Genomic DNA, 144,179 nt, shown 5'->3' with positions numbered 1-144,179 from the left:
CTTCAAAGCCAAGAGCACTTTTTAATGTGCAGTCCCCAGACAATGAAATCTCTGGTTTGCAGTGAAATATTGGAAATAGCTTCTTGTGTAAATTCTTGAAGTCCTTGAAGAAGGGAGGAGAAGAGGGATCACAGCAAAACAGGCACTCCTTCTCTTGTCTTGACGTTGGAAGCCTAGCTGAGCTCTTGGAAGGCAAGAATGGAGATGGAAGGATCCTTTAAAGTGCCTGGATCTGGGATATGGCATCAAAATAAGACAGCAAGGACCATAGAAATGGGGCTTCCCTTGCCCTGAGATTACTGAGTAATGTTGTACTCAGCCCCAAAAGCAGATCCATCATCTGGGGGTCTCTCTAGAACCATAGTTATCAATGGAGGCACAAGTGAGCTTAATTGGAAGGAGTGGGACAGTAGCAGCTGTTTTAGATAGGGAGGAGGGGAGGAGGAGGAGGAAGAGGAGGAGGAGGAGGAGGAGGAAGAGGAAGGAGGAGGAAGAGGAGGAGGAGGAGGAGGAGGAAGAGGAAGGAGGAGGAAGAGGGAGGAGGAGGAGGAGGGAGGAGGAGGAGGAGGAGGAGGAGGGAGGAGGAGGAGGAGGAGGAGGAGGAGGAGGAGGAGGAGGAGGAGGAGGAGGTGGTGGTGGTGCTAACTTGGTCCCAGTGGTTCATGCATTTGGTAGCTTACAAACTGGACTATTAGAATATACTGCAGGAAAAGTATCCTTCTATTGGCAAAGAAGCTCCAGTTAATGCTACAGGTCAGATGCTGAAGGCAACCTCCTGTCACAAAAAACTGCACTGGACAGTGCACTGCACAGCACTGCACAGTTTGCTGCTGTGCTAAATTGAAGGAATATATGTAATTCGTCATGACCCCTATTATAATGAGCTCTTTTGTTCCTGGGTTGGTGGTATCCCAGAACTGTAAAAGCAACAGTTTCTAACATCTCATCACAACTGGCATTTTGCATTACTTCTGAATTTCTTCAAATGCACTTCTTCACGCAGCAAATTGTAGGATCTTCAGGACATAACAGGGATGCATGCAAGCCTACAAATATACAGCATGCTGTTATTGCTGAGTAGAAGGCCAACATATTGCAGTATTTTTCCCCAAATAAAAATGAGTTTCTTCTGCCCTACTGAAAGAAATAGGTCAGCACTGAGTTACAGATGCATTAAGGTGAACTACAAGGTGAATGTACATCCAGGTTTGCGTGGTCCAGGGATGTCAGAGGGAAAAGACGACTCCTTTCATGGAAGGATCAGAAGTCCACCAGCAAAGCAAAAGGTCAGGCTTGTTTGTTTCTCACAGCAAGGTTGCATTAAGAACATGTAGAGCCTGTGGCATCTCCCCAGCCTTCCACTCAGTGGGTTCAGACCTCTTGTTGCCCCTCTGGCCTTTTCAGTTAACCTTTTACTTGCCTCTTCTTTTTCACACATGGGGGATATTTGGTTGTGCAAGGAGGGTCTCCAGTCAGCTTCTTAGTTATCATAATTATAGAAGCTTTCTGACTAAAATGCTCCGGATTAAATATTTGCGTTATTCCAAAATGCTAAATTTTCTTTCCAGCTTCCTTTTCATCCCCAAATGACCTCCAGATTTTGTGTGTGTGTGTGTGTGTGTGTGTGTGTGTGTGTGTGTGTGTGTTGGGGAGGAATCCCTTTTTTTTCTTTTTTGGAATTTGAAGGAATTTAAGTAGAACGGGAATGTTATGGCTATCCAATTTGCTTTTATTTCTAGCTTTTAAACCTTGGGAAACCCTGCTAATGAATTTTGATGGTTTGCTAATTTGGGTAGTACAGACTTTTCAGGGATTGCAAAAAATAAGCAGAAGGCATAGCTACCTATGCCTTAAATGTAATAGGATTGTTGGTAACTCTATATTACTAAAACAGCTAATCCACCATGTGAGAGATATGGTTGTAGAGGCAACCGAAAAATAGAAAAAAAAAATCTTTTTTCTCTAATGATTTGAGATTGATTCACTTCTTTAGCCATGAAAAAGTTGTAATTTTTTTAAAAAAATTCAGTCAGAAAGGAATACTTTCTATCATTACAGCCTGTTTTGTAATGTAGGTAATGTATGATAAAATGTGGTCAATTTACAAATGATTATTCAAAAATGACTGCAAGATAATAGTAGATGTGGGAGAAAGTTATATGATGCTCCTGTTAATAGGGCAAGAAGCAAGTAGTTTTAAAGAAAAAGAAGTATATGATCTAATTTTTGTGTACTGGGCAACAGTACAGCTTCAGAATCTGCAGCTTTGCAGTTTGCTAAGTAATTTTTTTTCCAACCTCTATAAAGTACATGCAATTCTCAAATATTTTTTGGGGGGGAGTTCACATTCCAAATATCAATTTCAAAATATGCTTTGCATATAAACAAAAATTAGATATAAAATTAACAATAGATTAATGCTTTTTAAAGAGCACACACAAAGACCACTCACCAAAATTTATAGGAAAAGACTTAAGAATGCACAGCCCATGGTGCACATCATTCTGTCACTTCTGCAAAGACTGGAAAAGTTTGATAACAAATGCACTGAAAGCAGAATAATAGCTGCCTGAATAAGAAAAGAAAGTACTGTATGGGAGTGGGAGGTTATGTGGGAAACAGCCAATTGATGAGAGAGATTCATCAATTGCAGAGGAAAAACTTTCTCTAAGAAAGAGGGTTGAATGAAATTTAATTCTGGGATGGATGCATTTGAAACTGTCTCAAAGAAGAGAAGTATAAACACGGAAGTGATATGCTTGACTATGTTTTCACATTAAAGGCCATGCTATCTAAGTTCATCTTGAACTGGCTAGTGAAATAAAGAACTTCCATGTTTATATGAAGCAACATTGTTTGGATGAAGAGCATTTTAAGCATCGGGATCAAAACCAATAACCATCAGAAATATCATTAACATGGCTTTCCCCAAATATAATACTGCAACTTTTATCAGGTAACAGTCAAAATGGCTTAGGAGAAAGCTCACTGCCATGGCTAAAAAAGATGAAAACCGAACCATATTTCACATTGCTATAAGAAAAACTGTCTATATGAAGCATTCTGTGTACCTTGTACACAGTGATAGACCTTGTAATCTTTAGAATAACTCTATTAATAACTTGCTTCTTTTTGAAATGCTATAGTCAAAGGTATTCTGCTTTAGTAATGGCATTCAGCTCACACATTTCTGTATCTTAAAATATTTTGTGAATCTAAAGGAAAGACACATAACACATTTTGATGTTACGCTTTTTTATGCAAATGGAAGGATTGCAAGACAACTTCATTTTGTTGGATTTCTCTGGACTGTCTCCATACCATATTTCTATTTCCCCTTTTTAACCATTTCCTTTGCTTAGGTTTTGATCTAAGAAATGGATAACCTGCTTTGTTAGACATAAAAATAAAACCCACTTAAAAAGGCTCTAAAATGACTACAGCAGGAGCAGCAGCAATGACAACAAAACATTACTGGCTTTTTGAGAGGCAGCAAAGAGGGAAAGCAGGTTGGAGTTTATTAATTTATTAATCTTCTCATCGTTCCGATCACCCATCTCCTCCCATTTATGACTGTATGACTGTGACCTTGTTGCTGGTATCCTTAAGATTTATATTGACTGTTTCCCTATGACTATCATTAAGTGCTGTACCTTATGATTCTTGACGAATGTATCTTGTCTTTTATGTACGCTGAGAGCATATGCACCAAGACAAATTCCTTGTGTGTCCAATCACACTTGGCCAATAAAGAATTCTATTCTATTCTATTTGATTTAATGGCCAAGATATTTTCTTAGGGAAAGATACAATGATATCTACATAATGTTTATAAGATTTCCATAACAGCCATGATATCAGTTCTAATAAGATTCCCTTCCAATACAGGTAGTATTTATGACTATTCATTGAGTCAGCGTTTGAAGTTAAAACAGCCCTGAAAAAAGTGACTTATCACCGTTTTTCACACTTATGCCCGTTGCAGCATCTCCATGGTCACATGGTCAAAATTCAGGCATTTGCAACTGGCAAATGGTATTTATGATGGTTGCACTACCCTGGGGTTATATGATCACCATCTGCAACCATCCCAGCCAGCTACAGGCAAGCAAAGGCAATGGGGGAAGCTGGAATTTGCTTAATGGTTACACAATTCACTTAACACCTCTGGTAAAAATGGTCATAATATTTTGGCTCAATCGTGGTTGTTCAGTTGAGGACTACCTGTATAATAACATCAGCTTTCTACAATTTCAGATCCACAAGTGGTGTTATGGTGGATCAATACAACTAGCGATCACCAGGTTTGCAAATGCTGTTCTCTGTGGTTTGGATCACAGATGAAAACACTATTTAAGTGCCTCTCCAATTGATGCAAGGATGGTAAACTCAATGTGACTTTCTTTCTTATTAATCTAAAACAAGAACAACACACCCTTTAAGTTGTATATAGAGTCTCTACAATTTTGCAGGCATTCAAGAAATAGTATGTTGGGACCCAGATCACACTTACACAATTCTAGCCATTCCTGGCTATATTTCTCACGTGTAGTTTTTCACCATCACTTGAGAGCCAGGAAAATCCCAACTTTATATCCAGGCCAAGATGAGTCTAAATTAATCATTGGTAGATTCAGATTCAGAATCAGAATAGAGTTGGAAGGGACCTTGGAGGTCTTCTAGTCCAACCTCTCTGCTCAAGCAAGAGACCCTATACTATGTAAGACAAGTGGCTGTCTAGTCTCTTCTTAAATACTTCCAGTGTTGAAGCACACACAAGTTCTGAAGTCCAGCTGTTCCACTGGTTAATTATTCTCACTATTAGGAAGTTTCTCCTTAATTCCAGGTTAAATCTCTCCTTGTTCAGTTTCCATCCATTACTCCTTGTCTTGCCGTCTGATCCTTTGGAAAATATATTGGCCCACTCCTCTTTGTGGCATCTCCTCAAGTATTGGAACACTGCTAACATGTCACCCCTAGTTTTTCTTTTCACTAGACTAGACTTACCCAATTCCTGTAACTGTTCTTCATATGTTCTAGTCTCTATGCTCTTAATCATCTTAATTGCTCTTCTCTGTCCTTTTTCCAAAGTCTCAGCATCTTTTTTGCAATATGATGACCAAAACTGGATGTAGTATTCCACATGTGGTCTTACTAAGGTTTTATAAAACAATACTAATACTTCACTTGATTTTAATTCTATCCCACTGTTTATGCAACCAAGTAAAAAGGCAAAACAATTGATACAATCTACATAGACTTCTGCAAAGCTTTTGACTCAGTAGTACATGATAAACTTCTCCTAAAATTAAAATCCTATGGCATTTCAGGACCCCTACACAATTGGATATCTGTTTTTCTGTCTAACAGACAACAAGTGGTTAAAATTGGTAATGCTCTATCAAATCCTGTTCCTGTCAAGAGTGGCGTTCCTCAAGGTAGCGTTCTTGGACCAACTCTCTTTATACTATACATAAATGATCTTTGTGACCATATCTCAAGTAACTGTGTTCTCTTTGCTGATGATGTCAAACTGTTTAACACCACTGACAATACATCTACCATTCAAAAAGACCTTGATCATCTAACCGCTTGGTCTAAAATTTGGCAACTACAAATCTCAACCAGCAAATGCTCAGTCTTACATATTGGAAAAAAGAACCCAAACACTAAATACATGCTTGATGGACATTATCTTACAGATGACCCCCACCCTGTCAAAGACCTTGGAGTTTTCATATCTAATGATCTAAGTGCCAAAGCCCACTGCAACTACATAGCAAAAAAGGCTCTAAGAGTTGTTAACCTAAGCTTACGTAGCTTCTTTTCTAAAAACACCACTCTACTGACCAGAGCATATAAAACATTTGCTAGGCCAATTCTTGATTACAGCTCGCCTGTCTGGAACCGATACCACATTTCTGACATCAATACAGTTGAGCGTGTCCAGAGGTATTTTACGAGAAGAGTTCTCCACTCCTCTGTAACCAACAAAATACCTTATCCCACCAGACTTGAAATCCTGGGTTTAGAAAACTTGGAACTCCGTCGCCTTCGACAGGACCTGGGTTTAGCTCATAGAATCATTCATTGTAATGTCCTTCCTGTTAATGACTACTTCAGTTTCAACTGCAATAATACAAGAGCTACCAATAGATTTAAACTTAATGTCAACCGCTCCAATTTGGATTGCAGAAAATATGATTTCTGTAACAGAATTGTCTGTGCTTGGAATGCATTACCCGACTCCGTGGTCTCTTCTCATAACCCCAAAAGCTTTAACCAAAATCTATCCACTGTTGACTTCACCCCATTCCTAAGAGGTCCGTAAGGGGCGTGCATAAGAGCACAAATGTGCCTACCATTCCTGTCCTATTGTTTCTTTCTCTCTATATATATATGCTTATACTACCTTGTTTCTCATCATATATATGTTTACATATTATATAATCTTTTTGTGTGATGCTTGTGTATATTGTTATGACAAAATTAAATAAATAAAAAAAAAAAAAAGTATTGCATTAGCTTTTTTGGCTGCTGCCACATACTGCTGGCTCATATTTAAGTAATGGTGCACTCCATAATCCCTCTCACAGTTATTGTTTTTGAGCCAGGTTCCATCTAATCTGTACTTTTATCTTTGGTTTTTCTTGCCTAAGTGTAAAACCTTGCTTTTCTCCATATTAAATTTCATTTTGTTGGATAGAATCCATTGTTCAAGTCTGTCAAGATCCTTCTGGATCCCAAGCTTGTCTTCTGGGGTGTTGGCTATTCCTGCCAGTTTAGCGTCATTTGTAAATTTGATGAATTCCCCTTCTATTTCCTAGTCTAAATCATTTACAAAGATATTGAAAAGAACTGGGCCTAAGATGGAACCTTGTAGTACCCCACTGTTTACTTCCCTTCATGTAGTTGTAGTACCATTAAGAACTATTTGTTGAGTTTGGTTTGTCAGTCCATTTGGTGATGATGCTTCAATCCTACATTTTCTGGGTTATCAAGAAGTAAGTTGTGATCTACTTTGCCAAATGCCTTACTGAAATCTAAGTATGCTGGTCTACTAATTTAGTCACTTTGTTAAACAATGAAATAAAATTAGTTTGGCATGATCTGTTTTTAACAAATCCATGCTGGCTCCTACATTTTATTTGTTTCTAGATGTTTGCAGATCTGTTTTTTGATTACCCGTATTTTTTGGAGTATAAGACGCACTTATAAGAGGGTAAAAATCTGGGTGCACCTTATACTCCAAATGTAGCCCCGCCCAGGTTCTCAAATGGAGGTTTCAGAGGCTGAAAAAAGCATCAGAAATAGAACTGATGCCACTACATGTTTACTGGACCCGTGTCCTTCCTGGCTGGTACAGGCCACTCAGGAGGTGACATGAGGCTGGCTCCAGAGGATTATCAATGCTTCTTTGTTGGAAGGGGTTTTCCCTGCCGCCTTGAAAGAGGCTGTGGTGAGACCCCTCCTCAAGAAGCCCTCCCTGGACCCAGCTATTTTGGGTAATTATCGTCCAGTCTCCAACCTTCGCTTCGTTACGAAGGTTGTAGAGAGTGCTGTGGCGCGGCAGCTACCCCAATACCTGGATGAAGCCGTCTATCTAGACCCGTTCCAGTCCGGCTTCCGACCCAGATACAGCACGGAGACAGCTTTGGTCGCGTTGGTGGATGATCTCTGGAGGGCCAGGGACAGGGGTTATTCCTCTGCCCTGGTCCTATTAGACCTCTCAGCAGCTTTTGATACCATCGACCATGGTATCCTGCTGCGCCGGTTGGGGGGATTGGGAGTGGGAGGCACCGTGTATCGGTGGTTCTCCTCCTATCTCTCCGACCGGTCGCAGACGGTGTTGACAGGGGGGCAGAGGTCGACCGCAAGGTGCCTCACTTGTGGGGTGCCGCAGGGGTCGATCCTCTCGCCCCTTCTGTTCAACATCTATATGAAGCCGTTGGGTGAGATCATCAGTGGCTTCGGGGTGAGATACCAGCTGTACACTGATGACACCCAGCTGTACTTTTCCACCCCGGGCCACCCCTATGAAGTTGTTGAAGTGCTGTCCCGGTGTTTGGAAGCCGTACGGGTCTGGATGGGGAGAAACAGGCTCAAGCTTAATCCCTCCAAGACGGAGTGGCTGTGGATGCCGGCATCCCGATTCAGTCAGCTGCAGCCGCAGCTGACTGTTGGAGGCGAGTTATTGGCCCCAAAGGATAGGGTGCGCAACTTAGGTGTCCTCCTGGATGAACGGCTGTCGTTTGAAGATCATTTGACGGCCGTCTCCAGCAGGGCCTTCCACCAGGTTCGCCTAGTTCGGCAGTTGCGCCCCTTCCTTGATCGGGATGCCTTATGCACAGTCACTCATGCGCTCGTTACCTCTCGCTTGGATTATTGTAATGCTCTCTACATGGGGCTCCCCCTGAGGTGCACTCGGAGGCTTCAGTTAGTCCAGAATGCAGCTGCGCGGGTGATAGAGGGAGCTTCGCGTAGCTCCCATGTAACACCGCTCCTGCGCAGACTGCACTGGCTACCTGTGGCCTTTCGGGTGCACTTTAAGGTTTTGGTTACGACCTTTAAAGCGCTCCATGGCTTAGGGCCTGGGTACTTACGGGACCGCCTGCTGTTACCACATGCCTCCCACCGACCCGTACGCTCTCACAGAGAGGGACTTCTCAGGGTGCCGTCCGCCAAGCAATGTCGGCTGGCGGCCCCCAGGGGAAGGTCCTTCTCTGTGGGGGCTCCCACACTCTGGAACGAGCTTCCCCGGGTTTACGCCAAATACCTGACCTTCGGACCTTTCGCCGCGAACTGAAGACATATCTTTTCATTCGCGCGGGGCTGGCTTAAATTTTATTGATTTTAAATTTTTTACCACTAATTTTTAAATGGGGTTTTAGTTTTTTATATATTTTAAAGTTTCAGGCCAATTATAATAAGTTTTTTTAATTTGCATTTTAAACTGTATATTGTATTGTTTGTTTTTTTATTTTGCCTGTACACCGCCCTGAGTCCTTCCGGAGAAGGGCGGTATAAAAATCAAATAAATAATAATAATAATAATAATAACAACTTCAGAAAAAAAGCCCCAAACGGAGCTTAACAGAGCTTAGAAAAAAAGCCCCAAACAAAGTTTAACTGAGCTTCAGGAAAAAAGTCCCAAACGGAGCTTCAGAAAAAAACCTCCAAACAGAGCTTCAGAGGCTTTTTTTCTGAAGTTCTGTTTCAGAGGCTTTCAGAAGCAGAAAAAAGTTTTTTCTGAAATGGAGTTTCAGAGGCAGAAAAAAAAGCAAAAAAAAAAAAAAAAGCAAGGCACAGAGCTCACAACCAAGGAACCTGTTGCTATAATTCACCTCTGAATATTCCGAGATCCACCTGCCAATCCACCTGCCAATCAGCTTTTTTTCTTATTTTCCTCCTCCAAAACTAAGGTGCGCCTTATACTCCGAAAAAATACGGTATCTTTTTCAGGATCTCCCTGGGTATTGATATCAGGCTGATTGAACTATAATTTCCTGGATATGGTTTTTCCTCCCTTTTTTGAAGATGGGAATCACATCAGCTCTTTTCCAGTCCTCAGGTAGCTGCCCAGTGCTCCAGGATCTTTGAAAGATACTTTGAAAGTTGCGGGATAACATTTGCCAGCTCCTTCAGGACTCTGGGACGTAATCTGTCAGGACCTGGTGATAGAATAAAATAGAATAGAATTTTTTATTGGCCAGGTGTGATTGGACACACAAGGAATTTGTCTTGGTGCATATGCTCTCAGTGTACATAAGAGAAAAGATACCTTCATCAAGGTACAACATTTACAACACAAATGATGGTCATGATCAGACAGGTGGTTTCTTATCTATATCACCCATCTATCTCTATCTATTGATCTATTTATCATATTCATTGCCTATTCTTTCTCCAAGGAGGTAGTAAAATAAATTTTTATTAATATAAACAACCCCATTTCATCTTTGTAATGTATATGCTTCACTTAGAAAGGTTCACAAACATATTATATATGTATATATATATTTAAAAAGCACAGCAGCATAAGAAACATTGATGACATTATCAGTAATTTTGTATTATTGCTCTGGACATCCTAAGGAATAATTGAAAACTGATTATGGATAATTTAAACAAGTTTTATCCTGTTCAGTGCTGAACAGAATATCCTCCTCTAGTCCGGTTTTCTCACTTTGGCAACTTTAACTTATGTGGTCTTCAACTCCTAGATTTCTCCAGCCAAGATGCTACAAGTTGAAGGCCGTACATCTTAAAATTGCTAAGACCGAGAAGCACTGTTCTAGTCTGTCCTTCCTACATTGGAAGCTAGGTGTGATCTGATCAATTGTTCTAAGTAATTCTTCATTAGTTTTTTTCTCCTAAACATAAATGCCTTGTTAACAAATTTGAAACTATGTTATATTGTCCATCATTCTATAGTTTAGAGAACTGTCCCGACATTCTTCCCTTCCCTCCTTCTTAGCCCCATTTGAATTCCTGTCGCTCGAATCTAGTAAACCCCAAATGGAAAAAACCAAGACTATTTTATGAAATCAAGGTTGATGTTAGTTAAAAAAGAAAAAGGCGGGGGGAAGCAGACTTCAGTTATTTGGTCATGGCCCCCATCAGGATTTGTTTTTACTGAAAAATTTCTGATTCCACCCCCCACCCCCCATTCCATTAATGATTCTGGATCATACTTCCTATTCCATTCCAGATACTTGTTTCTGAAACAAGTTGTTACTACCTTTACAGATGGGGAATTTGTAATTGTTTGCTACATTACTTAATCGATTTGATTATTGTTCCTGGAATTATTGGAAGGAACATTACATTCATACTTAATGAATTAATTAGTTCAGTGATGTTTATATCCATAGAAGTGTGAAATTTATTTTATTTTAGCACAGTGGGATGCTTCTTCTTTTATAGGGTGCTTATTTTGATTTTTAGTTTCCTTAATTGGAATTAAAATATTTTATTACAAAGTAAGAATATGATTGCACACTGGACTTCACATTCCAATAAAAACTAGAATTTTGTCACTGAAGCTTTGGATAAATACCAGTTGCTTTCTTTCTTTCAACCAAATGCTTAGCAAATTCCCTCCATGTCCTGTTACTTGAAGGAGTCTTTGCTGCTCTCTGCAGGTCAAGGCTGAAATTGTCCCAATTTTTAAAGATGAGGCTAATTTAGTTCAGTACATTATTTTAAAAAGTTAGTGCTACTTTGAGGATTTTCAAGAGCATGCAAAATGTCCCACAAATCATTGCATATTCTTCTTAAGTAAACAAAAAAGACTTTTACCTATAAAGTGCTAATTCATTCTGAATCAAGGGCATTTTTCTCAGCCAATTTGATGTTCTTCCAGTACTTTGAATTAGTACTTCTAGTACATCAGACCCAGGCATCATGACCTGCTAGAAACAATGTGGCCTATGCAGGTTTTGGCTGCTCATGATACTAGTTGAGGCCATGTATAACTTTGCATGAAATTTGGGTTTTCTTATATGATGTTGGCATAGTTGTTTTATAATGTTATAAAGAATGTTATAAGACTTTAAACTCTTTAGGTAATATCTGCCTTGCTAAATAATTGACCTGTTAGGCCCACAATGGAATAAACTAGAGGTCTTCAAACTTGGCAGCTTTAAGACTTGTGGACTTCAACTTCCAGAAGTTGAAGTCCACAACTTCAGAGCTGGCTGGAGAATTCTGGGAGCTGGAGTCCACAAGTCTTAAAGCTGCCAAGTTTGAAGACCTCTGGAATAAACAAGAGAGCCACCAGATGCAAAAACATGGCATTGTTCCAGTTTTTCTTATAAAGAGGAGGAGGGATCTAGGTAAGCAAGTCTAAAATCTACAATTACTTAAAGCACCAATTACTAGAATATGCTAGTCTAGCCCTCTGGTTTGGAAATTGGAAAATAAATTATCCTAAGAACAATTTCCTACATGGCTTTTCCTGAGTATATTCAGAAATATACTACATGCCACCCTACAAAACTAAAGAAGAAGAAACTCCAGGGAGTCCCAGCATATAGACTGGGGAGTTGAAATAGACATCCCTAAATAAGGCAATGGCAAACTTCATTATTTTACCAAGAGAACTACATGGACATCTTCATGAAGTCATCAGATGTACATCTTGAGTTCAAAGGAGACCTGAGATGAAATGAGTTGCGTTGTGTTGACTTTATATGTTATAGTAATGGTGTTTTCAATGATTTAAAATAAGCCAGGACACATTACAAATCTAACCTGTTTATAATTTTATTAAGAAATGGAAGCCTTTTACCATAATATGATTTGATTGCTTATCTGTTCCCTATGACTATCATTAAGTGTTGTACCTTCAACAGATACAAAAAGATTTAGATAATTGGGCAAAATTACAATAGCTCTGATTGGTAGAATCGCCACAATAAGAATGAATGTATTACCCAAATTGTTATATCTCTTCCAAACAATACCAATAAGATTGGGGAAAAAATTCTATGAACAATTAAATAAAATTATAGGTAAATTTATTTGGTTGGGAAAAAAAGCCCAAATATAGTTTAAACTTTTACAGGACTCTAGAACCTGATTGAGAATTATACTATCAAGCGGCGGCAGTAACATGGCTTAAAGATTGGGTCCAATTAAGCAACAAGAGGGTATTAACACCAGAGGGTCACAATCTCCAATTGGGATGGCATACGTTCCTGTGGGAAGGAAAAAATAAAACCCATATGTACTTTCAGAGACATATGGTGTGAAATGCTTTGATTAATATTTGGGACAAAATTAAGAAAAATCATTATATGAAAGTTCCAATTTGGATATCAACAATGGAGGCAATAATTTATCCAAATGTATTAGACATAAACAAAGTGGATTTGGAATTATTAGATAAACAAGGAAATTTAAAATCGGAGCAAGATCTAAAAAATCAAGGAATAAAAATTGATTGGTAGCCATACCTTCAAATCAGAACAAAATACAAAAAAGATCGAGAACAATGCGGCATTTATGGAGATCAACTGGAACTTGACAAAATATTATTAGGAACAAGGGAAAAAATGATTACTAAAATATATAATTTTCTATTAAGATTTAAAATGGAAGAAGAAAATGTGAAGGAGACAATGATTAGTTGGGTGAGACATTTTGGACATAGCATTCAGTTAGATCATTGGGATAAATTATGGGAGAGAAACAACAAGCTAACAATGTCAGCTGCTTATAAGAAGAATTTCTATGAAATGTTTTACCGTTGGCACCTACCACCAGCAAGATTGGCCAAGATGTTTTTAAACCGATCGCCTGAGTGCTGGAGATGTGGCCAGAAAGTATTGGCAGGGAATGTTCTACCATATGTGGTGGACCTGCCCCATGGCCAGAAAGTAAGATAAGAAAGTGGCTGGAAGAGATTATGGAACAGAGGATAGAATTGAAGCCAGAATTGTTTTTCTTGGGTATCATTGATGGGAAAATGGGGGGGAGGAATTACAATACATAACATTACATATATTAACGGCAAGTAGAATCGCTTTAGCACAGAATTGGAAACAGACAGATACTCCTCCAGACCAAATGATAATAAGGAAAATCTATGAATGTGCAGAAATGGATAGACTGTCTATGGAAATGAAGGAGAGGGAAGAAACCAAGTACTATCAAATTTGGAAAAGATGGTATTCCTGGCTTGAGAGTAAACGTAAAACCTAAGGTATGGGTTGTAAAAAGTATAATATATAGAATGTAAAGTTTATACAAAATATATGATATCGATCTGTGAGTAGATATTATTATAATTTAAATAAGGATATAACATAGGATAGTGATGTATATGAATAGAATTTTTGTAAATATGATTGTTACGAAAGATATTGATACCGATATGGAAAAGCTGTTATAAGTGTAAATATGTGTTTTGTGTTTTAAATGTTGGAAAATTCAATAAATACTATTTTTTTTAAAAAAGTGTTGTATTTTATGATTCTTGACGAATGTATCTTTTCTTTTATGTACAATGAGAGCGTATGCACCAAGACAAATTCCTTGTGTGTCCAATCACACTTGGTCAATAAAGAATTCTATTCTATTCTATTCTATTCTATTCCTTTCACCAAATACATGTTGTATCTGAATACCCAAGCCTGGTTTTCATACTTTTGATGAGAATTATTGGCAAAGCCAACAAGTCAAAATATATTGTTGTTCTTAGCATTCATCCTACTTAAGTGCAGAGTTCAATTATTTTCCACTGAGCTTGTTCAGTTATTAAAACTTATTAATTCATGGTGCAATAAGGTGTTTGTAAAGTGCACATCATCAGGTTATCACAGCATCAGCTTATCTCAGAGACTGATGCTGATTAGAGCTCAGACAGGCTAACTGGACCAAGGTTACCCTTTTGGCTTCCATAGGTAAGGAGGGTGAGAAGCCAAAAGGGTAATCTTGGACCAGTTACCCTGTCTCTCTATCCTTAAATACGATACTAGGTTGACTCACAAGAAGCTCAAATACATAAACATATTTCTTTATATTCCATATTAGCTTCAACTTCTATTCTACTCCAAACATAATAACTTGGACCAACAATAAACCAATAAGAAAACAGCAAACTCATACAAAAAAAGAAATAAACAACATAGTTAAAAACAATCCCCTCGCATATAATACAGAACAATATTTATTTTTGACATAAGCAACTTTATACAGTTTGAGTTCAGTTTGGTGTAGCGGTAGAAGCCAGCTTGGTGACCTGAGGCCAGTCCCTCTCTCTCTTAGCTCAATTTATCTCACACAGTTGTAGCTGTGGGGAAAATATAGGTGGAGAAAGATGTGTTGCATATGTTTGCTGCCTTTAGTTGTTTGTAAAAATGACAAAAGCAGGATACAAATGAATAAATACAGAACAGAGAAAAGGAGTAAGATACAGCAAGCCAAAGAAATTAAAGGCATGAGATAAAGAAAAGAAATATAGCTAAATCTAACTTATATCAGCACCATTCCTGGGACAATACCACATTATACTGTCCTTAAAAACCATTCTTTTTTCCAACATGTCCATATGTTTCTTTTATTCCTTAAACTTCTCATTTTTTTTCTCTGTGAAGATCTCATTACCTTGATCCTCTTTTCAAGCTTTCCCTCCTCTTGACACATTTCTTCTTCCTTCTTTTATTCACTTTCAGGTTTGATGCTCATTTATGCATTCTCTATTACCAATCATCGCAATGTATTTCTTTTGTACTGATCTCACACTTTTGTATTCAGTCCACATTTATGGGGTTTTAAAGTGGCCCATACTTACCTTCCATACAGCAAAGTGGGCAGGAAAGCCATTTTTACTTTTTTCAACACACATTCAATCATCATAGCACGATTTTAACCCAAGTCTTCAATGTATTGCCAACATTCTGATATATGTAAATCCCTGAAATCAGGGGTGCTATTCAGCAGGTTCTGACAGGTTCTGGAGAACCGGTAGCGGAAAGTTTGAGTAGTTGGGAGAACCGGCAAATACCACCTCTGGCTGGCCCCAGAGTGGGGTGGGAATGGAGATTTTTTAATATCCTTCCCCTGGAGTGGGGAGGGAATGGGGATTTTGTAGTATCCTTCCCCTGGAGTGGTCTGGGAATGAAGATTTTGCAGTATCCTTCCCCTGGAGTGGGGAGGGAATGGGGATTTTGCAGTATACTTCCCCTGGAGTGGGGTGGGAATGGAGATTTTGCAGTATCTTTTCCTGCCACGCCCACCAAGTCACGCCCACAGAACTGGTAGTAAAAAAAATTGAATTCCACCACTGCCTGAAACCTTTCTTCCAGCATTTTCTTACTTCATCCCAAGTTATTATACCACTTTTCTTTTTAATTCCATTTACTGCGCTAGAAATTAATCGTTTAGTCTTTTTCACTTTTTAAATACAATTTTATTTCATTTTTACTTGTTTTGCATTACTTCTTGTTTCTATGACCATTCTCTTTACAAATTTGGATGTTTTTTAATATACATTATACAGTAAATTTATCTCATTTTCCAGTGAGCAGCATTCATTTCCCAATGTACATTTTTTCATCATCCATACCTCTTTCAGCTCAGCACTAGACTTTCTTTTTTCATTTTTCCTATCTTTGCCATTCTGTTCATTTCTATAATGGTCCATAACATAATGTTTTTCACTCTGTTTCTAAATACACTTTTCAAAGATCCACTTTCCAATCAGTCTTTGGAAAGATTAATTTTCTACTTATTCATATAGGACTGTTCTCTTCCTGCAGTCATTCAACTTTCACATTCATTTGTTTCACTTATTTCTTTTTCTTCTTATGTCTACTTAACCCCAAATCTAAGCTTAGTACTTCTAGGAAACTGATTACATTCATAATGTTTGTCACTAATGGGTCCTTTACTAATTCTCTTAATGTTTCATCATAATCAATCAAATCGATCATGCTTTTATACCCATTGTTTTGTCATCTGTACATAGGAGTAGTCTCATGTTTGGAAGACATTCACCAATAACCATTAACATTCATTCTTGAATCACTCTGAATGTCCCCATTCGCTCTTTTGTCTCATTCCTACCCATATCGAATGTCCCCAAATAAGAATATTTTGCCCCAGATCACATTCATTCAGAATGGTACGCAATTTTTCTTACACGTCATCTCTGGTTCTTCCATGACTACCATTAATTGGCATATACAACTACTCTTACTGATAATTTCACATGCAGACACTTTCATATTATGAAATAAACCACCTTTGTTTATTCTTGCGTTAATGCAATGGACCTTGCAATCCTAGCTACTGTAAGAGTGTTTCTACAGCTCCACTAAGGTGAAGGGATTTGGTTTGTCTGGATCCCTAGACTGTTACGTGCAGGCGTGGGCTGCTGAGGGTTCACAGGGGTTAGGGAGAACCTCTAGCTAAGATTCTGTGCAGTTTGGAGAACCCTCAAATCCCACTCCTGCCCCACCCCACCCTCCCAGGAGTTCCCATGCAGCCAATTTTGGATGCAGGTAAGTGCAGGGTGCGCATAGAGGCTAGAGAGGACAAAAAATGGGCCTACTGGAAGTTTGGGAAGGCCGGAAATGGGCCAGTTTCCGGCCTCCAGAGGGCTGCTGGAACCTGGGGAGGCCATTTTTGCCCTCCCGGAGGCACAAGGAAAGCCTCCAGAACCCGTGGAGGGCAAAAATTCCCCCCCACGTGGTACAGGAGGCTGACTAGTTTATGTCCACCATGGCCATGCCAACCCAGCAACCGGGCAGAGAATCCCTTGCTAAAATTTTTGAAGCCCACCCCTGGTTACATGGTTGTTCCACTGTACCTCATCTGATGTCTCATGCACTTAGAAACATGTAAACAAGGATTTCACCATATGCTTACGGTGAGCTTCACCAAGCATCATTCCAACAAAGGTAGTCATTTTTAAAATATTAAACTTCTCTTAAGGTTTCTCCAGCACTTTGGATTTCCACCCCGCCCCCTTTTAATGGCGATCCAGCCATCTGAGGAGACAGGGAACCTCTAGATTGTTACTGAATCAGTGGGGTGCATTGCTGAGCAACAATAGGGTCACTTTCATGTGGATGCTGCAGCAGGCAAAGTCTTCCAAGGGCAGGGAGAGTCTGAATGTGAATTTAGCTAGTTTTGGATAAAGACGCCTTTCAGCGTCAATAAACACCATGAATGCAGCCACAGTAGAGTTACAACTTAATGAGATGAGGGGAAGTGCAGGGGGTCAGGCCTCCTCTTTGGGCCTCTGTCATGGTAATGAACTGGGCAGCCTGCAGCTGAAAAACTGCTGGAATTTTTATTTGCATTTCATTTAGTTGGAAGGAAATTGACCCAGATGGTCTACAAAAGCAAGGGAAGGCTGGCAAATAGTCCAGCCCTGCACACTTTGAGAAGGGCTCCCTCTTGTTTGCCCATCCTTTTCAGAGTCCAGGGCATAAAAGATTAAAATAGCGTAAGGGAATTGATTTCATGATTTTTCTTAAAGATAATTTCCCCATGATTTCAAAAAGGACATTGGGGTTTTGAAAAAGCCACCCTAATTTAATCTGCCAGGACCTCAATAGTAATTAAAGAGAAGAAAAGCCAGGGTAATGAAGGAGGTGGTCATGACTTTTTTTGGGTGTTGCTGGTGGGAACTTTTCTTAATTAGGAAAAGCCCAAAAACGTAATGATGTTAATAGAGACAACCATGAACACTTGTTGCAGAGTCTCCACAGCCATGGTCAGCTTTGATGATTAATTGTGCGAACAGTTGACTGTACATGAAAGCTTGAAATGAATGGCCAAGTCAAACGGTTGTCTGAAGAATATCAATGGTATTGTTACCCAACGCTGATATTCTTACATAACTGCCATGGAGCACCATAGATCTATAATCTTATGCATGTGGTGGTCATGCTTCTTGAAACAGATGCCTAGAAAGAGGCAGATGAAATTAATAATCTTTTCAATGTAATGTTATAGAAGCAACAACCCCTTAGAAAATTCTGCTTAGATTAAGTGTACAACTTCTCTGGTCATTAATTAGAAGCAGTTTTCTATGTCTAGTCCAGGGATGGCTGCTGAGGGTTCGCAGGAGTTTGGGAGAACCTGTAGCTAAGATTCTGTGCAGTTCGGAGAATCCTGTCTGGCCCCGCCCCGCCCACCCTGCCTCTCCCAGGAGTCCTCACACGGCCCATTTTGAATGCAGGTAAGTGCAGGGCATGCACTGAGGCTTGGGGAGGGCAAAAAATGGGCTTACCAGAAGTTTGGGAAGGCTGGAAACGGGTTTGTTTCCAGCCTCCAGATGGCCTCTGGAGCCTGGGGAGACCATTTTTGCCCTCCCGGAGGCTCAAGGAAAGACTCCAGAGCCCGGGGAGGGCAAAAATGCCTCCCCACCATGGTGCAGGATGCCAACTAGACCACACCCACCATGGCCATGCCCACCCAGCAACCGGGCAGAGAACCCCTTGCTAAAAGTTTTGAAGCCCACCCCTGGGACTCATAAATATTTAGCTACTTATTCCATTTTTATACTGCTGTAATCCCAGGGCTGTGAATGATACAAATATAAGCCAAAGTATCAGGGCACAATATCCATCATATAGTAATAATTAGTAATAGGCAAGAAAAATAGACTCCTGTTGAAACAAAGCATAGTATTGGCGGAATGATCTATGAGTCTAGTGCCAATCAGCAGGCCTCTCCATTTTGTATCAACTGTTGGGTTGGAGCAGGGGTCTGCCAACCTGGCTCTTTTAAGACTTGTCTTAAAGTCAAGTCTTAAAAGAGCCAAGTTTGCAGACCCCTGGGTTGGAGTAGTTCCCTCTAATGTAGAGCGCAGTACAGCAATCTAAATCTCCTAATAATGAGAGCATGAGTTACTGTTATAAGAGCCAATCATATTAAATATGGTTCAGAAAAGCTATTAAGAGCTAGCTTTCCCCAGGCAATTGAAGCCAGCTGATTGGAGTCCCTCCTGGTTGTTTACATTAAGGATCTTGGTCACTTTTATATTCCATATTTCACCTTCATATTTACCCATTTTGTACATTTTAATTAATGTTATATGGTTTTTCCCGACTCATTGTTTTTGTTGTTGGATGCTATCCAGGATGCTATCCAGGATGCTATCCAGGATGCTATCCAGGATGCTATCCAGGATGCTATCCAGGATGCTATCCAGGATGCTATCCAGGATGCTATCCAGGATGCTATCCAGGATGCTATCCAGGATGCTATCCAGGATGCTATCCAGGATGCTATCCAGGATGCTATCCAGGATGCTATCCAGGATGCTATCCAGGATGCTATCCAGGATGCTATCCAGGATGCTATCCAGGATGCTATCCAGGATGCTATCCAGGATGCTATCCAGGATTGAGTGGGTGGCCTTATAAATCCACTAAATAAATAAGAATTATTTCATTTAAATAAGCGATCGTTTGAAAAATGTACCAGCTGAAAAATAACGTAACACAACAACAAAGAGATCCTTTTGCTCCCATGCAGCCTCTTCTTTTAGCAATATTTGCAATGTTCCTTAATCTGTACAAACAACAGTAGAGACATATCGCATATAGATATTTCAATTTTCCCAGAATATAAAACCAACATCCCCACTGCAATTGATTCAATTTACAGTACTGATAGAACATTTCCTGTTTTAGAAATGCCCTTCAAATGTTATCAGTTCTGATCGCACGTCTGTTAGACTTGCTAGAACTAACAACTTGCAGCCTTCTAGAATAGAATAGAATAAAACTTTATTACAGTTATCAACCAGCAATAGACGTACAATAAATTAAAAATACTACTGACATTAATCGTGTACAATACCATCCCTGTTATGAAAATACATGATCTCATCCATTAGGGTCACTTCCTAATTTACATGCGTGGAGAGCCGATAAGTATGTGAGTAAAAGTTTTTTCCCCCCATAACTGTTATATATATCTCCAAAAAGTTGGCATCACTTGACATCTATAATTTGGTAATCAATTTTTTTCTTGTGGACATTGCAGCGACACAAAATTTTGCCATTGCACGCGTGGTAGCCGGATTTGAGTCTTGGAGGAGAAAATCTACATAAAAGTCGTCTGTCCTCCCTGGCAATCTTTCTAGTAAGGGACCTACATACTCTGTATAACTCACAGTACAATAAAATATGTGAGATATCTTTGACTTCTCCTTTACCACATATACATACCCGTTCTGCTATTGGTGTTCTCTTGTACCTACCCTGGAGAAGTGCTGAGGGGAGAATATTAAATCTGGCTCTTTTAAGACTTGTCTTAAAGTCAAGTCTTAAAAGAGCCAAGTTTGCAGACCCCTGGGTTGGAGTAGTTCCCTCTAATGTAGAGCGCAGTATAGCAATCTAAATCTCCTAATAATGAGAGCATGAGTTACTGTTATAAGAGCCAATCATATTAAATATGGTTGCAAGATGCACCAGCTGGGGAAAAATATTCCCCAGGCTTTCACTTGCTCATTCAAGCAGAAGGCAAGAGAAATTGAACTTGAGAACTTCTGCAGGTGGAGTCTGAATTTTACAATGAAAGCACAGTACAAATTCCTCAACAAATTTGCTTCAGAAAAGCTATTAAGAGCTAGCTTTCCCCCAGGCAATTGAAGCCAGCTGATTGGAGTCCCTCCTGGTTGTTTACATTAAGGATCTTGGTCACTTTTTATATTCCATATTTCACCTTCATATTTACCCATTTTGTACGTTTTAATTAATGTTATATGGTTTTTTCCCCGACTCATTGTTTTTGTTGTTGGATGCTATCCAGGATGCTATCCAGGATTGAGTGGGGTGGCCTTATAAATCCACTAAATAAATAAATAAAAATTATTTCATTTAAATAAGCGATCGTTTGAAAAATGTACCAGCTGAAACAGTACCAGCTGAAAAAATAACGTAACACAACAACAAAGAGATCCTTTTGCTCCCATGCAGCCTCTTCTTTTAGCAATATTTGCAATGTTCCTTAATCTGTACAAACAACAGTAGAGACATATCGCATATAGATATTTCAATTTTCCCAGAATATAAAACCAACATCCCCACTGCAACTGATTCAATTTACAGTACTGATAGAACATTTCCTGTTTTAGAAATGCCCTTCAAATGTTATCAGTTCTGATCGCACGTCTATTAGACTTGCTAGAACTAACAACTTGCAGCCTTCTAGAATAGAATAGAATAAAACTTTATTACAGTTATCGACCAGCAATAGACGTACAATAAATTAAAAATACTACTGACATTAATCGTGTACAATACCATCCCTGTTATGAAAATACATGATCTCATCCATTAGGGTCACTTCCTAATTTACATGCGTGGAGAGCCGATAAGTACGTGAGTAAAAGTTTTTTTTCCCCATAACTGTTATATATATCTCCAAAAACTTGGCATCACTTGACATCTATAATTTGGTAATCAATTTTTTTCTTGTGAACATTGCAGCCACACAAAATGTTGCCATTGCACGCGTGGTAGCCGGATTTGAGTCTTGGAGGAGAAAATCTACATAAAAGTTGCCTGTCCTCCCTGGCAATCTTTCTAGTAAGGGACTTACATACTCTGTACAATTCACAGTACAATAAAACATGTGAGATATCTTTGACTTCTCCTTTACCACATATACATAAGCGTTCTGCTATTGGTGTTCTCTTGTACCTACCCTGGAGAAGTGCTGAGGGGAGAATATTAAATCTGGCTCTGAGCAGCCTTCTAAAAATATGGGCACATGAAAGGGTTGCCAGACCCTGGAAAGGCCAGTTTCAGCCTTCTACTAAAAAGGAAAAAGAAGAAAGGAGAACACAGCATCAGCTGCAGCTGAAGCTTTTAAATACCTCCCTACCCCACCCCTCCTCCTCCTCCTCCATATAGCATCATTTCACCTTTTTAACTCCAGCCATTAAATTATTGTCATTGAACTGGGGTCTACGCGGGTGATGGATGCTTCTCTTTTTTATTGTAATGTCATTCTGAAGCTCCATGCTTTCAGCACCATTCTCCCTGGATGTAGATGGAGGCAGTAGATCACTGCTGTATGTCGTGTTTTGTCCTGCTTGGTCTACAGGTTAGGAAAGAAGTCTGGCAAGTGCTTTACATCACCAAAGACCCACAGGACAAGACCAGAAAACTCCTGGCTGCTTTTCGTTCATGTGAGTAATGGCACACCCCAAACCAAACTCCACACATGCCAAAGCATTTCTAGAAATTTTCACTCTGCCCTGCATCTCTTGGTATGACCTTCATTCACACATGACATCGTCTTAGAAGCAACTGGCCTGATCTATTGGGTATCTACCTAGCAATACTAGGCAGCTGTCAGCCTTTGTTCGCTAAACTGTAGATTAAGCAGTACAAATCATGCCGTAGGCTGGTGAGCTGCTGCCAGCATACTAGATCTTGGGAGAATGGGTGCTGAAAGGTGAAGCTTGAGGATATGAACCTTCTGAACACATTTTTATTTTAACATAACATAATAATAGTTGGAAGGGACCTTGGAGGTCTTCTGGTCCAACCCCTTGCCCAGGCAGGAAACCCTACACCATTTCAGACAAATGGCTATCCAACATTTTCTTAAAAATTTCCAGTGTTGTAGCATACACAACTTCTGCAGGCAAGTTGTTCCACTTATTGATTGTTCTAACTGTCAGGAAATTTCTCCTTAGTTCTAAGTTTCTTCTCTCCTTGATTAGTTTTCACCCATTGCTTCTTGTCCTACCCTCAGGTGCTTTGGAGAATAGTTTGACTCCCTCTTCTTTGTGGCAACCCCTGAGATATTGGAACACTGCTATCATGTCTCCCCTAGTCCTTCTTTGCATTAAATTAGACATACCGAGTTCCTGCAAGCTTTCTTCATATGTTTTAGCCGCCAGTTCCCTAATAATCTTTGTTGCTCTTCTCTGCACTCTTTCTAGAGTCTCAACATCTTTTTTACATCATGGCGACCAAAACTGAATGCAATATTCCAAGTGTGGCCTTACCAAGGCATTATAAAGTGGTATTAACACTTCACATGATCTTGATTCTATCCCTCTGTTTATGCAGCCTAGAACTGTGTTGGCTTTTTTGGCAGCTGCTGCACACTGCTATTTATTTATTTATTTATTTATTTATTTATTTATTTATTTATCAAACATAAGCATAAACAAAGGAAGTAAGTACAAATAAATGGGACAGTAAGACAGGGATGGTAGGTACGCTGGTGCACTTATGCAGGCCCCTTTATGGACCTCTTAGGAATGGGGTGAGATCCACACTAGACAGTTTGAGGTTGAAGCTGTGAGGGTTTGAGGATATAACAATGGAGTTGGGTAGAGCATTCCAGGTGTTGACTCTGTTGCTGAAGTCATATTTTTTGCAGTCGAGTTTGGAGCGATACGAACCTTGAGTTCATATCCATTGTTTGCCCGTGTATTATTGTAAATGAAGCTGAAGAAGTCATTGACAGGTAAGATGTTGTAGCAGACAATTTTGTGTACTACGCTTAGGTCAGACCGTAGGCAGCATAGTCCTAGGTTGTCCAAGCCCAAAATTTCAAGCCTGGTGGCATAAGGTATTCTGTTGTGAGCGGAGGAGTAGACGACTCTTCTCATGAAATACCTCTGGACTCACTCAATTGTGTTAATGTCCAATATACATTGTAAATCCCAGGGGGATGAGCTGTATTCAAGAATTGTATTGAATTCTGAACTCTGTATGCTGGCAAATATTGTGACTAAGTTGAGAGGAGGTAATTTTCAGGCCTCTTCAGCAGTGATTGATAGCTGTGAAAACTCTGCTGCAGTGAAGCAAGAATACCTAGCGAGTGCATTTTAGGGGAACCACTGGTTTAGGTAACCTTGAGGCCCTGCTGAATGCACAAACTGACAGAGCTTGCCTCATAGCAAAAAGGTTTATTTTGTGGTTAAGCAAACTATATGAATGTTTTGAAATAATGGTTTATTTAAATATGTAGTTACATATTTAAATAAAGACGCTACATAAATGTCATATTAAGCAATATAAAGCTTAGTCATCTATATCAGGGGTCTCCAACCTTGTCAACTTTAAGCCTGGTGGACTTCAACTCCCAGAATTCCCCAGCCAGCTGGCTAGGGAATTCTGGGAGTTGAAGTCCTCTAGGCTTAAAGTTGACAAGGTTGGAGACCCCTGATCTATATAAAGCTATATATGGATGAGAATTTCCATAGACATCAAGCTATATAAATACATAAATAAATATTGTAAGAACCCTCCAGAGTCTTTCCATCATATATGCCAAACAAAGTGTTGTCAAAACTAGGGTGCAAACAGGGTGAAATGACATTTTCTTACATGTTCCGAACACTTGAATGCTTTACAGGGTTGGAATTTGTGTATCTGTATGGGTGCCCTTTTCAAAGTATATTTTTGCCACTGTCTTCTGGTTAAGGATAGATTACATAGACATAGCCAAAATAGTAGTTCTGGTTTTACACACATGTACTGCTGTTTTATTATTTTTATAAATAACTCAAGATAGTGACATAACAATCATGCCTAATACTCCTTCCCACTCCTATTTGTCCCGTAATAAAATTCTGTGAGTTGTAAGAGAAAGTATTGGCCCAAAGTCACTTCATGCCTAAAGTCGGCAGAACTCATGGTCTTATCATTCGCAATAGCAATAGCACTTAGAAACCGCTTCACAGTTTTTACAGCCTTCTCTAAGCGTTTTACAAGGTCAGCATTTTGCCTCCAACAATCTGGATCCTCATTTTACCAACCTCGGAAGGATGGAAGGCTGAATCAACCTTGAGCCTGGTGAGATTTGAACTGCTAAATTGCAGGCAGCCAGTTGTCAGCTGAAATAGCCTGCAGTACTGCATTCTTACCACTGCTTTGGCTTTGTGAACATAGATCAGTAATTGGAAACTGTATCATTAAAGCAAATAACTTATAAGACAAGGGGCAACAGAAGTATTACAATTCACTGATAGTAGTGAATATGTTTTGAGTGCAGTGATTGAATGTGAGTTTATATATGTTATGCTCAGAGGAGCTGATCTAACACAAGCGCTCCAAGAAGAAATATGTGTAAGGAACATAACTATAAATATCTAAAATATATATTTCACTGGGCTAGAGATCCACACTTCCTTAGTACTCTCTGTGTTTTATTAAACTTTTTCAAAGTTGTAAGCCGCCCTGAGTCTTCGGAGAAGAGCGGGGTATAAATGTAAACAAAACAAAAAATGATGACACACAAACCCTTGAAAGCATTTTCAGTAAGTTTTATACCAGCAAGTATAGTGAACTTGCTAGTAATTGATAGACTTTTTCAGACTAAGTGCTCAGCAATGCTTTTCTACTTGAAAAGCTAAGAGTTCTGTGGCTAACGATGAAGAAGAAACCAGAACATTAGAGGCATCGTTTAAAAATGTGGTCCTCATAACTAAAAGTGGGTAAAAGCCACTCCACTGCTGAAAAAGCTTATAAAGTTAGCTGCCAGGTTGATGGTAAATATCAATGCACTAGCAAATACTTTGGATTTACAATTGAACAATGGATGATGTGCAGATCATGAATTGGCTTATGATGACACATAAATGAGAGAAAAGTGCTGTTCTGTTTATCACTGAAAACCCAAGTTCCAGTGGGAGAGATTTTTGGCTTGGTTGGCTATTATTTTGTAGTAGGGACCGGAAAAGGTGTGCTTGGATAAGTACTGATGGAGCATCAATTATGTACAGAGTAAGCATGTGCTGTGTATGCGGAAGAAGTTACTCCTGGATGTCTGGATGTATCCTGCTTTATTCAGAGAACCACAACAGAAAAACACAGCCTCTGTCTTTCAGTCCAGATGTGAAACAAGTCGTGAGATTAGGGATATGATCAAACTGTTGTCGTGTGTACATCTTTTGAATGTGCATGACTTTTCATTGAGCTGTGGGAAGAAATGGGCAGTGAATAAAGGCTATGCTTGTCCACACGGAAGTATGGTCACTGTCAAGGAGAAAGGCTCTCACAAAGGTTCTTGAGCTCTGACAAGAAATAAAAAATCTTTATTGATGACAGTAAAGAGGCCCACAAAGATGTTCTTCATTGTTTCAAGCAGAGTGTACTTTAAAGATATATTCAGTGCTCTGAATAGCCTTTGCCTTTCGTGTCAGAATCTGTATGCTCAGGTAACATCTTGACTTTAAGAACTGTACTGAACTGTATTTGGATTTGGGGTGCAATTTAAAACTCTGGGTGTCTCCTTTAAACCAGCTAAGTCATTACATGGCTTAAAAATGATATGTGGATGCAGCTATTTAGCATATACTGTAAGATGCTGTTTTTGCATTGGTCTTTAAGTTGCCTCTTTTAATACATTGCTGAAGGGACCCCCCAAGGACAAAGGGAATACAATCTAGAAAGGGTGTCAATTATTAGTACAGTTAGTCTTCGACTTACGTCCAAAATTGAGCCAAAGCTTATGTTACTAAGAGAGACAGTTAATTTTGCCCCATTTTACACCTTTCTGTCAGCTTTCTTGCAACACTTACAACACTTTCTTGCCACGGTTATTAAGTGAATCACTGTATTATTATGTTAGTAGCACAGTTGTTAAGTGAATCTGGCTTCCCCATTGAATTTGCTTGCCAGATGGTCACAAAATGTGATCATATGACTCCAGGATAACACAACTGTCATAAATATGATTCAAGTTGCCAAGTGCTTGAATTTTGATCACATGACCATGGGGATGCTGCAACAGTGTGAAAAATAATCATAAGTCACTTTTTTAATGATGTTTTAACTTTGGACAGTCACTAAATGAACTGTTGTAAGTCAAGGACTACCTGTGATGTATATTAATAATGACGTACTATATGTTTGTATGGTATAAGCAGGAAAATCCCATCATCTGACTTGAAAGTGGTGTTTAGCTAGCTGTGCTTTGTAGGTGGATGTAAAAACAACACAACCCTTTTGTTGAAAAACACTGAAGAAAAAAACTTTCATTCTATGCCAAGATCATAGGAAACCGGAGAAAATTTATATGGCTTTCTATATAACTCACAGTTCCAATGGCTATAAGACATCTTTTTCAATACAATACATAGTTCAAAAAGGCAAAAAAGTACTCCAAAAAGGGTTTTGTATGGGAACTTTAACTTCCCATCCCATTTGACTTTAGGTCTTTTAAAAACAGGTCAAATCAATGAATTTAATGAAGGCCACTGAACACAATAGCCTTGCCTTGCATTTTGACCCAGATAAAGAAGAGTCAGTCTAGGTCAAAAAGCTTTAGCAAAACTTTAAGTGGTTAGTACACAAATGTGACAGAATGTTTAGAATCTCAGAGTCTTGCTATTCCCATTGACAAGCAGTTAAAAGTATTTGAAATGGCTGCATGAATGAACTTTGATAAGGTAGGCCCATTGTCTTCCATTGTTCCTTTCTCTTCATACCAGAACATTTCCCCCAAGAAAAGAACAAGAGTCAATGAATGTATAATGTAGTCCCACTTTTACTGGATTTCTTTGGACTTTTTGTGGGCTGTTCACTCCATTTAAATGCCTTGCTACACATTAAAATCTTTCCCAAATGACTGTGACTGTTGAGTCATCCATGTCAGACAGAAAACCCTTTAATGATGCCAAGAAAACTATAGTGGGTTGGGGCACAGATTAATAGAAATGAAGATTTAAATTAGGGATTCTCTGCCTTTCTCACAAAATGAATTAAAAAAAAAATTCCACTTATACCAGGTTGCTTAGATACTGTAGAGTTAAATGTTGAGAAAACAAAATTTGACACAGGAAAGCTGGGTGTAGATTCATATCCAGTGTTTTCTTTGAAAAACAAATTTGATAACAACAACAAAACTCTCTCTTTTTTTTTCTCGTGGGACTTTTGTACAGGTTTAGATAAAATAAATCTGACCGGGGTGGGGAGAGGAAAGTATTAAAGATTCCCACAACTGTGATAATCTTTCTGCCAGATGAAAAAGTTGCCTTTCCCATACCCAGCAAACCACAAAGTCTTACCCAATCTCAGCAAAAAAGCATGTTTTTGTTATTTAAAACAATTTTGCAAGGTCAAAGACTAATTGATCTTTTATGTGTATTTTGGATGGACTGCTCCAAAGAACCATATGTTGATTTCACATGTGTTCTGTAGTCTTGAGCACCATGGTTTTTGGAAGGGTTTCCCCTCAGTAATTTTCTATAGCTAGGTTTTTATTGTATTTTACTCTTTTGTCTAGTTTTTTGTGCTTGGGGGAAAAAAATTCACCCTTCATTCATAGAATAGCAACTTTCTGTTACCCATCTCTGACTTTTCTCCTTATGTCTGCATTAAAGCTGTCATTTACTTTTATTCCCTCCCTCCCTTCTCAATATTTGACAGCCAAAAGCGTTTGTCTGCTTTTATGGCTTTTTTGTTCACATTAATGACATAACCTGTGCAAAATGGCAATAGCTCCCCCAATCTCTGTATGTAAAATTTGCAACATTTTTTGAGACGGGTCAATGCCCATTTTGGGGGTCCTTTTCTTTATGTGAGGACCGTGTTAAAAGTTTTTGCAGATGTGAGCCATTCAGGAGCGGTCTGTGACTGCATGCAGAGATGGGGGGGAAAGAAAAGACCTTCCTATTTTCTGATTGCCATAGTAACTCAAGCATTGCCTGTGCATGTGTGTGTGTGTGTGTGTGTATGTAGAAGGATTTTTTTGTTTTCGTTTCTGAATGCTTTTTAAAAAATGTTTTCTTTGGATTTTTCTCTTTTGGTTTACTAGATCAAAACAATTAGATTTGATTTCCTATGCAATCAAGCATTCTGCTGAATAATATGGCACGGATGTCACCAAGTTACCAAGAGGACAATATGGCTTGTTTGTTTAAAAAAAACCATCTAAATTTAAAATAATAATTGGCTTGAGTCTATTTTGTTCAGGATAATGATGGCATTTCCCAAACGTCTCTCTGCTAATATTTATCTGGAGTACTAACTAATAGAATGTTCACTTTTGGGGAATATAGCAGAAGAAACTAAGACATTTTTTTAAAAAGAAGTGTTGAATGATGTTTCAATAGGTAGAATGTTCTACTGGCTATTAAGACTATAATTAACACAATCATATTATGGAGTAAACCCATTCAGATACTAAAGAACTAGAGCAGGGGTGTCAAACTCAAGGCCTACAGGCCAGATCTGGCCCACAGGGTGCTTAGATCTGGCCTCCGGAGCCACCCTGGAAACAGTGAAGGACCAGCCTGTGGTACTTCTGCTAGCAAAAACCGAGAGCCCCTCCCGAGCTCTGTTTTCACTGGCAGAGGGTTGCAGGAGGCTGTCCTGGCTGAAAATAGGGCTGTGGAGGGGCACACGCGCCCCATTGAGCTCCATTTTTATTGTCAGAGGGCCACACCCACCCTGTCCCAACCACGCCCCTCCCCCCAAGGTCAAACACAACCCTGATGCGGCCCTCAATGAAATCGAGTGTGACACTCCTGAAATAGAGAAATTATTTATAGAACATGCGTAACATGGAATCTGAGAATGGGAATTGATAAAACGTAAAGGAATATACCTCCATACTCATATCCCAATTAGCATCGTCCAAATCTCATTTATTGAGTTTAGTATTAAGCTCTAATGTGATTTGTTTCAGCTTGGCTTGGCATGTTACATGAATTTACCCAGTCACTATCATTTGCAGACCACCATTTATGACATAGTCATAGAGTATTCTGTGAACGCAATCCATTGGGTTGATTTATCTGCAGTACGTCAACCCAATGGATTTGGTCTAAGTCTACATTCTCTTTCCTGAAAGCCTATGCCACTGAAATCCGTTATATAGGATTCCAGTGTTATATAAATATAAAGCTGGAAAATTCAACTTCTGAAGTCCAGAGCAACAGTTCCTGAGTTGATGAACACAGAAGTAGACTTGAAATAGCTTTGCTTCTTTTGCATCTCTGGGGGATAGGGACTCATAGCTTGCAAGAGATACTAAAGAGTTAAAATGCTTTGTGGGCAAATGGAATAATCCTCATTTCCCCCCCCCCAACTCAGTTCTGTGTTTAAGCTTGATTGTATTGACACCTGCACTGGGAGGAGGGTGATGAGATGCTCTTCTTTTGTCACTTATAATAGCTCATCATTATTGTTCTAATGTGCTTTTAAAAAGAGAAGAAAGGGCGAAAACCCACGGAAACCCTAATCTTCCCCTTGGTGCTGGTGACAGTCAACAATGGTGAGATAGTTTGTTTTTCCTCAGTTCTTCTCTTACCCTGTCCCTTAACCTTCCATTGTCCCCGCAGCCACAATACAGTGGCGTCGCCCGGCTGGTTAGGGGGCAGTTTCTTGTACTGTACTGCCCCGTGCTTGATTGTTTAAATCTTCCTTATTCAACTGTTTTTCAACTGTTCTGAAGATTTACATTTTTAATGGCTCATTTATGTAATCCCATAAATAGAGGAGCAGCAAAAGCAGCCCCCACAACACAAATGAGTGAATCGGGGGGCCTAAGAGGAAAAAAAAAAGCCGCTAGTGGGGGTCACCAGGGGTCTCAGCTGCAGAGGCCTTGATTGGTATCAACCCACATAGCCACTGTGGCAATGGACTTAAGACCACCCAGTCAGCCCCCCAAACGGTGCTTTGCCAAGGAACAGGACGAAACTTCTATAGTTCCCTATTTATAGAGTTCTGCCGCAAAGGCTCATTTACCTTATTGCTTTGACAGCTGCATGTCTCCCAGAGAAAAAAAAATGTTGCCATGATTAACTTGCCTTTCTGCTAGCAAGTAGCTGAGGTTGTCAGGGTTTCCTCACATCTCTCTCCCCCACTCCCCACTCCCAGTTTCCTTAAACACTGTATCACTAGGCCTGCTGTATTCCATTCTGTAGAGTCAGTGAATTTAACCACCTGTCCAACGATGCAGTTTGACTTCCTGGATAGAAAATTAAAAAGGAACTAATATTCGATGACTCGCCATTCTTCTGTAGTCCCTTCCTGCTCTTTGCTGCAGTACAAATCTTTGCAGAATGTGAAATACATTCAATAGGTTTACAGGGGTGGAGAGAACAGATAAACGGCAAGTTGATGAAGCTAAGTTTATCTTTAATAGCTTTTTCCATTTTCAGTGCAATTCTACCTAAATTGTAATATTGTTTTGATTCCATCACTGATTTACTGTGAGATGCAGGGAAGTATTAGTTCCTTATATCAGTCGATATAAAATGGCTGTTTTGAAAACTTTCAGAGATCACACTATGAATACGATATATTTACAATATTCTACCTGACAATATATACAATTGAAACATGTAGTGATTAAAACAGTATGGCATGGATATTTTGGTAACCTTGAAAATATCTGCAATATTAGGATACGTAAGAAATGCAGCTCTTGATTTGAAATCAATAATCCAATTTTATAAGGAATTAAAAAGTTAAATAAAAATTAGAATTATGTAAAATGAAATATACAAAATTGGGAAATAAGTGGGCCCAGTGTTTAAGAAGCTAAAACGTATTTTCCTCAATTTAACAATGAAATCCATTAATCAGAAACTCTTACTTATATCTATTGAATGCTTCAATTGATTTTTTTTAAAAGGCTGGATAGCTGATATTTTTTTGTGCTGGAATAAGTAATTTTAAGATTTTTTAAACTGGTATTTGGTTTTGTCCAATTATAGATTTGATTTCAAATGATGTGTTAATATTATCATAAACATATAACCACGATGGTGAAATATATTCCTAAAACATGGAATCTGCCATTTCATGAAAACCTTGGGCTCCTCCAAGTCTGGGACATGGCAAGGAAGGTAATTGTATGTAAACTGAAAGAAACATTAAGAAATGGTTTCAGAATATGATTTTTATCTATTTTTTGAAAAGGGTTATGTTAGCAGATGCCAAAGCAGCAAATAAAATAGCAAGATATGGAATAGGCCATTTCTACACACCACACAAACACAATACTTTTTATCTCTTATTTTATAACCTCAAAGTGTTAGGCTCTGACCAGAATATTTTAATGAAACTTGTTGTGGAATATTGTTTCAGTTGAGAAGACAATTGAGGAAGGAATCTTTCAATTCTTGGACACTTAGCTGATTCGTAGAATGATTACTTGGCACATCTATCAAAAGGCAGAACCAAGTGTGCAACACACTCGATACTAGCAAGCTTTGTGGTTTAACATTTGCAGTGGTTTTAGCATCTTCATTGATGCTTACTTTTCTCTCTGTAATCTGCCAGCATCTGATCTAACTAACTAACTAAGTGGAACGACTTGCCTTCAGAAGTTGTAAATGCTCCAACACTGGAAATTTTTAAGAAAATGTTGGATAACCATCTGACTGAGATGGTGTAGGGTTTCCTGCCTGGGCAGGGGGTTGGACTAGAAGGCCTCCAAGGTCCCTTCCAACTCTGTTGTTATGTTATGTTAAACTATCAATTACTGTATTTCATAATGATTAGTTCCTCCTACATACTTTTCTTATTCTTATTTTATCAGTTTCCACCAGAAATAGAATCTGTCCTCTTGTTTCTAGCCATTCTGAATTGCAGCTTAAAAGGCCTGGCAAGTGTCAGCAGTTTGTAATTATCTTTTCACTTCATCAACTCTGTAATTTATATCTCAATCAGGGTTTCTTTTTTCAACTGTCCATTTTTCTCTAATAAAGAATATTCAATTTTGAGTTTATCCGTTATTTACTATTCAAGCTGTTATCAGTAAAACTGAAGGTGGATATGAATTTTAAATGGAACAGACACAAATATATGCTGAAACCAGTATGGTACCTGCAGATAGCTGAGGATATTTTCATTTTTATTTCAAGAATGATTGTCACTGACGAGTTACTATCTGTTACTAATTTCATTATTTTCAGGAAAAATACTTGAAATATAATAAAGTATCAATTATATAATAAGAAAATCACAGAGTTTGACTCAACTGTAGAAATTGCAATTGCCAATGTTCAATATCCTTCTGCAATTTACATATTCAGAATTTTAAAAATAGAACTCCTGAGATACAATTTTAATTATCTCTCAATACAGAAAAAAATGCTTCATTGCATTTATTAGCATTGAAATGCACATCATTTTAAGTAGATGAATTCAAAACATTAAAACTTTATGATCAGGAAAAAAATATATGAATTCAGACATCTGAGCCAAAAAACTTACTCGGTTTGGTGTTGGGAAAAGTAAATCCATACATACATTTTATTATGAAATGAACAGACAGATATTTTTCACACAGAGTTCCACGTCCCCACATGGAGCTCTGTTGTTTAATTAACTCAAGCTAAATAATTTATAACACTTAGATACCATGTAAATCTTTTTTGCATATTAAAACTACGGCAAATATATTCAAATTGAACAAAGGGATGGTCTAGAGAATTATCAAGATCCATATCTAAGAACAAAAAATAAATTAAAATTGTATTAATAACTTTTCTGAACAGAGTTACAAAGTGTATTTACATATTGTACTATATAGCAGGAAAAGATCATTCCTTACTGCACTGGAGTCAGTGGGAGAGGTTCCTTCTCTATGATTCCGATCAACATCAAACAGAGAAATCTTTTCTCTAGGCGGTGAAGAAATATAGACAACTGCCCCACACGTGGTCTAAGAGATAACTTCCAAAATACCAAGCACAAAAGTCTTCACAATCATCAAAATTTAATTTGGGGTGGCATAGTAACAGAAAGGAAGCACAGAATCATTCTTTAGGTACATAAGGACTCAACTTTAAACTGTTACAACAGATATTTGTACTGAGCAATACTTTCAAGTCAAAGTTAAATGAACATTTCCTCACACTTAATAGCTTAATTATATTCTTCTACATGATCTTTTTTTCCATTATTTGCTGGATCGCTTTTCATCCTTGTCCTTTGTGTTCTGGTTCCTGTGCTTGTGCTTGTGCCTGTGCCTGGGAGGAGAGTAGCTGACTCTTCTCCTAGACCGAAAACTAGGTTTGTAAGGATGCAGTCTGTGTCTCTTTGGTTTGGTTTCTTCCCTGCTCTGACTTGGCTCAGAATCTTTATTTTCTTCTTGATGGTTCTGTTCTTGATCTTGCTCTTTTGGTGAGTGCAATGTGTTCTTAATAGTATTAATAAGAAATCTTTTATTTGTACTGGCAAGGGGGCACTTCATCCTGCGAAAGTATCAAAAAGCAGTAACATAATATCCAAAATACACAAAAAGTAAACATTATAAATATACAAAATAAGTACTACAGCTAATTTTTTTTGGGCTTTCCTTGTATGCCACCTAGTGTAGACTTGAAGTACAGAAAGAAGCAGTCAAGACACATGCATTTTATCACAGGGTTGCCCCATCTCCCCAAAATCAAAGACTTAATTTCTTCATTAAAAGATATAGAATATCTAGTGATATCTGCACATCTGTTACAAATGTAATTATAGTCATTCATGTGACAAAATAAACTGTAATAGATAGAAGCATTTGCAACAATAAATGTTAGTATAAACCTTTGTGCTTTAGTGTAAAAGATTTAACAGTTTTTCCTCGGCTATATTCAAATAAGGAATTTAAATCTGACATGCTTCAGCTATTTGATTCATAAATTAAGTACACAACATAAAAATTCTTATAAACCACTTATTTTTCTAATATTTTGTACATAATTATTTTCATTCTTAGACATTTCTACATTAATTACCAAAATTGAAATTAAAATAATTAACATTAAATAATAATTAGCATTAACTAGCAGTAGATGGGGAAAAACAGACTTGCTGGCTTCTTTTACTGAAACTCTTCTTTCTTAATAAAAGGCATCACAAGTAGTCCAGCTATTTGAGTTCAGAAAGAGGACCCTCATCTTAAAAATGTCTTTATGAGCTATTTGCTTTTGTTGACTATGCAGCCATAGTGAGCCGACGGAATATGACAATTTCATGTGATTTATTTTCAAGTACTAAAATGGCAATCATATCCTGCTGATTATTATGGTGCAATTTAGGATTTCAAGAATGTAGCATTAATTGCCAGAGTATTTTGATCTGATAAAATTAGGGCATCCAGTAAAACCTGTTTTTACAGCTCATCAATCCCACAGTAGCTACAAGGAATTTTCACTGGATATGAGTCTATTACTTACACTGAAGAAGGAAAGCGCTAGCAGGATCCCGAGAAAGTCTTAGTAAAATTGTTTCTATACTTGCAATCACATGCCATAAACTCATCCAAGAGCAACAGAGTTACTGGAGTCCCCAGAATACCAGTATCAGCTATTTCCATTGTAAACATAAGAGCTTCTGACGGGTGGTCAAGAGAGGCCTCTTTTGAAACAGGAAGAATGGAATTATTTAGATATATTCCCTTCTTTTTCTTCCTATAAAGCATATGTTAAGGTGGACATTCATATATCTCTGTTTTCATTTTAGAAATATAGAAACATTCTAGAGAAATATTTTGCCAGAAAATGTGTTCAAATGTTTAAGACAAATACAGCTAGATACTGAATATAATAGACAACGAGCAACATCATTTCCAAACAAGTAAGAAAGACTATACATAAAAGAAACTAATTCTTATTCTTAGTTATGTGTCTACTTACCAGCAAAAATACTATATTTTAATGCACTGGTGAAGATTTTAGATGATAATGCTTACTATTCTTACTCTAGAGTCCCTAGTGAGACTTATTTATTAAGGCACATTTGAAATTGTAATGTTTAGGGATATATATATATCCCTAATATATATATATATATTTATTTATTTATTTATAACATTACTATATTTAGTTTGAAGAACTTACCAGCCCATGGGCCCCATTGTTTCTGCTCTAGTTTTCCCACGCTTAGCTTCTATCAATAGCTCTTCCACTGCTTTCCTAAATATTAAGAACAAATATTAATTTAACATCTCTTCCAATACCTTTGGAATGCAACATTAATGCAAATTATTACAATTCACTCAAACTGCAGTCCCTGAATCAAAATCAAACTATAATCGTTGAAATTCAGATTGCAAATAATAGTCTTTCATGTTCTAAATCCCATGAATCACTGGACAGACACTCAAGGTATTTATCTAAATAGTCTAGAGCGCCAGTTAGGAATATGATTTAGGTGCCAATCTACAAGCAGTCTATAACTTTAATCCTCCCTTAGGCACAGAAACCAGCTGGGTAACTTTGGACTAATCATTCTTTCTGAGGCCAAACCACCATCACAGGGTTTTTGTGGTGGAAATATAAGGATGTAAAGATATGTTCAGATTTCTTTTATCACATTTGAGATACCCCTACTCAATTTTTCCTCCACTTGACACGTAGAGCTGTTCAGCAGAAGAGCATATACTTATAAATTGGGGGGAAATGTTTTAATTTTAATTATATTGAAATTGGTTAAAATCTCATATGGACACAAGGAAACCAGCAGAGAGATTGGTAATGGTAATATATTGTGATCATGAATAATTTGCCCAATATTGGGTTTTTGTGTGGATTAATTTTCCCATTAGAATTATAGCATATACTTTTATTCCACTTACAATACTTATCCTTAATGTAACTTTATAGACTGGGGATAAGGTATCCCCAAGATAAGATAACCCAAGTACATCTCCTTAAATTACCTAACTTTTTATAAGTCTATTTTTAAGTGGGAAGTTGCAATGCTGATCACTAAGTTTTATTTGCAAGAATATATCTATCTTTCTCACAGCTCTCTAGGCACTGATACAACATTCACCTGTAATATGGAAGGTGGAGTCATCAGATACACCTTACTTTACTTGCTACCTAATTTATCAGCCAGCTGAATCTTTTGCTCTTTTTCTAATCCTGATCTTAATGCTAATTAATTGTGGAAAACTGATTTTAATCCAGATTGTTTTAGGTGCTGGTGGAGGCTTTAATCTCAGTCTTCTAATTATCTTAACATTAGGGTTGTCAATTACAATAAAAAAGTTTTAAACTGATTTAGGGATAAAGAAGAGGCTAAACAAAAAGGTGTGTCTTGACCCCTGCCCTTTACGCACTATACCTATTTTTTCAGCCTTCCAAGAATTTCACAGGAACAAAAAGACTTTTAAAAAAAAGACGTAACTTCTGATCTCAAGAGAAAAAAATGCCTTCTTGCATGCTTTAATATACAGAGACATTTTATAAGAGAATTATGATATGTGTATGCTGCCATTTGTGTACCCATTTATCTTTTTTAAGAGTTAAAGTAGTCTGCAAAATGGAATTAGGATTTTAAGAACAAAAAAGCATTTTAGACTATGTTAACATTCAGCTCCTTTATTCTTTTCTCCCTAGTCAACTGTTCTCTAGCTCTAAATGGATCACACACTGGAGTTATATTACTTGCTAATACTGTATCTTGAGTGTATCAGTCCAACACATGTAACTAATCGATGGGTTACAGAAAACAGCATGTTGGCTTGCAAGCTTGCTCTTTAGGTCCCAGCATGCAGAGTAGGCTTTAAATACTACCAGGCTTTAGTCCAACACTTCTTTATAGCACCAATAGTAGAAAAAAATACCCTCTAGTACTTTATTTTTTATTTTTTATTTTTATTTTATAGTTTAATTTCTATACCGCCCTTCTCCCAAAGGACTCAGGGCGGTTTACAGCCTTATTAAAAACACAAATAATACATAATATAAATAACAAATTTAAAATGAATTTAAAACAAATATTAAATAGGCCTAATTAACTAAAAGGTCATAGACCGACGTAAAAACCCTTAAAATTTAAAATTATAATTAAAATACACTCAGGCTAGTCCCGCACGATTAAATAGTAAGGTCTTCAGTTCCCGCTTGAAGGTTCGGAGGTCGGGGAGTTGGCGTAACTCCGGAGGTAACTCATTCCAAAGGGCCGGTGCTGCCACAGAGAAGGCTTTGTCTTTTCAATCAATCACATTTATAATCAACTGCAAACACATTAAATAGCTGTCCCAATTCCTGATTCTCCATATATTTCCTATAAATATCTCTACATCTGCAGCATAGTTAGAGGGATAGAATTGGGATAATTCAGTCTAGGCTTTGTAACTGTTTTATCATTTAGTCATTGCAAACTGACAGGAACCCTCCTGTTTGAACTCTGCAATTAGACAAAAAGTGGCATCATACCCCCCCTCTTATTTTAGGAACAGTAATTTTTTTAAAAAGCACCACTTTAATTTTTCACTCCCACTTGGGACCCAATATTTCTTTATGGACAGGAGAGGACACCAGGAATTTGATCCCAGAGTTAAGGCCAGGCAACTTCTCAAGGCCTCCAGCAAATATCCCGGGTCAAAAACTGTCCCAGGTTGCAATTCCTTGATGACCTGCAGCCTTAATTCTGGGAAGCCTTTGACCAGCCCACAACTAGACGGTTAGTCAGTGAGGCAGGGTCAGTTACTGAGTAATAAAACAGAGCCTAACCACCGCTCCAGGCTAATCAGGTGTCCGTGAAGCCGGGTACAATTCCTATATAATCCCTTGGCCTGGCTGGGGATGATGGAAGTTGTCCTCCCAGTCATCTGGCCGGCACCGGGTTAGACAAGGGTGCCGGCTCGCCCTCTGCTTGGCACGCAGCCGGCGGGCATGGAAAGGGGCCATTAGCGCCTTTCGTCTTCCCGCCGTCGTCCAGTCTCACCTCTCCAGCTCAGCATCGTCCGCCATGGCGGCCAGCGGTCGAGGAGAGCCGCTCTCAAGCTCTCACCGCCTCCATCTTGCTCGTCTTGCCGGAAGCGCAGCGGCAGCTCCACGAGAGCACCAACAGCCGCTCGCGAGGACCCCGAAAGGGGCGGGGCTCGGCAGCAGGCAGCCCTCAGCCCCGCCCTCCCCAGCGTAGCTCACCCTCTGGCTGATCCGAAGCGGCTCCTCTGGGAGGGGGGAGGGGGCGTGGCAGCTGCTGACGGGGCGGGGCTTAACTGACTGGAATCCTGCGGAGGGGAATGCAGATGCCGCTGGAACGTGCGGTAGTCCTGTCTGTTGATGGAAGTTTTGCTCTGATACCCGTTGGCCTGAGTCTCCTTAGCTTTAACGCAACTTCTTTCTCTGTCATACTTGAATAGAATTGTAGTAGCACATATACCATATATTGGATGGATGGAGATTTAAACACACACAGCAAATAGCTAAATCATATACAAACGCATCCTAGATATTTTTACACACACAGAGAGAGAGAGAGAGAGAGAGAGAGAGAAAGAGAGAGAGAGAGAGAGAGACATAACATTTGTCTATGGAGATTCTCAGTCATCCAGGTCATGGTTGTCCCAAAGGTGCTTTTTTCAAGAGGTAACTTGAAAAGAAAAACCAGAAAGTCTAGTTGTCTCTTGGGGAAAAAAGCACCTTTGGATAGACATAACATACACAGACATGTACACACACATACAAACCAGACCGATAGTACATATAAATATCAACATATATCCTTCCTTTCTTCCCTCACATGTATGATGCTTGCTACTGTAGGAATTTAGCACACACCCCCCTAGAAGAATGAAATATTTTAGAAAATATTTAAAAGGCAGAATATATTTCCCTGGATGAGAAATGGAGAAACATGTTTTAAAGACAAAGCAGCTTCCTGACTCCCCCCCACCTTTGTCAATGGGCCATTAAAGCCTCAGCCAAGCTCACTCATTTCCCCCCACCTTTGTCAATGGGTCAGAGGTAGAAACTCATTCTCCCCACCTTTGTCAATGGGCCACCATCATCTGCAACATAATAGGACCCATCTAGCAACAGAAACTCACCACATGACACCTGGGAAGATTACATCAGCCAGCAAGGCTAGCTAAGACCCCCACCCCCTGGGAGTCTGACAGCCAATCAGGAGACTCTTCCTGTGCCCCAGAAAGTTCAAAGCTCAGAAAAAGCATAAAGCCAGGGAGCGCACAGGATCTCAGCCCCTTTTCTGTTCAGGAACTCAAGCCATGTGATCCTGGCCACCATTAAACCATCTTTCCAAGCAGTCTCCATGTTTCCAGTGTCTTTGTCCCCACTTGGAACTGAACCCAGATGGATATTTCTTCCAACACTACTTATGTCACACATCAAATGGGAAAGGAAAGGACATGCCATTATTGGCATAAAAAAATATTGGATGTTCTTCCTCCCTCCCTCCCTCCCTTCTTGATCCATTAGTTGTGACAGCAAATGTATTTACTGCATCTAGTCTTAACTTTCTACAAGGGTAGAACACTCCTAATTAATCTACATCTATTAAAGTTATTTAAACTTTGGCCAGTCATTATCAAAACTGATTAATTATATGTCACCAAGTCATTTTCAACTTCTAGGGATCACAGTGCAGAGCTGAAGGATGTATGGGGTGCGTGTGTATCTGTGACTGTGAATTCCCTCAGAACCTGCATGCTGATGTGGAGTAAGACAGCCCAATATCGTTCCCTTTTTCCTGCCTAGAAGAGTGCCAAGTCTGAATTGATTGTTAGCAGAGATATTTAATGGTAGATGTTTAATAGAATGTCTAAAGTTGCTGTAGCTGCAGCCACCTCAAAATTCACTTAGATCCAATGATTCCAGGAACCCTACCAAAGCTCACATGATGGGAAATCACAACCAATGCATCAGTACTTGGGTGTTCTCTCAAAATCCCGCCTATTTACACAACACAAAATATGAAAATTAAAGTAAAACACATTAAGGTTTGCTATGTTTTGTGAGATCAATCAGCAGTTATATGCAGGGTTTACGGACCATATTACAAAGATAAATGCCTTAATGACTGTGGTTAATTGAACTACAGTTTATTGTGTTAGCTCAGTTGTATGGATTCCTACTGTGCACAGTATTAAATCATAAACTAACTCTGATGCATGTGGTTGCAGATTGCAGATGAATGACAAGCTTGACAATCACATTTTACTCTGATTGTTGGACCATTCATATTCTGCCTGCAGGCCAGCATCTCAACCTTGAGAATTTCAGGATGCAGGGATCTCAACTCCCAGAATTTCTCAGCCAGCTTGCATTTTGGGGAATTTTGGGAGTTGAAGTCCATTTTAAGTTTCCAAGGTTGAGAAACATTGCTGTAGGCGAATGATTGGCTTTAGATTAGGGTGGCAGATGTGTAGCCCTGCAGAGGTTGTCAGAAAGCATGATCCTTCACTTTGGCCAGGCCATTAAGGCTGTTAAGAGAGTTTAGCTTAGAGAGGGCTACACACAGTCCATCTTCTTTGCACACATCTGTTATTGCAACTTTAAAATAGAATAGAATAGAATAGATTTTTTTATTGGTCAAGTGTGATTGGACACACAAGGAATTTGTCTTGGTGCATATGCTCTCAATGTACATAAAAGAAAAGATACGTTCATCAAGAATTCTAAGGTACAACATTTAATGATAATCATAGGGTACAAATAAGCAATCATGAAACAGTATCAATATAAATCATAAGGATACAAGCAACAAAGTTACAGACATACAGTCATAAGTGGAAGGTGATGGGAATGATGGGAACAATGAGAAGATTAATAGTAGTGCAGATTTAGTAACAGTTTGATAGTGTTGAGGGAAATATTTGTTTAGCAGTGATGGCGTTCGGGAAGAAACTGTTCTTGTGTCTAGTTGTTCTGGTGTGCAGGACTCTATAGCATCGTTTTGAGGGTAGGAGTTGAAACAGTTTATGTCCAGGATGTGAGGGGCCTGTAAATATTTTCACAGCCCTCTTTTTGACTTGTGCAGTACTGTTGTTGTTAGTTGTGAAGTTGTGTCCGACCCATTGCGACCCCATGGACAACGTTCCTCCAGGCCTTCCTGTCCTCTACCATCCTCTGGAGTCCATTTAAGTTCATGCTTAAATTATGATTTATATTGATATTGATTGTTCCTGATTGCTTATTTTCACCCTATGATTATCATTAAGTGTTGTATCATTAAGTGTTAAATTTGTACCCTATGACCATCATTTGTGTGGTAAATGTTGTACCTTGATGAAGGTATCTTTTCTTTTATGTACACTGAGAGCATATGCACCAAGACAAATTCCTTGTGTGTCCAATCACACTTGGCCAATAAAAATTCTATTCTATTCTATTCTATTCTATTCTATTCTATTCTATTCTATTCTATTCCTACTGCTTCAGTGACTCCATCCAGCCACCTTATTCTCTGTCGTCCCTTTCTTCTTTTGCCCTCAATCTTTCCCAGCATTAGGCTCTTCTTCAGTGAGTCCTTCCTTCTCATTAGGTGGCCAAAGTATTTCATCTTCAGGATCTGGCCTTCTAAGAGCAGTCAGGGTTGATCTCCTCTAGGACTGACCGGTTTGATCGCCTTGCAGTCCAAGGGACTCGCAGGAGTCTTCTCCAGCACCAGAGTTCAAAGGCCTCAATTCTTTGGCGCTCAGCCTTTCTTATGGTCCAACTTTCACAGCCATACATTGCAACTGGGAAAACCATAGCCTTGACTATACGCACTTTTGTTGGCAGGGTGATGTCTCTGCTTTTTAGTACGCTGTCTAGATTTGCCATAGCTTTCCTCCCCAGGAGCAAGCGTCTTTTAATTTCTTGGCTGCAGTCCCCATCTGCGGTGATCTTGGAGCCCAGGAAAATAAAATCTGTCACTACCTCCATTTCCTCCTCATCTATCTGCCAGGAATTGAGAGGGCCGGATGCCATGATCTTAGTTTTCTTAATGTTGCGTTTCAAGCCAACTTTTGCACTCTTCTCCGTCCCCTGCATCAAGAGGCTCTTTAGTTCCTCTTCGCTTTCTGCCATTAGAGTGGTATCATCTGCATATCTGAGGTTGTTGATATTTCTCCCGGCAATCTTAATTCCAACTTTTGATTCATCTAGCCCCACCTTTCTCATGATGTGCTCTGCAAATAAGTTAAATAGGCAGGGTGATAGTATACAGCCTTGCCAGATTCCTTGCCCAATTTTGAACCAATCAGTGGTTCCGTGTCCAGTTCTCACTGTTGCTTCTTGACCCGCATACAGGTTTCTCAAGAGACAAATAAGAAGGTCTGGTACTTCCATCTCTTTAAGAACTTGCCACAATTTGTTGTGATCCACACAATCAAAGGCTTTAGCATAGTCAATGAAGCAGAAGTAGATGTTTTTCTAAAACTCCCTAGCTTTCTCCATGATCCAGCGTATGTTGGCAATTTGATCTCTAGTTCCTCTGCCTCTTCGAAATCCTTCCTGTACTTCTGGTAGTTCTCAGTCCACATACTGCTGGAGCCTAGCTTGTAGGATTTTAAACATAACCTTACTAGCATGTGAAATGAGTGCAATGATGCAATAGTTTGAATGTTCTTTGGCACTGCCTTTCTTTGGAATTGGAATGTAAACTGACCTTTTCCAATCGTGTAGCCACTGTTGATTTTTCCAAATTTGCTGTCAGATTGAGTGTAGCACTTTTACTGCATCGTCTTTTAAGATTTTGAATAGCTCAGCTGGAATATTGACTCCTCCACTAGCTTTGTTGTTGCTCAGATTTCCTAAGGCCCATTTGACTTCACATTCTAGGATGTCTGGCTCATCGTGGTTATCAGGGATGTTAAGCTCATTCTTGTATAGTTCTTCTGTGTAATTTTGCCACCTCTTCTTAATAGCTTCTGCCTCTGTTAGGTCCCTGCCATTTTGGTCCTTTATCATGCTATCTTTGCATGAAACGTTCCCTTTATATCTCCAATTTTCTTGAAATTGAAGAGATCTCTGGTCCTCCCTATTCTATTGTTTTCTTCTATTTCTTTGCACTGTTCGTTTAAGAATGCATTCTTATCTCTTCTAGCTATTCTCTGGAATTCTCCATTCAACTGGGTGTATCTTTATCTCTTGCCTTTCGCTTGTCATCTCTTCCTCAGCTATTTGCAAAGCTTCTCAGACAGCCATTTTGCTTTCTTGCACTTCTTTTTCTTTGGGATAGTTTTAGTTGCTACCTCCTGTACAATGTTGTGAACCTCCATCCATAGTTCTTCAGGCACTCTGTCTATCAGATCTAATTTCTTAAATCTATTTGTCACCTCTACTGTATATTCAGGGATATGATTTAGTTCATACCTGAGTGGCCTGGTGCTTTTCCCTATTTTCTTCAATTTAAGCCTAAATTTTGCAAGGAGAAGCTCATGATCTGAGCCACAGTCAGCTCCTGGTCTTGTTTTTACTGACTGTATTCATCTTTGGCTGCAGAGCACATAGTCAATCTGATTTCTGTGTTGACCGTCTGGTGATGTCCATGTGTAGAGTCGTCTCTTGGGTTGTTGGAAAAGAGTGTTTGCTATGACCATCGTATTATCTTGACAGAATTCGATCAGCCTGTGCCCTACTTCATTTTGTACTCCAAGGCCAAACTTGCCTGTTATTCTGGTTATCCTTTGGCTTCCTACTTTAGCATTCCAATCCCCCATGATGATAAGGACATCATTTTTGGTGTTAATTCTATAAGGTGCTGTAGGGCTTCATAGAATCAGTCAATTTCATCCTCTTCAGGACAAGTGGTTGGGGCATAGACTTGGACTACTGTGATATTGAAAGGTTTGCCTTGGATTCGAACTGAGATCATTCTGTCACTTTGGGGATTGTATCCCAGTGTTGCTTTTCTTACTCTTTTATTGATTATGAAGGCTACTCCATTTCTTCTGAGGGATTCTTGCCCATAGTAGTATACCTGATGGTCATTTGAATTAAATTCATCCATTCCTGTCCACTTTAGTTCGCTGATTCCTAAGATGTCGATGTTCAGTTTTGTCATCTCTTGTTTGACCACGTCCAGCTTGCCTTGATTCATGGATCTTACATTCCAGGTTCCTATGGAGAAAAAAATCTTTACAGCATTAGACTTTCCTTTCACCACCAGATACATCCACAGCTGAGCGTCCTTTCGGCTTTGGCCCAGTCGCTTCATTCTTTCTGGCGCTATTAGTACTAGCCCTCCGCTCTTCCCCAGTAGCATATTGGACACCTTCCGACCAGTGGTGAAATCCAATTTTTTTTACTACCGGTTCTGTGGGCGTGGCTTGGTGGGCATGGCAGGGGAAGGATACTGCAAAATCCCCATTCCCTCCGCACTCTGTGGGGGAAGGATATTGCAAAATCTCCATTCCCACCCCACTCCTGGGGCCAGCCAGAGTTAGTATTTGCCGGTTCTCCGAACTACTCAAAATTTCCGCTACCGGTTCTCCAGAACCTGTCAGAACCTGCTGGATTTCGCCCCTGCTTCCGACCTGAGGGGCTCATTTTCCGGCGTCATATCTTTTTTTCCTTTTTGTACTGTCCATTGGGTTTTCATGCCAAAGATACTGGAGTGGGTTGCCATTTCCTTCTCCAGTGGATCACATTTTGTCAGAACTCTCTGCTATGACCTGTCCGTCTTGGGTGTCCCTGCAAGGCATAGCTCATATCTTCATTGAGCTATGCAAGCCCCTTCGCCACAACAAGGCAGTAATCCATGAAGGGGATACAGGTCGTGCAGTATACAGGTACTCAATGGAAGGCAGGTTGGTAGCAATTGTTTTTTTCCTGCAGTTCTAATTATCCTCTGAAGTCTGTGTCTGTCTTGTTGGGTTGCAGAACCAAACCAGACAGTTATAGAGGTGCAGATGACAGACTCAATAATTTAATGCCGCTCTCATCATCCCCATCTTTAATAACGGATGGACGCCTGGCAGGATTTGTTGTTTAATAAGGCCATTTAGGTAGGGGAAGACTGCATAGCTTTCCTGCCATCTTTTACTTAGGTATTTGCTTCTGGTCTGCATCTCTAAATAGAACCAACCACTAGCAACCACCTATAAACCCTTCACGATTACTACAAGATCTATTAAGGCTACCAAACCAATCATCAAGGGACCTTTATATACCATGATATATTTTAAGATTCTGTATCCCAGGGGTCTCCAACCTTGGCAACTTTAAGGCTGGAGGACCTCAACTCCCAGAATTCCCCAGCCAGCAAAGCTGGCTGGGGAATTCTGGGAGTTGAAGTCCTCTAGGCTTAAAGTTGCCAAGGTTAGAGACCCCTGCTCTATCCCTTGGGCCCCCACCATCTTCCTCCGCCAGGAAAAAAAAAAAGCAAGCAGCTACAGTCTCCAAGAATCAGGCGCGTAACAGAGACAACCTCGGCAAGGTTCCCACGGCCCGAGCGCCGCATCCCGCCCGGAATAGCCTCCGATAGGCTGCAAGCTCTTTCCAACCCCCCCTTTTTTGGGGGGGGCCTTAAGGCTGAGTCGTTCTGATTGGGTGGAACCTGCCGTCGATCGGCCGGAGAAAACAAGACTTCTGGTCGCGCGCGTGTGCGCGCCACCGAGAGCGAGAGCGAGCGAAAAGGAGAGATTGGCGCTCGTTAAGCGCTGCTTGGAGCTTTGCCTCCCTTTCCCGAGATCGGCGCCGGCGGAGGAGGTAGGAACCGAGCGTGGAGGAGGAGCCAGAGCCCCAGCCCACGCCACTCCATCTGCGGCGCTGGGAAGAGCCACTCGGCGTCAGTCTCCTACGGTACTGCCCCTTGCTCGGAGCACGATGCCTGGGATCGTGCAGTGAAACCCGGAGCTTTGCGCTCCTACCCGGCAGGGTAAGTTCGGGGACCACCGATCCGACCTCCGAGGTTTTTTTGGGTTTCCCCCCCCCCCTTCCTCTCTCTCTCCCGGCTTCCTTCCCGCGATCGTTTGCAAGCTAGTTTCAGAAAAGATCTCTGCCCCCCTTCTGGGATCCCCTAACGCTCTGCGCTTTCCAGAGCGTTCGCTCAGCCGGTTTTCATCTGGCAACCCCTTTGCCTTCTGCAGTGGGTACTGCCTGTGCCTGGCTCCGCTGCCCAAGAAGCCTCTGGGTTTAAGAGCCTCTCCACGACCTTCCTCTTCGGCTTTGCCTTTACCAAACCCAGTCACAGTTTTGGCTTTGCGGGCTTGGGCAACCTCTGTCTACCTGTGATTTCCCGCCCCCTTGGGTTTGTTATTTAACAATGTGTTAAAAGCAGTGAAGCCTCCTTTCCCAGGTCAGCCGAGAAAGGGTTGATGGTGACTGCCTACATGTAGGGGTGATGGAGGATGGGGGAGAGGCCCACCCTTTCCAATGTACTTAAGGATGAATGAATGAATGGGAAATCAATTTTTTCTGCTTGCCAAAAAAATGGTGATGGGATGCAGGGTTTCTTCCTCCCTCCCTCCCTCCCCGAAGTTCTATTTTCAGATAATTGGAAGTAAGCAATTTATAAGCATTTTTCCCCCATAATGAAGTATTTTTGCACGATATACATCATATGCTCTGCCTCCCACCCGTTTCACTGTAGGTTTCCAAATTGCTGTTATTTCAAACCATCACCTCATGGGACAAGCTCATCTACCTCACACACTTGAAGTAGGGGCTCTCCAAAGTTTGTTAGATGGGTTCTCCGAGCAACCGCTGGAATTGCTAGCTCTTCTTCCTTTCTCTGGTGAGCTGGAATGCATATATTGATTGATTGCTAGAAGCTGCTTGTATGGATCCTTCTGCTTGTAATATTGGCCTTCTAAGCTTCAGGATATCCCCTCATATTCCAATTAATCCTTTAACTCTTGCTTTTGGAAGAAGTTAAGATGAATCTTGTTACTTGGCTGGGGCTTGTGCAGTTGTGGTCTCACCTTTCTATTCTAGTCTTATCATTTCCTTAGATGTGAATTAGAAGTGAGAGCCGCTTGTTGAACTGCCTCCCTTGATTTTGTCTCAGTTAATGGAATGTTTGTAAATGCTCCTGCTTGACCTAAAGAAACTCAGAGAACAAAGCTAGAGGAACTTTGACTCTACAGATTCATGAAACAATTGGCATCCCATCTATTAGCAGAATATGGAGGGGTGATGTGTGCAAGTGAGTCCCAAACACAAAACTTTCTTGCCCTCCCCCCCACTTTTTGCAGGAAAATGTTAAGAAACAGTTTATAATCTGAATTTAGAAACTTTAATCAAGAAACATCCTGATGTGCATACCAAGGCAAAGATTCTTAAGTTATAGATTGTGGGTTGATTGAAACCAATTGATTGATTCCAAGGCTGGAACGGAGGCCTACAACACAGAACTGGTGAAAAGAATGTGATTGGCAGAAATGTCCCAAATTAACTGTTACAGGGATAGCATAGCAGGTCAGAATCTCCAAATTAGAAGACTTAAACATTAATGCTTTAAGGCAAGTCCCTCACATAGAAATAGCTGGCAGTGAACATGAACCTTACTTAGCAAACATATCGGAAATCAATCTATTTTTTCTATGAATTAATGCTCACTTCTCAAGAATGATTTGAAGATAACCTAGGAACTTTGCTGAAACTATGGGTCTTGATCTGATCAGGACTGGCTGGATGGCTTGTAGTTTTAGAACAATGTATGAAGTAGCCATTGGGATTTATTCAGTAAACCATAGCTAAGTAAACCAAACCAATATGTGACAGCATATTTTTCTTTCAATGTTTAATATCCTTATCTCTAGATTGTATTAAGGCATATGGATCTAAAAACTGACAGTATATTACAGTTACCAGTATTGCCTAAAATACTTGAAGATCCATAGTTAAGGAACCACATTAATAATATAATGGATTTGAGTATCTAAAAGTACTTCCATATTTGTTCTAAGAGATCAAATTGCCCAATACAGATCAGTATGTATTCTCCAACTTGCCCTCCAGATGTTTTGGGTTATAATTCCAAAAATGTATAACTAACATAGCCAAAGGGAATTACTGAAATTGTACTGTAATATATTTGAAGATGCTACATTGAAGAATGTTTCTTTATGTATCTATACTGAAACTTTATAATATGTAGATGGCTTTCTCTTTCTTACTTATGAGTCAGAAAATGCCCACCATTGAATAATGATTCCTTTTATGAAGCCATTATTCTGTATTTGCATTCCTAATTTTTCTTGGGATAAATAATTGTGGAATTTAGATTACCAGAATTGGCCATGAGAGTCCAGAGGAATAGTAGTATATCCATTTTTATTGAAGAACGTATCATTTCCAGATAGAACTGGATAATCCTTTCTGGACAGAGGTCAGCAAAGTTTGGGTCCTTTTATAAGATGGCCTGGATGTCTCAGATTATTGAGATTGTGGGCAATCTCGCATTTCACATGGTTTTATCAATTTTACAATGCTAAAGGACTTTTTGGCTATCTTGTAATCGCCATTTCTGGTCTCCTGATCTGGAATGATTAGTGGGGTAGGTAGGACTGAATTAGACTGGAGTAGCTTCCTATTTCATTTTAGCAGTAACTTTTATAGTAATACTACTTTCCTAGTTTCTACTAGATTTGTGATGTCTGATATATTCTGCCATTTTAGTTTGCCTGTTTTGTACTTCATGACTTTTTGTAATTCCCACTTTCCACCTCCTTTCTACAGAGATAAATATAATGAATAAAGTACTGTTTGATTTTCCATGTTTACAAATATTTTATGCAGTTTTGGATTTTTACTGCATATAATCTAAAGTATTTTATTTCCTCCTGCATAATTGCACCATTTATCTTTTACCTGTACTTTTCAGCATGGTATCATCCATTTTTTTTTCAATAGCATTTTATTCTTTATTCTTTTATTCTTTAGTTCTTGCAAGATAGTCAGGTAAAACAGGATCCATGTCAAACTCCACTAGATAGTTTTCCCTCTCAATTTATCCACTAGCTTTAAAGCTTATTTTTTGATAAGGATTAGCATACCTATCAAACAAATGATTCATTTACAGAATTCATCTACATTCTGTCTATCAATACTAGACCTTGTAAAACCTTGGGAAAGGCACAACTGGGATATATAATAACATCTCAATTTTAGTATTCCCTGCCATTTACTGCAGCATTTCTGAATATGCTACACTTCTTTTCAAGTAATTCACTGATATGGTATGAGTAATGAATTCCATAGACACAGTTTGTGAAAATTGGTGACATAATATTCTACCATTATATGATAGAGAAACACTAAGATTCCGGGATACAATTTCTATACACTAAATTTAATTCCGTTTATATCATACACAAATATATGCAAAATCAAATCACTCCTCAAAACTCTAAGACAGGGGTCTCCAACCTTGGTCACTTTAAGACTTGAAGATTTTAACTCCGAATAGCTCAGGCTGTTAGAGCCTGTTATTAGAACACAGTAGCCTGCAATTACTGCAGGTTCAAGCCCGGCCCAAGGTTGACTCAGCCTTCCATCCTTTATAACAGGGGTGTCCAAACTTGGTCCCTTTAAGACTTTTGGACTTCAACTCCCAGAGTTCCTCAGCCAGCTTTGCTGGCTGAGGGACTCTGGGAGTTGAAGTCCAAAAGTCTTAAAGGGACCAAGTTTGGACACCCCTGCTTTATAAGGTAGGTAAAATGAGGACCCAGATTGTTGGGGGGGCAATAAGTTGACTTTGTAAAAATATACAAATAGAATGAGACTATTGCCTTATACACTGTAAGCCGCCCTGAGTCTTCGGAGAAGGGCAGGATATAAATGTAAACAAACTCCCAGAATTCTGGGAGTTAAAGTCCACAAGTCTTAAAGTGGCCAAAGTTGGAGACCCCTGCTCCAAGATAATAGCTAATTAAGATACGGTTGCAGGGACCCATATAACCCTCTCCAAGTTAACTGTGTCTCCTCAATTACCTGGCTGATTAAGGGAGGTCTTAATGATTTCTCACGCTGTCTGAAGCAGGTAATGTTTCCTCAGTCATGTTTTCTTTTCTATCCTTTTAACCCATTTCCTAACCTGCCTATTTTCTGATTACAGTTTTTGAGAAGGCAGAGAAGAGGTTTATCTGCAGAGAAAAATCAACAGATGGGAGGAGCTGGAGCTTTCCTCCCACACTCCTTTGCCTTTCTCTTCCTACTCAGAATAGTTTGTTCCTGGTATTGCTATCCAGCTGAAGGTTTTCTTGGAGGGAGAGTTGATTGCTGGATGATGGTTAACCACTCCTCCAATTCCTCATATCACTCACTTATCTCTTGTTTGGCATTACTGCAGGTTTGATGCTGAGAAGTTTTACCTGAAGCCATAAGGTGTTCGGTTTGGGCTATTCAATTTGCTTGTGGTTTGTAAGCCAGTGCTTACAGTTTTGTGAATTGTATGAGCTCAGCCAGATGTGCTTTCTTCAGTAAATCATTTTTTTAAAAAAATTCTCAGTATGACATAGGAACCCATGTTATGAGACTGATTGCATCATTGACTTTAATGAAGGAGAACTTGGCTTAGAAAGAGGATATTGTTCCTTGTTTAAATGCATCTGTTGACTTAGATTCTAGAGAGGGTTATTTAGCTTTAAATTGTCTGTTGTCAGACAGCAGTGTGCTTGTGAGTGTCAGCTGTTTGTGTACAGACAGTTACAGATGTGCTTTCTTTTTTGGGAGAGTAACATGTCACCTTTTGCCTGGATGACGTTGGGTAAAACAGTTCTTAGATGTGAAAAAAAAAATTGGAATTACTCTGTGTGTGGGTGGATGAGAGAACAGCTGCAAGCCAGCCACTGTTACAAGAAGAAAATTCAGGTTATGATTTTACAGTCCTGACCAAAACCAACCAACCTTTAGCACTGGATAACTTTCTCTCGAACATATTGAACTCATAGTTCTTTGAGAATTTTAGTTTGAATGTATCCACATCTTGATTTTACAAGCTCTTTTTCTCTGGCACTTTTTTTCCTTTAAAATTATAGTCTTGCAGTGTTCTGTTTTTTTATTTTTAAATACATTTTTCTATGTTGTTAGAAAAATGCTGTTTGTATTTAGTTAATTGATTGAATCTTAGTTATATAAAATTGAGATACTTGAGAGCCATTAAAATTATTTAATATTATAGCAATAGCACTTATATACCGCTTCATGGTCTTTTTACAGCCCTCTCGAAGGGGTTTACAGAGTCAGCATATTGTCCCCAACAATCTGGGTCCTCATTTTACCCACCTCGGAAGGATGGAAGACTGAGTCAACCTTGAGTCAACCTTATTGTAGTCCTTCAGACTCAAATCTGTGTTCATGCAAATATTAGCAAAGGCTTCAACATTTATGATTTTATTTTATAATTATATAATTATTTTATATGAAGTGTGAACAAATATTGTATGTTTTGGTTTTACAGTTTTTTCTCTCATAGCCTTTCCCTGCTTTCTCTCATTGCCTTTACCTGCTTGGTTGTTTACTTTTGTAGAAATCTGTTAAGTATTTCTGAGCTTTTTATGTAACATTACATTACAGGCCTTGTTTTGTTTTTCTTGTATATGCAGGTACCACCATAATTGAGCCCAAAATTTCTGTTGCTAAGTGACATAGTTGTTAAGTGAATTTTGCCCCATTTTACAACCTTTCTTGCCATGGTTGTTAAGTGAATCTGGCTTCCTGATTGTGCTTGTCAGAAGGCCACAAAAGGTGATTACATGACCTAGGGACACTGCAACTGTTATAAATATGAATCAATTTGCTAAGTATCTGAATTTTGATTATGTGACATGATGCAACAATCACGTGTGAAAAATGATCATTAAATAGTCACTTTTTTCAGTGCTGTTGCAACTTCAAACAGTCACTAAATGAGCTGTTGTAAGTCAAGGACTACCTGTGTAGTGATACTATCAGATGCAAAGTAGCTGGAAAATATATTTAGTTTTTTTGAAAAACAGTTTCTAATTTATAAACCCGATTGGATTTTATTAAGAAGGAAACGGGCTAGATTTTTTTTATCTTGTGCTGTTATTTTGTTACCTGTGAAGCCATTGTGAATTTTTCTGTCTAATTCTTTCTGACTTGCCAATATTTTATAGTTCTTAAGTATATCATAATCAGGCAGAAGATCAACAAGGTTAAAGAATCATCTGCATTGAGCTGCTGTTCCAGTAAAAAGAAGATTGAGTCATATATGGTTCTTTGGAAATAAATTTCTTTGTGTAGAAATAAATCCATTCAATATTAGCAAAATGGAAAATTGTTATAAAACATTTGCAGGATGAAGAGTGATATTGCAGGCAGGTCTAAAGAACCATTGCTGAGTGAAAACCAGCTAGTTTAGCTAACTGAGAGAGATGTGGGGAGTTGCACTTTAGAACATCTGGATGGTGGCAGTTTCCTTACACTTGCTTTAAGATGCCTTATATGCTGGCTGGGGGATTATTCAGTTGTATAGGCATTCTGGTTACAAATAAGGACTATGTGTGTGTTTTCAATAATAAGCATTTCATAATAATGTGGAAATTCTTCTATAAGGCCAGACAAATAATTTATTTGGCTGGGGAAAGTACTTTATCTTCAAGAAGCATGCTAATCTCAAGCTCCAAAAATGGACCAGGCCAGGACAAAATTCTTGGTCATTTACACTCAAAAATTAATTAAACTCTGCTGACCTGATTGGTTCATATATAACCCTTCTACCACCCCCCAAATTACAGCTTGACCAAGGCTTTCTATGGTGCACCAGACCTTCTTTCCTGAAACCTTGAAGGATATCTCTTCTATTGTTGATAGGACTGAGATCAGAGGGCAGGAAGGAAATGGCTCAGGTCATAACATAGAACAATGATGGCTAACCTTTTTGCAATCACGTGCCAAAAGGGTAGGGAGCGTGTGTGTGGGGGTTGCACGCGTGCATGCCCACACCCATAATGTGCCCTGCCCTCCCCGCACATGTGTGGGTGACCCGCCCCGCGTTCCTCCCCGCTTTTGGCATGCAATGGCCCAGTGGGCCCGGAAGGCCCATTTTTCGCCTCCCCAGGCTCCAGAGGCTTTCTAGGAGTCTTGGGAGGGTGAAAACTGCCTCCCCCCATGTAGGCACTCTGGAGGCTGGAAACAGCCCATTTCCTGCCTTCCGATAGTCCCGGAAGGGCTGAAAATCAGGTGGCTGGTGCACACATGCATACTGGAGCTGAGCTAGGGCAACGCTCGCATGCCCACAGATATGGCTCTGTATGCCACCTGTGGCACGTGTGCCATAGTTTTGCCATCACGGACATAGAATATATTAATGACAAGACAACCTTGGGGAGTGAAAGAAAAGGAAAGTATGAATGCTAAATGGAATATCAAGAATTAATCCTTGTTAGCGTAGCTGTAGGTATGACTTGGCTGATCCTGGAAAATTAAGTTGCGTTGAACCTACCAGTAATTACCATAATAATTGGATGGAGATCATCCACCAGTACTAGAGTTAGAGTTTAGCTTGGGTAAATTAGGGAAAGAAAACCTGGTAGGAGGCAGTAGCAAAACCTATATTGTTGTCTAAAAAATGACATGGGTGGGCCTATAATTTATCAGATGTCAGATTTGATTCAGAAGAAATGATATAGTTTGTATATTTTTTTGGATAGTAATATCTCTTAATTCAGTCATGTAGACTTGCCTACCTAGAGTAAATTCCACTAACTATGATACTTTTTCTGAAGAAAGTATAAGATTGGGTATAAAAATGTGAACATGGAAAACAGAAATGAAATCCTTGAAATTTAGTCAGCAGGACTGAAAAAAGAATCTGGAATTAATCAAATTAATGACATTTTGTGTAGGAGGGTTTTTTGTTAAATTGACATGAATGAAATACAATATATTGTCTAATTTTAATTGGGGGTATTTTAGAGTAGGAATCATTGAAGTTCTGAATAATCTTTAAGGCAGTAAGATTGTGTAATTTTTGATATGTTAGTAAAATATAAAAATAAAGTGAATAATCTATTCATAGGCCTTACAATATTAGCATGTTACATTTATAATGTTAAAAGTACTAATTTACATCATGGAACTAACTGAATTGGACGTTTTTCTAATTCAGGATGGTACCTTTAAAACAGTGTTTTTCAAACTTGGCAACTTTAAGATGTGTGAACTTCAATTCCCAGAATTCCCCAGCCAGCCTGGTAGCTGAATAAATCTGGGAGTTGAAGTTCACACATCTTAAAGTTGCCAAATTAGAAAATTACTGCTTTAAACTGAAAAGGGTTGAGGATTTTTCTCCCGAAGTCTTTGGCAATATGGTTCTTAGTCATTGTGCTCTTCAGGGTTAAATTAGAACTAGAACTGGTAATGAAGAGTCATGACTTTAGCAGAATAATGGAAGGAACAATGGAGATCTTCTAGTCTAACCCCCTGCTCAAGCAGGAGACCCTATAACATTGCAGATGTTTATCTTTAAGAAGAGAGTGTCCAGTCTTTTAATGTCTATGGAAATTCTCAGTCATCCAGGTCATGATTGTCTCAAAGGTGCTTTTTTCAAGAGGCGACTGGACTTTCAGGTTGCAATGTTGTAGGTGACAGAATTGATGCTGCTGACAATTGGCTTAGTCGAGTTCCTTCTTTGTGGATTTTGGGGAGTTCATATGCATGGGGTGGCTTTCCCAGGATAAAGATGGTAATATTGTGAGATGGTAATTGTGAGACGGTAATATTGTGACCTGGAAGTCCAGTTGCCTCTTGAAAAAAGCACCTTTGAGATGTCTTCTTAAAAACCGCCACAAAACCTCCAGTTGGAGCACCCACAACTTCTGGAGGCAAGTTGTTCCACAACTTCTGGAGGCAAATTGTTCTGTCAGGAAATTTCTCCTTAGTTCTAGGTTGATTCTCTCCTTGATTAGTTTGCATCCATTGCTTCTTGTCCTACCCTCAGGTGCTTTGGAGAATAGGTTGACTCTCTTCTTTGTGGCAGCCCCTTAGATATTAGAACACTACTAGCATGTCACCTCTCGTCCTTCTTTTCATTAAACTAGACATCCAATTCCTGTAACCGTTCTTCATATGTTTTAGCCTCTGGTCCCCTAATCATCTTTGTTGCTCTTTTCTGTACCCTTTCTAAAGTCTCAACATCTTTTTTATATTGTGGTGACCAAAACTGGATGCAATATTCCAAGGGTGGTCATACCAAGGCATTATAAAGTGTTATTAACACTTCACGTGATCTTGATTCTATCCCTCTGTTAATGTAGTCCAGGACTGCGTTGGCTTTTTTGGCAGTTGCAGCACCCTGGTAGCTCATATTTAAGTGATTGATTAGGTCCCTCTCTCAGTTGGGCCAGTTATCACCTATTCTATTACCTGTTCATTTGGTTTTTCCTTGCCTAAATGTAGAATCTTACTTTTCTCAACATCGAATTTCATTTTTACTGACTTTACAAATCAGATTTTTAATTCAATTTGGAACAGTAAATCTCACAATTGTAACTGAATTTGATACGATTTACTTCTTGAGCTAATTTATATAAAATGAGGTTATTTGATTCTCTTAAGATCTGAAACACTCCATCAAAAACACTTAAGTGTATTCATATTAAATACTTGATTGTCTATAATGGGAATAAATTTTGTACTTACCTGCTTCCTCCTTGCTTTTCTCTCCATTGTGAATTTGCTTGGTTTTTTACAATTTACTCAGATCCTCTGAAACAGGAAATGCTTTCAAAACAAAGATTTGGAAAAGATACAAGATTTAGAGCCCCCACAGGCTCGTGGAACTAGTTTTAAGGATATTTGAGTAATGGTTCTGCTGAAATCTGCCTGGCGTTTTCTCAAAGAGATAAAAATAAATACAGTTTCTTTTAAAACTTATTCCTGGCCAGTTGACCAGCAACCAAAACAGCTGTGCATTACAGAAACTATTGTCAAACATATCTTTAGTCCACATTGGAGAAGGCTATCACAATCTAATAAGGAAATTGTTGAATTGAAGAGAGCCCATGTCAGTGAGGAAAAACCCAAAAACCTAAATTATCACCAATTTTCAAGGTGATTCAAAAACTCTGTTCTTTATGGGCAAGCAGTTGGTTTGCATTAGACCTAATATTTTAGGCAACTTAGACTTCAAGTATAATTGTTTCGATAAGGCAAAATTTTAATGTAATATTAAATTTGTATTCATAGATGAAATTCCTCTATGTGGTATAGGAACACTTACCAGCTGAAGGTAGCAAAATATTTATGTCTGCTTCTACTGTGGTCAATACTGCTTGATTATTAACAAGTTTGAATTATTAATGAAGCAATGATTTTATACTGTAACTTAAAATCAAATCATTATTGAGAAGTCACTCTCTGGAATTCAAATTCTTTTTGTTCTTTTCTAATTTACTTGTGGCACAATTGGTTTTTAGGCCCAGTAAGCCCAGAAATAAGTTTACCAGTTAAATAATAAGATCCATAAGTATTTTTTTAAAAAAATAATTGGGCTTCTTTTGAGTTCAGCAAAAGTGGAAAGGCAAATTTGGGATCAATCAACTGAAAACAATTCTGTAAACCTCTATTGCAATCCATTTGACAAATATTTTTTTCTATGGCAGCTGGGCTTCTCTTAAGCACCCGTTGGGCAATAAGTGATACATGCTGGTCTTGAGGTGAATGATGCTAAGCAATAATACGATTTCCTAGTGATTTTGTATGTTGCGTGCACCCAACTGTTGCCATTTATTTAACAAAAACAGTTAAAACCATGGCTTAATGTAATATGTGGACCCAGGCACTGTATTATACTAGAATCAGAAGGGATTTTGGAGTCCAGCCTACTGCTGATCTCAGGAAACTTGCAGCTGTAGCATTCTTGACAGATGGCTGTCTGGCCAATCACAGAAAATCCTTCCTGATGTAGAACATTTTAGTAGGCATTTTCATACTTGCTTCTGAAGCCCTGGATGGTCTTGAGTATTTTCCTCATACGTCACTCAACATGTCCGGGTCTTATAATGCGCCCCCCCCCCCAAATTAGTATAGGAGAATTGAGAACAGTACAGGTAGTCCTCAACCTACAACCAGAATTGAGCCCAAAATTTCTGTTGCTAAGTGAGACATTTGTGAAATGAAATTTTGCTCCATTTTATGACCTTTCCTGCCACAGGTGTTAAATGAATAACTGCAGTTGCTAAATTAATCTAGCTCCTCCACTGACTTTGCTTGTCAGAAGGTTTGCAAAAGGTGAACACATGGCCCAAGGACACTGCAACTGTCAAAAATACGACTGACTTGCCAAGCATCTGAATATTGATCAGGTGACCATAAGGATGCTCAATGGTTGTGAAAAACGGTCATATAAGTCATTTTTTTCAGAACTGTTGTAACTTTGAACAGTTACTAAATGAACTGTGGTAAGTCGAGGACTAAGTACCTGTATAGCAGCAGTATTTGTGTTCTTCCAATTTAGGCCATAAAGTTTTGGAATGATAATTCTGGAGGGATAGCGTGTTTTATGTATTTCTTTAACAATGCATATATTAGTATCAGTATTATTTTTATATTTTTCTCTTTCTTCTGTTTTTTTTTAATTAATTAAAAAATAAAAATGAAGTTTCAGATTGTTCATCAACCCCCAAACTTTCATTATAGGAAATAAACACTGCTTTTTTTTTTCTTTTACATTTATACCCCGCCCTTCTCCGAAGACTCAGGGCGGCTTACAGTGTATAAGGCAATAGTCTCATTCTATTTGTATATTTTTACAAAGTCAACTTATTGCCCCCCCAACAATCTGGGTCCTCATTTTACCTACCTTATAAAGGATGGAAGGCTGAGTCAACCTTGGGCCGGGCTCGAACCTGCAGTAATTGCAGGCTACTGTGTTCTTAATAACAGGCTTTACCAGCGTGAGCTAAACCGGCCCTCTTTAACTAATAGTACTGGTATCAGTAGTCATAATTGAACAATAACATCGAACTCTTGGGTATTCCTATCAGCCCTTGGAAGCCAATATTGACGACTGCGGAATTCTGATTTATCCCCTTTGTGAAAAGACTTTACAGATTAAACTGGCATTATTATTTTTACTTCTGTGTCCAGCCATAAGCCTAATTTATTTATTATGGAAGTGGGGCAGCAGAAACATACCACTTTTAAGGAGTCATTTGTGCTCTGCGTTCAGCATATATTTGAAAAAGCCTTCATGGATCTGATCTGCAACTTCCTGTCACTGGTGAATAAAATGGCAGGAAATAGAACAAGCCTTTTCTGGCACTGCAAATCAGCTGCAGTTTTCCCTCAGGAATCCCCAGCCCCAGTCGTTTCTGTTTGTCAGTGGAGTTTTGGAAATGGAACTAGAAATAAGGATCAGAGAGCAACAGCTACCAGATATTACAGTAGCACTGAAGTACAGGTAGTCCTTGACTTACAACAGTTCGTTTAGTGACTGTTCTAGGTTACAGTGGCACTGAAAAAAAGTGACTTATGATTGTTTTTCACAAATGTTTTTCATTACGATCATTGCAGCATCGCCATGGTCATGTGATTTACATTTGGATGCTTGACAACTTGTTCATATTTATGGCGGTTGTAGTGTCCCAGGGTCAGGTGATAATCTTTTGTGACCTTCTGACAAGCAAAATCAATGGGGATTTTACTTAACAGCGGTGTTATTCATTTAACAATTGCAGTAATTCACTTAACAAATGTGGCAAGAAAAGTTGTAAAATGGGGCACTTAGCAAATTTCTCAGTCTGATACAGTACAAATCTCCCACTGACTCTTTTATAGCCTGAGATGCTAAAGAGGGTCCCTTCTAAGCCTCGTTCTCTGCCCATTATGCAGCTACAGACTATGCCCTCTCTTACCTGTTCCATTCCCTAGGTGGCCTCTCTCCCAGTGGTGGGTTTCTGCATGGTCATGCGGGTTTGGGCAAACCCTTAGCTGTGATTGCTGGCTGAGCCCGCCCACCTAGCCTTGTGCTATGCTTTTCATATATAACTAACTTTTTGACTCATTCCCCTCACCCACACAGCCCAGCTGAGTTCTGTGCCACCCCTGCTGTACTCACCGGAGCTGCCTGAGTTGATTAGCGGCATGTTTGAAGCTCCGTTTCAGTTCCAAAGAGGCACATGCACTCACAGAGAACCCATTGTGAACGTAAGTGCAACCCACCTCTGCTCTCTCCCCCTCCCCACCAAAGATTATTCACACATACCATTACATTCTGACAATTGAACATATGTCCATATTAAGTTTTATGTTTTAATTCAGGTGGCTTGAAGCTATTCCTGGAAAATATGATTGCTTCAGATGCATCTGTTTTAGCACAAAATGTATGGAAGTTATAATATTAAGCATGTTAAAAATCATGGTATATTTGCATTTAGCAACCCCATTTAATAATTTCAATGCCAGGGTTCCAAGTAACTCCCTCAACGAAAGAAGACTCCGCAGCTTGAAGTTCCTCAAAGTTCCATTTTATTAGAGACGTCATATTGGCACATTTGGGAAAACCCGAATCTGAAAATTTCTAGGTTTTCCCACCCAAAGGAAAGTCCAGATCCCTGTCCAGTACCCACAAGTCCATCACATGGTCCAATCAAAGCACCATCCCAACTAGAGATGCCTCCCAGCCATACCCCTCCAGGTGCAGGGCAAGATGTCCTTGACTCTCTGAGAAAGGAATGTTATTATGACTATATATAACCCCTGTTCCATAGAATCCTCCCTCCCAGTTTCCCACAGCAGTAAATGTGGCAGGCCTGAAGGCCCAATACAAAAAATGGCTTCCAGGCCATTCAGGTGGACTCCATTATGTGGAGAGTGCTGTAAATGTTTTAACATCTGATAAGACATGGAAGGTTTTTTATTTATTCATCTTATCTCACCAGTATTATTTTTATAAATAACTCAAGGCAGAAAACATACCTAATACTCCTTCCTCCTCCTATTTTATCCCCAAGAACAACCCTGTGAAGTGGATTGGGCTGAGCGTGAGTGACTAGTCCAAAGTTATCCAGCCAGCTTTCATACCTAAGACGGAGCTGGAACTTAGTCTCCTGGTTTCTAGACTAGCACCTTAACCACTAGACCAAACTGACTGGTTGGTACCGATTCCTACTCCGCTAAGAAAGAGAAGCTGGAAGGATCCACCTCAGCTAGTTCTGCTCTCTCACTTTTTGGCATATGGTTTTTTTTGTTTCTGGTTAATTCTTCTCCCTTTGTAAAGAAAAAAAGTGACTTGTTTTGGATTAGAAAAGTTGGGTGCAAAATGGGGAACAAGTCACAAGTCAAACCACATCCAAACCCAAAAGAGTCACATTTTTAAACAAATCAAAATAGGCATGACTTTTTCAAAAGGGCAAGTTTCCTTATCATCTCCTAGGTCAGTATCTTCCACCTCTCTATACTCTTACTTCCTTGTTAGATTACCAGTAGTCCTTGCCCCATAACCATTTGTTTAGCAACAGTGATGCTGAAAATGACTTATGACCTGTCCCCATATTTATAACTCTTGCAGCATTCTCAGGATCACATAATTAAAATTTGGGCAGGTGGCCACCAACATGTATTATGATGGTTGAAGCTTCCTGGAGTCATGTGATCACTGTGATCTTTCCAGCTGGCTTCCAACAAGTCAATGGGGGAAATCATATTTATTTAATAACTGCAGTGATTTGCTTAATAATCATGGCAAAAAGGTCATACAATCAGGCTCAACTCACTTAACAACTGTCTTGCTTAGCAATAGAAATTCTGGTCGCAGTTGTGGTTGTAAGTCAAAAAATAACTGTGCTAACTTCAGTGCACAAAATATAATAAATAAATTGGGTTTTATCTAAGTTGGAAAAGAACTAATACAAAAAGCACTAATACAAATACTGCCTATTTGAACAGTTTTACTTTTTTCTTCCTTGCTGTGTAGCACTGTTCAGAGGAGAAAAAGTAGCTATATTTACTACTATCTATATGCTTGCTCTGGAATAAATCCAGTATGTTTTATATCCAAATAATTGTGTGTAGGACAGCTATTCCCAGTGTTCCATAAGTGTGGCCCTCAACCTCTGGGAAGTTGGCTGACATGGAACATTTAGAAGATAAGAAACGTTGATAAAAATTCTATGTTGTTGGGAAAAAGGTATATTTAGGATTGGAATTTTCAGCATTTTATATCCTAATCTTAACTGTGCTTACTCAGAAGCAAATTCCCATCAATTGAGACCATTTCCGGATAGTGGTCCTTAGCACTGCTATCTAATACATACCCATTTTTTCTCCCATGACCGTAATTGCTAATGGATTAAAATGTAACATTACCTCCCAAGAGTTGTGCAGATCAATGCCAGGATGATTGAGGCATTTCAGTGTACCTTGGAAGAGGAAATAATCCTGACTTAAGTAATATTACACTCAATAACATTGCTTAAAGATTCTACTCTTCCAATTTTTGAGTTATTGACATTTTAATGTGTACTAGCCAACCCGTAACCCACTGGGTCGTCATTTTAGAGATATTTCCTTACCTAAACAGAGAAACAGAATGACCATGCGGAAAAAAAATTAGTGGCAATGGAAGCAATTTCCAACTTCCTGCTAGCTTCCCCATTGACTTTCCTTCTAAGACGCTGGCAGGGAGCATTGAAAATGACAATCTCCAGTCCACTAGTCGCTCCAATGCAACTGGTAAATGCAGTCTTTTTTTTGGCCAGAAGTTGGTGAATGTGATCTTTCTTCAACAAGATCCTGTCCCTAGCTTTCCAGCTGCCCTTTGCATTGGCTATTCATGCCTGTCGGCATCTATGGAAAAAGGCAAAGGTGTGTGGTGGGCCAGGGAGAGTGCTCAGGCCTCCTGGCCCACAATAGGTTTCCATGTGCCAGTCGGTAGCGGGCCTCTCCCGGGTCTCCCATATTTGAATTAGAATTGGAGATTCTTGGTGGGGGGGAATTCTTATCTATAAAAGAGATGGAAGGGTCAATTTGTTTTTCAAAGGACCAGAGGGCAGGACAAGAAACAATAGATGGAAACTATTCAAGGAGAAAAGCAACCTGGAATTAAGGAGAAACGTCCTAAGAGTGAGGACAATTAACCAGCTTGCTTCAGAAGTTGTGGATGGTTCATCACTGGAGGTTTTTAAGAAGAGACTGCACAGTCATTTGTCTGAAATGGTATAGAGTCTCCTGCTTGAGCAGGAGGCTGGAGTAGAAGATCTTCAAGGTCCCTTCCAGTTCTATTCTGATAGATTGATTGATTATGGCTGATGCTATAATGGGTTGGATTTGATACTCAGCAAGTCTTTTTCATTGCAAGGATCAATTACTTTGTGGAAGAACTATGATATGTAACATGTGGGTAATAGAATGGGAACTGGGGAAATATTTATATTCTGACTATGATATGGATATGTCACACACACGCACACACGCACACACAAACAGACACACATTTGTTATCCATCCCAAAATGGCAAGAAATTCTTCCATCCTTTTTTAGAATGTATGATTTAGTTAGGTATAACTAAAAAATGTCCCTATAAAATGGGACTCAAGGACTAAATGTCTTCTTTTGGCATCTCAATTTAAAGTGACCATACTTTCAGCCTCAGAAATACTTAATCTTCTACAAACGATTACAGTATTAAATCCTGTAATACAAAAAATTCCTATGGATACTTTTTGTAAACTTATTTTGGTGGTAGATCAATTCATTAGGCCAACTTTAGTACCTGGATGGAATAAAGAATTAAACATTGCTAGACAACAAGATGAGATATCAGTATCAATACCCAAATCTTTAATAGATTACATATTATTCATTTATTGGACTCTGTTGCATGTATGTAGAAAATACTTGAGTAAATACTTGTTGGAGGTACAGTGATACCAGTGCCTTGTCTAAACTTATTTTTCTACAGAGTACAGGGATGAAATGCTACCAGTTTAGGCTGGTTCACCCGAACCGGTAGTAAAAAATGTTACTGGTTTGCCAAACTGGTAGTAAACTTTTTTTAAAAGAAGTTCTGACAATCAGCTGAGCGACGTGCAATCATTAGAACTTTTTTTTTTTTTTTACTTTTTAAGTGTTCTTTTGCTACTGGTTCCGGCCGAGGTGGAAAGACGAGCGATCTTCAGGGCTAGGAGGCATTGGGTCTGACTTGGCGAGGGGGGTCAGGCTGGTCAGGTGCTGATCATCGGAACCTTTTTTTTTACTTTTTAAAGCATTTTTTACTAGTTAAAAATGCTTTAAAAAGTAAAAAAAATGGCCATGCCCACCCAGTCACATGACCACTACCAAGTCACACACACCAAGCCACACATACAGAACCGGTGGCAAAAAAAATGGATTTCACCACTGACAGACTACTATAATTGCTGTTTGTGGGGAAAGTTCCATTAAATTAACTCTGAGACAAGATTTAATATTTTCAGAAGTGTGTATTGTTTTGAATCCTATCTTATGGAAGTTGATATTTCAACAAAGATTGTAGCTTCTCCCTGCCCTATTTATAATTTAAAATACTTATTCTTCAGAGTTGGAAGGATAAATATCCAGCTGTTCAGTAGATCATTTTTGGTATAGCTTAGCTATGAAAGATGATAATGAAATATGCTATTCAGGGGTGAAATGTAAAATTTGTTACTACTGGTTCTGTTGGCGTGGCTTGTTGGGGGGGTAATGTGACTGGGTGGGAGTGGCCAAGCCAACTTTTTTTTTTACTTTTAAAAACATTTTTTCTACAACCTCTTCGGCTGAAGAGGTTGTTAAAATGCTTTTAAAAGTCTCTGGTGATCAGGCAACTCAGCTGGGATCATCAGAGGAACCTTTTAAAAGCATTTTTACAGCCTCTTCGGCCAAAGAGGTTGTAGAAAAAATGCTTTTAAAGTGTTCTGACGATCTCAGCCTAATTGCCTGATTGCCAGAACCCTGTAAAAGCATTTTTTTACAGCCTCTTCGGCCAAAGAGGTTGTAGAAAAAATGCTTTGAAAAGATTCAGACGATCCCAGCTGAGCCGCGCGATCTTCAGAGCCTTTTTTTTTTTTAACTTTTAAAAGCATTTTTTCGGCCGAAGAAAAAAATGCCTTTTAAAGTAAAAAAAAAACAACCCTCCAATGATCGCGCAGTTCAGCTTGGCATGCAGGGGTGGGGGTGGGGGTGCAGGGATTTTTGCTACCGGTTCGCCAAACCACCTGCTGCCATCGCTACCGGATCAGGTGATCTGGTCCGAACTGGGAGCATTTCACCCCTAATGCTACTATTCACTGAAATGCTTATGTAGAATTTTATTTATGAATATATACCCTTGTTATTTTTGCTCCTTTTATGTAGTTTTTTCTTCTACTTTTCTTCTTTTGTTATAATTTGTGTAAAGTTTATTTTGTTGTTGTTGTTGTTTTGTCTTGTACTCAGTAGAGGCCAAAAAAAGTTTTAAATATAGCTGTGGATCAGATTTTGCCTTTGCTATGAAGATGTTTAAAGAACAGAATTAACTAATTACATTTTCATTAACTGGAAGCTTCAGAAATATTTCATGGTTGTTTAAAAAGCCATTTTTCTTCTTTTTGCACTGATGCTAGGTTCAATTGTGCAATCCATATATTCTAAAATGTTCACACTAACACATCCTTATGATGATTATTACTCTAAAAAATAATGTGCCATATTCATACTGTAAAAATATGCAGTGTGAAATAGCGAAAGCACTTTTTCCGCCCTTTAAAACCGATGAGATATCTTGACTAAATTGTGGGGTTCCAAATGAAGAGTTAATTATTAGCTCAATTCACAGCTATACTTTGTGGAATTAGATGAATAAAACATTTGCAGCTTTTAGATGTAAGTTGAAAAATAGTCCAGATTTTAATAGGCACATCAGGTTTACAAGCTCTTCATCCTCTTTGATGGAGGAGAAGATTAAATGAAGAGAAGGACAGAGAGAATGTTAGAGAGAAAATAGGTGTCTCATCATTTATTTGAGACCTGCCTGTGTCTCCAACAGATCATTTTTGAAAGAAAGATGTCGACAAAAGATAGTCTGTGTTAAGTATTAATGTTAGATCGAATGAAAAGTGCTGTTGAAATCTGGGATAGGATTTCAACCCAGTTCTTTTGATCCGACTGATTATGCCATCAAGGCGTTTTGACTCCTAGCAACCACAGAGTTAGATTTTCCCAGGGAAACCTAGATCTTTGTTACAACATTATTGGATCTAACAATATTAAGAGACCAGGGTATGGTGGACACATTTCAGTCAATTACAGCTATAACTTACATATGTCTGAGAAATAATAGTCCTTGCCAACTTTTTTAATCTATTGCCTTCCAGAGAGCTAAGAACTTAGAATTTCTTAGCCAGCAAGTTCCATAGCTTTTGACTTTGCTGACTGAGGAATTTTCAGGTATTCTACATTTGGAAGTTGGCAAGGATATTATAAGACCTTTTCTATGACTTTCCAATGGGCTATTAAAACTTTCCCTCTTAGAAAGATTCTTGGACCATGGGTTGTTTTAATTTGTTAGAAGCTGTCTGATTAAATCATTTTCAATGGCTGCGTATATTTTGCATTTTTTATTCCATTCTTTTTATGTTTTATTGCTGCTATTAGTATTCTTATTTTTATAATAGCTATTGGCTGCCTTCATGAGTGTTTTAAATTAATGAATGTCATTAAATAAACTGCATCGTATCATTTTCCTGATGATCGCGTGCATAAGCTTATGGCCTTCTAGCCTAATCTCATGTGAACTCAGAGCTCACAAAAGGGAACCTTTATATGATTATGTGAATAATAGCAAAAGGATACTTTGCTCAAAAGGTAGCACTTTATATATACAGCCTAGCCTTAGCACATTTATAGATATATCAGATTGTTAATGCTTATTTCCTTAGAAATGTACAGATTTTCTCTCTTCAAATTCTGTACTACAATGTGTACTCAGCAAGAACTTAAGTTTCATTATACCGCAAAATACCCTAGATCAGTGATGGCTAACCTTTTCTGGACCGAGTGGCCAAAGTGCGTGCATGCGCCCAAACCCCCAAGATGCAATGCTCACGCAGCCCCTGTGCATGCACCCCACCCACCCCCTGCACATGCAGCGTGGCCCCTCGCACACAACCCACCCACCCTGCACATGCCCCCCCCGCATGCCCCCCCACATGCGTGGCAGAGACCCAATGACCAGCTGGCTGGCAGGAGATGTGTATGCACGCACGACAGAGCTGAACTGGGGCAATGGCTTGCATGTCCACACAGAGGATGCACAGAGATGCCATAGGTTCGCCATCACAGACCTAGATGAAATAACCCATGCTGGTAACTAAAGACTCATATATAAGTCCCTCTTTGACCATAAGACCAAACTGCATGACTGTGGGCCAGTTTCTCTAACTTGAAAAGTTATTGCTTGGATGATTAAGCAAAACCTGATCTACAAAGGGCCCAGATACAAGGGTATTGTTATGGTAGGTGGGAATGACCTTGGGTGACAGGACAAGGGGATGTTCTAATAAAAGGCAGCTTGGCCCACAGAAGGAATGTGGGTGATCAAGAGGCTCAGAAGACACCCTCCCTAGTTTCTTGGGCTGTAAAGACGACATGGGGCGGGGGAGATATATACTTTCAGTCTTGTAGGATTCTATTAATGTAATCTTATCACAAAATAGAATTAGCTCTTCTGACCATGTTTCCTGTGAAGGCTAGCAGTTGTGTTTGAGGCTTTATTTTAGGTGTAGCATATGAAGACTTAATCAAACAAGCTATTAGATTTAGTCATGAATATTGCCTTGTATGTTAACAGTCTTTAATATGATATACAATATTGTTAAGTATCTATAGTTTATAATACTCATAACCAATCCTGTGACACCAGAACTGCCTATTGTCTTTCAGGAAACATTGAAATAGTTTGAACTTACAGTTGATTCCCATCTTTAAGTTCCACTTAGTTCATTGGAACATAAACTATCTTCTACTTAATGTAAGTTTGATGCTTAGAACTCAAGAATGAAATGTCCAGTGTAATGTGACTGACTTCAGCAGTATTTAAGCACCTAAAGAGTTTGCTTAATACATTTGTAGTAAACAAGTCCTCAAATCAAGTCTTTGTGTGCAATTGTAAAACATTATATTAAAGCAATGTATGAGTAACGGCTCCTTTCTGAACCCCAGAGAGTTAATTATAGGCAGTTTTCTGCTTGTATAAAGTGCTATTTACATTTGAACACTAATAAGGAAAGGCTCCACAGGATGCAAAACAAGTAACGATAGCCTTTATTTTCCAGGCGATTGGTATTCTCTCCTCCCCTTATCCTTGGGCATTGCTGTCACTTCGTTTCCTGTCTAATGGCCTGAGTCAGGATGTCATAATATCCAAAATCAAATGTACCAGAAAATGTAGTAAATTAAGGTCAAGCTAGCAGAGTAATTGAGTGATAAACTGAATTTTAAACACCAGTAGCAAATGTTACAGCATAGTTATGGCTTGACTGCGGTGCAACAACATCTACTGAAAGCGATTGAGGCCACAGGATCTTTTTCTGATGATAGGAAGCCAGTCTTCCTTCAAGACTGAAGAAATAATGTGGAGAAATAACAGGAACTATTAAGGATAGCAACATGGTTTTGCAGTAGGATAACAGGAGAAACTACCTTCCCCTCAGATTTCATAAGGGTAGATTTTTTTTTCATAGTACATAAAAAGTGTTTTTTTTTAATCTAGAGTAGTATTTGAAACCCTAGTAGATCTATCCATCAGAGATGAAAGATGGAAGGCATGATCATGTCATAGAACCCAATTATATCAGTTTTTTCCAATTTATAAGTGTCTGTAGATGAGTCAGGAAGATGATCATTTTGATGATTGTTGTGTTCTAGGTATGATATGATCATGCCTTTTGGCAAAAAGTAAAAATGCTTTTACTTTCTGTGTCCCAGGAGTGGGGAACGATGGCCCTTTAATGACTTGTGGACTTCAACTCCCAAAATTCCATGCTGGCTCAGGAATTCTGGGAATTGAAGTCCGCAAGTCATAAAGGAGCCATCATTCCCCATCTCTGCCCTATTCCTTTCTTCTGACTATACTGTTGATGCTAATAGGCTGTAGGTTGTTGTTGTTTTTTTAAATGTTGTCAATTACAATGGAAGTTCTATGAAAAGGGGAGAATCTAACCTTTAACGTATTTTGACAGTCTTCCATTTTTTATAGCTACAGTTCTCTCAAATGCTAACATGATACATACATTTTGGTGGAAAATCCAAGGTGTTTGAAACTTTTCTGTGGGTTAGAGCTGTAGCCTCTTTATCTACAGCTAGGGTTCTTAACCCTTTTTGTGCTGTGGATCCCCTTAAATCTGGTGAAATCTTCAAAAGGGCCGCGGTGTGGCTCAGGCTGTAAGAAGCCTGTTATTAAACACAGCTGCCTGCAATTACTGCAGGTTCTAGTCCCACCAGGCCCAAGGTTGACTCAGCCTTCCATCCTTTATAAAGTAGGTAAAATGAGGACCCAGATTGTTGGGGGGGCAATAAGTTGACTTTGTATATAAATATACAAATAGAATGAGACTATTGCCTTACACAATGTAAGCCGCCCTGAGTCTTCGGAGAAGGGCGGGATATAAATGTAAATTAAAAAAAAATAAAAAAATAAAAAAAGGTCGCTTCTCAGAAAAATGTAAAAATGAATGCATAAAATGAAGTAAAACGTAATACATTGTTGTATTACGGAGGAAAACAATTCAGTTCAATAGTTATTAACATATTGAAAAATAATGTTATAAACAATATTAAATAATATATAAATATGTTACATAGTAATGCACATGCTTCTCTAATTCAGTTAAATTTAGTTAAAGTTGCATTTTTTTCCCCACCCAACTTCACAGACTTTCTGTAATCTCTCTTGAGGGTCTCTGGAATCCTGTTAAGAATCCGTTCTAGAGAGATTAAAAGGTAATCCCAGGGGGAAAAGGCCTACTCACTGCAATCAATGTCAGCTCTGGTCAATGATAGATTTTCCCTTTATCTCTATGTTTCCTAAGCTTCTTTCTCTGTTCTCTCCCTGTGCGCGCCCCCCCCCCCCTTCACTGCCCCGGCAGCATCCAGCATTTTCTTGATTGTCTTTAGACAGAAAGGACCTATGAGGCTAAAAACTTGCCATCTGTCTCCTTGTCTTTTGTCCTATATTAAATAAATCTATTTGGAATTAAATTCTCCTGACTTGGATAGAAATTCCTACCCAGTATGCCTGCTTAGGATTTCTTCTTTAATTGAATTTGAGGAAATAGAAGCAATTGATTCCTGGCACTTTGATCCTAAAAATGTTTGGGGAGATGGCTCTCTCTCATTAAAATTAATGGGCCTTCCTTCTTGGGCATAGTTTTTCCTTTGAGTCAGCAACCTCGTATCACATATGTAAGCAAACCAATCCATCGCTTGCAATAACTCACGCAGTGCTTAAAAGCAACAACTATTCACTCTTGTGTTTCCTTCTAAGGATCATTTCACATAAGAAGTCTAAAGTGTGAGCCTCTTGAAACTATACCGTGTGAATGCGGTAAAACTGTTTATAAGCATGTGCATTCTATAAGTATATTTATCATTGTCCCCTCTGATTTTATGCCACTTGGGTGAAGACTTAAGGAGGTAGCATTCTGGTCACATTTTTTGCGGTTACATTCCTCATGGCAGCCTCATTCCTCATGGCAGCCAATTTATAGATGGAGAAGGCCTATATATGACAACCACAATTTATTCTAAAAGTTTCAGATGTGCCCATAAATCCAACAAGGTTGAGATCTTCAGTTATACATGATGTAGTACCTGGTTTAGATATGGGCATCATATGTACGTTGAAGCACAATAAGGAGCATTACTCCTACATTCTTGGGAAAGCAGGAAAAGCAACTTGTGGCATTCCAGATGTTACTAAGATACATTTCCCAGAAAGAATTAGAGTATGAAACTGTCTATCTAGACCCGTTCCAGTCCGGCTTCCGGCCCGGTTACAGCACTGAGACGGCTTTGGTCGCGTTGGTGGATGATCTCTGGAGGGCCAGGGATAGGGGATGCTCCTCTGCCCTGGTCCTATTAGACCTCTCAGCGGCTTTTGATACCATCGACCATGGTATCCTGCTGCGCCGGTTGGAGGGATTGGGAGTGGGAGGCACCGTTTATCGGTGGTTCTCCTCCTATCTCTCCGATCGGTCGCAGACGGTGTTGACAGGGGGGCAGAGGTCGGCTCCGAGACACCTCACTTGTGGGGTGCCGCAGGGGTCGATCCTCTCGCCCCTTCTGTTCAACATCTATATGAAGCCGCTGGGTGAGATCATCAGTGGCCTCGTGTGAGGTACCAGCTGTACGCTGATGACACCCAGCTGTACTTTTCACACGGGCCACCCCAACGAAGCTATCGAAGTGTTGTCCCGGTGCTTGGAAGCCGTACGGGTCTGGATGGGGAGAAACAGGCTCAGGCTCAATCCCTCCAAGACAGAGTGGCTGTGGATGCCGGCATCTCGGTACAGTCAGCTGAGTCCTCAGCTGACTGTCGGGGGCGAGTCATTGGCCCCGATGGAACGGGTGCGCAACTTGGGCGTCCTCCTGGATGAACGGCTGTCTTTTGAAGATCACTTGACGGCCGTCTCCAGGAGAGCTTTTTACCAGGTTCGCCTGGTGCGCCAGTTGCGCCCCTTTCTAGACCGGGATGCCCTGTGCACGGTCACCACGCCTCGTGACGTCTCGCCTGGATTACTGCAATGCTCTCTACATGGGGCTCCCTTGAAGAGCATCCGGAGGCTTCAGTTAGTCAGAATGCAGCTGCGCGGGTGATAGAGGAGCCCTCGTGGCTCCCGTGTGACACCTATCCTGCGCAGACTGCACTGGCTGCCTGTGGCCTTCCGGGTGCGCTTCAAGGTTCTGGTGAACATCTTCAAAGCGCTCCATGGCATAGGGCCGGGTTACTTACGGGACCGCCTACTGCTACCGGATACCTCTCACCGTCCCGTGCGCTCTCACAGAGAGGGACTCCTCAGGGTGCCGTCAGCGAGACAGTGTCGTCTGGCGACACCCAGGGGAAGGGGCTTCTCTGTGGGGCTCCGCCTCTGGAACGAACTCCCCCCAGGACTTCGTCAACTTCCGGACCTCCGAACCTTCCGTCGCGAGCTTAAAACTTATTTGTTCATCTGCGCAGGACTGGATTAGTTTTTTTAAATTCGTGGGTTTTTAAGGGGTTTTAAATGGGTTTTGAATGGGTTTTTAATGGGTTTTATTATTTGCTAAATTTTAATTGCGGCCAATTTGAATAAGTTTTTTAGTGGTATTTTAATAGTATTTATTTTGTAATAGTACTGTCATTTTATCTGGCTGTAAACCGCCCTGAGTCCCTCGGGAGAAGGGCGGTATAAAAATTTAAATAATAAATAAATAAATAAATAAATATATAATGTGAACTGAAGCATCAAGGAAGTTTGCTTGTCTGGCACATACACTTTTAGGTGTAGCCTACCTATAACCTTATATGTAAGATTAAGTTCTTATTAAATGTTCTGAATCATTGGAGACTAATGGAGGAAATGCACATTTTCCTCTACCCTTTCATTCATGTATTAGTGCTGGAGTGATAGGGAGGCTCTTATGTGACAAAATGTTAAATATTCTTGCTTTGAAGATCCAAAGTTTGTTTGAAGCTGAGAAAGTACGAAGTTGGGGATGAGTAAATATATGTAAAAGCTTTGCTGAGCTACATTTACATTAGCTAAGCATTTGGTTTTATATCTCAATGTATCTTGCAAAGTTTTATAGCAATCTAATTTGTTTGTCCTCTTACAAGCTGTTAGTCAGATTTCTTCTTGGTTAAGCATGTAGTTTCCAAAAAGAAGCTTGTATTACTGGGTGGAAAAAAAAGACAGAGAGAGATTCTTTTGGTGGAACTGGAGGTTTCTTAATCAACAGAAAAGTGAAGAGTTAAGGAAGAGGAAAAACCAAAGATGCCTTTTATAGGATTAAGATGTAGACAAGAAACTATGAAAATAAGGCCTTAATTCAGACGGTCAGAATTACGCAAAATCGGTAAGGAAGTTAGAAGGGGACTGCACGAGTGAATAAAAACAGGACTAGACGGGGAAGATTGCAAGCCTAAAAGTGAAAGATGCCCCAAGAATTGAACTTGAAAAAGTATTGTCCCTTGAAAGAGTAAGGGATATTGTTTTAAAATGTAGTCAGAGATTCAAAACCATAAAAAGAATGCTGTGGCTGAAAACCGCAGTGAACTAAAACTACGAGGGTGCATACAGAATTACCTGGAGGAAAAAGACCATACAGAATTGTATTTCTTCCGAGAAGACATTGGTACCTTTATATAAAGGAGTTATTTCTTTGTTGAAAATCTTTTTCAACATTGCTGCAGCTGACAACAGCTTGTTTCTAAAATGTTCTGTATCAGCCAAGATTTCTGACGGAGGAGGACAGGTGTCGGTAAGAGATCTGCAAACTGTTTTGCATGGCAGCAACAGATGTCCTGGCCTAGAATATGATTGCAATGACAAACCACAAGATGTTAGTGCCATGAAAATCTGCACGGAAAGCATTTAGTCTTATCTCTGCCAATAGGAATAGCAAAACTCCAATGTTTTCTTCAATTCAAAAGATACGCCTGCTCCTACAGGCACTTTAACATCCTAAATCAGTATTTCTCAACCTGGGTAATTTTAAGATGGGTGAACTTTAACTGTCAGAATTCCCCAGACAGCTCTGGTCTGCTCTGGGGAATTCTGGGAGTTGAAGTCCATCCGTTTTAAATTTGCCCAGGTTGAGAAACATTGCGCTGTATATCACTGGGAGACATGGCAGCTTAAAAACAGAGCTTTGTTTATGTTCGTTACAGACTAGAAGGAAGATTAATTTATAGTTTTATCAGTATAGTTGGAGAGGAGAAAAGCATTTTACATATAGTCTGTTTTTTAAGTTCTGCGCCACAGCTATCATTTAAAAAATGGAGTACACCAAATAAGTAGAAGAAATAAATGAAAGGAGACCTCAGACATTAAAAAAGTAGAATTTAGTTTTGATTTTGATACTGATTTTAATTAAATTCAACGTGGCATTCTTGACCATCAAATATAATAATATAATTGGTTCAAATTTAATGTCTAAGAAAAAGACATTTCTTTTTTTTTTTTAGTCGTAGTCAAAAGAATTAAGTTCCAGAGGAAGTTTAAGGATTATTCTGGAATAGAGTGTACTTATTTCCACCCTAACAACAGCAGAAGGGAGAGGACCTCTGACTTCTCTTGAAAAAATATAATTATTTAGGGAAATATTTGCTCTCAGACTTTCAACAATAAAGATCAGAGGAAGTGTCAGAATATCTGGTCCTAAGTAGGATATGCCATATATTTTAGTGAATGAAATAAATTAAATTTTGAAAGCTGATGATAAACTGCAAGAGATTATTTTCAAGGTAATGCTTTCTTCTCACCCTTTTTTCAGAGAATGCTAACCTCCAATTATTGTTGGGGGAGAAAAGCTCTGTAAAGTACTACTCATCTAGCCCTTCTCCTGGGTGAAAATTGCCAGTAGTGACTTGTTTATAAATGCAAGCATTTGACTTTTTTTCCCCTTCAACCCACAATTTTGAAAGGCTCCTGGACTATTTTCTACATATACCAGACTAGCCTAATAAGGTTGGTTTTAGCAAACTTTGAGGCGAGAGTGGCTTAAGGAAGAAATATTTGAGTTTGACTTGATTATCACCTTTGCATCATCCAAGATTGCATTGCACATACCAGATATTATGAAAATAATATTTCTTTTCATCCTTGAATGAAGTTCAAACCAATATTTCCATGTGTTATCTAGGCAGCATGTTTCACATATAATGTGTAATTTCTCCTTCCATGTGCAGTAAACATAATCTCTGGACACATCTTTGTATTCTGAATTATAGAATGCAATTGTTTTATTGCAAATGGGCAATTGTCCATCTAATCTTAGTCCCAGAGCCGTTTTTAAAAATTAATTTGAATGGAGTTTCTGGATCCTTTTAATGACAGACATTGCCATGGTGCGAACTATTACATGGTTATCAAAACTAAGTTTGCTAAATTTGCCTTTAGGTGCAATAATGCACAAAAGCTAATATATTGCCTTTAAAGCCAAGGGTACAATAGGTGGCTGTGCTTAGGGAGAGGTTCATGCGGTTTTAATTATTCAACTGGTGTATGTTGGCTATACTACACCAGCATGCCAGCAGTTTTTCCTTTCCAGGTTCAGTATTATCATATGATCTCTTCCAATAAGAAGAACAATGCCTATCATTCTATGCCTGTATTGTTTGCAAAGGTATGTCATTCTTCTGTTTCAGTCCCATGACAACATGAGAGATCAAGGAAATGAAGAAGGATGGTTCTGAATGGGGTTTTGGATTTGTTGCATTCTTGGGAATGCTTCTATCTATGCTATCATTTTACTTTTCCACAAACTTGGTTTACAGAGATTTTCCTCAACTGTTTCTCTCCATGATTTGTACTTTATTCCAAAGGTTGCCATTTAGTTAAAGGTGGCATATTTACCAAAAGAGTATTTTAAAACGAGGGAGATGGGAAGAAGACTGTTTATGTAGAGGCAAGTATGCATACAATCGTTTTCCTACTCCTCCAGATAACTTGTAAAGAGGCAGTTTCCTCTGAGTCACTGAAAATCTATGGCTGGGAACTGTGGTATGTGGTTTTATTGTTGAGTGCATAGAGTAGTTTTGTAGTAGAAAAGTGGTAGAAATATTATATTCTTTGGGCATGAGAACTCAATCTGTCAAGCATGCTGGTTCTTGGTTTGTCAGGCTTTACTGTAACCAGTGCATAGCAATGGCTATAAGTGTTTTATCCTTAGGCTACTAACAGCAGAAAGTTCTGGGTTTCACATATATGATACTGGTATGTTTTACATTTAGAAAGTGTTTGATCCAAATAATACAGTTGAATCAGATTATAAAGAGAAAAACTGAATTTTTAAAATAGGATTTGGCTGATGGATGACTTTCTTGAATCCCCAGGGTTGGTTTCTACCTTTTGAAGCTTTTGTAATATTCAGTCATCATTTGAAAATAGTTGGTTCTAAGTTACTTTCAGAGGACTCTATTTTGCTTGTTTCTGTTCTTTTAAGTTCTCTCAAAGAGGAGGCAAAATATAACAAAATGTACTAGTTGCACTCTAGAGAATCTGATTCAGCCACATATCTGGTTGCTGAGATTTGCTAAGTGTCTAAAGAAGTAGTCAATAAAAGCAAAGAATCTTGGCATGTAACAAACATACTATTGCATAAACCACATGGAATATATAGCCTTAATGCAGAAAAAATGTATTTATGTGGTCAAAAATGGGGTCAAAAGCAACTTGATGGTACATAATCAATATGTATCCGCTGTGACATTTTCCATACGCTTTCAGATCTGTTTTTACAGTAGTGAGAACTAAAAACAGTTTGATGTTTTATGGTTCAAATATCTCAGTCCATTTTTTTTACAAATTCTAATACATATTAGCAAAGATAACACTGAAAAGAGAAGGTTATATAAATTGGTTAGTGACACAGTGGTATGGCTGGCCATTTCTCTTATTCCAGACAGAAGCTAATTGAAAATGGAAGACTTCCATCTGACTGGCTCAAGACTGATTCAGCCTTCCATCCTTCCAAGGTCAGTAAAATAAGGACCCAGATTGTTGGGGGCAATATTCTGACATTTCTAAGCTACTCAAAGAATAGAATAGAATAGAATTTTTATTGGCCAAGTGTGATTGGACACACAAGGAATTTGTCTTGGTGCATATGCTCTCAGTGTACATAAAAGAAAAGATATGTTCATCAAGGTACAACATTTACAACACAATTGATGGTCAATATATCAATATAAATCATAAAGATTGCCAGCAACAAAGTTACAGTCATACAGTCATAAGTGGAAAGTGGAAAGAGATTGGTGATGAGAAGAGTAGTTCTATGTATGAGTAAAGTAGAAAAGTTCTACTTTAGAAAAGAATAAAGTACTTTAAAGTTCTCCATAGAACTTTAAAGTAAAGTTCTATGGAGCGGTATATAAGTCAGTGCCATTACTGTTGCTATTGCTATTTAGTCGTTGGCAGTTTGAGCCATCTGTAAAATCAGAAGCAACATGCATTAACATCAAGAAGAGAAACCTGACCCTTAATGTGGAATGATTGAACAAGAAGAATGAAGAGGAATAAAAATGATTTAAAGGCTGTTCAGTAGTTTGGCTATACGTGGATGGTAGATAAATCTCTTGGACCATGGTTTTTGTCATGTTTTTCATTTGATTTAATAGAAAAGAACTGCCAATGAAAGTAACATCTGAATGAAAGTCTTCTGGGCAAAGTGTAGGCTCTTGGAACTTGCTTTGTTACAAGGTACTTGAATAGTTGTTGTATGTGTCGTTCCAATATCTAATGGAATATCTAATTGTGCTTCCAGTGTTCCACAGCCTCTCTGGCTTCCAACACTTCATTTAGTTCAAAACGAAAGCTCCCTTAAGGAATTCCTCCTCTGAGGAGTTCCCTTTTCAGTTTAGGGAGCCAGAGAGGCAAAAATATAAAACAGGAAACAATAGGAATAGCATCTTCTGCCACTTCTAAAAAAAAAAAGCACTTACAGTAGTGGCCAAAATTGTGGAAACCTTTTGGGAAAAGTGTATTTTTGAGGTTTAATGGCTAACAACACCACTTTTTTTTGGCGTTTCAAGATAATCATATGCCACTGTTGGAATGGCCTGGGAATAGCCCAGACCTTAACCCAATTAAAAATCTATGGAGCTGACTAAAGAAACTTTTTAGCCAGAAGCGACCCAGCAATAAAACCCAGGTAATAGAAGCAATCATTCAATCTTGGTTTCACATTATAACAGCTCAGAACTAAAAGACTTGGTTCACTCCATGGGAAGACATCGTAAGGCTGTAATTCATGCTAAAGGTTACCCAGCTAAGTATTAATTGATGTGATAATTTTTGTATATCTTGTTTTTTCTATGGTGATAATTTTTGTATCTCATTTTCACTTTTCTTCTAATAGCAAATCCTTCATAAAAGTTATTGCATTACATTCTTGATTAAATTATTTTTCCATTGATATATAATTTTATGGTACTACTCAAAAAAAAGTGGTGTTATTAGCTAGTTTTAGAAAATATATTTTTCCCAAAAGGTTTCCACAATTTTGACCACTACTGTACATAAATTCTAAATAAGTTGCAAAAAATAAGATGTGAAAACAAAAATGACTTAATTTGGAGAAATTTTTTTGTCTCCTGGTCACTTTCTCCTAACCCAAAGTTTCCCATGGCTGGCTGGAGTTGCATATTAAAGTTGACGAAGAAGAGAAGATTACAGATATAAATGTACAATTATGAAATGATAGATTGGGTAAAATAGAAAAGAAATTGAAAAGAAAGCATATATTATCAGAAGATTGGAGTTGCTCGGATACCAAACAAGGGAAATATCATACAACAAAGAAGAAAGAAAGAAGAGAGGAATAGAAAGTAAGATAGAGGAGGTGAAGGAGAGAGATGGAGGGAGGGAAGAAGGAGAGGAAGATAAGTTAGGGGACAAGAGTAGGAGAGAAGGTGAGAAAGGAGGGAAAGAGAAGAGTGGAGGAGAGGAAAGGGAAGTAGGTATGAGGAAGGTGAGGACGAGGAAGAAGGTAGGAAAGGAGAAGAAGGAGGGAGGGAAAAGAGAAGAAGGTTTGTTGTAAAATGGAGGGAAAGAAAGGGTAGAAGAGCAACTCCAAATGCAATTAAAATGTATTATTATTGCGCTTTCTTTAGAGAGAATATGTATTATTATTTATGAATAAGAAAATGTACATTTACTATATGTGTATAAGAAAAGAAAAAAGAAAAAACTTTTTGCAAAAAAAAAAGTTGCCAGGGTTGAGAAAATCTACCGAGGCTACTTCTATCTGGGACTAAATGGGAGCCTGTTTGTCTTTTGCACAATAAGATAAGCCTTCCATGATAAGTCAGGTTCAACCATGTTTGAGTTCAGTACTTTGGGAGTGTTTTTGCTTCTACTCTGCATTAATTATTTTTGTTTTATTTTAATTTTAAAGAAGTCATTAAATAGCAAACGAAAAAAATGACCTGGAATTTTGACCTATGTATTAAGAATGGGGAAAAAAGCATAATGAGAAGATCCTGGGATCATCAGTTAGATCAGACAGACGCTTTTTAGCAAAGTTTAATGGATGGATGGATTCATGAGATTGAAATAAGATGCATTTTTTAATTGTGTAAATGAAGTGTTATTTTAAATGGTATATTCTGATTGTCCTACATGATAGACAATGATTTGTATAACCATTAATGTCACTGTGTGCCTGAAGATATGTTTAACATCATGAATTGACAGTGTAGCTGTCTAAAAGCTTTTAATATTGCCAAGCATTGGTGCCAGTTTGAAAGAACAAAATATATCAAATAGTCTTTTTTATCTATTCCTTTTGAGCCAGTAGACCCATTTCAGATATGAATTACCAAGGTAATTATAGCAGTGTAATCCTTGACTATATGCAACATTAGTACAATCTTTTTATCTTGAGGTGAACAGTAAGATGCCTATTGGGTTAAAAATGTAACAAGAAATTTCTTTGTTTTTTTTTTAAACTGTTAAGTCTCTCACCTCCATCTGATTTCTTTTTATCTGATCATTAGGTAAATTGCTTTCTTCTTTTCTTTCTCAAGCATTAGCTATCTAGCTAGAGAAAAAGGAAATTGTAATCTGACACCTTTGGAGGGTACAAGTTGGAGAAAGATTAGTGATTTTTGCAGATGAGACATTGTTACTTTTATTTATTTGTGATCAAACAAATGTATTTTTCTGGATGATTTAACAAAATGTAAGTATATAATATTAAAATTATAAACATAGCTCCAACATAGTTTATAAAAGAGTATTAAAACAGTTAAGAGTTTTTAAAGAAAATAAAAGAAATTGTAAATAATATAAATCTAAAACATTTCTTAAGAGGAAAAATATGACCATAATACAAAGTTGACAGAGACAAATTTGAAAAGCATATGGGACTGAAAAGATTTTTGCCTGAAATTGACATAAAATAACATTAAAGTAGATATCAGCTGAGTCCTTTGTCATTAAAAAAAACAACTCTGCTGTAAATCAGAATTGGAGAAAAGTCTCTTTCGGGTGATTTTTTTTAAACTTTGTTCATTCAGGACAAACAGCATTTCAACGTCCACGTCTGTCAAGGAATCCCACTGTGTCATAAGAGACTTTTATTAGAGTAGGACTGAACCAAAATTCAGGCTTGTGGGATCTATTTTTTTTTTAATTGAAAGCCTTCCTTTGTCAAACCATCTCTCCATGAGGGACTTATAGCATCACTGAAAACTATCCTTATATTACTGTTTTAATAGCTGAATAACTGGGTAATGCAATGGGGAAATGATTTCAGATACAAAAAAGAGATTTTTTAACAAGGCTAAATTTGAGAGGAGAAGCGATGTGCTTGCTTTGGTTGGTGTTTAAAGGTAAAGGTAACGATTCCCCTCGCACATACGTGCTAACCATTGCTGACTTTAGGGAGCGGTGCTCATCTCCATTTCAAAGCCGAAGAGCCAGCGCTGTCCGAAGAAGTCTCCGTGGTCATGTGGCTGGCATGACTCAACACCAAAGGCGCACGGAACGCTGCTATCTTCCCACCAAAGGTCCCTATTTTTTCTACTTGCATTTTTATGTGCTTTCGAAACTGCTAGGTTGGCAGAAGCTGGGACAAGTAACAGGAGCTCATCCCGTTACACGGCAGCACTAGGTATTCGAATTGCCGAGCTGCCGACCTTTCGATCGACAAGCTCAACGTCCTAGCCTCTGAGCCACTGCATCCCTTCTTTGGTTGGTGCTTATGATTTTTTAAACATGGATATTTTCATTTTATGACCCTATTGTTCGGTGTCAGAGTTGCTGGTCCTAAAAGTGTTTGGTAAGTGAAGCTGTGTTGAAATAATATTCCCATAATGGTGCCTTTATAACAGTTATGTCCGTAAAATCCTGTAGGACGTTTATATTTAAAGAACTCCATACTTTGGTATAAAAAGCATCCAAACATTTTATTTTGGAAATATTACAGAAAATTTGCAGAAGTAGAAAGTCAATAAGGTAAATATATAATTTCAAATCAATCAAGAAGGAAACTATTTTTTCTATTGTAATTTTCAAAAGCAAGTGCCCCAATATATACTTTAAGCCATTCCAGATGCTGACTTCAGCTTGTAGACGACTGCTTATACAAACCCTCTGTCTAAAGGAATGCTACAAATAATGTTTGAAATATACTAATACACCTCAGAGTCTCTTTTAGCACAGTTCATTGGGCAACCAGTGAGGTAGATCCAGTTCAGGGAACAGTGTACTCTGGCAATGCTGGAGTAGAAGTGACGAAAATGGAAAAAGTTGAGTCACAGCCCGTAAGGGTGGAAAATCCCAATGCTTTTAGGTGTCCTTTTGTCCCCACATTTTTTCCCTACTTGTCACAATTTTCCATCTGTTCTTCCACCTTTGCTTCTCTCCAGTTTGTGTGTCCTTACTGCTTTTTCACCTAATTTGCTGCAACAAATATGTTTTTGTTCAGAAGTATCCATGAAGCTATATCAGATATATCAGATATATGTATCACTGTTTATATAATTGTGTGGGATTATCGATAGAACCCAACAGATTAAAAAGATAAAGAAGTCTTTGTAAGCAGCATAGGGCCACTGAATAGGAGCAGAACCAACTTTCTGGAGGCTCTGAAGTTGTGTACAGAATGTATTTACATTCCTATGGACATAGTAGAACTGAGATCCCCAATCAATCTACAAAGGATAGGTTGATGGATGGGAGACAGTATATATCAGTGATGGCTAACGTTTTTGCTATCATGTGCCAAAAGTGGGGGGAATACAGGGTGTCACGGGCGCATGTGCCCACACCCAAAATTCAATGCACTTGCACCCTGCTTGCCCCACGCTCGCACGCTTTTGGCACAGGATGGCACAGTGGGCCCGATAGGCCTGTTTTTTGCCCTCCCTGGGCTCCAGAGGCTTTTTTGGAGCCCAGGGAGGGCAAAAACGGCCTTCCCCACCTCCTCAGAGGCCCTCCGGAATCCAGAAACAGCCCATTTCCCGACTTCCGGTGGGCCCGGAAGGCCTGAAAATCAGGTAGCCAGTGCACACATGTGCACTGGAGCTGAGCTAGGGCAATGTTCATGTGCCCACAGATATGGCTCCGTGTGCCACCTGTGGCACACGTGCCATAGGTTCGCCATCACGGGTATATATCCTCTGGTGTCCACTACGTGTTTAGCATCTCCCCTTCAAACATAATACTGAATAAGCTAAAGAGCATAAAGAAAAAGAAGTCAGGTGGCACAAAATACTGAAAAACATCAGAAGGAAATAGGTTTGCAGGCTAGATTGGGAAAATGAAAAACATGGTAGACTATACCAAATAAATAAAATACACGGCAAACCAGTATTCATAATGCCAGAAAATCTTATTCATCAGAGCCAAGGTTTGGCCAGCAGGCCATAATTTCCTGACCCCTGGCTTAGAATGTCAGAATATATACCTTATTAATGGCCAATTTTGTATATCTTTTTCACAAGAATTAGAATCAGTAGAAAACAATTCTAAAACAAACAAAAAAACCTTTTGCTAAAGCTAATAGTATTGGAAAGCATCCAACTTTTTCATAAAAATTAGAATCAGTAGAAATAATTCTTTAAAAAAAACATTTTTGCTAAAGTTAACAATGTTGAAAAAAGTCCATTATCTTTTACCATGACATTTTTACTGTGCTTCAGTTAGAAAATGAGATGACAGAAAATCTGTCAGATAGGATTCTCTGAAACTAAACAATTATATTTTTGCTGCTCATAGACTAGGCAGGGCACAAAAGTACTGGAAAGTCTGGAACCTAAACTGAAGCAATATTGCAACATTGTACAAGATTACATATGGACTTGCATGCACGCGCACACACACACACACACACACACACACACACACACACACACACACACACTCTTACTAGGTGATGTACAAATGGAGAATCCACTAGGACTAGGTCAATGATGGCTAACCTTTTCCGGACTGTATGCCCAAAGCGCAAGTGCGGCCGAACCCCCAAAATGCAATGTGTGTGCAGCCCATGTGCCCTGTCCCCCTGTGTGTGCACCCCCCCATGCGTGTGCCCTGCCCCCACCCCCACACATGTGCACTCCCTGCGCATGCATGCGTGGGCCCCTGCATGCTCCCCATGAATACGTGTGCGGGCCACATGTGTGTGCGCCCCTCCCACGCATATGCAGGACAGGCCTGAAGACCAGCTGGCCGGCTGGAGGCGTGCGCACATGTGCAGCAGAGCTGAATTGGGGCGACAGCTCGCGTGGCCACAGAGAGGATGCTGTGTGTCACCTCTGGCACATGTGCCATAGGTTCGCCATCGCGGCACTAGGTAGATTCTTTTAAAAATTGAGCTGTCATATTTTGGTATCTAGGAGTGAAAAATTACTTTTTTCTTTTAAGCACTAATCATTTAGCAGGGGAAAGGTTGCATGTCTTTTTTACGGTAAAGAATAAAGATTCCTCTCTATTGCTAACAGCCTAACAATAGTATTCTGAAGTACTGGGTAACTTCAGTTTCTTCAGCGCTTTGGTTATAATGCATTCTAACTTGAGATTTACTCTTTTAGAACATGAAGCTTTATTTTATAGTACAGGATTAAATGATTCCCCAGTATTTTTTGCAAGATATAGGCACAAATTTAAAGGTGGCACTTCACACAGCCTGCATTTAATTTTTCAAACTAGATGAAGTAAAAGATGGAGTAAGAATTGTGCATTTTTTTTCGAAAGGCACATTAGAAACTTCCTTACATAAATGGGGAAATTCAGCTCTGCAACCTTTTATCATTTTTTTCTAAAAAGTATTGCTAAGAATCTAAAATGATTGATTTCTTTTTCATTCCAATAATTATTAAGGAATCTTAACTTTTCCATGTTCTGTTTGATCTCTGAAAGAACATATACTTGCTGGAAAAGAGTGGGCCAGACTAATGACATTAGACTTTGAAACCTGAAAAAAACATTGAGGTTTTTTTTTTACTATAGTTAGACAGATTGTCTTGTAAGAATGAAATTCCTGTGCAAGCATATTTTTATTCCTCCTCTTTCCAAAACTCATTGGATCAGTGAGAAAGAATTGGCTTGGTTAATTATTCCTTTTCCCTTAATTACATGACTGCAGGCATAAAATTCTGCCTCTTCAAGCTTTTATAGTTAATTTTTTCCTAGCATTGTCTTGTCTTAGAACAGATCTTGCCTATCTAGATTAGCATTATTTAAATGCAGAGAAGAAAGCATTTTATAGCTAGATATTCTATTCAGATTTATAAAGAGTACAATGGAGTAATCAGCGTGGCTGCAATAAGGTAAATTTTAAAAGTGTTTTTCTCTATTGTAGAGAGATGGTTCAGCATGTGATATGATTAATTAATTGTACTTAACTTCTGTACTTGACTTAATAATACATAGTTTCATATATTTTATTGTAATTGATAAAGATGTGGAGTACACTCCAGGAGTTGTATTTTGCACCATTGCTTAATGATATTTGTCTATGTGCATTTTTATATTTTTATTTGATATCTCATGTACTGTAAAATTGTTCTTTATTTAATGACTTATATTTATTAAAGATGTGCAAATATACAGTCAAGACACTAGAACATAATTCAGCCTTTTTTAGATTAATACTGCTCTCAAAATCTTCAGCAGTATTAATGCTACTTAATGCTACCTACTTAAGGCGAGGTCAAATAGGGATGTCTTATGTCAAGTTGACTGAATTTGACATAATGTTTTATGTCAATTTGCCATAATATTTTAATAATAATTAAAATAATTTTAATTTAATAATTTTTGACATATTTTACATAATATTATGTCAAACAGGCTGAGGGACGCGGTGGCTCAGTGGCTAAGATGCTGAGCTTGTCGATCAAAGCTCCCGTTACTTGTCCCAGCTTCTGCCAACCTAGCAGTTCAAAAGCATGTAAAAAAATGCAAGTAGAAAAATAGGGACCACCTTTGGTGGGAAGGTGACACCTTTGGCATTTAGTCATGCCGGCTACATGGACAGCACTTGCTCTTTGGCTTTGAAACGGAGATGAGCACCGCCCCCTAGAGTCAGGAACGACTAGTACATATGTGCGAGGGAAACCTTTACCATTACCTTATGTCAAACTGGAAGTTCTAGTTTAAACTTCAGGAATTATCCAGCAAGAGGTCAATCCCACAGAGGTAGCTCTTTGGCCTACATCAATCTGTCCTTCTGGGTAGCACCATATGTCATGGGGGTATATTTTTAATTAATTGTATGTAGTAGTGTATGAAAAAGTTCTGTTTTTAAAAAGTCTGTCCCAAGTGCTCTAATAGTAGGTTTTATGAACAGGTATTAATCCAAGGCAGGTTTAAAACCATCTTTCATGGTCTTCTTTTTTGTTGGCCAAGAAACAGAGGGCCTAGTAGAGTATCTGAAGGGATGAAGCCAAGATTTTCAGTCTTTTCCTCTAGCATTTTCTGGTACCGTTGGGGAAGGATTTAATAAAACTAGGTCCCTAGTCCCTGAAATGGCAAAATTGACTATTTTGATTAAAGAAAAGAATATATACTTTTGTTTCCACATGGAGACCGCTTCTGAACTTTGTGCTTGAAGTGGAAAATAATGAAATTTTGGGTTTTACCGAGAAGATTGATAGATCTTTATAAAAATGATTTGTCATATTATTATGAAAAAGCAAAAAATTGTGATTTGATGGTAATGCCTTATTTTACTGTGACAGAGTCGGAAGTCAATGCTTCTTTTTCTTTTTCTTTTCTTATCCTTCCTCACTTCTTTCTCCCCTCTTCTTCTCCACTGCTTTTCTATTTACTTTTTTGTATTTTGTTTCTTATATAATATTTTATAACTCAATAAAAATGTTACCAAAAAAGAAAAAGAAAACTTAAGTACTTTCAGTTTACCAGAAGCTTATATATCTATTTTAATATTTATTTGCCCAAACAGAGAGTTTTGGTTATGTTATCGTGATTTTTGCAGCTGAATTTTGAGTAGGCAATATTAGGGAATGACATGATGAAAACCAGAAAATGAAGTAAATTGCCTGGAATTGCCCATTTCTGTTTTAATGGAAAGAAAAGGTACTAGTGAAGAACTCCCACCAGTCTGCCCAGTAGGCAAGGAGAATGGGATTTTGAATTCCACAAGAACTGAAGTACATACCGTGTTTCCCCAAAAATAAGACCCTGTCTTATATTCTTTTGAACCCCGAAATAAGTGCTTGGCTTTATTTAAGGGGATGTCTTATTATTTTGGAGTCCATGGAGCAAGATGGCAAGACTCTTGCCAGCTTACCTGATTTCTAGCTCTGTCTCCCTAACCAAAGGAAATGACGGGGACCGGCTGCGCGTACGTTTAAATATTTTCGGGGAGGGCTTATTTTCAGGGGGGGGCTTATTTTAGCACATGCACTCAAAATTGGGCTTATTATCAGGGGATGTCTTATTTTAGGGGAAACAGGGTAGCAGTTGGAATCCTAGATTACCGTATATACTCGAGTATAAGCCGAGTTTTTCAGCACGTTTTTTGTGCTGAAAAACGTCCCCTCGGCTTATACTCGAGTATATACGGCTTATACTCGAGTTTTTTTTTCTTCTTTTTTTCACATTATACCGGATGGCGCAAACTTGGCGGGCTTTTGCATTAGCGCGGGGAAACCCTGCCGGTGCAGTGAGAGGGCGGGGCGGGGGAGCCGCCAGCCTTCTCGGCTGAGGGAGGGAGGGTTTCCCCGACCGGTAGCTGCCTCATTTCCCACCCTCGGCTTATACTCGAGTCCCCAGTTTACCCCAGTTTTTTGGGGTAAAATTGGGGACCTCGGCTTATACTCGGATCGGCTTATATTCGAGTATATACGGTACTTAAATTACACTATCTTGTTCCCTGGTCTACAAGAAATGCTGCCCTGGAGTGACCATCTTGCCACCAGAGGGGTTATCCTAATGGCTCTTCATGAATGATCCCTGGCAGAGGTTTGGATATTTACTGAGGAAGTATCACTTATTTTTGCCAGTTTTATGAATGTTGCCTGGTGTTATGGGATGGGTCAGGAAAGTGGTGGAACAACAAATAACAGCCTTTGTTAGAGAACAAATAGTAAAATAATAATTGGCAGAGTTAAATAGGGTGGAAAGTTACTATTAGAAAGGAAGAGAGTCAGGTGGACTGACTCCCTGCTTTTCAGTTTACAAGCTTTAATTTATTTATTTATTATTATTATTTATTATTTAGATTTTTATACTGCCCTTCTCCCGAAGGACTCAGGGCGGTGTACAGCTGGATTAAAACAGAACAATATACAAATTAAAACCATAGTTAAAATAACGTATTCTATAAATGGCCGAAAATTAAAACCGTCAAATTTGACCTATAAATAAAATACAACAGTTAAAATTATTAAAATTTAAAAAATTTAAAAATTTAGAATATTAAAAATTAAGCCAGTCCCGCTTGAATAAACAAATACGTTTTCAATTCACGGCGAAAGGTCCGAAGGTCAGGTAATTGACGCAAACCAGGGGGAAGTTCGTTCCAGAGGGTAGGTGCTCCAACAGAGAAGGCCCTTCCCCTGGGGGCCGCCAACCGACATTGCTTGGCAGACGGCACCCTGAGAAGACCCTCTCTGTGTGAGCGTACGGGTCGGTGGGAGGCATAAGGTAACAGCAGGCGGTCCCGTAAGTACCCGGGCCCTAAGCCATGGAGCGCTTTAAAGGTGGTAACCAACACCTTGAAGCGCACCCAAAAGACCACAGGTAGCCAGTGCAGACTGCGCAGGAGTGGTGTTACCCGGGAGCAACGTGTGGCTCCCTCAATCACCCGCGCAGCTGCATTCTGGACTAACTGAAGCCTCTGAGTGCACTTCAGGGGTAGCCCCATGTAGAGAGCATTGCAATAATCCAGACGAGAAGTGACAAGAGCGTGAGTGACCGTGCATAAGACCGTGCATAATGTATAAGCAGTGCTCCCTTTAAATCTGATCCTTTGGAAATCTATGTTGCTATTATGTAAAAATGCCATTTTTCTATTTGAATTATAAAGTAATATAGAGATGTAGTCCTTATGGTAACATGAAATGTTGGTTTGAGTTGAATATATTCTCTTAATTTAAATGTTTTAGACTTCAGCTGTTCTTTCTTGCATGTTATTGATTTTAGTACAGGTAGGCCTTGACTTTCAACCACAGTTGGAACCCAACATTTCTGTTGTTAAGTGAGACATTTGATAAGTGAATTTTATGACCTTTCCTGCATCAGTTGTTAAGTGAATCACTGCAGTTGATAAGTTTGTAACCTGGTTGTTAAGTGAATCTGGCTTCCCCCTTGACTTTTCAGAAGGTTGCAAAAGGGGATCACATGATCTTGAGATATAGCAGCGGTCATAAATATGAACCAGTTGCCAAGTATCCAAATGTTGATCAAATGATCATGGGGATGCTGGAAATATCGTAACTGTGAAAAACAGTCATAAGTCACTTTTTTCAATGCTGCTGTAACTTTGAATGGTCACTAAGTGAACTGTTGTAAGTCAAGGACTACCTGTACTGAATAGATGAACTGCAAAGCTTCTTGCTTTAAATGGAAGCAGAATCTTATCAGTGTTTCTCATATACAATATATTACAACCTATTAATCCTGGTGGTCACGTTTTTAGTTGCTGTTGTTGTGTCAGGGTTTTATGCTCATATTTCTACCAAACTGAATTTTTCAAATTATGGCACAACGTACCCATGACTCTGCTCTGTATTTCAGAAAATGTAACACCTTCAACCGTTGGTTTTAGCAAGCAAGCATGTGAGAATCAGCATCAGTTAGAAAAAGCTGTTAGTCAGCAAAGTTGAATGTTTTCCTCCTTTCCAAAACCAATTCTACTTGCTATATTTTTGAGGGAAATATCTATGTTCGGCTTCTCTCATTTGCTTCATCTTTGGTTATACATTGCCTTTTTTTACATTAAACAGACCATAAGAATGATTTAAGTGATTTTAAGATAATGTTCTGCTATTGTGTTTTTCCATAATAAAATGCATTGTTTCCCTTAATCGTGGTTCATAGATACATATTTATACATAAAATATAAAGAGTTAAAGTTTTATCATTTTTATAATGAGAAGTTTGTGAGAATCTTTCAAAAATTAAGATAGTTTTGAGTACAAATCTTTTGCATTTTAAAAGATCTTACAAGGGATGGAAATCTACATCCAAATCTTTCTAATTTTTTTTTAATTCAAGAGTTTATATTGGCTTGAATTAAAGTTGGTCTATCATTGTTACCTGTGATAGGTCAGTGATATCACTCTTAAAGAGTTGTATCCTTTGTCCTCCAAGTTGTCAGGTTGTCTCCCAGTCATGTAAGTTATATGTTGTCAAGTGTTTTTTTTTTGCTAAGAATGCTGGGAGTTGAAATCTGCAAATAAGGAAATCATCCAGATTGGGTTTGAAGATTGTTCTAGGCTGTTTTTATTTAATGCTAGCAAGAAAAGATCTCATATTATTCAGCTTGCTCAAAAATTTAGGATTCGTTTTCTTCTAAAACAAAGCAAAATTTCAATTTTTTTCTTTGCATCCAAATATGCTTAAAGGGGCCTGTAACCTGATGGTAGGAACATCCCAGAAAATAAAGACGAGTCGGTTCCAGGATGTGGGGCAGCAGAAACAGGGTGCAGCATTTAGTGTCTGTCAGATATCCTTCCGTGTAAGGGCCCTGAACAAAAATAAACATAATGCAGATTGTTTGGAACAAACTTCGATCATTTGTAGCATTTAGCATGAAGGAAGAGACAACATTTGATGTATGTCCTCCCCAGCTAAGTCACACAGGCACTGTGTATAATTTATACTTGAACCTAATATTAGCTTTTCATAAGACAACACACAGAAGTGTCCTTGAAAGGGAGAGGAACTAGTCCTGTTTTTTAAAAGTCACTGCTTTAATTAAAGCCTGAAGCCTCTGGTAACTATGGAAACTCAAGTGAAACACAAATAATGAAATGCAAGTTTTAGAGCTGTACTGTATTTAAGTCTCCTATAATATTTCCTCCTCGTGAGGAAGAAGCAACAACAACACATCTTGTTTTCTACTGGATGAGAATCTTATCTTGTTGATGAGAGGGTAAGTGGCTTTGCAAGAGAAGACATTTGCAAGTTTTAGAAGTATAATCCAAACTGTCAACCTATTTGTTGAAAATAGCCATTAAATAGGAGATGTTTTTATTCCATATATCCTATCCCAGTGATGGTGAAACTTTTTGGCACCGAGTGCTGAAAAGGTCATGTGGAAACGTCAAAGGGATCATGCTCCGGAAAAACTAAACTTCTGGGTTCTAGCGCGCATGCGCACCCGACAATCAACTGGCTGACATACATGCACAAGCCGGTTTTCAGCACCGCGGCGCATGCAAAGGGATTGCGCTCTGGAAAAGCCAAACGTCCAGGTTCTGGCACACATGCGCACCCGACAATCAGCTGGCCGGCATGCATGTGCACACCAGTTTTTGGCACTGCTGCGTGCACAAATGACAGCTGATCATCACGTGCACATGCACGCCAGAAACCCGGAAGACAAACGGGCAAGTCTGTGCGTGCCGGGCGACATGGCTTCGCGTGTCACTTTGGGCACACGTGCCATAGGTTCACCATCACGGTCCTATTCACTCATCCGACAGCTCACGTCTCCCATAAACTGCAGTGGAAAATATTTGCAAATACTTCAGTGTACAATAGAAGACTGAAGAACTATAGAAACCCCTCTTCTTCCTCCATTTTCATGTTAAGGGCAGAATTCCCTTGCGAGCAATGTGCTTGTTTGCAGTAGATGGGCCTAGAAAATCCCTAATTTTTTTGCCCCATTCTTCCTCAGGAGCAGACCATGTTTTGAAAGTTCAAATGCCAACCATAAATTAATCATCTGTTAGGTAGCAGCCCCCAATTTTTTGGGCACCAGGGACCAGTTCCATGGTGTTGTGTCTGTGGAGCTGCCGAAAGAGTATTGAGCGTGCTCACGCGATACAATCTGATTGGTTTATTTCCGCATCCTTTTAGGGAAAATTAGCGCTTCGCGATTGGTTGTTGTTTTGGACAGCTAAGTATTTTAAGAGCTGTCAACTCTTTTTCTTGTGTTGATTCTGTTCTGGAGTTGCCTTGTTGTCAATAAATGGTTTGTGTTACAAGCCGTCTCCTCATTCATGCCGACCCTTGCTGAGATTATAATACACGGAGAAATGTTTTTCTGTGGACTGGAGGGGGTGTGGTTTTACATGCTGATTGCATCGTGGATGGGGCTTCACTTGTTTGCGCAGCCCAGTTGCTGACATGTGGCAGACCTGTGCTGGTCCGCAGACCAGGGATTGGGGACTCCTGTGTTAAGGGGCAGAGCAATCTCATTCTTAATGTATTCATCTCAAATTATAATAGGCAGTAGAAGTGGTACAAATTAGCCTAAGTTAATGAAACTTATATTTGTGTTCTGCTTAGTCCCAAGGGTTCAAGACAATCAATAGTTGGTGAAAGAAACATCTAAACTCAGGCATGATGTATCTCCATGCAAGGAGAGATATTAACTTTCCTATCTGATTCCCCAGGATAACTGCTTATCCTTGAATTCCCATTGGCACCATGAAATTTGCCAATCTCTTGTCATTTTAAATCTCTTCAAGATAATGAGTGACACTTTCCAACAGGTATACTTTAAAAAGATCTTCCGGTAAGAAGTAGCAAAAATTCTTTTAATACTGATACAACTAAGGATGAATTAAGCTTTGCCTTTGGGTCAACACAAAGGAAGGATTATAGAGACATGGCAAGTTGCCACGCATGTTTGTGAAAAGTTTGAGTGCAAGTAGGGAAAGAGCCTGTTATTGTCCCCTTTTTGTTTTTGCAAAAAAGGAAAAATATGCACTATGTTTTAAGAGTACAGGTAGTCCTTGACTTACGACCACAATTGAGCCCAAAACTTACATTGCTAAATGAGAAATTTTCTAGCTGAGTTTTGACCCATTTTACAATTTTTCTTGCCACATTTGTTAAGTGAATCATTGCAATTGTTAAATTAGTGACACCGTTGTTAAGTGAATCTGGCTTCCCCCATTGACTTTGCTTGGCAGAAGGTCACAAAAGATGATCACATGACCCTGGGACACTACAACTGTCATAAATATGTATATATGTTTATATAGCTCAGTGGTAAAACCCAATTTTTTTATTACCAATTCTGTGGACATGGCTTGGTGGGCGTGGCTTGGTGGGCGTGGCAGAGGAAGGATACTGCAAAATCTCCATTCCCACCCTACTCCAGGGAAAGGATATTGCAAAATCCCCATTCCCACCCCACTCTGGGGAATCCAGAGATGGTATTTGCCAGTTCTCTGAACTACTCAAAATTTCTGCTACTGGTTCTCCAAACTGCTCAAAATTTCCACTACCGGTTCTCCGGAACTTGTCAGAACCTGCTGGATTTTACCCCTGATCTCACAGTTATGATTCTGAGTGGTGCAGATAAGATTAAGTGTTGCAGGACTGTTCTTGCATCGCTTTTCTTCAGTGTCACAACTGAGTTGAAGGCTTATCTGCTTAGCTGCAGAAATGCATAGAACATGCAATACTGGGAACATTTTAGTGCAGATTCCAGAACAGCACAAATGCTGCACATAAACAGATCCTGTGCTAACTGTTCAGAAAAATGTATTTAAATGAAACATTATCTTTTTTATCCTACCTTTTCTACTAGGAGTTTGAGTAGTATATTATCATTCCTTCAATGTATGTTTGCAATAATGGGAGATAAAACATGAATCTTATTTTGTTTACAGGATTGGGGGCTAAGGCAGGAAAAATATTTCCTTCCGTGTATTATGTCAACTATCAAAAAGAATGAGACCTATGTAGCATCACAAACAAACAAGGGCAGCATTGAACAAACAATTTTCTGAATAATTCTTTTTATAGCATTACAAAGTAAAACTCTTGTCTGTCATCTGATACAAGGAAGTCTAAAGCTTTCTTCTATGGAAAATAATTTACATAATGCTGATTCAAGGCAATAGGCACCCAATACCTTCCCTGGGGCATAAATATGGTGGGGGGGGCAGTGAAATAATCCCTCATTAAAAGACAGTTAAGACGCAATCAGCAAAAGGAAGAAATGAGAATTGGCGAAAGAAACTTTGACTTGAAGTAGGGACAACCTCTTGCAGTCATATATTATATAGAGTTAGGGCATGCATCCCTTTAACTAAGGAGTGCCTGGAACAAATAATTGTTCCTGACAGATACAAAGAACAAATCTTATGGTTGGCTCACAAAAGCCTATTAGCTGGACATTTTAGGTAATAACAGTACTCTGTATTGAATTGTAGACCAATTTTACTGGCCAGGAATAGCAAAGACCACTAGTCAATTTGATTCATTCCCTCCATTAAGCCATTCATCTGGATAATACAGAGAGCTTAATACCCCTTTTATTCCTAAAGCAGCACGCTGATGTTTTAATATGGTAGATTGAAAGTTTGGCCCTCTATCTGTGAGGAACTCTTTGGGTATCTCTGCTCTGTTGAAGACTTTAACTAGCTCTTGAATTATTTTCTTAATATTGGCGTTTTTAGTGGGATTACCTCTCAATAATATATTGCATACATATATTGGTGGCATTAGGAGTCTAAGCACCGGCTCCATTCCAGTAGAAATGCTGACAGCCTACAACAGCTGGTAACACTCTGTTCAGCCCCTCAAAACACAAACTGAAAGACTTTTCTCAGCAACTCAAAATCATAGGCCAAAGGTCCTGAGCAGATAATACCAAAAATTAGCCAGTAAGAGAAGCCAACTAAGATAGCTAAATAATAGCTAAAGGATTAGTTATAGCTCAAGCTAGCATATTTGCATGAGAAAGAAGAATTATGTATAGGAGTTTGGTTTGGTTTGGTTTGGTTTGGTGTGTGGTGTGTGGCGCATGGCTGGCTTGGTTTGGCTTGGCTTGGCTTGGCTTGGTGTTGGCCATTAACCTAGGTAACTCTGGGAGACTCACAACAGTTGATTATCTGCTCAGGGCAACAGATATCTAATAGATATGGGAATTGACACATAAGTCAGTCTAAGCATAATATAGTATAAGTTTAGTGGTAAGGCTTAACCATGTTAAGTTTAGTTAACATTTACTTAACAAAAGTATGTTAAGTAAGTTAACATACTTAGTTATGTTAAGTTATTTTGTATTATAAAAGCCTCCTTGGAAATATAGGGAAGAAAATGCTATTCTCCATGTTGGGGGTTGATACCATTTTTCCAAAGAACCCCTCATAGTTGTTTTAAGTAAAATCTCTATTGTGAGGCAATAATTTTTATTTTATTTTTATACCAAGGGCTTAATGTTCACTGAATTTTTGCAAGGTGGGAGAACAAGATCCATTTGGAAGTACTGGAGAAAAAGTGTCACAAATTATTCTTTTGATTGTAAATTTGACACTGATCTAATCTTAGCATTCCCTTCTGCCTGTTTAGCAGCCTCTCCAACTTTAAGTTGTCAGCATCCTTTGCGAAGCAATATAATACCTTTGTCATTTAGGCCCAGTGAGAACAAGGATGCTCAGTATCATTTTGTAAGATGAGTCTTAAAAAAATGTTCTTCAGCTTTTTGAATGTAAAACTTCTTCAAATATTTTTGTGTGGTAAGACTTTGCATCTGTAAAGACTTTTTTTTTCATCTGTGAGAAAAAAAAGAAAAAGAAAGAATGCAATCTCAAGAGCCAGCCAGCATCAGAAGTAAGGTTGTGTTGAATGTTGAAAACAAGAATAAAGTCAAGGAAATGATAGGTCCATTAATGGGAGAAAAAAGCAAGAAGGTGGCGAGCAACAGGGAGAAAGCAGAACTGTTTAACTCATTTTTTTTGCACTTGTCTTTACACGAAAGGAAAAAACAGTCCTTTCAAAAACAGAACTGTAAAAATAGATTAGGCATATAAATTAAAATAAGCAAGAAAATGGTAAGTGAGCATCTATCCATCTTAGATGAGTTCAAATCACCAGGACCAGGTGGATTACACCCCAAGGTTCTGAAGTGATCTCAGATCTACTTCAGAACTACTGAACCATATCTTTCAAAGATCCTGGAACACATGGGAACTACCAGAGGACTGGAAAAGAGCTGATGTAATTCCCATCTTCAAAAAGCTTGGGGGGAATGGAAACTTCAGTTCTATCAGCACTATTCAATACCTGGGAAGATCCTGGAAAAGATAATCAAGGAATGAATCTGCGAACACCTAGAGGGAAACAAAATCATAATCAAAAGCCAACATGGGTTTGTTAAAAACAGATCATGCCACACAAATCGTATTGCATTCTTTGACAAAGTGACAAAATTAGTGAATCCGAGAAATGCAGTGGATATAATTTACTTGGATTTCAGTAAGGCATTTGATAAAGTAGACCACAACTTAGTACTTGATAAGATAGAAAAATGTGGGTTAGACAGCATCACCACCAGATGGATTTGTAACTAGCTGGCCAACCACACTCAATGTGTAGTCCTCAATGGAACTGCATCTACATGAAGGGAACTATGCAATGGGGTATCCCAAAACTCAGTCTTAGGCCCAGTACTCTTCAGTATCTTATCAATGATTTAGATGGGGAACTCATCAAATTTGTAGACAACACCCAACTGGCAGCCAACACTACAGAAGATAGATTTATAATACAGAAAGATCTTAGTTATGTCTAGTTTAATGAAAAGAAGAACTGGGGTGACATTATAGTAGTATTCCAATATTTGAGGGTCTGCCACAAAGAAGAGGTGGTCAACTTATTTTCCAAAGAATCAGAAGGCAGGACAAGAAGCAATGGATGGAAACTAATCAAGGAGAGAAGCAACCTAAAACTAAGAAGAAATTTCCTGACAGGTAGAACAATTGATCAGTGGAACAATGTGCCTCCAGAAGTTGTGAATGCTCCAACACTGGAAGTTTTTAAAAAGAAATTGGACAACCATTTATCTGAAATGGTATAGGGTTTCCTGCCTGAGCAGGGGGTTGGACTAGAAGACTCCAAGGTCCTTTCCAACTCTGTTATTTTTTTTATTTTTTTATTTTTTTGTTTGTTTACATTTATACCCCGCCCTTCTCCGAAGACTCAGGGCGGCTTACAGTGTATAAGGCAATAGTCTCATTCTATTTGTATATTGTTTTTTTTTTACAAAGTCAACTTATTGCCCCCCCAACAATCTGGGTCCTCATTTTACCTACCTTATAAAGGATGGAAGGCTGAGTCAACCTTGGGCCGGGCTTGAACCTGCAGTAATTGCAGGCTTTGTGTTCTTAATAACAGGCCTTACCGGCCTGAGCTATCCGGCCCCTTGTTCTTTTCTGAACAGCTGATTTGCATGGCAGAGGCATTAGGCCTAGAGGTATGGAGAACTATATCATTTGTGAGGGATCTCATTTTTTGTCTTAGCTGTTTGCCTACCTAATATTTGCCATGCCAATATTACCAGCATTCTTGAGTTCAGCCAAGGACACAACAGATGATATCAATAAAACCGGATTTTTAAAAGTTGGAACATACAGTAAAGTGATGAAAGTTTATTTTTCAGCGCATTGCTCCTAATTCCTTTGTGGTTGCTACTTAAAGTTTCATGTCAAACCACAATTCAGTGCCTGAACACAAGGAACGAGCAAGCTGAATAAATTCACATATTAACATTTTTATAGGAGAACACACGCTCTTTCTGTCTCTCCCCTCAGCCTTCTCAGAACAACAGCTTTACATACCATAGTGTCACTAATCCTAATGCTGTCCCACTAGTCTTTGAAACTGCTCTTCTAGAATCATTTCTCTAACAGACATGTGTCAACTCTTTACCACAATGTAGCAACCGATCTTTTGACGCAATATCATAATAATTCTCTTCCTCCTCTACTTTTTCTAGCTTCCATAAAAGCCAGAGAGATCATCAGAGCCATTACCTTGACTCACCATTTTTTTTTTGCTCAGATCAGCTAAAACCATCTTTAAGCTAAAAGAGCCCATCACATCAGATCTGTAGGTTTTAAACATCAATCATCTTGATGCTGTTATTAGTCTCTCGGGCTGCTAATTGTCCTCCCTCTTCAACATCCCTCCAATCTGAATTTGTCTACCTCATGCTGAAAGAAGTAATAAAACCAGTTCCTCTTTGCAGTCTTCCTCAAAGGTTCTGCTCCTAATTTCTTTGTTGAAGAAAAAAGGCTGGTTCTCTAAGATAAACTTGCTTATCAACCTGATCAGGAAGGGTTTTTTTTTTTCAAATTGGTACAGCAGACATATTGCCAGACCATAAATTTTCTTACCAAAGGTTTCTGTCTCTATGGTTTTATAAAAGTTCCGGGAATGGATGTGGAGTGGGTAACAGTCAAGCAATCTAAACTGCATCAATGATTAGAGTACTTTGGAGAAGTGAAAGTCCAGTACGGATGGGATATGTCTGGCATTTTGAGCTTGCCTTTGAGAAGAAGGAAAGAAAAAAAGAAAGAAAGGGGGGGAGGGAGGGAGGGAGGGAGGGAAGGAAGGAAGGAAGAGAAAGAAAGAAAGAAAGAAAGAAAGAAAGAAAGAAAGAAAGAAAGAAAGAAAGAAAGAAAGAAGAGAGAGAACAAGAGAGATTCATTATGAAATCTACCATGAGGTAAAAAACCAAGTCTCTCCTTTGACTTTGCTGGGCAACAAAACTTGGAAGCGGAAAAGAAAAAGGGTTTGGATTCTTAAGCTGAGATAAATTTGTGGCTATATATTGCTATAAAATTTTAAAGAACAGAAGACAGGCCCATAGAGAAATTAGAACAACACAGTTTACAGTTCTGCATCATTTATTTGCTGTTCTCTCTTGTCCATTGCCAGTTTGTACATTTTAAAATAATAACTCAGATACCCACTGAGGCAGGCCACGTTTGACGAAGAATGAAGTCATCAGAAATTGACAGGGATATTGCTTTTGCTTACAATGCCAGGTGTTTGTCATGAAAAAGACCAGGCCAAAATATGAAGCAGTTTACGTCATCGTTAATTCGCTGCTGTATCCCTGCCTCATTAAGACAGTCAGCTAAGTCCCACATTAGCAGCTATAATTCTGCTGAAGTGGGCTGAGCATTTTCTTGGGAGCCAGGATATAATTAAGGTTAAATTTGAATTTTGCTGATGGTTTGATTTTGGTTGTGGTCAGATGATTATTTATTGTCAGAGCTGGCTCCAGTGGAGTTGAAGATGAAGCAGTTGGCAGTCAGTGTAGATTCTTGTAAATCTTTCAACCAGCCTCACCAGCTTCAGAGATATGGATGTACGAGGAACTGTTCCCTTTTCTCTTCAATATCTTATTCAACCATCTGTCGCTCTTCTATTTGCTTTTCATTCACTGTCAGAATAGTTTTGGAATCAGTTCATTCATATGTTTCTGAATTCAGTGGGAAATCTAGCCAGATTTAAGGCAAGTAGTCTGCCAGATTTCAGATGAATTGAACAAAACCTCTTGATATCCCTCAGATTGTAAATTCAAGACCTACCATCACATGTTATCACATGTTGATCACATTTGGCTTTAGTAAAGTACTGGATTTAGCTTACAAAAGGGGAAATTAAGCTGGAAAAAAAAACCTGATTGGATCCTAGGTCCAAGTCCATCATTACATAATATGTTTTCAGTTTGTTAATTTATTATTCTTGGACATTGTGGGGATAAAAAAAAAGAAATATGCTGATCCAATTATAAAAAAAGGTAAGATATAAACAGACCTATAATTATAACGAATTGGGGGCAGAATTAGCAAATTCTGGGCACATCATAATTCCAGTAAGATTAGCAAACGGTTCTGGAGCTGTTTGTGATTAAAATAAGTTTCCCTGGACAGCTGTACTATCTATCATTCCTTTTGGGAAAAGTTGTGTATAGTGTTTTCCAGTTTGGTGCCTTGTAGATTGAATAGCCCCCACAATTTCTAGTCATTATTTTAATTGTTATTGGGAACTATAGAAGTTGTAACCCAACATGTCTGGAGAGATGCAGATTGAGAAAAATCACATCCTGTATAAAAACAAAAATGTACAGTTATTTACAAATGTGCAGACTAAATAAGGATCATTGAGGAGCAAGCACATGATCAATCATTTCTACTGCATTAACATTTCAGGATGCCAAAATCCAATTTGCTTTCCTATTACAGATTGTTCTCTAACGATAGATGGTGAATGCTGGCCAACTTTTAGAAACTGTGAAAGGCTGAAATGGAAAAATGTGACATTATACAGTAATTAATATTTTCTTAGATTAAGGATTGCCATGTGGAAATCACTGAACATTCCTTATATGTTTGCCTTTAAATATTACTTTTTCATTTAGTATAGAGTTCAGACATCCATGTATGTATTTTTGTGAGCTTTTCTATAATAACTCTAATCTTTAAATTGCATTTTCATTGTTGATTAAGTAATGCAATTGAATTCAGTTATTGTAATGAAAATATATTCATTTGCAAATAAATTAAATTAAACTGATTAGATTTGTCAATGGCTTAGAAAATCCACCAAAAGATTTGGAAAGCAGTTAAAAGCTGTTATTTGAGTAAACCTTTGTGTATTATTGATGTTTCAAGGCCATTTGAGACATAGAGCCTTGCAGGTTCAGACTAAAGATATACCTAATCCAACATCTATTGTGGCCAATCTGATTTCTTTTAAGAAGTTTAAACATTTGGGACTCTCACATTTTTTCCTGAGTTAGACCTAATTCATATAATTGGATGTTTCCTGATACGACAAGAGGAGAAAGGAAATGCAAAATAAATGGGCAGATTTATTTATTTTATTTATATCCCATCTTTATTATTCTTACAAATAACTCAAAGCAGTGAATATGTCTAACCTTTCTCAGCCTTTGAGTCTTCTCCAGAGAGCTGGGTCTTTACATAATGAGTCCAAAGTAGGATAATTTGAGCCTGTCATTTATGCCTTGAGTGAGAACTCTGGGTTGTTAATTAAGTTACGCCTGATTTTATTACTTTTTTTTTGCCATGATTATTAAGGGAATCACCGCAGTTGTTATATAAATGACACAGTTGTTAAACAAATGTGGCTTTCCCTGTTAACTTTACTTGTCAGAAACAACTGAGAAGATCACAAATGGTGATCACGTGACTCCAGGATGCCGTAATTGTCATAGATACATGCTGGTTGCCAAGTGCCCAAATTTTGATCACATGATTGTAGGGATAAGTGCCAGGACCATCATTTTTTTCAGTACCATTGTAATTATGAAGAGTTGTTAAATGAATGTTTGTAAGTCAAGGATTTACATACTGTATTTATAATGTCTTCTGAGATCTGTCTGGCTGAGACTATGGGAAAGATCTTTGATAACTGAATTTAGGGTTATGAAATTTAGTGAAGGCTTCCCATTTTAAGGGGGCTTTTTGTGGCTACTTCTGCAAGATTTCTATTAGTACTGTTGCTGCTATGATATTTTTCTTGCATTCCTGTATATTTCCATTTCCAATTCACTTTGAAGACGTGTTGCTGTTTCTTTCCAGAAAGGGGGAAAGAAACAGGATTTAATATGTAGAATCTCCCTTCTAAGACTAGGTAATAACGTGTCTCATCCCTGCAGAATTACCGTCAGTAGCAAAATCAGAATCCTGATTACGTCATGAAAAAAGAAACAACAGGCTTAGGAGGAAAACAGCCTGCAGATTAATGATTGCGTATCTGGCTAGTCAATTGTGGTCTATAATTTTAACGGGAGACAAGGGTATCACCTCTGCTATTTGGTTATCATTCCAAAGGGGTTATTTCCAAGTGAATTATATGGTTTATATTTGTACACTTTTTTCCTCTTCTTATTGACGCTTGTTTTCAATTGCTTACATTTCTTCAATCATCCTTAGCAACCTGGCAGTGAGAAATGTAATATGGTCATTGTGTATACTCACATTGGAAGTCTGATGTCACATAACTAAGAATGGTTGATCTTAAAGGCACCTTTCCCACAAATGGAATAAAAGTTAAACCTGTGTTTGTTATTCTATATTTTTGTTTTGGAACTGGATCACTTTGAGTACCATACAAATTTCTTTTATTTAATCCATTCCTTTGCCTATCTCAGTAACTTTTCATGTGCAAGGGATGTGTCTGCCTTACGTATCATCCTGTTGTTTTTCACAGTCAGAAATGCTCTATTCCAGAGTCATTTTTCCCTTTTATGTTGTTTGGTTTTTTTGCTCTAAATGCTTCCTGGCTTAACTCAGCAAAAGACTTAATACAAGATGGCTAGATGAGAATATTTCACGGCTCAATTTTTTTTTCCACAAAAATTACACACCTTCCCCATCTAAAGTTTCTGGGTAGCTTTCATTGTAAAAATAATTTCCACTAAAATGACAACAATCTCAAATCAGTTTAAAATATATTATCAAAAATTAAACTGGAATTTAAAAAATAAAACCAAAATAACTTCAATTATGTTAACCAACAGCTCAGTGAAAACATTTCAGGACCTGAATACACAGCAAAAAAAAAGATCATCTTTTCTGCCTTCCTCAAAGCATAGAATATATCAAATTAAACTCAAATTAAACTTCTGCGCCCAGAAAAAGTGGCTACTACCAGTTTATTTATTTGATTTTTATCCTGACTTTTATTACTTTATAAATAACTCAAGGCAATGAATATACATAATTCTCCTTCCTCCTCCTATTATCCCCACAACAACAACACAAGAGAGGGATCTTGGCATCTTACTGGACAACCATTTAAATATGAGCCAGCTGTGTGCAGTAGCTGCCCAAAAAAGATAACACAGTTCTAGGCTACATAAACAGAGGGATAGAATCAAGATCATGTGAAGTGTTAATACCATTTTATAATGCCTTGGTAAGGCCACACTTAGAATACTGCCTTCAGTTTTGGTTGCCACGAGGTTTAAAAGATGTTGAGACTCTAGAAAGAGTGCAGAGAAGAGCAAGAGAAGATGACTAGGGGACTGGAGGCTAAAACATGTGAAGAACAGTTGCAGGAACTTGGTATGTCTAGTTTAATGAAAAGAAGGACTAGGGGAGACATGATAGCAGTGTTCCAATATCTCAGGGGCTGCCACAAAGAAGAGGGAGTCAAGCTATTCTCCAAAGCACCTTAGGGTAGAAGCAATGTAACTAATGGGTGGAAACTAATCAAGGTGGGGTGAAATTGAAAATTCTTCCCTACCAGTTCCATGGTCGTGGCTTGGTGGGTGTGGCAGGGAAAGGATTATCTGAAATGGTGTAGGGTTTCCTGCCTAAGGAGGGGGTTGGACTAGAAGACCTCCAAGGTCCCTTCCAACTCTGTTATTTAAAAAACCCTTTGAGGTGAGTTGGTCTGAAAGAGAGTGAGTGGCCCAAAGACACGAAGTCCTATTTTTAAATGTCCAGCCTTCTGTAGGTAGGTGGAGGGCTCCAAAGCATTCTTTCTGAGATTGAATGCACAGAATAGGCAGATTCTGTTCAGAAAAGATAATCCCATAGATTCATTGGATTTCTATAGCCATCATATGGTTATAATATGGCTGTGTTGTAGAAAGTTAGCACCCACTCCTCTCCAGGAAGTTCAAGTGCAAAGCCCAAGAGAAGGTATAAATCCCCTCACCCTCAACTCCATGTGGTCAGCTGCACCAGAACCATGTGCTTGGTGGTTCTGCTTCATCATTAAGCCATCTTTCCAACCAGCTCTCATGTTTCCAGTGTCTTTCTCCCGGCTTGGAACTGAACCAGATGGATATTTCTTTCAACAGCGTTATACTGTATATATTACTCTGGGCGACTCACGATATTAAACCAAAAAGCAAGCCTCACAAGGTTTATAACCAGCACTTTGGATTGTACTCAGAAACAAATTAGTGGTCAAGCTGGGCAAGTTTTTTTTAAAAAGCAAGAATTCAGTAAGAGTTGTTTAACACTAGTTTGAGGATGAATACAGAAGCTTGGTGACGAGTAAATTCTCAACCTCATTTACAGTAAGTCTCCTTGAATGATTTGAAACGTCCCCGTCCCCCCCGCCCCAGGTCTTTTGGCACTAAGCCAGAATTGTAATTTATGTCGGTGGACTTCATGCAGATGGATTTGCCTTCTCACTTAAGTGTTCGTGTTTACTCTCCCTTTCACTCTTTTCCATATTCCCCACAGTCTCTCACATTGGCAGCCAATACCGTATTTGCAACTTAGATGTCGCTGTAATGTCTCCCTTATGCCCATCAAACAGGCTGCTGTGTTATGCACTGACCCCAGTTTCTGAGTAGTCTTCAAAGGTAGCTCCATGTGCCGTACATTGCAGCAGTCCAATCTTGAGATGATGAGTTTGTAAACGATTGTTATCAAGGTGAGAATTACTGCAGACTAAAATGAAGCCACCTTAAGCAGTTGATACGAGAGTGCAGTTCCCTTTTATAAGTAAAGTTATACTTGCAAATCATTTTGGTTCCTGGTGACATCTCCTGCAGGGTTTTTTGGCAGCATTTTGGAAGTGACTTGCCAATTCCTTCTTCCTAGGGCTGGCTGGCCCAAGGTCACTCAGCTGACTTCGTACCTAAGGCAGGACTAGACCATCTGGTCTGATTTCTAGTATTATGCCTTAACTACAACACCAAACTAGCTCTCTACATCCCTTATACCCACTGCATTTACCCATTGAAATTGAAATTTCTTCCCTTTCCCATAACCAATAGACGTCTTATTCTGCATTATGTAGAACTGATGTTAGGTGGTGTCCTGATTCTTAACATAAATGGAAATTCTGGTCTGGGGAGCTCTAGCTCTCAACATTTGTCACATTTTTAAAAAAACTAAAAATTTAATAGCAATAACACTTAGACTTATGTAGCATTCTATAGAGCTTTACGGCCCTCTCTGGTTTACAAATAGCAATAGCACTTAGACTTGTATACCATTTTAAATGCTTTACAGCCCTCTATAAGCGGTTTACAGAATCAGCATATTGCCCCCAACAGTCTTGGTCCTTATTTTACCGACTTTGGAAGAATTTAAGGCTGAGTCAACCTTGAGCCAGTCAGGATCAAACTCCTGGCTGTGGGCAGAATTAGCTTGCAATTCTAACCACTGTGCCACCAGTTAGAAGGTTGTATAAATCTTACACAGTTTAAGATTACTTATTTACCTTATTTAAGGAATCAGGTTAGAAACCAAGAGGTTGTGACATCTGGTCTCAGCTTAGGCACAAAGCTCACTGGGTGAACTTGGGTTAGTCAGTTTCTTTCAGCCCTAGGAAGGAGGCAAATCACTTCTGAAAAACCTTGCCAAGAAGACAGCAGGAACCTGTCCAGGCAATCTCCAACAATCAAACACAATTGAATGGAGAGAAAAAAGTTACCTTGTTCATGAAGTTGGCCCAAATTGGAGATGGAAAGACTGCTGATCACACACATTTCACTAAAGATTGAAGAAATCAATTCCACTTATGGCTGAAGTAGTCCTTTTATTGTGGACAAAAATAATTGGTGATTATTTCTGCTATAGGTCACACTAAGATAACATGACTTTGAAGGAATGTTTTAATGGTTGGTTTTATGTAAATTGATTAAATTCACAGGTCTTGGATTAATGGGCAGATAAGAACTTCATAAAACCTTTTGAGCTTTGAAATTTGGGGTGTAGTTTTCAGTTGTCAAAGATAAAGCGAAGTGCAGATGATATTCTTCTTTATTTTTCTGAGCCAATGATGCAAACACAGACTTTTAAAAGAAGCATAGTATTTAGGCAATAAAATTGCAGCATATTGTTTAGTGATACATAGATTTTGTTCTGGAAGACATGTCTGTATTTTTCCTCATAGTGTGATGATGAGAGTCTACATTGGAGCATTCCCAGCAGAGAGGAAATAAACAATCCATTCACAAGATTAAAATATAACTGAAAAGGGGAAAAAAACACATTAGACCCTCCCTCAATGCTGTCTTTTCCACCAATTGTTCAGGTGTTTGTAGATATCCTTAAAATAACCCCAGTTATGGAAACATGCAGTTAACCACATTCCTTCAGCTTCCTGCAGCTCTTTCAGAATATTTAATGATACGATTTCCCATTTGGACAAGCTGCTGTAGGTGCAGAGGAAATGGCCATTCCGGGTTCTGTTGGCTCAGAGGAAAGTAATAAACACCATAGAGTATGCTGGTTTTCGTGCCCAGACAGCCTTCTCAATCTTTTTTTTTTTTATTTGCATTTATATCCCGCCCTTCTCCGAAGACTCAGGGCGGCTTACACTATGTCAAGCAATAGTCTTCATCCATTTGTATATTATATACAAAGTCAACTTATTGCCCCCAACAATCTGGGTCCTCAATCTTATTGAGACAGCCGGGAAAAAGTTTCTAACGGCCATGTTGTCTGTCCAAGATGAATGAGACAGAAAGGTGCAAATAGATCAACATCCAAGATACGTGCCAAAGGCATAATGTTTCTTACATTCTATACATAATATCCTTATACTCTAAATTGTAAAATAATTATTGTACAATAATTGGACCACCACCACTACCCTTTTTTGCGCCTCCTTTTATTCCATAGTAATATTGCTTGAAGTCAATTGAAGTGCTTGCCTAAGTAGATGGTTTGTTAAATTAATTTCTGCACCTTATTATAAAAATATACATAGAACGGTGCAATGGCCTAGAGGTGAGAGCATTCACCTTCCACTTAGAAGGTGGAGAGTTCAATCCTAGGCAGCGACAGATGTTTCTCTATCAGGGTGCAAAGAGAAAATATGTGCTGCGAACTCCGCATAGGCATCAGGAAAGGTATCCGGCCAGCAAACTCTTAGCTCCTTTCAGTCACCCCAACTCCATCTCGATGAAAAGATACTTGACGGATGTGAAAAGAAAATGATAAAAATATAATTTTTAGCAAATCATGGCAGATTCAGTTGGTTCAAATATCATGTTTCTGTTTAGTCATTTCCAGCCATGACCCCATCAGATATTTATGAAATTAGGTTTGCTTTTTTAAAAAAACCTCTGTGTCAAGTGATATGCACTTTTTAACATTCTATTGCATTTTCTCCTGTTGTGCCCATTCTTTGAATTACAAAATTTCTTATGTAGAATTTTGTTGCCATCCCTTTTATTTTAAGTATGCATGAGGAGTCACTTTACTGCTCCATTCCTACCTCTATGTCATTTATGAATAAATAAAAAGCACTGATCTCAGTACTGCACAATTTGCAGACTCCATTACAAAACAGACTTTTTGTGAAGTTATAATTAACCTCTGGAATCATCTAAAAAGTGAGAGTAAACAAAATCATTGCCATATTTTCATTGGAAATAACAATTTTAAATATTAATAACAGGTTAACACTGTGGGTAAATCCAAGTTGTCACAATTATAATTGAAGGTGGAAAGTAAAGCTTATATTTTTGTTGATGGGTGAAATTTCAGAAGCTAACAGCAGGATAGGCAGCAGCCATGTGTGTGGGATGCTTTAATTTGGATTTCTGCATTGTATAGGAGGTTGAACTTGATGGTCACCTTAAATGACAACTTCCAGCTCTGGAATTCTGTGAATACTAAACTAAGTGCTTGGGAAAGTTGATAATCTAATAATAACTCAAGGAAGGGGCAATATCACCATATTTCTCCTTCTCTTTCAAAGCATATCAATAATTATTTCTATGTTTCCCAGTCTTCCTGTCTCAAACTTCGTCCTGTGTATTAGTTAGGAAGCCTACATATTAGCCACTTTTTCTGTTCATTCCCATCTTCTTTTCCATTTCCTCTTCCCTTTATTTTCGTTAGGAAAGTCTTGGGAGATAGCTGGGTGTCAACTATTTGTACAAGGAGGAAATAAAGACTTAGGATAAACCCTGCCAAAGAACTAGCCAGTGAAGCATCCCAAGCTTACCATCTAGATGAGAATCACCTTTGCTACTAAATAGATTTACACCAGGGATGAAATGCTCCTGGTTTGGACTGGATCAGTTGTAGAAAAAATGCTTTTTAAAAGGCTCTGGCGATCACAGCTGAGTTGCCTGATCATCAGAGGCTTTTAAAAGCATTTTTTCGGCCGAAGAGGTTGTAGAAAAAGATGCTTTTAAAAGTTAAAAAAAAAGTTGGCCACGCCCACCCATTCTGAATTTGGAACAGACAATTTCTTCGTGATGTCAGAAATATATCTTGGGGGAAAATAAACAAAAAAGGAAAAAAGAAATTGGGAGTAGAATGATTGCAAGAAAAGAAAATATGAGTCATATATGAAAAAATATCAAAATGAAATGGAAGTGAACATAATAAATGGAAACTGGATATACTAGAGAGGATGTGAAAGTTACTTTGAAAAGAGTAAAAATAATTGTGTTACAATGTGCTTCTGAAATGGATAGACTGCATAAAAAAACCAGTCCTATCAAATGAAGAAGTAAAGGAGCATGTGAATGAGAAACAGGATATTCAGGATGATACAAAATTTCTAGCATGTAAATTGTTGAGAATATAACTGATTGCAATTCTGAGAGCAGAATAAAGATATAATATAGTGTTCTATAATATTCTGAACACTCAATATGTGCCCCAAAGGAAAAATAGCTGCAAACAATGTAATCGAAGAGGGGATGGGGAGGGAGGGAGAAAGAGAGAGAGGTGTGGAGAGAGAGAGAGAAAAAGAGAGAGAGAGAGAGAGAGAGAGAGAGAGAGAGAGAATGATTTTGATGCAAATAAAACTTGTTTTGGAATTGGGTAAATAACTCTAAACAAGAAGATAACATCTAGCAAACAATGGAAGTTTAAATATCAGTATGGAAAGATGATGGAAAAGTTCTAAGAATGTTGGGAAATTGTAAGGCTGCAGATATAAAATGTGTAAGTAGAGAAATGTAGCAGTTTAATGGAACTTGTTTAATGTTAAGGTTTAAGGTTACAACCTTATCTGAGAATTGGAAGAATACTAGTATTGTTCCGCTACCAAAAGAAAAATATGGTAAAAGTAAATGCCAAAACTTGACCAAAAGGCTGTAAGAAATGACAATAAGCACAAGTTGGTACGTGCAGTGCACCTTTTCATGGATTTTTTTTCATAAAGAATTCTTAGAAATACAGACTATTTTGTAAACTATTAATTGGTCTACTCTACAATAATGAAGATGCAGCCTAATATAGTTTCTGGATTTTTTGGCAATGTGACTGCCTTTGGTTTTCATGTAATCTGAGAGAAATAATGAACAAGAAATATGTTGTAAATCAGTTAAAGATTAAAATATGTGCAGAACAATTCATATAGCAAGACCATTTTTTGAGGTGTTTACAAGCATCTTCGGACTATTAATGTTCCACTCCTGAAATCGGCTGCAAATAACAAACTTTTCTTGCATGCATTTGACTTTTGATAAGCAGCCTGTTTAATTGACAGCAACCCTAAAAATGGAAAGGAAAGCCATGTGTCGTTTTCCTACAGCTTTAAAGGGAAGGATTGATTAATTGGGTCTTTTCAACTTTACTGAACAATGATAGCCTTCATTTTGTGCTTTATATATATATATAATGTACTAAGAGCTCCAGCTGGGTTTTTTCCCCACTTATAGTCAAAAAGTCCATAATAAAAAGTATCCTGCCTTAGAAAACGTTTGGTTGTGGGAAAAGAGCAGATAGACTAGGGACTATGGATTTATTTCCATATACAGCATTGGCAGGAAAATTCCATGCACATACAATGAGTCAGAGAACGAACAAAAAGAATGCACAATAAGATACTGGATAACTAATTAACCCAAGAACGTCAGGATTAGTACTTAGGATATCCTACAAATTATGGTTGACCATCAGTGTTTTTGAGTGCTAAATGCCGTAAGACTGAACTATGATTTAGAACACATTTTTGTGTTCTAAAACACAAGATTTTAGGATAAAATCTTGGCTGCCTCTTTTAAGGTAGGAACTTGGGGTTCCCTTAACTTAAGGTTGGGGATGAGCAGTTAGCAAGTTAGCAGTTAGCAAGTGAATTAAATGCCACAAAACTTCAAAGGGACATCCATGTGTTTCCTCTTCCTGTCACCTCACCTCCTCTTTTCCTGCATAGTGCCAATTTTTAATCCTATGATATGTGCATCACAAAAATATGAAGTTGCTTCCTGTGTTATGTTTTCAGTATTCTTGTTCCTTTTAGCTTCAGCAGCTGATTTTTTGCGTCAGTAATTGTACATTTGTGTATATTTCAGAGTAATGACTCTTTACTAAAGGACTTTTAAAGCGAGATCTCTACTGGGAAAAAAAAAGAACTGACCCAATTGACCATAGAATGGGCACCTCGAACGAAGAGATGGTCTCAGCGGAACAGAACCTGAACCCACTCTGCTTTGAATGTGGCCAGCAGCATTGGACAAGAGAAAACCACTTGTACAATTATCAGAACGAGGTGGACGATGATTTGGTTTGCCATATTTGCCTTCAACCTTTGCTACAGCCATTAGACACGCCTTGTGGTCACACATTCTGCTATAAGTGCCTACGAAACTTTTTGCAAGAGAAGGATTTCTGTCCCTTAGACCGCAAAAGGCTCCATTTTAAATTCTGCAAAAAATCGAGCATCCTTGTTCACAAACTGCTTGACAAGCTCTTGGTGCTGTGTCCTTTTTCTTCAGTATGCGAAGAGGTAATGCAGAGATGTGATCTGGAAGCACACTTGAAGAACAGGTAAATAGTGAGACGATGGGCCTAATCAACTATATTATTATGATTATCCTCTATGTTACTTGCCTGCCTGCCTGCCTTTCTTCATATATTTTGTTTCCTTCTCATTCTTGTCTCCTCTTTGAGTATTATTTAAAACAGGGGTCTCCAACCTTGGCAACTTTAATTCTGGTGGATTTCAACTCCCAGAATTCCTCAGCCAGCAAAGCTTAAAGATTTAAAAGATGTTGATAAATGGATAGCAATAGATCAGCCTTGTGCTTCTTAATAAAGCAAAATGAAAGGAGAGAGAAACTTATCTCTGGGATTGTTGATATTTTACAACTTTCTAGCCCTATGTATGCATTCTCATTGGGTGAAAAATAAGAGTGACGGTGGCGCAGTGCTTAGAGTGCAGTATTGCAGGCTACTTCTGCTGCCTGCTGGCTGCCTGCAATTTGGCAGTTCAAATCTCACCAGGCTCAAGGTTGACTCATCCTTCCATCCTTCCGAGGTGGGTAAAATGAGGACCCAAATTGTTGGGGGCAATATGTTGATTCTGTAAAACCGCTTAGAGCAGGCTGTAAAGCACTGTAAAGCGGTATATAAGTCTTAATGCTATTGCTATGTGATAAGGAAGAATCTTTCTTCCTTCTGATTGTCTGAAATGTAGACACAATTGCACAACTAGAAAATATTCTCTAATGTAGAATTGTCCCTCCAAAATGTGGGTCACAGGGAGAATAATTGAGCTGAACTATTTGAATTTGTTTTCCTATTAAGCAACCAATGGAACACATCAACTAATTAAATTAATCTCAATTTTCTTTCTCTTTTGACCCTTTCCTGTCAAAAATGAGTCAAATCTTATTTTTCTAGAGTAAAAATCAGTGAGAGTACCATACTTTGGATTGCAAAGTAACAAATAGAAAGTGGTATCAAAGCTATGCATCTGAGGATGCCCACACAAAGAGAGATCTCTGCTCTGCAAGCTGTTTGTAGGTCAGGAAATAAATTCCCATGGGGTCCAAGGGATGATGAAAGACAATGTGAAATATGGAACAGGCATTTGGGAGGTTCAGGAAAAATTGAATAATTGCTACTAGCTGCTTGGAGCTACTACTAGAGTGTAGCATTTACTTGATCAAACTGCTATCCAGTATTAATTGTCTTCTTCCTTTTAAAAAAAAACCTTCTTTCCTAACTTTTGGCTCTTCATTGCCTCCCAGTTCAACTTAATACATAATTGTGGCAGAAAAAAATGGAGGAACAGATGCTGTGCTTGAAAGTTTTTTTTTTAATTTCATATTAAAATATTGGACACAGTGCGACCATCCTGACATTATCTCCGCCATACACACTAAAATATAAAACAACTATCATATATACTCATCATAAATTACTAATTATATACAATTATTCTGCCCAATATACTGATTCGTATTTACATATATTACATCACATTTCGGGTCTATAAATCCTAATTATTTCCTGTTCCAATTTCCACCTCAGTTCCAGCCATTGGTGAAGTCTATTCCATATATCATGATATTCTGTCTCCTTTATTTTTTAATTCTAACATCAATCTATCCATTTCTGCGCAAACCAATATTTACTGTGCTTGAAAGCTCGGTTTCTTTTTTCTAACCATTTATACATTTTGTTCCACACTCTATAATAGTCCGAATCTTCTCTTTCTTTAATTTCCAAAGTTTGATTACTCCAAAGAAAGGCAAAGTTATAAATATAACAAATCAAACAGATAGACATTCTGCTTGGTAACTTAATTGAGTATGGACTGTGACTTTAACATCTTTACTTCTGGATGGGGTGCAGTACCCCAGACAGACCTGGTCCACAACTTGGGGGGTTTCTCCTGGGCTTATGACGCCCTGCTCAAAAAGCAGCTGGCAGTCACGGCTAGGAGAGCTTTTGTACAACTTCAAGTTGCAACCTTTCCTGGATCAGGATTTCCTGATCCTCTCAGGTCACTCAAGCCCTAATCATCTCACATTTGGAGTATTGCAATGCACTTTACATGGGGCTACCTTTGAAGAACATTTGGAAGCTGTAGGTGGCACAGAATGCAGCAGCACCAGCAGTTCTTAGAGCTCCTAGACTGGCCCATGTTATACCACTGCTTTGCAAGCTGCTTTGCTTGCTGGTCTGCTTCCAGGTGCAATTCAAGGTTTTGGCATCACCTTTAAAGCCCTGCATGGCATGGGTCCAATCTACTTGAAGAACCATCTCACCCCGATGGGACTGACCCACTCCATTTGTGCTAGTAGAGGGGGCATATTGCGGATCCTGTCAGCCAAGTAATTTCAGCTGGAGAGATCCAGGAGCCTTTTCTGTCACAGCTCCTGGCCTCTGGAATGTCCTGTGAACCCCCTGAAGTGAGATCAGTTCCCTCCCTCCTGATTTTTCATAAGAGCCTTAAGAACTGGCTCTGCCAGATGGCTTGGGCAGCTAATGGGGGGGGGGGCACTTCACACTGGAGGTGTTGGGGAGGGGAGGGGAGGTGGGATTAGATTTTAATTAGTTAATTACTCCCTTCTTTGGCATCCTGTCTCTGTGAACAGATTTTATTTATTTATTTATTTATTTATTCAAATTTATATACCGCCCTATCTCCCGAAGGACTCAGGGCGGTGTACAGGCATTTAAAAGACATATAAATACAATATAAAACAATTAAAAAACTGATTCTAACAAGCCCGTAAATTTAGAATTAAAATATCAAATAAAACCCAATTTAAAACCAATAATTTAAAATCTAGCTCAGCCCTGCACAATTAAATAAATACGTTTTAAGCCCGCGGCGGAAGGTCCGGAGGTCCGAAAGCTGACGAAGTCCGGGGGGTAGTTCATTCCAGAGGGTGGGGGCCCCCACAGAGAAGGCCCTTCCCCTGGGTGTCGCCAGACGACATTGCCGCGCCGACGGCACCCTGAGGAGACCCTCTCTGTGAGAGCGCACGGGTCGGTGAGAGATATTCGGTAGCAGTAGGCGGTCCCGTAAGTAGCCCGGCCCAATGCCATGGAGCGCTTTAAAGGTGGTCACCAAAACCTTGAAGCGCACCCGGAAAGCCACAGGTAGCCAGTGCAGCCTGCGCAGGATGGGTGTTATACGGGAGCCACGAGGGGCTCCATCTATCACCCGCGCAGCCGCATTCTGGACTAACTGTAGCCTCCGGATGCCCTTCAAGGGGAGCCCCATGTAGAGAGCATTGCAGTAATCCAGGCGAGACGTCACGAGTGCGTGAGTGACCGTGCATAGGGCATCCCGGTCCAGAAAGGGGCGCAACTGGCGTACCAGGCGAACCTGGTAGAACGCTCTCCTGGAGACGGCCGTCAAATGGTCTTCTAGAGACAGCCGTTCATCCAGGAGGACGCCTAAGTTGCGGACCCTTTCCATCGGGGCCAATGACTCGCCACCGATGGTCAGCCGCGGATTTAGCTGACTGTATCGGGATGCCGGCATCCACAGCCACTCTGTCTTGGAGGGATTGAGCTTGAGCCTATTTCTCCCCATCCAGACCCGTACGGCCTCCAGGCACCGGGACAGCACTTCGATAACCGTTGGGGTGGTCCGGTGTAGAAAAGTACAGCTGGGTGTCATCCGATACAGCTGGTACTTCACACCGAAACCACTGATGATCTCACCCAGCGGCTTCATGTAGATGTTAAACAGAAGGCGAGAGGATCGACCCCGCGGCACCCCACAAGTGAGGCGCCTCGGGCCGACCTCTGCCCCCGTCAACACTGACTGCGACGGTCGGAGAGATAGGAGGAGAACCACCGATAAACGGTGCCTCCCACTCCCAATCCCTCCAACCGGCGCAGCAGGATACCATGGTCGATGGTATCGAAAGCCGCTGAGAGGTCTAATAGGACCAGGGCAGAGGAGCAACCCCTGTCCCTGGCCCTCCAGAGATCATCCACCAACGCGACCAAAGCCGTCTCCGTGCTGTAACCGGGCCGAAAACCGGACTGGAACGGGTCTAGATAGACAGTTTCATCCAGGTGCAAGGGAAATTGATATGCCACCATACTCTCTACAACCTTCGCCGTGAAGCGAAGGTTGGAGACCGGACGATAATTACCTAAAACAGCCGGGTCCAAGGACGGCTTCTTAAGGAGGGGCCTCACCACCGCCTCTTTCAAGGCGGCCGGGAAGACACCCTCCACCAAAGAAGCGGTCGAATCGCCTGAGCCAGCCTCGTGTCACCTCTCGAGTGGCCAGCACCAGCCAAGAGGGGCACGGGTCCAGTAAACACGTGGTGGCATTCAACCTACCCAACAACCTGTCCATGTCCTCGGAGCCACAGGGTCAAACTCATCCCACACAATGTCACCAAGACCGCCTCACGCATCTCGCCCGTATCACTGCAATCTTGGTCCAGACCATCCCGGTTGAACGATTTTATCGTATAGATAACCGTTAAACTCCTCAGCACGTCCCTGCAACGGGTCATCCCGCTCCCCTGGTGTAAGAGGGAGCGAGTCACCAAACAGGGCGGCTGGGCGGTTATCTGCCGATGCAATGAGGAGGAGGCGAGCTACGCCTCGCTTCCTCAATGCCACTAGGTAAGTCCTAGTATAGGACTTCACTAGTGTCCGATCAGCTTCGAACGGCTAGACCTCCAAAGACTCTCCAGGCGTCTTCTCCGGCGCTTCATCCTCTCAGCTCCTCGGAGAACCAAGGAGCCGGTTGGGACCCGCGCCGGGTCAGAGGTCGCAAAGGCACGACACGGTCCAAGGCCCCGTCGCGGCCTGTTCCCAGGCCGCAACAAGTTCCTCAGTCGAGCCGTGAGCCAGACCCTCAGGAAATGGCCCAAGCTCCGTCCGGAACCCATCCGGGTCCATCAGGCGCCTGGGACGGAACCAACGTATCGGCTCCGTCTCCCTGCGGCGGTGAATGGCGGTCAGAAAGTCCAGGCGAAGAAGAGAGTGATCTGACCATGACAAAGGTTCAATGACTAATTCCTTTAAGTCCAGATCTCTCAACCACTGACCAGAGAGAAAAATCAGGTCCAGGGTGCCACCCCCAATGTGAGTAGGGCCATCAACTACTTGGGTCATGTCCAAGGCCGTCATGGAAGCCATGAACTCCCGAGCTGCCGTCGATGACGAGCCGGACGATGGCAAGTTAAAGTCCCCCATGACTAAAAGTCTGGGGGTCTCAACTGCCACCCCGGCCAGCACCTCCAGGAGCTCGGGCAGGGCAGCTGTCACGCAGCAAGGAGCCAGGTACGTGATCAGCATACCCATCTGACACCTATGACCCCATCTCACAAAGAGGGATTCGCACCCGGCAATCTGAGGTACAGTGGTCTCCCTCGGCTCTAGACTCTCTCTAATCACAACCCCCACCCCCCCACCCCTACCCTGGGGCCTCGGCTGATGGGCTGCACGGAAACCCGGCGGGCACAACTCAACCAGGGGCACGCCCCCTTCAGTGCCCAACCAGGTCTCCGTAATGCCCATAAGGTCCGGAACCCCTGTATAAGGTCACAAACGAGGGGCTTTATTCACCACGGACCGAGCATTGCACAACATCAGCCGGAGGCCCAAGCTCTGAGGATCCTGACCATCCGGGAACGGGTGAAGTCCAAGGGTCGGAGCGTGATCGCTTTCAAACATCGAGCACGCGCTCCCGGAACTTGATATGACCCCTCGCTTCCGCCATATCTGCCTCTCCCACTTACCGTGTCAATAGAACCACCCTCACAGATAGGAACACACTCTCCCCCCATAACCTCCGGACCTAATAAAGAAAAACCGCCGCGAGCATGTGCAGGAACTGGCCCCCTACCCGACGGGTTACCCCCATTACCCGCCCTTACCCTCCCACCCCTTAAAAATTCCCTTTCTAAAAAACCCCATAAACCCTTCTTTTTAGCATGCCACCTCTGATAAAATTAACAGATTTTATCTGTTAATGTTTTTATCTGCTATGTTTTTAACAGTGGATAGTTTTAATGCTTTTCAGTGTTTTTATGTTGTAAGCTGCCCAGTGTTGTTGGATACAAGCAGGGGTACTATTCAACAGGTTCTGACAGGTTCTGGAGAATTGGTAGTGGAAATTTTGAGTAGTTCAGAGAGCCAGCAAATACCACCTCTGGCTGGCCCCAGAATGGGATGGGAATGGAGATTGGAGATTTTGCAGTATCCTTCCCCTGCCATGCCCACCAAGCCATGCCACGCCCACAGAACCGGTAGTTAAAAAAAATGAATTCCACCTCTGGATACAAGAAATGGCTGCAAATAAATTTCATAAATAAAATGGACTAGTTATGCAGAACTCTAATAAATGATACATTGATTATACAACTTCAGCATTGAAGGAAAAATCCCCAACTGCCCATTTGAGGCCCCCACTGAACACTGAGAGAGTTTAATGGTCTGTGATATATTAATAAAGTGAAACATTTGGGTGTCAAGGCAGCCAATCGTATCCACAGCAAAGTGCATGTTGTTTGCCACCTGTCTCACCAATTCAACATTGGGCAGCTAAAGAAATTTAAACACCATATAAGTATAATGTATATTAAATAAATAAATACTGTCCAAAGATTCCCAAGCACACCATTCACTAATAGCATAGACTTGATTGCTCTCCTGACCCCTGTGCCTGGGAAAATGCTCAGGTCTGAAAGATTAGCCAAGTCAGGGCCAGCTGAACCTTGGGTGGGGTGGAGTTTCAGAGGGCAGGTGCAACTAGAGGAAAGGCATGGTTCTTGATCCCTTTAATTCCTTAATGCATACAATCTGGAGTATGTCTTCTCCTGACCAACTTAATGAAATGGGTAGAAACTATGTGTGATGATGTCACAAATGTCATTTTGCTCTGGTTGCGGGCAGCTATGAAGTCAGCTAAATATGTTTTTATTGCTTTCAAGACTTCATTTCTTGGGAGTGAGGCGGAAGATTTCTTCTTTTGTAATGTGTTAGTTTCTTGACTTACAGAACATGAAAACAATGTTCATGTTCATGTTCAAGATCATAGCTACATGTTTTTGACTACAGCTGGCCGGAGTAGTCAAAAACAGTAGCTATGATCTTTTCCTTTCCTTTCCTTTCCTTTCCTTTCCTTTCCTTTCCTTTCCTTCCCTTCCCTTCCCTTCCCTTCCCTACCCTACCCTACCCTACCCTACCCTACCCTACCTCTGCTTTACCAGAATTCCTATGTGGGTTACTTCCTTTTCTGAACCTAAGACCAAGATCATTTTTCTGAAGGATACTTTTTTCCTTTCTTTTATTTTAAAACAAGTCATGGCAATAAGAAAGAGTGCTGAAAGTACTAATCATTCTTAATAATAAATGTTGATGGACCACCAGCAATCATTCCATATAGGAATCACAAAAGAAGAGGATATTTGTAGCTCAGGGTTGAACTGTGGAGTCCTTGTGCTCTCTGAGCTTTGTTGTTCACAGAGATTTTGTTACCCAACTAGGTAACATCATCTGTGTGACTGAATGGGAGATATATAGTAGCTTCTCCTGCCAGTTTTGGGTGTGGCTTTCCCCTTGATAGTTGTTTTCTGTTTTTAACAGTAACAGAGAGCAAACCCTACACTCACCCACACTGATGATACTACCTAGTTGGGCAATGAAACTTCTGTAAACAAACAACAAAGCTCAGAGAGCACCAAGCACTCAACAGAAGTTCCAAAATCTGAACAAAATGTTCATGTGAAGAAATTCGGAAGATCTGAATCCAAAGGATATTCATGGCATTGGCTACTTCTCTGTACAATATTAATATTGCAGCAACGAGCTTTCCTGTTATATCCAGATTTTTTTCCTGTTAATTATAGCTCCCATCATTTCCACCCAGCATAATCAATAGTCAGAAGTGATCAAGAGGCACCATATGGGGACGCTTATGTTACATTACTTGTTGCAACTAAAGATAGTTATTTCCCACCCACCCCAAGCATCTGTTCCCTGTTTTTATGATAATATAGAAGCATTTCTTCTCTAGGTGTGCTGGGGCTTCCAATCGAAGGGCTGCTTTGGAGAGACGGATGAACAACAAATTGCAGTCAGCCTCTGAAAGTGAAAATGAGAACGCCATGATCGATCATCTGGACTCCCAGTCACCTGAAGCAGAGCCTGCTGGCACTGGGATGGCATCAGTGGAGCAGAACATGACATCCGCGACAGTTTCGGTGTGGACAGATGAGTCTGGGGTTGATAACCCTGCTTTTGAGGAGAACATAGGAACGGAGAGTGAGTTTTGTTCTTCTTTTAGTCTTCGGTTTGATCGGTGCACTTTAAAGCAGGAGTCTCCAACCTTGGCAACTTTTAAGACTTGTGGACTTCAACTCCAGAAGTTGTTGTTGTTGCCAAGTCTTAAAAGTTGCCAAGGTTGGAGACTCCTGCTTTAAACATTGAGAAATCTCAAAATTAGATTTTATCCTGGCCTGCAAGAAAATAACCCATTTTTCCTACATTATATACAGTATGTATATGCAGTATGTAACTTATATGCTGCTCATCTCATCTAGAGGCGACTCTAGGCAACTTACAATCTATATAAACAACAAGATAGAACATTACAACTAAAACAGTATCATTTAAACATTTGTTTACAGAAACTTTGAGAATTAATTTGAGCTACACAGAATAAATGCTTGTGTTAAATATAACTATGAGGTGTGGGTTTTTTTAAAGTCCTACTTAGCCTCAGTTTTTTTGTTACAGTCTGTTGAATGATTGTTAACAACTCCCAAGCATTAATTTTTGATCTGCAAAACTGGGAGGTAACAATTTGCAGGATCTGGAGAGCTCCATGCCTATGTTGGCGTTTATACCTATATTTTATAAGACAAAAAGCTTTTATGCCAGTGACGTGCTGTATATGTACAACATCAGTTTTATCTATTGTGTTGTTTGTAGATTCTTATGATCAGCTCTGATATCACTTTAAGTGGGTGGCCATTTCAAATTTAAATTTGTCTGAAGCCAAATAATATGATTTTTCCTTTGGCTTTCACATACATCTTTATGTGAAACAATTTTCTAAAACTCCATCATGATTATCCCGCATAACCTTATGAAACATTCTCCCTTCCCCTGGGAAGTGAGTTTAATTCCATCCCTTATTTCCAAAAGTCCCTCAAGATTTGGCTACATCATCAGGCCTGGGGTTCCCAGGGGACTGTTTGAAGTGGCTCCATTATTGCTGTTAACATTTAATCTTTCTGTGCCTAATGGGTTTTTAAAATGTTGTAATCGTGACTCCCTTTTTTATATATGTTTGTTGTTTTTTATATGTTTGTTGTATGCTTCCCAGAGTCGCTTTTTGTGAGATGGGCAGCCATATAAATTTGATTTACAAACAAATAAATAAATAAAAATTGGGAGATGCATGATCTTCAGCACAAGCTGATGTATGGCAGTCTGATAATCACTGGCTGACCACCTAGCTCTTGCTGGACTGCTTTGGGCTTTAGCAGCCCTGTTAAAAGTCACAGTTCAGGTGTAGAGATGGGAAGACCTGGGGGAGGAAAACTGGAAAAATTGGGAGGGAAACAGGGTTTTTCTGTTTGTTTGTTTGTTTGTTTGTTTGTTTGTTTGTTTGTTTGTTTGTTTAAACTTGTTTTCCCCCCAATTTTTCCAGGAGGGTTTCAAGGCCTTCCCATCTCTGTTCAGGTGTCCCCACATTAAAAGGTAAAGGTAAAGGTTCCCCTTGCACATGTATGCTAGTCGTTCTTGACTCTAGGGGGTGGTGTTCATCTCCGTTTCAAAGCCGAAGAGCCAGCGTTGTCCGAAGACGTCTCCGTGGTCATGTGGCTGGCATGACTAAACGCCAAAGGCGCACGGAACACTGTTACCTTCCCACCAAAGGTGGTCCCTATTTTTCTACTTGCATTTTTTACGTGCTTTCGAACTTGGCAGAAGCTGGGACAAGTAACGGGAGCTCACCCCATTACGCGGCACTAGGGATTTGAACCACTGAACGGCTGACCTTTTGATTGACAAGCTCAGCGTCTTAGCCACTGAGCCACCATGTCCCCTAATGTCCCCATATTAGCCACCTACTAGCAGTTTGACTTTGGTCAAAAAGTCCTGCAGGCTTGGTTTTAATTTGTTTTACTTATGACATATCAGGTGTCTTTTTATTTTGTTATATTTATTTTATTCTGTCTAGTAACATATTGCATTGAAAAAATGTATTTATATGTACATATTGACTTCTTTCCCAACTGGGCAGCAATCCATCAGCCATCAAGTTTACCGGAAGGTGAGATCACCACCATTGAAATTCATCGGTCCAATCCTTATATTGAATTGGGAATTAGCATAGTGGGTGGCAATGAAACACCTTTGATCAACATTGTTATTCAAGAAGTTTATCGTGACGGGATTATTGCCAGAGATGGAAGGCTCCTTGCTGGAGATCAAATACTGCAGGTACATATCCAATTATATATTCTTCTCAACTCTGGAGTGTCTAGATTGTGCAGCTATGTATTAGATGATGAGTAAGCAAGAAAGATTGATGATTTCCTGGCACATTTTTGGAATTCTCTGCTTGGGATAAAAGTTAATATAGCAGCTAATGGCCAGAACGTGCCGTAATTCAAGCAAAGTAAAATAAGCTTTTTCAGTAGCTACTATATATTCCTGATTTAACAGGTTTTCATGTTTTTTTATATCTAGTTCATATTTTTCAACCAAAAAAATATTGAGAAATCAAGATGATTGTTTATTCCTTCTTTTGTGAGTGATTTGAAATGCTTCCATTGCCTATAAGCCTATATGATACATTGGAAAATATAGCAATGTCGTTTTTAGCAGAGCAGTAGAAATTACAGTTGTTGATTTCTAAAGCTCTCTGTTTCCAACCCCCAATTTACAAACCATTTTCACGTCTTCCTTTTTCATAAAAATGCTAAGAGATTAGGATGAAATTAAGATTTGAGTTTTGATCTGCTTTTGTGGATGTTCATGCCTTCTCAAATTAGAACTAGGTCTTGCATTATATGTGGAAGAAGGGCCAATGCAGGATGGAAAATCTTATGGGAGATTTAGGAAATCAATTATGGAAGTTTACAATTATTAGTTCCTCAGGTTGATAACCTATTGGAAGGATTAATTCAAGCCCAATCTTTCTGTACTGTTCCTTCTTTTTCCTTCCCAGAGAATTTATCTTGAGCACAATAAGGCAGAAGTAATTTTATAGGCTGCAAAGAAGGCCACAGAGATTGTCATCCTGAATGTCACCATTATACAGAACATTTTCTCCCACCAAACTGAGAGATAATAGAACAGAAGAGAAGAGAAGAGAATAACAGAGTTGGAAGGGACCTTGGAGGTCTTCTAATCCAACCCCCTGCTCAGGCAGGAAACCCTACATCATTTCAGGCAAATGGTTGTCCAATCTCTTCTTAAATACTTCCAATGTTGGAGCATTCACAATTTCTGGAGGCAAGTCATTCTGCTGATTAATTGTTCTGTCAGGAAATTTCTTCTTAGTTCTAGGTTGCTTCTCTCCTTGATTAGTTTCCACCCATTGCTTCTTGTTCTGCCCTCAGGTGCTTTGGAAAATAGCTTGACTCCCCCTTCTTTGTGGCAACACCTGAGATATTGGAACACGGCTATCATGTCACCTCTAGTCCTTCTTTTCATTAAACTAGACATACCCAGTTCCAGCAACCGTTCTTTATATGTTTTAGCTTTAGCATAGTTTTAGTCTTTGTTGCTCTTCTTTGCACTCTTTCTAGAGATGTTGTGTCAGACTTGGTTGCATCTCTACTGCTTCTCTTGTCCTCTTGCTTCCTTTGAATTTAGAGGATGATCCTCAGACTGAGTTTTTTTAAAAGAAGACTAGATAGGATCATGGAAAATAAGACAGTCACTGGCTGCTGAACTGTAAGCTGCACACCCTAAATACTGGTTGTTGGAAAGCAACAGTGAAAAGGGTTATCACCCTCCAATCTAATCTCGTGAGCTTCCCAAATATATATAGTTGGTACCAACAGAAGAGAAGTTGGCCAGTTGGCCATTGCAGTATTTATTACAATTTATTTGTAATTTATTACAATTACAATTACAGCCTGATCCATCCAGACTTCCCTTATATTCTTATGACTAGTGAAGTTTTTAACAAATTTGTTCAAATTTGCAGTCCTTTTAACAATTTAAATACTGAAAAAGAATTGATAGCTTGAGGGATGAATAATAGGATGTTTATATTTTCCTAATTAGGTCTATTGAATGTTGTCTAAAATGCCTGCTTAGAATAGGAAAAGAGTTAGGGTGTTATCAAAGTATCATTCAATTTAAGGTGTGTATCCAAGGTATTTATTCTGGATTGATGAGAACGCTTGTGTGTGAGAAGTAGTATACAAATAAAACATTGAAAAAGATACTGGATTTCCCCTTTCTGCTTGCTGAGCTTACCTTAGCCTGCATAAAATCATTCCAATACCATCCCTGAAGTCAATATTCGTGCATAGGTTTAGTCTAATATAGCTAATTAGAGCCTGAAGACAAGAGCAACAGTGCCAAAATAAAGCAAGAAAGAATTCCAAAGTTGCTTTCTAAAATCACTTGGACTTCCTTAATAGCCCTTCTTTCCATGTTTATTGTGTCTCTTAAATACCCTTTCTCCATTTTACATTACACAAATATTACCAATATCAATGAACTATAATTATTTTGCTTTGGTAAACTCTGTTCCTTCATTTCCCTTTAAATAAAAGCTCATAAACATGCAGTTGAGAAGGATTTTGCAGAATTTCCCCAAATTTCAGTTCTCTGAGAATATATGCTCTCTACTGGCAGGAAACGTGAGAAATGGAGACTTTGTCACAAAGTTTAATTAACAAGCCTTGGGAATACTGAAGCATATTTTGAGTTAAAAGAGAGAAAAATAGATTAAAAGAGAAAGAAGTAGAATATATTTTTTACACCTTTACTAATACTCAAGAATGTGGCAAATAGCTATTTCACACAGAATGTGAAAAGGAAACAGTTGTTTGAGTCTCAGTGATTATTCTAATCATAAGGCGTCAACGCATTTAGCAGTTTAGATTTTGGATTGGTCTTTTTCATCCTATTAAGTGATACTACAGCTTTTTTCTTTCTGCTGTTTCACGCTTTTTTCTTCAGGGTTCTTCTTTATTTTCCTTCCTCATCAGGTGGCACAAGCTCCCCCCAATCCGATGTAACTGGGGAATTGTAGGGCACTACCTCTGGAAGGCACCAGGTTGAGGAAGGCTGATAAGGATAGAATAAATTCATTATACAGAGTGTACCAGTATACCATTAGCATCCCTGGCTATCAGTAATGGTGAAAGCAGACTAATATAGGTAAATATATAGATGTTTTCAAAAGATTTACTTAGGTGCAAAAGGAAAAAAAAAATGTCCCCCCAAAGGTTATTCTCGAAATTGCCAAGAATATTTGTGAAAAATGTTCAGTACATTTGGCTCTGATCTTACGAAGTTACGAATTCTGTATATTAATAGCTCACTCATTCTCTGAATGCTTAACCTTATGCTCCCAGAACAACATCTTTCATGCAGAAAAGATGGTGGGAAAACTTCCAGAAATGCAAAATCCTTGACCTAAATGTAGTCATGCTGATTATTGCAGGAACAGACAGAGAAACTGGGAAATGGGAGCCAAAAAGGGTAGAGAAATAAATGGCATCTCCTGGAAACAGATGTCCGTCTGGAACATTGAACAGGGGCAGATTGTCCCAGGCCTGACGTATCTTTTCTGCTTCTTTGCTTTCAGGTGAATAACTTTGACATCAGTAACGTGTCTCACAACCATGCCAGGGCTGTCCTTTCCCAGCCTTGTACATCGCTGCATCTCACTGTCCTCCGAGAGAGACGATTCGTAAGCCGAACACACAATCATAGTGATAGCCCTCCCCAGCGAGAGGATAGCTTCCATCTGACCTTACACAAGCGAGACTCCAGCGAACAGCTTGGCATTAAGCTGGTGCGCAGAACAGATGAGCCAGGAGTATTTATTCTTGACCTGCTGGAAGGGGGGCTGGCTGCTCAGGATGGCCGACTCTGTAGCAACGACAAGGTGTTGGCGATCAATGGGCATGACCTGAAGCACGGCACACCTGAACTGGCTGCTCATATTATCCAGGTAAAGTCCTGTGGCTGGGGGATTCACTCTCTTTTGCATAGTGTGATTTTTTCCCAAGCTGGACCGGGGTAGCTGGGAATGATGGAGTTTCTTGCCTTAATACACCCTGCCAGTTGTCAGATTAAGGAAGGCCAGCCACCTAAAAGTCAAGGATGTTGATGCCCCAAATTGCATTCAAACGGAACCTTGCTAACAAACTCATAAATTGACAAATACTCTATACTTGGTGATTATTAGAGAGGCCTACCATAATTTAGTAGGGATGTGGTGGCTCAGTGGCTAAGCCGCTGAGCTTGTCGATCGAAAGGTCGGCAGTTCAGCGGTTCGAATCCCTAGTACTGCGTAACACGGTGAGCTCCCGTTACTTGTCCCAGCTCCTGCCAACCTAGCAGTTCGAAAGCATGTAAAAAATCCAAGTAGAAAAATAGGGACCACCTTTGGTAGGAAGGTAACAGCGTTCGTGCGCCTTTGGCGCTTAGTCATGCCGGCCACATGACCACAGAGACATCTTCGGACAGCGCTGGCTCTTCGGCTTTGAAACTGAGATGACCACTGACCCCTAGAGTCAGGAACAACAAGCACATATGTGCGAGGGGAACCTTTACCTTTACTTTACAATAATTTAAATAGGGTTGTGTAGCATTGCAGATTCAGAAGAGGAAAGCTTAGTCAGAAGGCACATGGCATGTAGCACCTGCCAGCAACTCCTTAAAGTTGTATTTTCCCAGGATTGTGCCCAAGAAAACAGCTGCTTTTTTTTTCTTTTGAAACCAAAGCATTGCACGATCCTATTAATTATATAGCATTATTTTTTCAAACCTTTCTCCCTTCCCCCCCCCACCCCCGCCACAAGCTGGTTTCCATAGTAAAGTTGGGAAGCTTTCTGTAGGTCTTTTGAGACTAGTCATGAAACAGTATCGTGGTACACTCTTGGCTGCTTCTGCACTGCCATTGGGATTTAGATACAGTGGACTAGCAAATTTTACTTGATTTTTTTTTCCTTTTCTCTCTAATTCAACTTTTGAGATAGCAATCAGCAACGGCTGAGCTGATGATAGTGAAATCAGGTGCTGGCAAACTGATTGAACTAGTCCTCTGTCATGACAGAATATGGAGAAAACAAGAGTCTGACCAGTATTGATTTCCTTCATACGTACGATATAGTCTTCACAGTTGGTTCTTGAATAGAAAATCAGGTAGTCCTCGACTTATGATCATAGTGGACCCCAGAATTTCTGTTGTCAATCATGATGTTGTAAATTGAGGCACCCATATGACTGGACACAATTTAACAACTTTTTCTGGAGCAGTTGTTAAGTGAATGCTATGGTCGTTTAGTGAATCAATGTATTTTTATGGGATTTTTTTTTTGCTGGAAACCAAATTAAAAACACCAGAAACCAGCAAAAATACATTGTGAATCATGGTCACGTGACTGAGGAACGCTGAACTGGCCGTAAAGATGAGGTGGTTGCCAAGCACTGAAATGAAGTCATGTGACCATGGTGTGCATGCGTGCGTGTGCGCACTCATGCGCACAGCCAATGGAATTCCAGAATAAATGGTTTTTGGTGGGTTTGTTGCAGAGGTAAAATGCTCTCAGTTTGGACCGGATCACCCGATCCGGTAGCGATGGTGGCGGGTGGTTCGGAGAACCAGTAGCAAAAATCTCTGCCTCCCCCCCCCCACCGCCCATGCCCAGCTGAGCCGTGTAATCATCAGAGGTTGTTTTTTTTTTTTACTTTTAAAAGCATTTTTTCTTTGGCCGAAAAATGCTTTGAAAAGTTTTTTAAAAAAGCCTCTGATGATCGTGCGGCTCAGCTGGGATTGTCAGAGGCTTTTAAAAGCATTTTTTCTACAACCTCTTTGGATAAAGAGGTTGTAGAAAAAATGCTTTTAAAAGGTTCCCCTGGCGATTCCAGCTGAGTTGCCTGATCGTCAGAGGCTTTTAAAAACATTTTTTTACAACCTTTTTGGTGGAAGAGGTTGTAGAAAAAATACTTTTAAAAGTAAAAAAAAAAAGTTGGCCATACCCACCCAGTCACATTACCGCCACCACCACCACTAAGCCACGCCCACAGAACCGGTAGTAACAAATTTTACATTTCACCCCTGGTTTGTTGTAACTTCAAATAGTGACTAAGCAACCTGTTGTTAAGCGAAGACTGCCTGTTCTTCGACTATTCTTTGCTCTCAGAGGTAGCCAGTGTTTATGCTCCAATCCTCCATTCATGTTTCGTGTGAATCTGCAGGCCAGTGGCGAGAGGGTGAACTTAACTATTTCCAGGCCTACCAAGTCCCAAATTGTAAGCATTCTCAGAGACGGAGGAACCCATCTCACCAGCCATCATCAATCCTATCAGCTATATCACAGCAACAGGCCAAGCCCACATAAGGTAAACTTGGGAATGGACAAGGTGTTATTTAAATTTATATTCTAATGTAAATTTACCTCTCTGTCTCCTAAACCAATAAATGAATTGAAATTCCTTCAGTGCATTTCAGTGTTCATATTTTTTACTTTTTTCCAATTAACTGGGTACTGAAATCCATATGGGAAGGAATATCGACACAAAATTTAATGTATTAATGAAAATAATATATAAAAAGTAATGTTTTAGGGAACTGGGTTTTTTAAAAATGCAGTTATTAAGCAAACCAATATATAAAATAGGTGTACTAAAGGAAAATGCATATTCAGACATGAACAACTTTTTATGCATACCCTTTTTAAGAAATTGCAAGCTAAAATGGAATGAAGCCAAAATTGGGAAATTAAGAAAAAAAATGAAAAAAAAGAACAGGCGTTATCCCTTACCTCTACAATGTTGATTGCTATAAGAATGATTTTGTCTATACATTTTTGTTAAGACTAAACATTGTATGATTAGATGCCTAGGAAGTTGGAAAAATGCACCCTCTACTGGATAACATAGCTATTCCCACAGGCATCTGTTAATCTTTGTTATTAAAAATGTTGTCCTCTAAATATGGGCAGGCACTTAAAATATCCCAGCAGAATAGACAAAAATGTGCCACCTCTCATTATACAATTTTTCAACTTGAAAATGTACATTCAGATCCAAAAGGATGTGAGCCTACGTACCACCCCTAAATACACACACCTCTTCTCCCCACCCTCCAAACTGGATATATTGTATTGTTATGCAATCCAAACAGCAAAAAAGAAGAATTATTATTTTAGATCATAGATTAGGGAGAGCACTAATATTTTGTATTTGTAAGAAGGTTTGTGGAGGGGCACTTAATTTTCTAAATCTTCGAAGGGGGGAAAATGACAGTGTCTTTTAATGACTATATGAGGCTTTTTAAATGAAACACCTGTCAGTATCACTATGACAGTAATTCACCTGTAAAATGTTTTTTAAGGAAATCCATTTGCATTGATATACTTAATTTTCTCTAATAACAGTTGTGTTTTGAACAACTCTAATATATGCAGTTTTAAAAACTATTATCCTTAATGCATTCCTTCAGGTTTGAAATCTTCTGTGAAATATATTTTAAAATGCAGTCTCCCATAATGCATGTTTTTTGTAAGCATATTTCAATATTTTAAAAATGTTGAGCTACAGTTAATGGATGCTGGCAAAGTCTACATGACTATTTGTTCCCCATCGGGATCTGTATGTGCAGATAATTTGGCTTCCCTCCTTCTGACTTAACCTAAGTTAAATGTGTCCCTAAACTCTTGTTCTTTTTTTGTAGGATCTCTCACAATGTGTGACTTGCCAAGAGAAGCATATCACAGTGAAGAAGGAGCCCCATGAGTCCCTTGGCATGACAGTAGCAGGAGGTCGAGGCAGCAAAAGTGGAGAATTGCCAATATTTGTTACAAGTGTACAACCTCACGGCTGTTTGGCAAGAGATGGCAGGATCAAAAGAGGTAAAAGCAGAAGGCAGTATTGAACCAGTCGGATGGATCGGTGGATGGAGGGATGGAAAGAAGGACTGCCCCTTTTAGCATACCAGGCTGACTGGAAAATGCTGACATTGAAGCGCAGAAATGACAGATATTATAGTTCTGCAAAGGGTGGTGCAAGCTGCCACATGTCCTGTGCATTTGTACATATGTGACATCCTGTTGTTAGATAAAGCACAGAAAATAGCAACTTAGTGGTATTCGTTTGCAACTGAATATTCCCTTAACGGGGGGGGGGGGGGGGGTAAGATAGGAGGGGAGAAGGAGAGAGAGGAGCAAAAGAAAGGGAAAAGGAGAGGAAGAAAGGGAGGGGAAAAAGAGTAGGAGAGATTAGAAAGGGGGAAAGAAGGGAGAAGGGGGGAAAGGAAGGGGAAGGAGAGAAGAGGAAGGAGAGGAGGAGAGAAGAAAGTAGAAAGGGATAGAAGATTGCAGGGAAGGGAAAGAGAGAAGAGGGAGAAGAAGGATTGTTGTAAAATAAGGGAGAAGAAAGGGTAGAAGAGCAACCCCAAATATAATTAATTAAAAAATCTTGTTTCTTTTATTTTCTTTTTTCTTTAGAAAATATATGTATATGTGTGATTAATTACGAATAAGAGAATGTACATTTACAATATGTTTATAAGAAAAAAAATTTAAAAAGCTTTTTATAAAAAAGAAAAAGAATATCCCCTCAATGGGACCTCTTGTTGGTTTTTACCCAGGTGATGTATTGATGAATATTAATGGCATTGATCTGACCAATCTGAGTCACAGCGAGGCTGTGGCTATGCTCAAAGCCAGCGCTGCTTCCTCGGTCGTTGCCCTGAAGGCTCTAGAGGTCCAGATTGCAGAAGAGCAGCCCCAGGCAAATGATGAGCAGCCAAGCACCATCAGTGAGAATGAATATGATGCTAGCTGGTCGCCATCTTGGGTCATGTGGTTGGGACTTCCAAGGTATGAGTAATTTCCTCTTCTTCTCTGTAGCGTCTGCAATTTTTTTTTCTGAGCAGGGTTGCTGATCATGCTGTTTTCTATACTCAACCTCAGAAGCTCTTTGCAAGCCCTGTGCATGCCATTCTCTTACAGGATAATGTGTTAAAAATAGAAGACATTATTGTAATTTTTAATAAGGTTTCTATAACATGTGATTTGTAGAGCACTACCTTTTTTTAAGAGTTTCTCTCAGAATATCAGGATTAACCTATAGTTTCTTGTGAAAACCCAAACCAACAAAACAAAGAAACAGGTCCTGTTTGGTAAAAAGGAGTCCATTTTAAAAAGGAGCTATAAAAGTCATATATTTAATATTAGCTGTTTTATGTTTAAAATGTATCTGTCCCCTTCGAGACCTCAGGTTACTTTTCCCAAGGTTTTCCAAAAATTAGTTACTCTCTAAGCATCAACATTCTTGATCTCATAGAATTTGGATCCAGGTTTGGGTATGAGGTTAGTTTTTATTTTATTTTTATTTATTTTCATCAAGCATGTATTTTATGACAGATACAAGTGTAAACATAATTATAAATACATGTAAAGGGTATGAATAAAAGAAAACATTAGGGCAGGGACGGTAGGAACGCTGGTGCACCTATGCACGCCCCTTACAGACCTCTTAGGAATGGGGTAAGGTCTACAGTAGCCAGTCTAAGGTTATAGAGTTTTGGGATTTGGGGAAGAAACCACAGAGTCAGGTAGTGCATTCCAGGGTTTGACAGCTCTATTACTGAAGTCGTATTTTCTGCAGTCTAGTTTGGATCGGTTTACCATGAGTTTGTATCTATTGTGTGCTCTTGTGTTGTTTTGGTTGAAGCTGAAGTATTCATTGGCTGGTAGGACATTGTAGCAGATGATTTTATGTACTATGCTTAGGTCAGACTGAAGACAGCTAAATTCTAAGTTGTCTAAGCCCAACATTTCGGATCTGGTGGCATAAGGTATTTCGTTGCGAGCAGAGGAGTGGAGGACTCTTCTTGTGAAATATCTCTGGACTGGTTCAGTGCAGTGCGGGTTCCAGACAGATGAGCTGTATTCAAGAATTGGTCTGGCAAAAGTTTATGCCCTAGTTTGCAGTTCAATGTTACTGAAGAAGAAACTATGCAAGATTAGGTTAACAACTCTTAATGCTTTTTTAGCAATTGATGTAATATTTTGCCTGGATCTTTAAAAAGTGTGCTGCACTTCAGGGAAAGAAGAGCTTTTGTTTAGAAATGCATCTTACTGAATAATTACTGTTTGAATTATTAAAATTTATTCTACGCAGGCAAGCCTGAAAGAGTTGTTATTATTTGTTAGAGGTCTAACAGATTTGCTTAACAGATTTTACAACTCCTTGCCCTCTTTTTTCCACAGCTGCCTACATAGTTACCATGACGTTGTGCTAAGAAGGAGCAATCTAGCCAGCTGGGGATTTAGCATTGTTGGTGGCTATGAGGAAAATCACACAAACCAGCCTTTCTTCATTAAAACAATTGTTATAGGAACACCAGCATATTTTGATGGAAGACTCAAGTAAGGCTTCTTTTTGTTTTTTATCTGTAATTTTAACAAAATAAGGAAGTCACCAGAGCTCATAGCTGACACTTCAGATTCGTTCTTAAGTCCAGTGTTTCTTAAACTTGGTAGCGCTAAGATGTATGGACTTCAACTTCCCAAATCCTGGCCGTTGAAGTCCAGACATCTTAAAGTTGCCATGGTTGAGAACAGTGGTGGGATTCAAGTAATTTAACAATCGGTTCTCTGCCCTAATGATTTCTTCCAACAGCCAGTTAGCCAAATTGCTCAGAAAGTTAATAACCGGTTCTCCCGAAGTGGTGTGAACTGGCTGAATCCCACCACTAGTTGAGAAACACTGCTCAAGACAATATGAAATGTGTGTACTTTGTGTGTTAGAAGTAACTCTTTGTAAAGTACAGATCCTGATGACTGAGCAGGGAATTTGATTGACAGATAGTCTTCTACTTACAACTGGCATTAATGGCCATTCAGAGTTATGATGGACTTTTAAAAAACATATGACCCATCCTCGGAGTTATGACTGCAGTTCCCTGTTGCAGTCCCATGATCATAGTTGGGTGGCTGGCAACCCGGTTGCATTTACAACCAATTGTGGTGTTCCGTGATCATGTGACCATGATTTGGGAGCTTTTTTGCTGTTTTTCAGTAGAAAGGGAAGGACAGAAGTTGTCTACCTTGTTGAGTTCCTCAACAGCTTTTTTTTAAAGAAGGAAATGAACCAGTTCCTCCTTCAAAACTGGCAGGACCGTGCCTCACTCCCATTACCAGATCCTAACTGCATCAGAGGTGGGTTTCAGCAGGTTCTGACTAGTTCTGGAGAACCGGTAGCAGAAATTTTGAGTAGTTCGGAGAACCGGTAGTAAAAATTCTGACTGGCCCTGCCCCCATCTATTCTCTGCCTCCCAAGTCCCAGCTGATCGGGAGGAAATGGGGATTTTGCAGTAACCTTCCCCTGGATTGGGGAGGGAACGAAGATTTTACAGTATCCTTCCCCTGCCACGCCCACCAAGCCATGCCCACAGAACCAGTAGTAAAAAAATTTGAAACCCACCACTGAACTACATGTCATCTTCTGGGGAGGCTTAGATAACCAGGAGAAACAGAGATCCAAGCTTATAGTCTGAGAATCCTATACACTTTCTGAGAACTAATAGGGTCAAATTCCTCCTGGATAACCAAGCCAGACTGAGGCTCATTTACCTTCATGGCACCTGCCTCAAGGCTAGAGTCCAACTTTTAGCAGATACTTTAACTCAGGGGTCTCCAACCTTGGCAACTTTAAGAATTGTGGACTTCAATTCCCAGAGTTCCTCAGCCAGCTTTGCTGAGCTTTGCTGGCTGAGGAACTCTGGGAATTGAAGGAACTCTGAGGAACTCTGGGAACTCTGGGAATTGAAGTCCACAATTCTTAAAGTTGCCAAGGTTGGAGACCCCTGCTTTAACTAACAGATACTTAGTATATTCCTCACAGCAGCCTTGCCTGGTGAACTTCTGACTCCAGCTTCCTCAGGAGGATCTGGGTTATTTTCCCAATTTGATATCCCTCAGATGTCTACCACAAACCAAGAATCCATTACCCACCAAATCACCCCATATTCCTCTCTCCCCCCCCCCCCCATTTTAAATGCTAAGCTGAATGTTTTCACTTTTCTGCCTTTCCAGATATTTTCCACAGCTAGGCTATTTAGTGAATCAGCTTATAAATTGTTCCATAACTGATGCCTTCTTAATTAATCAGGCAATAGAAACTAAACATTCAAAATCATTTGAATTCAACCGTTACTTTTAAAAATCTGAATTACCAGCATCATTTTCAAAGAGGCATACTCTTCTGCAATAGAGACAGTTAGTGAGAGATAGTACTTGCTGTATTGTTAACAAGATGCTTTCTTCTTTACTTGTAAATAAGATGCTTTCTTCTTTGGAACAATTGTTTTTTGCAAGTATATATCAGTCAGTTAACATCCTTTGGAGCTAGAATGGTGTTTAGTCTTCTGTCATACTTAAACAGAGGCTTCTAAGAATTGGTTGTGCAAACTCGGGTCATTTCCTGCAGTATGTGGAGTTGTGCAATTTACTAATCCTCATTGTTTCTCTCCTTAGATGTGGTGATATGATTGTTGCTGTCAATGGACTTTCAACCATGGGTATGAGCCATTCAGCGCTGGTTCCTATGTTAAAGGAACAGAGAAATAAAGTAACATTGACTGTTATCTGCTGGCCAGGAAGTCTTGTATAACGTGCAAAGAACATATACATTGGTTGAAGCAGCTTTTTTTTTTTTAAATAGCTGGCTCGACTTTTTCAGGCAAAGCTGTGGTTTTTTTCTCCCCTTTTCTACTAATGCAGCTGGTAATAAGCTGGGCCAAAAAATTGCTACCTTCATATTTGACAAATGTGTATAAACAGGGGGTGCGTGGGAAAGGAAGATTTTTTTTAACTATACTGTGTTGTTCTTCCCATCCTAAAGTAGCCATTTCTGTCAAGTTTTGTTTATTATTATTTTGTTTATTTCCCATCATTATGTCACTGCAGTATCCATGTGCATATACTTCAGTTTCTTGGTTGGCTTAAGGAGGTCAGCCTATTCCAACAATTGTAGTGGAGGGCAGGATTGCACCTAGCCTGGGTGCCAACATGCTGGCATGTTAGCTACCTGCTAGGCTGATCTCTGCATTGTTAAACACAGATGCATATGTATAACCTGAAGACAGCAGGTTAACAACAAATGACACGAAAGACCTTCTACATAAGAGATGGTTATCCTGTAAGGTGCTTCCTATTTAGGTTTTCAGCTTTGCTCACGGAAGGCACACCTGGAACCCTCTGTTTCAATTGTTAAAATGTGTTGCTGCGTTAAGATTTAATAGATTAACGTCTACATATTTTTTCCTACATTTCAGTATTCTTCTGTTTATATGAGAGCCTGAGCAATTCTTTGTGCTATGACTGCCACATAGAAGTTGCAGGAAGTAATTCCATGTAGCACATGCTCCATATACTAGTCTTAACCCATAAGAAGGCCCACTGCCCCAAGGTTACAGTTGGTTTTCTTTTATCAAATGCATTGGGGGGCAGGGAGTGGTGGAAAGAAAGAAAATGGTTGTCAGCCATTGCCCAAGAAAAGTATTTATGGCATCCTAATTATAATGTACCAATTTATCCCTGGCTACATGTAATCAGCAAGCCCATGTTTCATGTGAAGCATGACGGTAGCTTATAAGAACCCCTGGTAGCATAAATAGTTGCCCCAAGGCTGAAACTGCAATCAGTATTATTATCTAAGGCATGCACCGATGCATGACCAACCTATGAAAGCAGCATCAGATGCAGAGCGGTGCTTTGCTTATAGGCAGGTATCTTTTGTGACAATTCCAAATCCTGTAATCTGAATAAATTATGAGAACTTGCCATTATGTCTGCATCTTCTGTTTTGCATAATTTATTCCTCCATTAAGTCTTCATTGTGTATTTGGCATTATCATTGGACAAGGCATGGGGTACAATGGAGCTTCTTGCCAGAGGAAACTTGCCTCACCCATTTCCCGACTTTTAAGAGTCATAAAATAATAGGGCAGGAAGGAGGTCTTCTAGGCCAGGGGTCTCAAACCTTGGCAACTTTTAAGACTTGTGGACTTCAACTCCCAGAATTCTGGGAGTTGAAGTCCACAAATCTTAAAGTTGCCAAGGTTGGGGACCCCTGGTCTAGGCTAACTAGAATGAATAACCAACTATTGTTTGAGAACCTCCAGAGATGGAGCACTCACAACTCCAGGAATCAGATCCTAGTCAGGATATTCTTCCTAATTTTAAATTTGGATTTCTCTTTGTGAAGTTTCCAGCTTTTAGTTCTTGTCCTATCCTCTGGCACTACGAGGAATAAATGTACACCTGCTTCCCTATGTTAGCCCTTCTGGCATTGTAAATTTTTGGGTCTCCCCTTAGCCTTATCTTCTTTAGGATAAACATCCCCTTTCCTTTTAATTGTTCTTGATAGGATTTAATTGCCAAACCCCTCATCATCTCTTGTTCTTCGCTGCCTTCTTTCCAATTTCTGTACTATGGCAGCCAATCCCAGATACTGTAATCTGATCAGGCCAGCACATGGCAGACCTGTCATTCCCCACAATCTCAAGACTATATATCTGTTGACACAGCCTAAGGTGGCATTGGCTCTTTGGGCAGTTGCAGCACATCGTTGGCTCTTACTTAATCTGTAGTCTACTAGGACACTCTGATCCTACTCACCAATACTATTTTCAAAACCAATACCACCAGTATTGTACTTGTGCATTTGGTTTTTTCCCTCCTTAATTGCAGAACCTTACATTTCTGACCATTGAACTGAATTTCATTGTAAGGGCTCAATATACAAATCAATACCCTTTGAACCTTGAGCTGGTCTTTTAATGTATTACCAATCTCTCCTCTTGGCTTTGTGTCATCTGCAACTCTGCTTAGCATCTGTTCTATGGCTTGCCTAAGTCATTTAGAACAATGCTGAAGAACGCTAGGTCCAAAATAGAATTCTGAAGTACCTGCCCCCCTTGATCTACTAAGGACCATGAATTGGGTACTGTTGTTCAACTAATAGTGAATCCATCTGATAATAGAACCATCCATTCCAGAACAGTTCTAGGTTATGTAAAAGAAAGCCATGGTCAACTTTATCAGCCTGGGGAGCATTGAACCAAATATATTTCTTTTAATCATAAGGTCCAGATTTTTTTAGAAGTAAAAGATTGTAGTGATAAGTGAAAGTGAAGGTACAGAATGTACATTGACACTTCATGAAGTGTATACAATTGTTAGATATACATACATATGTATATGTATATGTGTAGGTAGGTAGGTAGGTATACATACATATATATACATACATATATACATATACATATACATATACATATACATATACATATACATATACATATACATATACATATACATATACATATACATATACATATACATATATATATATATATATATATATATATATATATATATATATATATATAAAACTTTATTTGCCTATTACAGTTCTTGGAAAATGGGTCATTTAGGTCTTGCCAGTTCTCTTTTTCACTAAGGAGGTTTAATAGCAGAAACCTAGCTAATTAAGGTGTATGTTTTGTAGACTTCATAGTTCCTTTCAAAAGAGAAAAAATTTATGTGCGTCTCAATATTCCTAATCCCTACAAAATGTATTTGAACTTCTTTCCATCCCGACTGTTCACTGAGTAGGACCAAAGCCTACATTTTTTTTTTTTTAAAAGGAAACAATGAACTGCAATAATTGGAATATTTTTTGAATATTTCGTGTGTAAAGGGGGTTGTACCCTTCATTAAAATGTCATGTGGGTATGATAACAGTGCTGGCAACAGTAACAAAAATTAATTGGGGGTGACATTAGTTTGATCTGCAATATTAACATGCATTGATAATTGCTGTCCAAAGTGAATGTTTTGCTATGTGAAAAAAATGTTTTTCTAAAAACCATTTTTACACTTTATACTGCAGCTAATTGTAGCTTTCTTGTGTGTCTTATATGCAAAAGCTGAGAAATAATTTAGAAAAGGGAAAAACTATTATTAGGAGTGCTATGTTATAATATCAGGAAGTCTAATGGGGAGAAGGAACCTGACACCTATAACTGGGAGAAAGAATGGTATTTTCCCTCGTTATTTTGTCTCCTGATAAAAGCCCAGATGCCTTTACCTAAAACGCTGAAGCAACCTATGTTGTTTACGGAGTCGTTTCCTTAATTATTTACTTTCTCTGAACTGAGGACAGCTAGTTTGTTTTATACACAGATTCACACTTACATTCTACAACAAACCTTTACCATAGGTAGTTGGACAATATGGACACCCTCTTGTAAAGCACTCAGTGTTGGCTTTCAAATGAATCCAGATTTCCTCTACAAAAGTCGTTCAGCCTGCCATATTTTTCGGAGTATAAGATGCTCCGAACTATAAGACGCACCTACCTTTTTTGGTGAGGAAAACAAGAAAAAGAAATCTGCCTCTGCCTCCCAGCAATTTTGCCTCCTTGCAGCAAACAGAAGACAGCCTGTTTTACTTTCATTTTCGTTTTCAGCATAGCTTGTTTAGCACCAGAAAAAAAAATCTGCTCCCAGCAATTTACCTCCTTGCAGCAAGCAGCAGAGGCCCATGCAGCAATAGGCAATGGCGATCCCTGCAGCCTGAAATAGCTGAGAGTCGGGAGGCCGATCCAACGGACAATCAACTTGTGCTAATTAGGCTGTGCTGGAGCTGAAATGGGCTGTTTCTTCTTGCTGCTTGCTGCAAGGAGGTAAATTGCTGAGAGGCAGAGGCCAAAGGGTGGGGGCTAGTGGGTGAGTGGGGCTGCATTTGGTTTATAAGACGCACCAAAATTTTCACCCCCTTTTGGGGGGGGGGAAGGTTCGTCCTATACGCCGAAAAATACGGTACTTGAAAGTAGTCTTAATTCATAATGGTTAAGTACATTTAAGAATGATCTGTGTATTATAATGCTAGTATTACTTATCTGAGAATGTATTTTACCCTCACATCTTTCTAATATGGACATGCATTTTTCCTGCCTCCCTTCATTCCCATGTTTGAAACATTCTAATATGAAATAATACGGCATGTCTTTTTGAGTTCTTTCCCCTAAAGAAAGCGGTAATACTTTGATATTTTTTTAAAAAAAACAACCAACACAACAAGTATGATTTTACTTCTGTCCTGTGCAATGCAAAATCTTATGCTTTCACACTGTAAATATATACAGTATTGCTGTGTTTAATAACATCCATCAAGGATGGGAATTTATCCAGCCCAGTCAGAACTGCAGTGAAAATTCCCATTTGTACACAGACCAAAGTCCAAAGAACTTCCTGGGGTTGCATAAGGAATGTTGTATCTTCATGATTTTTTTCTGACTGACTCTGATGCTATATTGCATGTTGCTTTTGGAATTCTCTGTTCCAAAAGCAATTGATGTGATATATAGGAGGCGGTACTACCATTGCAAAACTTTTCACATTCTACTAGGTTATTGCTACTATGTATGTAACCTTCCATATTTGCTGTAATAAAATGGCCCACCTTCGTAAAGAATCCCATTGTGAAATCCCTTGAAGATGGGAAACACTTCAGGACCCAGCAGCCACAGCAGTCAGGATTACGAAGATTATGAATGGCTGTGGATAAGAAGATATCACTGTAAAATAGAGAGCTGGCATGATGAGGTCGGTGTTGTACCATCATTATGGACCCATTCAAGATGGAAAGATTGAGGGTTAAGCCTTAATGTTTGTACAAAAATAAGCAACTATTTCCCCTTCCTTGAGTGAATGACGGGATATAATTTTTCAGTTTTAACTTTGTAAACCAAGCATTGCATTTTATTGCAAGTTACCCTAAAAGCTAACGAGAAACATAGTTGCCCTGTATTCAGCACATGCCATTGAGATTAGGCCATTGCACTGAATGCTCAGGCAAAACTATCATCTCATGTAGTGGCAAAGAGTGCCATAGACTTTGTGCTAGGATTCTGTACAATCAATTACCATTTCTATTAATAGAAGCTGGTACCAGGTGGATTCTCTTATCCTTGCCCTATTTTTTTTGTTTTGTTTTGCTGACATGTTATTTCAATTTCCTTATTATTCTCATGTATATCATTGGGTTGGTTCTTTAGTGCCTTCTGTCTTAAACTATACCATACAGTGAATTCCAGTGCTGTGGTATTAACTGAAGGATAAGAGAAAAATAAAAATGAGTTTTCCTTTTGCAGTGGTCTTGACTGTTGTCTTTTATAATGTTCTTCTTTCACTGGTGAGCCAAGTCCACTTGAACGTTCAAATGCATCTCAGTTCTTTTAACACAATCATGACTTTATTGAGCTTCCTGCTACTATGATACATATGTTTTAGCCATAGCACTTTATTATATACATTGGCTTTTTATATTCTCACAAACCAGTGAATTGAAGAAATCCCCATTGTTGCTCTCCTATCTCTTCTTGCATGGATGAAATCCACTATATGGAGCAGGGGTCTCCAACCTTAGTAACTTTAAGACTTGTGGACTTCAACTCACAGAATTCCTCAGCCAGCTTTGCTTCCTTCCAATTTGTCTCCATCAGCCTAAATAGCATCCTTAAAACTGTGACAATCTACAAGAGGCTTTTTTTAAAGTTCACTGAGACAAACAGGAACCTAAGTGTGTAGCTTTGATAGTGGATAAATAAAAACTGTTAAGAAAATGATGCAATATTACACGCTAAAGTCAGGGGTGAAATGCTCCTGGTTCGGACAAGATTGCCCGATCCGATAGTGATGGCGGCAGGTGGTTCAGAGAACCGATAGCAAAAATCCCTAGCCCTCCCCCCCCCCATGCCCAGCTGAGCCGCACAAAAAAAGGCCAGAGCTTTTTTTTAACTTTTAAAAGCATTTATTTTACAATCTCTTCCACTGAATAGGTTGTTAAAAAATGCTTTTAAAATTTTTTAAAAAGGCTCTGATGATCCCAACTGAGCTGCCTGATTGTCAGAGGTTTTTTTTTAACTTTTAAAAGCATTTTTTACAACCTATTCAGCGGAAGAGGTTGTAAAAAAAATGCTTTTAAAAGTAAAAAAAAAAGATTGCATGCCACAGCTGATCACCCTCCCACACACGTCTACTTACCCCATGCTTCCTTTTGGTGTGCACTGCATGTGCGCACACCTTGCATTTGGTGTGTGGTGCGTACGTGCATGTGCAACCAGTGAACCGGTAGTAAACCGATTCAGATTTCCCCACTGGATAGAGTAGATATTAAGCACTGGCAAATCAGGTTTTATAATAGTGGCAGAGCTCCACAGAACTTCAAAGAAGGAAGCAGACAAATGTTGGGTCCCTGTAGTTGGCCAACTTTCCTTTCCTTGGTAGGAACAATGGCACAGTAATGAGTAAGAAAACCAGCCTGGATACATTACCCATTTATCTTTTTCTTTCTTCTTTTGGTTAACATTTTCCATTTGTTTCCACCATTTGGAGGAGAATGGTGAGAGACTGATTTTTTTCAACTGTGCAATTAATGAAGACCCAATCTTCCTCTGTAGCAACATCCTTTGTATTTATAACCACGTTGAACTGATTGATGTTGCATTCCATAATAATACATTATACCTTCGGGTATATATCTTCAGATCAACGTTGACTCCTTCAATTGTCTGGACAAGTTCTTGCAGTTTTCTTGGCAACATTTGTGGAAGATATTTTTGTCTTTGCCTCTTCTCACCTAGGGCTGAGAAAGAGTGACTGGCCGCGATCACCCAGCTGGCTTTGTGCCTCACAGATTAGAACTCAAGATTAGGTCTCCCAGTTTGTAGCTTGGTGCCTTAGCCACACTCAGACTGGCACTCTCATAATAATAAATAATCTTTTTTTTAAACTGTAAGTAGATATTTTACAATTGTGAACTGAAACCGAGAGTTGCTGTATGGAGCATTTCACACTAATTATGTCTTTTTTCAAAATGCTTTAATAGATTTCAGATCCAGTTTTTCACTTTCCTAGTAGCGTAGGTGTTTTAAATGCATTGAGTTATATGCATTTGGACAGGGGGAAGGGGAAATAGTTAGGCTTCTTAAGTTTTAATCATCCTCTTTACACACACACACACACACACACACACACACACACACACACACACACTTTGTTGCAAATCTCAGGATTACTCCCAGTTTGCTAAATCCCTCTCTTGTGCATCAGTGGTGCCGATTTAGCTGTAGAAGGATCCAGATAGCATTACATTAATACACATTATGTTAAGAGCTAAATTAAACACAACATGTCTTTACTGAAAAAAACCAGAACTGATTTAAAAGTAAGCTCCTTGATCTACCAACTTAGACATTCAGTTCTGAAAGTTGTACAGCTTTGATCACTTCCGTCATTTGCAAAGCACATGCCTGTTAAGACGTTGTGGGATTTGGAACAGAGATTGTTCGGCACCATTTAAGGGATGTGAAGCTTACAGATGCTTTGTGCATTACTTCATGCAGTTGATTTCAGTAGAAAACAAGAGTGCAGATTTTTATTTTATTTTTTTTATTGAAAGAGTTTTAAAAAAAACAAAGACATTTCCCCCCCTTTTTTTCCCCCTCCCTCCCAAAAAAACCCCTTCCCCCCTCCCTTCCCCCCCCACCGGCTTCCCGGGTCAATCACAAGGTATTGTTATACATAAACCAAACATAGAATAAAATTTTCCCTTCCAATCCAATTAACCACATCCAAAGCTTTTCATCTCCCAACCCCCTCCCCATTACATAAAATAACTTTCTAATTATTCAAAGGCAATCTGATATTTCTTAATCTGATATCTATTTTGTAGATAATCAATCCATTTTTTCCATTCAATTAAATATCTTTCCTGCATATTGTCTTTTAAAAAGCTGAGATTTTAGCCATCTCAGCCAAATTAATAACTTTCAATATCCATTCTTCTATTGTAGGTATCTCTTCTTCTTCCAGTATTGTCCAATCAACAGTCTTGCTGCTGTTATTAAATTCAGAATCAATTTAGTCTCAATCCCTGTACAATCCGTTATAATTCCCAAAAGGAAAAATTGTGGCAGGAACTTTATCTTCTTCTTCAGTACATTTTGAATAATCCACCAAATTCTTATCCAAAAGACCTTAATTTTCTTGCAAGTCCACCAAATATGAAAATATGTAGCATCATCACAATCACACCTCCAACATTTCGCTTGGATATTAGGATACATACATGATAATTTTTTGGGATCTAAGTGCCATCTATAAAACATCTTATAAAAATTTTCCTTAAATTCTGTGCTTGTGTAAACTTAACATTTCTAACCCAAATTTTCTCCCATGTTTCCAACATTATTGGTTCCTGAATATTCTGTGCCCATTTTATCATACAATCCTTTACCAAATCCTTTTCGAATCTATTTCAAGCAACACATTATACAATCTCTTTATATGCTCCTGGGTCTGATTTCTAATTTGCTTTATTAAATTTTCCTCCTTTGCATTATACCAATTTTTGATCTTCTTTCCATCTAGCACTTATTTGCCCATATTGAAACCAAGTATAATTCCTTCTTCATTTAATACCTGTAATGATTTTAATTGCAATCTACCTCCTTCAGCATACAAAAGTTCTTTATAAGTAATCATTTCCTGTTTCTGTTCTATATTTATATTCTCTATTGCATGTCTAGGGCTCGCCCATATAGGAATCTTGTATTCTAATTTATAGGAATATTTTTCCAGACCATAAAGAGCACTTCTCAACACATGATTCTTAAAACCCTATCCACTTTTTCTTCATAAAATAAATACGCATGCCATCCATATAACAAGTCATAACCTTCTATATTCAAAATTCTTTCCTCTGTTAAGTTAAACCAGTCACTTATTACTGAAAGGGCTACTGCTTCATAATATAGTTTAAGGTAAGGCATTCTTAAACCACCTCTTTCCCGTGAGTCCTGTATTATTTTCATTTTAACCCTCGCCTTTTTACCCTGCCATATAAATTTTTTAATCCCAATCTGCCAATCTTCCAAATTTTTATCCTTTTTAATTATTGGTATCATCTGGAACAGAAACAAAAATCTAGGTAACACATTCATTTTAATTGCCGCAATCCTTCCCAATAGGGATAACTGCAATTTCTTCCAGACACTCATATCATTCTGAACTTTTTGCCATAGCAAGTCATAATTATTCTTATAAAGTTTCTTGTTCGATGAGCTAATATAAACCCCTAAGTATTTAACCTTTTTTACTACCTCAAATCCTGTCATTTCCTCTAGTTTTTGTTTCTGTTGTATAGACATATTTTTAATTATCACTTTTGTTTTATTCTGATTTATTTTAAATCCTGATACCTTTCCATATTTATCAATTACTTCCAGCAAAATCTACTTGAATTTATAGGATTTGTTAAAGTAACCACTACATCATCTGCAAAAGCTCTAACTTTGTACTCATATTGTCTAATCTTAATTCCTCTATTTTCGTTAATTCTCGTATTTTATCTAATAATGGTTCCAGAGTCAAAACAAACAATAATGGTGATAAGGGACATCCCTGTCTCGTTCCTTTCGCAATTTTAATAACTTCTGTCAAGCTACCATTTATTATAATCTGTGCTGTTTGCTCTCCATAAATCGCTTTAATTATTCTAACAAAACAATCTCCAAATTGCATTTTCTCTATTAATTTAAATAAAAAATCCCAATGCAATCGATCAAAGGCTTTCTCTGCATCCAAAAAAATAAGTGCTGCTGAAGTATTCTTCTTTTCCAAATATTCCAATATATTAATAATCTGTCTAACATTATTCCTCATCTCCTCCCTTTTATAAAACCAGATTGATCAGTATGAATTCTTTGTTGTAAAACTAACATTAATCTATTTGCTATTATTTTTACAAAAATCTTATAATCATTATTTAAAAGTGAAATCGGCCTGTAGTTACCGGGTTTAGAGCAATCTTGCTCCTCTTTTGATATCAGTGAAATAAAAGATGTTTTCCATGACGGGGGTATTCCCACTAAGAGTGCAGATTTTTAGTATACATCACATGCATTCAGCATATTATCTTTTTCATCCTTATACTGTCATCAACTACATTTATTTTGCACACCTAGGAAATTGAAACAACAAATGAAAAATATTCCCCCATAGATTGTGATCCATAGATTGGAAAGATAATGCTTAGAATCAAATCAAATTTAAGATTTATTTATCTTTCCCTACTGCTAAATTGAAACACTGCCTACCTATCAACAGAAGATGAAACAGGCATGAACATTGCTATCCCCAGTGTTGGTTCCTAGCTGCCTCTATTGTCTCAATTTATTTATTTATTTCATTTATTTATTTATTTTATTTTATTTTATTTTATTTGTCAGCAAATACAAGGAAACAACAGAATAGACACAGACATGGACACATGAAAAATTTTGGCACAAAAAAAAGGATATAAATTGGCAAAACATAGCCATAAACACATAGAATGATTACATATAATTGGGAACAGTTGGTCAGGGACGTTAGGCACGCTGGTGCGCTCATGCACGCCCCCTTAGGGACCTCTTAAGAAACATAAAAGGTCCACAGTAGACAGTTTACGGTAAAAGATATGGGGATTAGAGAGACTAACAAGAGGATCAGGTAGATTGTTCCAGACATTTACTATTCTATTGAAAAAGTTATATTTCCTACAGTTAAGATTAGAGCGAATTACGTTGAGTTTAAATCTATTGATTGCCCTTGTATTATTATGGTTGAAATTAAAGTATTCATTTACAGGTAGAATATTTTGCTAAATAATCTTATGAACTAAGCATAGATCGAAATATAAACAACGTAGTTTGAGGCTTTCAAAATTTTCAGGTCATTGTAGTCCCCCCACATTCCTTCCAAGATCCTGGGTGACAATGACTTAAGTCTATTTCACTCAAAGGCTGGTGGACAAGATGAAGCCAACATTATGGACACATGGCACATGGCAGAAAAAAGTTTCAAGGATATGTTCGTCGCATGATTTCTGCAAGTAGGGGAAAAATATGACAAGGGCCGTAATAGCTCAGGCTGTTAGAAGCCTGTTATTAGAACACAGCAGCCTGCAATTACTGCAGGTTCAAGCCCGGCCCGAGGTTGACTCAGCCTTCCATCCTTTATAAGGTAGGTAAAATGA

The 144,179-nt window shown here is 39.1% G+C and overlaps 2 protein-coding genes across 5 annotated transcripts; one reads left to right on the top strand and one right to left on the bottom strand.

Moving 5' to 3' along the window:
- Window positions 1-34,156: 34,156 nt before the first annotated feature.
- On the bottom strand, window positions 34,157-39,274 carry POLR1D (RNA polymerase I and III subunit D). Its single transcript, XM_058186329.1, has 3 exons — window positions 39,123-39,274; window positions 36,284-36,358; window positions 34,157-34,651 (listed from the first exon to the last, which is right to left on the bottom strand). The coding sequence occupies exons 1-3, from the start codon at window positions 39,146-39,148 to the stop codon at window positions 34,357-34,359; spliced, it is 396 nt and encodes a 131-aa protein (XP_058042312.1). The 5' UTR covers window positions 39,149-39,274; the 3' UTR covers window positions 34,157-34,356.
- Window positions 39,275-46,782: 7,508 nt separating this feature from the next.
- Window positions 46,783-133,874, top strand: LNX2 (ligand of numb-protein X 2). 4 transcript variants are annotated; one of them, XM_058186167.1, is made up of 12 exons: window positions 46,783-47,006; window positions 47,721-47,864; window positions 60,120-60,244; window positions 109,452-109,926; window positions 117,890-118,137; window positions 120,125-120,324; window positions 123,659-124,027; window positions 126,280-126,423; window positions 127,757-127,934; window positions 128,672-128,903; window positions 130,299-130,457; window positions 132,567-133,874. In XM_058186167.1, exons 4-12 carry the CDS (start codon window positions 109,532-109,534, stop codon window positions 132,700-132,702), a joined length of 2,061 nt encoding a protein of 686 aa, XP_058042150.1. In that variant the 5' UTR covers window positions 46,783-47,006; window positions 47,721-47,864; window positions 60,120-60,244; window positions 109,452-109,531; the 3' UTR covers window positions 132,703-133,874. The 4 variants fall into 4 exon arrangements, with proteins under 4 accessions (XP_058042150.1, XP_058042152.1, XP_058042149.1 ...); XM_058186169.1 differs by lacking the exon at window positions 47,721-47,864; XM_058186166.1 differs by lacking the exon at window positions 60,120-60,244.
- The last annotated feature ends 10,305 nt before the right edge of the window (window positions 133,875-144,179 follow it).

The sequence above is a fragment of the Ahaetulla prasina genome, chromosome 5 (genome assembly GCF_028640845.1).
Source record: "Ahaetulla prasina isolate Xishuangbanna chromosome 5, ASM2864084v1, whole genome shotgun sequence".
Lineage (NCBI taxonomy): Eukaryota > Metazoa > Chordata > Lepidosauria > Squamata > Colubridae > Ahaetulla > Ahaetulla prasina.
The sequence above is the reverse complement of the archived record's forward strand: the minus strand, read 5'-3'. Positions and strand labels throughout refer to the sequence as shown.

What these genes read in the sequence shown, in the direction of transcription:
- POLR1D (XM_058186329.1), bottom strand. Translation starts at nt 39,148, where the DNA reads ATGGCGGACGATGCTGAGCTGGAGAG. An exon ending in GACGATGCTGAGCTGGAGAG is followed by an intron (nt 36,359 to 39,122) that starts GTGAGACTGGAC and finishes CTTAATATTTAG; the next exon opens with GAAAGCAGTGGAAGAGCTAT. An exon ending in ACAATGGGGCCCATGGGCTG is followed by an intron (nt 34,652 to 36,283) that starts GTAAGTTCTTCA and finishes ATACTTTCGCAG; the next exon opens with GATGAAGTGCCCCCTTGCCA.
- LNX2 (XM_058186168.1), top strand. Translation starts at nt 109,532, where the DNA reads ATGGGCACCTCGAACGAAGAGATGGTCTCAGCGGAACAGAACCTGAAC. An exon ending in GAAGCACACTTGAAGAACAG is followed by an intron (nt 109,927 to 117,889) that starts GTAAATAGTGAG and finishes TTTCTTCTCTAG; the next exon opens with GTGTGCTGGGGCTTCCAATC. An exon ending in GGAGAACATAGGAACGGAGA is followed by an intron (nt 118,138 to 120,124) that starts GTGAGTTTTGTT and finishes CCAACTGGGCAG; the next exon opens with CAATCCATCAGCCATCAAGT.